Raw genomic sequence first — 144,179 nt, forward strand, 5'->3', positions numbered from 1 at the left:
TAAAGTTTGTTTTTAGTTATGAGCAACTGAAGCTTAATTTCACTGTGAAGCTCTTGGACCCAGTGTAGACATGTGTGGCAGAAATGTTTTGGTTGAGGGGTGAATGAGCCCAAATATTTATATACCTATTGCTATTAGTCATTGTCTAGGGGCATTTTCAGGGGTTAATTCTCTGGCACTGCTGGCTAGTCATATGCACAGTAAGAGTGGATTCTGGTGGTCAGGCAAGAAAGTGTCATGTGCTGGTGGTTGTCATGTCAAGTCTGCGCTGTCATGCATGTAAATATTAAGTGCTTAAGACTTGGGGATAGAATATTAACAGCACCTGCTACAATCACTCCTAAAGGAAATCAACCCTGAATATTCATTGGAAGGACTGATGATGAAGCTGAAGTGCCAATACTTTGGCTACCTGATGTGAAGAGCTCACTCATTGGAAAAGATCTTGATGCTGGGAAAGATTGAAGGCAGGAGGAGAAGAGGATGACAGAGGATGAGATTGTTGGATGGCATCACCGACTCAATGAACATGAGTTTGAGCAAACTGTGGGAGATGATGAAGGATAGGGGAGCCTGGCATGCAGCAATCCCTGGAACTTCAGAGTTAGACACGCCTTAGTGACTGAACAACAACAAAAACAGTTTAGTGCCGTGAAAAGCAAGGGAAGAATTACTGGAAGGAAGATGTATTAAAGAACATCACAAAAGACTGATGAGTAAGTGAAAGAACTGAGAATGGGCCACAAGTCAAGGGAAAGATGTTCATAGAAATGGTAAAAAATGGACATAAACAAAAGTAGATAGAGAATGAATAATTGATAAAGTAAGGTGCAGGAGAAGATGGAATGATGTGTGTGAATGTTTATAACTAATACTCAAAATGTACACAAATGCAAATTAAATGAAATTATTAAAAATAAAAATATCTTTTCATGACTAATTTATAAATCGACTTGTCCCAGAGAGTCTCCTTGAACTACCAAATCTGGTTTAAGTGCCACTTCTTTTCTTTCCAATGCACCCTTTGTTTATGTTACTATGGAATTTACACACAGACTCCAAATAATTTATTTGCTGCTTATGCAGGGTTGGTATCAGGCACAGAGAGAAGTTAGAACTCTGGTTCATTTGAATTATAAAGCATTAAATTACTTTGTGTCCAGTAATCTTAGGATACAGGAATAGAAACTGAACCAGCATCCCAGGGAATATAAACCTGATCAAACAGTGTCCATTTCAATCTGAGGTCAATCACATCCTTGATGTTTTTTCCTAACATACTGATGAGCTGTTGTATTGCAGCTCATCATCAGAATACAAAATGACTTCTTCTGAGCAATTACATTTTTCCAAACCAGGCTCTAGATGGAGATATTCATCTATTGTTCTTTTTTTTTTTTCCAACAGTTGAGGTGAACAATATACTCAACAGCTAAAAAAAAATAAATTAGAATTTTTAAGTCATTTTTAAATCTCTCAAAGACTCAGAAATGATTTAGAAGATTATTTCAGGCAGATAAGATAGGAAAAATATTTTTGAATTGTTAATCTGGATAATTTATAAAAATAAGACATTGCTGCATGCTATCTCTTTCTATAAATGTACATTTTCTTAAGAAAATACAAATCAATTGCCTTTTTATATAAAAGAGATTTAATCAGAATTACAAAGGAGTAAAAACATTTCAATTTAGTTTTCAAAATCAGCATGCTATAAACAGCAATGAGAAATAGCAAAGTCAATCCACAAAAGGAGAAAAAAAAAACAAAAACGGAAGATTTTACAGATGTTCTTGTATAGATCTTAACATTTAGGTAAGGCTTAAGGATTTAGTGAAAGTGATAGTTGCTCAGTTGTGTCTGACTTTTTATGACCCCCATGGATGGTGGCCTGACCTGCAAGGATCCTCTGTCCATGGAATTCTTCAGGCAAGAATATTGGAGTGGGTAGCGATTCCCTTCTCCAGGTGAATCTTCCTGACCCAGGGATTGAACTCAAGTCTCCTGCATTTACCATCTGAGCCACCAGGGAAGCCTTAACGATTTATTGTTATTATTATTGTTTTTGTTGTTAATTAATCATATGCATGATTTTCCCAGTGAATGGGCTGTTCTGCATCCTGAGAACATATCTTTAGGGCAGGGTTGAGAAAGAAAAGAAAAAGTAGCATGGGCCCTAGAGAGAGTCACTGAGCGATGGAAGAAAAGAGAACCGACTCCTGATACACTGGGCGAGCACAAAGTCTTCTGAGGTTCTGTTTTCACTGTTATTAAACAGGGAAAATTTTTTTTCTGCTGTACCTGTGTTGTAGACTGACTAAGGTCAGCAAAGAAAATGACTGGAGAGGCATGGAGGGGAATAATGTTACACAGGATTCACTCTGATCGAAGCTTCTAAGCCTGGTCTCCTACACTGGGCTCCTTTCCTGCTGATACTCAGTGATAGGGGAACTCATCTTGGGCCTGGAGTATTTTAAGTTGAGCTTGATCAACACTGATGCTAAAGACATATACGTGCTTACACATCTGTATACTTGTGACCAGGTTAGTGCCTGTGACTTTACCACAAGAAACAACTGGAAATTTTCTAACCGCTATCTTAAATGAAAAAAGAATCCACTGAAATTTTGCATAAATCATGATAGGCATCTTGAGGTTACTTTATGGAAGCATTTACACAAGGCTAACATCGTTCGGTTGTACCAGCATTGACTCCAAAGTTTCTGAACACTGAACTCTTTGCTTTTCATTGCAAAGCTATGGAAACTTCATTCTTTCTGTGATGGAAACTTTTTTCTCACCTTTTCCACCTATGAGAAGAGCTCCAGCTTCTTCACCTCTCCCCTTCTTCAGATCAGGAGATATAAAAGATGTGTTCACAACTCTTTCCACATGAGTCACCTGAGATCTTTTGTTTGACTCTTTCAAGATAAGTCCCCTCTGAGTCATAGATAGACATCTCAGCCTTAACCAAAACAAAATGGACAAGTTTTCTAGATTTGTTGTAAAATGCAAGATAACACTCAAGATGATAAGACCATCTACCCTCAGCTAGCCAAAAGGAGGCGTATCTCAGAATTGAGCATCTTGAAGCAAGCATTTGTTACTGGGCTACTTTAGGGATGTCAGTTGAGCATTGAAGACCTATCACTTGACCAAGATTAAACACCAGTACAGGAAAATGCACAGTGCCTAGTCTGTCTTCCCACTCTGTCAAGATTTCATAGAACACTCCAAAGTAGTTCTTCAGTAACTGAAGGATCAGTCTTAAGAATCTTTCTGTTAGATGTTAATTCCCTGAGCACATCATCAACTTGCTTCTGCCCCATGTGGGGTGGGGTTGGGACATTCTTACCTGGCAAAGTGGTAACACAATAAAAAGCAGAAAAGATAATATAATTTGAGATTAAATGATTCCATAAATGACAATCAATCGACGATCTTTTTTTTTTTTTTGCATTGGAGATACAGTGAAAGTATATAAAATGTAAGGTGAAGTATGAAGATCACTCTTGGAACTTATGAACTATGTGAAGTTTCAGGGTGTTTGATGGGGGTGTCAATTACACTGTGGACTGCCTGACAGTGAAGTCAATTCTATTACAGAGTTATCATTCAGTTCAGTTCAGTTCAGTTGCTCAGTCGTGTCTGACGCTTTGCGACCCCATAAATCAGCACGGCAGGCCTCCCTGTCCATCACCATCTCCCGGAGTTCACTCAGACTCACGTCCATCGAGTCTGTGATGCCATCCAGCCATCTCATCCTTGGTCGTCCCCTTCTCCTCCTGCCCCCAATCCCTCCCAGCATCAGAGTCTTTTCCAATGAGTCAACTCTTAGCATGAGGTGGCCAAAGTACTGGAGCTTCAGCTTTAGCATCATTCCTTCTAAAGAAATCCCAGGGCTGATCTCCTTCAGAATGGACTGGTTGGATCTCCTTGCAGTCCAAGGGACTCTCAAGAGTCTTCTCCAACACCACAGTTCAAAAGCATCAATTCTTCGGTGCTCAGCCTTCTTCACAGTCCAACTCTCACATCCATACATGAGTTATCATTACTATGTTGCTAAAAAGAGTATTGTTAGCTAAGTTAGGAATATTCAGTCAAATCATCTGTTCAGTTCAGTCAGTCAATCGTGTCCAACTCTGTGACTCCATGGACTGCAACATGCCAGGCCTCCCTGTCCGTCGTCAACTCCTGGAACTTGCTCATACTCATGTCCATCAAGTTGATGATGCCATCCAACCATCTCATCCTCTGTCATCCCACCTTCAATCTTTCCCAGTATCAGGGTCTTTTCAAATGACTCAGTTCTTTGCATCAGGTGGCCAAAGTATTGGAATTTTAGCTTCAGCATCAGTCCTTCCAATGAGTATTCAGGATTGATTTCCTTTAGGATGGACTGGTTGGATCTCCTTGTAGTCCAAGGGACTCTCAAGAGTCTTCTCCAACACCACAGTTCAAAAGCATCAATTCTTTGGTGCTCAGCTTTCTTTATAGTCCAACTCTCACATCCATACATGACTACTGGAAAAACCATACCTTTGACTAAATGGAATTTTGTTGGCAAGGTAATGTCTCTGCTTTTTAATATGCTGTCTAGGTTGGTCATAGCTTTTCTTCCAAGGAACAAGTGTCTTTTAATTTCATAGCTGTAGTCACCAATTGCAGTAAAGTTGGAGCCAAAAAAAAAAAAAGAAAAGAAAAAATTAAAGTCTGTCATGGTTTCCATTGATTCTCCATCTACTTGCCATGAAGTGATGGGACCAGATTCCATGATCTTAGTTTTCTGAACGTTGAGTTTTAAGCCAACTTTTTCACTCTCCTTTTTCACTTTCATCAAGAAGCTCTTTAGTTCTTCTTTGCTTTCTGCCATGAGAGTGGTTGATCTGCATATCTGAGCTTATTAATATTTCTCTCAACAATTTTGATTCCGGCTTGTGCTTCATTCAGCCCAGCATTTTGCATGACATACTCTGCATTTAAGTTAAATAAGAAGGGTGACAATATATGACCTTGAGGTACTCCTTTCCCAATCTGGGACCTGTCTGTTGTTCCATGTCCAGTTCTAACTGTTGTTTCTTGACCTCCATAAAGATTTCTCAGGAGACAGGTAAGGTAGTCTGTTATTCCCATCTCTTTAAGAATTTGCCAAAATTTGGTGTGATCTACACAGTCAAAGGCTTTGGCGTAGTCAATAAACCAGAAGTAGATATTTTTCTGGAACTCCTTTGGTTTTTTGATTATCCAACAGATGTTGGCAATTTGATTTCTGGTTCCCCTGCATTTTCTAAATCCAGCTTGAACATCTGGAAATTCACGGTTCATGTACTCTTGAAGCCTGGCTTGGAGAATCCTAAGCATTTCTTTGCCAGTGTGTGAAATGAGTGCAACTGCATGGTAGTTTGAACATTCTTTGACATTACCTTTCTTTGGGATTAGAATGAAAGTGACCTTTTCCAGTGCTGTGGCCACTGCTGAGTTTTCCAAATTGCTGGCATATTGAGTGCAGCACTTTCACAGCATCATCTTTTCAGATTCAAAAGAGCTCAACTGGAATTCCATCACCTCCACTAGATATGTTCATAGTGATGCTTCCTACCACTTGACTGCATTCCAGGATGTCTGGCTCTAAGTGAGTGATCATACCATCGTGATTATCTGGGTCATGAAGATCTTTTTCGTATAGTTCTTCTGTGTATTCTTGCCACTTTTTCTTAATATCTTCTTCTTCTGTTAGGTCCATACCATTTCTGTTTTTTATTGAGACCATCTTTGCATGAAATTTTCCCTTGGTATCTCTAATTTTCTTGAATAGATCTCTCGTCTTTTCCATTCTATTTTAATACTCTATTTCTTTGCATGGATCTCTGAGGAAGACTTTCTTCTCTCTCCTTGCTATTCTTTGGAGCTCTGCATTCAAATGCATATATCTTTCCTTTTCTCCTTTGCCTTTCACTTCTTTTCTTTTCTCAGCTATTTGTAAAGCCCCCTTAGACAACCATTTTGCCTTTTTGCATTTCTTTTCTTGGGGATGGTCTTGATAACTGCCTTCTGTACAATGTCACAAACCTCAGTCCATAGTTCTTCAGGAATTCTGCCTATCAGATCTAGTCCCTTGAATTTATTTGTCACTCCCATTGTATATTCATAAGGGATTTGATTATTGCAAATAATAATTTCAATTAATTTGCACTGAGTTAGCTGATGATCCATTTACTAATTTTAGATGAATTAGATCTGTACCTTTTGGCCTTTTATTGGGACTTGGTTGCTTCCTAGACTGGTTTAAGGAAGCCTCATCCAACATATTATCACCATTCAGCCCATTTAACAAAGACTTGTGATTTGATGTCTTGGTGTCTCACGGCTTGGACAGGTCCATGTGCTATGTCAGGTTGTTAGCTGATAAGACTTTCCAAGGAGCATTTGCCTTGGACAGTTCACCAAGGATCAATGTCTGGCTTCAGTTCTGGGGCTTTGGAAGACAGATTTTTATCAATACCCTTAATACCAAGGATGAATGAACTCAACAAGAAGAATCAAAGAACTAATGTAAATTCAGCTCCTATTGAATTTACTGAATTTACTGAAACCAAATAAGCAAAAAATGATTGCAACAGTGTGTAAAAGTCATTATACACAGGGAAGGCTTTGTAGCAGTCTTTGGACTGTAAGCAGAATATCCAGGACAGACCCAGTGTAGCAGTAGAAGCTCACTTCCTGGAAATAAGAAAGTTGTGAATCTAACCCCTTGATCTGTTTTCCTGATCTTGAAAAGCCAACTAACTTTTCTCTCCCTTTGTTACATAATCTGCAAAAGTGGACAGTGGGTGAAGCACCAAAGGTGACGTTATCTGAGAGTACAAAGCACTAAAATAATTAGACTCAGGAGATTGCTCCGTTCAAAGAAGTTTCAGTTTCCCAGAACTCTAGCTAGTGAGATTGTTCTTATCCTTTTCATGTTGGCGTTTGACTTTCTGAGATACAAAGAACTTTCTCATTTTACCTGAGGAAGGCTAGGGGTGAGATAGGATTTTGTTTCTGCCTCACCTAGGTTGATGCTAAGTCAGTACAAGGAACAGCAGGGTTAAATTGCTTGTTTAGAGTAGATTGGGCAACCCCACAGGCTAAACATATATGTATTATTCATATGCAGTGATTTTCTTTTTTTTTTTTTTACACATTATAATGCTGAGATGTGATACATAGTAGGCTAATTATGAAATTGTAGATCTCAGACAAACACATACATCTACATATCCATATTACTGACCAGAATGCTGGGTATTTATTATACTGTTTCTTAAACTGGCTACAAGTTTACTTTGAATGGTAAATTGAACATCACTCCATCAGCTGGACACAATCACACATTCATGGCCTGCTGGTGCTATGGTTCTCAAAGATCTCTGAGACAGAAACTGAGTTTTCTTTCTTCATTTGGAGTGTAATTCACTATTTTCTGTATTTTTTTTTTTTTGTGTGTGTGTGTGTTTATTTTTGTGGCCTTGTTTTTCTGTCATCATTTTGTGTTCTGATGAATATTTTAACTCATAGGATATGCATGTGGCCACATTGGAAGTTTTGCAAAATGCTAGGTCAATGACATTAGAATAGCTATAAAGATATTTAGTTATATATATCTAAATATATATCAATATATATTATGTACACACACACACACACACATACATAACTGCTATTCAAGGCAAAGTGAGCATAATCAAAGAACTATTTTAGGAAGCAGATGGTCAAAATCAGCCTGCAAACTGAGACTGTAAGAAGTTATTTGGATAGAAGGCATCTCATCAGAGGAAGTGACCAATGATGAAAGAAACCGAAATGAGATGAGACCATAGCCAGAGACATGACGTGATTCTAAGTGTATGCTGCGCAGAATGTGTTTCCAAGGGGCTTGTGCTTTGATCTTACAATGTGGGTTCACTTAGCAATTGCATTTCCAGGAGAATTTTCTAGTCCTATTGCTGCATTATCATAAACATGCATTCTGACTCCAGTTTCAGTATGAAGATGAGGGGTTTCCCCACTACCAAGCAACTCTTGGACAAGAGACAGGCATCCTACAATTCAACTCAGTTTGACACTAGGCTTCCCTGGTGGCTCAAACAGTAAAGAATGTGCCTGCAAGGTGGGAGACCAGGGCTCAATCCCAGGTCGGGAAGTTCCCCTAGAGAAGAAAATGGCAACCCACTCAAGTATTCTTGCCTGGAAAATCCCATGGACAGAGGAGCCTGGCAGGCTAGAGATCATGGGGTCACAAGGAGTCAGACACAACTGAGGGACTAACACTTTCACTTTCACTTGGAGATAACATCAGATTTCACAGGTTAAGGGCTTAGTCCTACTAGACTGCCCACCAAACAACATTTACAAGCTTCTTTGGTTGTTGTCTGAGCTTCTGACAAGCTGGCTACATACTGCAAGTTCCTAGAAGCCCCACCTTGAGTTCTGTTAATTTGTTAGAGCAGCTCACAGAACTCAGGAAAGTTGCTTACTCAGTAGGTTACTGGTTTATTACAAAGGATATTAAAGGATCCATATCAATAGTCAGATGAAGAGATACATAGGGTGAAGTCCTGAACAAAAGAACTTCTGTTATCATGGAGTTTGGGGCCCAACGTGAGAGCACCAGGAAGCATTCTGGTTCATCAGTCTGGAAATTCTTTGCATCCTCTCCTTTGGTTTTTATTCAAGCTTCATTACATACTATTTAATTGCGAAATTGTGTCTCTTTATGACCCCATGGACTGTAGCCTGCCAGGCTACCCTGTCCATGGGATTTCCCAGACAAGAATACTGGAGTGGGTTCCATAGGCATGCTTGATTCACAACTGGTGATTGATTCAACCTCTAGCCCTTCTCCCCTCCCCTGAAATTTGCAGCCCTCTGTTGGTTGGTTCTGTTGGCAACCAGTTCCCATCCTTCGGTGCTTTCCAAAAGTCACCTCATTAACATGAACACAGTTTTTTGGAAAGGGGTTTATTATTAATAAGACAACACCCATTTCATTTCTATAGCTCTGAGGCAATCTCAAGAACTTAGGACTAGAGACCAAACATTAGAATAAAAGATGCTCCCATTATTCTTAAATCTGAAAATTCCAAGGGTTTTGGTAGCTATGAGCCAGGAATTGTGGATGAAAACTAAATACATTTTTCTTATTATAAATCACAATGTTGCAGTGAAGTAATTTGTAGACTGTTTAGGTAAACAACATGGGTCTGGAATCAGATAGACCTGGACTTGAATATGGCATCAAAATGTAATAACTGTGACTTCAGATAAATTGTTTAATCTCTCCAAGTAGCTTCTGTGGAGCAGCATCTGCTTGGGACAGCAGCACTAATACTCCAAGTAGATGAGAATATTGGTAGCTGTAGTTTTGAGTTTCTGAGAATGGCGATCAGTTGAAGAGGTTGCCTCACCCAAGGTTGCATTTATTCTCTAGGGCAGCCTGTCTGCAATGATTATTTGATGCACAAATACAAAGTCTTTCCTCTGGCTTTGACCTGGGAAAATCTGAAAGACTATCCCAGTTCCAGAGCTTCTCATGGGATTATCTGAGGCCTGGTTGAGGAGAATCACAGGTCAACTTCTTCCTTTTCTCACATTATGCAATGAAATTACTGAATGTAAATATTTATCTCAAATATTCCCTATACTTGAAACCCTTCTTTGAGTATTTATTCCCTTTAACGGTATTGACCATGTCACAATTATGAATGTAATTTAAGTATGATAATTCATACAAAGCATATCAATCACTTCCTAAGACAGAGTAAATGAAACAAACACTGTAACAAACTGAAAGAAAGTTTTCCTACCGAGATTTTCTTTCTACCAACACCTTTCCTTCCTACCTTTATTACCACCAAGCTTTCAAACAGCTCTTTTGTGCCTGCCACAGTCTTTTCCTTTCCAGATACTGGTCTTAACTCATTGCCATCTACTTTTTGTTTGCTTATTTTGAATTTCCGTGTTAGTACTCTGGTTTTTACCTGTGGAATAAGGCTTAACATAAGTCCCATTTATATGTGTTTTTTGACATCTGGGTTGATGCAGCGGTACCTCAACTGGTCTAGTCACAAGTTAACTTCCCGCTCTGCTCCTGGGAATGAGGTTTCTTAGTCAGGCAACCATCCTTATCATGGGAACCAACTATAGTTCCTGTTTATTTCCGAGTAGCAAGATAGCCCATCAGTGCAGGTCAGTCCAGTAACTCAGTCGTGTCCAACTCTATGCGATCACATGAACCACACCATACCAGGCCTCTCTGTACATCACCATCTCCCAGAGTCTATGCAAATTCATGTCCAATGAGTTGGTAATGCCATCCAACCATCTCATCCTCTGTTGTCACCTTCTCCTCCTGCCTTCAATTTTCCCCAGCATCAGGGTCCTTTCAAGTGAGTCAGTTCTTTGCATCAGGTGGCCAAAGTATTGGAGTTTCAGCTTCAATATCAGTCCTTCCAATGAACACCCCAGACTGATCTCCTTTAGAATGGGCTGGTTAGATCTCCTTGCCACCCAAGGGACTCTCAAGAATCTTCTCCAACATCACAGTTCAAAAGCATCAATTCTTTGGCACTCAGCTTCCTTTATAGTCCAACTCTCTCATCCATTCATGATGACTGGAAAAACCATAGCCTTGACTAGATGGACCTTTGGGGACAAAGTAATGTCTCTGGTTTTTAATATGCTATCTAGGTTGGTCATAACTTTCCTTCCAAGGAGTAAGTGTCTTTTAATTTCATGGCTGCAGTCACCATCTGCAGTGATTTTGGAGCCAAAATAACCAAAGTCAGCCACTGTTTCCCATCTATTTGCCATGAAGTGATGGGATGAGATGCCATGATCTTAGTTTTCTGAATGTTAAGTTTTAAGCCAACTTTTCCACTCTTCTCTTTCACTTTCATCAAGAGGCTCTTTAGATCTTCTTCACTTTCTGCCATAAGGGTGGTGTCATCTGCATATCTGAGGTTACTGATATTTCTCCCGGCAATCTTGATTCCAGCTTGTGATTCTTCCAACCCAGCATTTCTCATAATGTACTCTGAGTATAAGTTAAATAAGCAGGGTGACAATATACAGCCTTAACATACTCTTTTTCCTATTTGGAACCAGTCTGTGTTCCATGTCCAATTCTAACTGTTGCTTCGTGACCTGCATACAGGTTTCTCAAGAGGCAGGTCAGGTGATCTGGTATTCCCATCACTTTCAGAAGTCTCCACAGTTTATTGTGATCTACACAGTCAAAGGCTTTGGCATAGTCAATAAAGCAGAAATAGATATTTTTCTGGAACTCTCTTGCTTTTTTGATGATCCAGCTGATGTTGGCAGTTTGATCTCTGGTTCCTCTGTCTTCTTTAAATCCATCTTGAACATCTGGAAGTTCACATTTCATGTATTGCTGAAGCCTGGTTGGAGAATTTTGAGTATTACTTTACCAGAGTGTGAGTGAGTGCAATTGTTCAGTAGTTTGAGCATTCTTTGGCATTGCCTTTCTTTGGAATTGGAATAAAAAGTGACCTTTTCCAGTCCTGTGGCCACTGCTGAGGTTTCCAAATTTGCTGGCATATTGAGTGCAGCACTTTCACAGCATCATCTTTCAGTATTTGAAATAGCTCCACTGGAATTCCATCACCTCCACTAGCTTTGTTTGTAGTGATGTTTCCTAAGGCCCACTTGACTTCACATTCCAGGATGTCTGGCTCTAGGTGAGTGATCACACCATTGTGATTATCTTGGTAATGAAGATCTTTTTTGTACAGTTCTTCTGTGTATTCTTGCCACCTCTTCTTAATATCTACTACTTCTGTTAGGTCCATACCATTTCTGTCCTTTATTGTACCCATCTTTGCATGAAATGTTCTCTTCACATCTCTAATTATCTTGAATAGATCTCTAGTCTTTCTCATTCTATTGTTTTCCTCTATTTCTTTGGATTGATAGCTGAGGAAGGCTTTCTTTTTTTGTTGTTGTTGTTGTTGGACATTTGGTTTGCTTCCAGTTTATTTACAATATATTCCAGTATATTACAAAAAAGGTTTTATGAACATTCATGTGCAAATCTTTGGTCAAGGATGTGTTTTCATTTCTCTTGAATAAATACTTAATAGTAGAAGAGCAGATATACATGAAACTTAAAAATGAAAAAAACTGTTAAAATTATTCCAGAATAGTTCTCTGTTACATTCTGACAAGTAGTATACAAAAGTTCCACTTGTTCCACGTCCTCACAAACATGGCTTTCTTATCTCTCCTGCTATTCTTTCAAATTCTGCATTCAAATGAGTATATCTTTCCTTTTCTCCTTTGCTTTTGGCTTCTCTTATTTTCACAGATATTTGTAAGGCCTCCTCAGACAGCCATTTTCTTTTTTGCATTTCTTTTCCATGGGGATGGTCTTGATCTCTGTCTCCTGTACAATATGACGAACCTCTGTCCATAGTTCATCAGGCACTCTGTCTATCAGATCTAGTCCCTTAAATCTATTTCTCACTTCCACTGTGTAATCATAAGGGATTTGGTTTAGGTCAAACCTGAATGGTCTAGTGGATTTCCCTACTCTCTTCAATTTACGTCTGAATTTGGCAATAAGGAGTTCATGATCTGAGCCACAATCAGCTCTTGGTCTTGTTTTTGCTGACTGTATAGAGCTTCTCCATCTTTGGCTACAAAGAATATAATCAATCTGATTTTGATGTTGGCCATCTGGTGATGTCCATGTGTAGAGTCTTCTCTTGTGTTGTTGGAAGAGGGTGTTTGCTATGACCAGTGCCGTCTCTTGGCAAAACTCTATGAGCCTTTGCCCTGTTTCATTCTGTACTCCAAGGCCAAATTTGCCTGTTACCCCAGGTGTTTCTTGAGTTCTTACTTTTGCATTCCAGTCCCCAATAGTGAAAAGGACATCTTTTTTGTGTGTTAGTTCTAAAAGATCTTGAAAGTCTTCATAGAACCACTCAACTTCAGCTTCTTCAGTGTTGCTGGTCGGGGCATAGACTTGCATTACCATGATATTGAATGGTTTGCCTTGGAAAGAACAGAGATCACTCTGTCGTTTTTGAGATTGTATCCAAGTTCTGCATTTTGGATTCTCTTATTGACTATGATGGCTCCTCCATTTCTTCTAAGGGATTCCTGCCCACAGTAATAGATATAATGGTCATCTGAGTTAAATTCACCCATTCCAGTCCATTTTAGTTTGCTGATTCCTAGAATGTCGATGTTCACTCTTGCATCTCCTGTTTGACCACTTCCAATTTGCCTTGATTCATGGACCTAACCTTCCAGGTTCCTATGCAATATTGCTCTTTACAGCATCGGGCCTTGCTTCTATCACCAGTCACATCCACAACTGTGTACTGTTTTTGCCTTGGTTCCATCCCTTCATTCTTTCTGGAGCTATTTCTCCACTGATCTCCAGTAGCATATTGGGCACCTACTGACCTGGGGAGTTCATGTTTCAGTTTCCTATCTTTTTGCTTTTTCATACTGTTGATGGGGTTCTCAAGGCATGAATACTGAAGTGGTTTTCCATTCCCTTCTCCAGGGGGCCTCATTCTGTCAGAACTGTCCACCATGACCCGTTTGTCTTGGGTGGCCCCACATGACATGGCTTAGTTTCAGCTAGCCCATGGCATTATTCAAATAAGCTGATCACACCCTCCTGTGGGAACCAGGAGTCACCCCACTGTTCCTCTCTGATTGTTCACTCTGTTGCTGATTATAGACTCCTACAATCCTGCATGGTGCACATTGTCCTCCTCTCCTAAGATATGAGTATATGTGGCTAATAATTTGCTGGCATTCTTATCTATTCAGTGTCAGCTGTTGTGTGTTTGGCCATCCTATAATCTCAAAACAGGAATCCATTCTTCACCTAGAAGTTGAATAAGAGGTGATTAAACCACTCTGCTAAGTGAAATGGACTCTTTTCAATGGCCTACTTCATTGTTGTAAACTTTTAATTTAAGATAAGTATTTTTAAATAAGGTTCCAGTAAGTTTTAGAATTACTGTTTGTGGAATAACGCAGGTATATTAACAGTTGGCATTTTAATTTCAACAATTGTATCCTTGGTTACTTCTGCAGTTTCTTTGTCACCCAGGTCCCTAAATTCTTGCTCTATTCTATTCTTGATGAAAGTGAAAGAAGAGAGTGAAAAAGTTGGTTTAAAACTCAACATTCAGAAAACTAAGATCATGGCATCTGGTCCCATCACTTCATGGGAGAAAATGAGGAAACAGTGGAAACAGTGTCAGACTTTATTTTTCTGGGCTCCAAAATCACTGCAGATGGTGACTGCAGCCAGGAAATTAAAAGATGCTTACTCCTTGGAAGGAAAGTTATGACCACCCTAGATAGCATATTCAAAAGCAGAGACATTACTTTGCCAACAAAGGTCCATCTAGTCAAGGCTATGGCTTTTCCAGTGGTCATGTATGGATGTGAGAGTTGAACTGTGAAGAAAGTTGAGTACCGAACAATTGAGGCTTTTGAACTGTGATGTTGGAGAAGATTCTTGAGAGTCCATTGGACTACAAGGAGATCCAACCAGTCCATTCTGAAGAAGTTCAGTCCTGGGTATTCTTTGGAAGGAATGATGTTAAAACTGAAACTCCACTACTTTGGCCACCTCATGTGAAGAGATGACTCATTGGAAAAGACTCTGATGCTGGGAGGGAGTGGGGGCAGGGGGAGAAGGGGACGACAGAGGATGAGATGGCTGGATGGCATCACCGACTTGATGGACATGAGTTTGAGTGAACTCTGGGAGTTGGTGATGAACAGGGAGGCCTGGCGTGCTGCGATTCATGGGCTCGCAAAGAGTTGGACACGACTGAGTGAACTGAACTGACCTGAACTCTGTCCCTAGATATTATTATCCATGTTGACACATTATAAATTGTGAATGCCTAAAGCCGGTTTAGTGAAATTGAGGTGGGTTCAGCATTTTAGTCAAAACATAAGGGTTCAATGAATTTGTTACCTGAGTGATCAGAATATACTCCCAGCTATCAAATTCAACTTTTATCTAAGGCTTTATTCTGTCTATATCTCGCTCTCACTAACATGTTTCACTTATCCCTTTTAAACATTGATAATTACTCTCAAATAAATCTTTCTATTTTGGCTTCATTTCTCAGGGGCAGCTTCATATTTCTAAATAGTGGATGGATAATTCAGATGACTGTCCTGCCATCGATTCCAGTTCTACATTTTAAGTAAGTTTGTTTTATTCAACATAATATTCTTCTATGTCTGTGACTTACTAACTCATAATAGTTTGTTTTCTTCACCTACATTTCCCAGCCCCCCTTGTGGATATGTTGGAGCCATACTAGTTTGGTCAGTGGGCAGTGGGCAGTGAGCAGAAGTTAGGATAGGTGTATTTTCTGAATCAGGCAATTAAGAACCAGTATCTTTCTTTTTTCCCCATAGTGCCTTAGAATCTAAATGTTCCTGATGGTGCAGCTATTATAAGAAGGAGAGTATCTGCCCCACAGTTGAACTTACCAGAATGTGAAATAATCCTTTGTAGACTCAAGCTACTGAAATTTTCATATTTACTTGTTTCCAAGATTTAAAGACTAATAAGACTCCCTAGCTGGGCACTAATTGTTTACTATTCAAAGAAAGCAGGGACTCTGACATAGCAGATTATTTACATGCAGAGATGTGATTGTAATACATCTCATCTAGTTTTAAATTTTCTCTTATTTAAAATTGAAATACAGTTGATAAACACTATTCTATAAGTTACAGGTACACAATATAGTGATTCACACTTTTTAAAGCTTACACTCCATTTGTAGTTGTTATAAAATGTTGGTTATATCCCCCATGTTGCAGAATGTATACTTATATTAATAGTTTATTTTGTACACAATATTTTGTATCTATTAATTCACTACCCTTTTTGCCTTTCCTTTCTCCCTTCTCCCCGCTGGTAACCACTAGTTTGTTCTTTATCTGTGAGTCTTTTTCTTTTTGTTATATCCATTAGTTTGCTGTACTTTTTACCTTATAGATTTTTAGATGAGTTTACAAATCTAAATTTTCATATGAAATCACTTAATTTTTAAATATTGGATCAAATTTGTAAATCACTATTTGGCTCACACAAAAGTGTGTGGGCTATATTCTGCCCATGGGCCACTTGTTTGAATTAGTAAACAAGTTATCTTTGAGTCTTCCTCAGCTCTGGAATAATATGATCCTAGACTCTGAGAAAATATCACTGCATCCATTCACTCATACATTGTTTCAGAATAATATAAAATAACTGATTTTAATTTATTGTAGCCAAGCTCTAAAAACAATGGAAAAATAAAAATCCACAGAGTGGTTTCTTATTTTCCACCCTTGAATACTTCAATTCTTCTTTTTGCTATTCAGAACTCTCTCTGATACAGAGTTGCTTGCCCTTGAAACCTTGTAATACCCATTCGAGGCAACCTTTCTTGATAACTATAGTCATCACTAGACCACTTTTATTTTGAGTATTGAAGCATTTATGGTTCAGTACACACATGTTTCCTTTAAATACATTGTCATGTATTTAACAGTAAAGTACTATGTCAAGTACTTCAGCACTCTCCCAAATGAGACTGAGGGCCAGGCTCCTTCTTGACTCATGCTACTTCGATAGTTCTCAAAGTGCTCAGCCCTATTCTTCAGCATTATTTAACAAATTTTCCTGTCTCACTCTGACTTCTAGTGCTGATGATTGGATCACTCTAGTACTCCTCAAGCACAAATGTATTTGGTAATATCTTTTAGTATGGATAGGTGGGATCATAGCTTGCAAGAAACCCATGTTTTGCAGAAGCAGATGGAGGGGGAGAGAGAAAGAGATTAGCAACTCGGTTTAAAGGTACACAAAAGAGAGCTTAGAGGGACAGGAAAGGACTGGGACAGGACAGGGCTGGAAGGTGGGAGGTCTGTAGGTCAAGCAACTTAAAAAAAATCACTTTATTGATGTATAGTTGATTTATAGCTGTGTTAAATTCTATTATACAGCAAAGTAATTCAGTTATGTATATATATCTACACATACATATGTGTGTATATATATATATATATATATTTTTTTTTATTTTTCCCCCCTCATATCCCTTACCATTATGATTTATCACAGGAGTTTGGATATGTGGAAAATTCTTCAAGAGATGGGAATGCCAGGCCAACCTTACCTGCCTCCTGAGAAATCTATATGCAGGTCAAGAAGCAACAGTTAGAACCAGACATGGAAAAACAGAATGGTTCCTACTTGGCAAAAGAATACAGTTTTAGAAAGGAAATTTTATAAAGGAAAGGCATCAGGTGATATATTGTATATTGTCACCCTGCTTATTTAGCTTATATGCAGAGTACATCATGTGAAATGCCGGGCTAGATGAAGCACAAACTGGGATCAAGATTGCTGGGAGAAGTATCAATAACCTCAGATATGTAGATGATACCACTCTTACAGCAGAAAGTGGAGAGGAACTAAACAACCTCTTGATGAAAGTGAAAGAAGAGAGTGAAAAAGTTAGTTTAAAACTCAACATTCAAAAAACTCTGATCATGGCATCTGGTCCCATCACTTCATGGCAAATAGGTGGGGAAACAGTGGAAACAGTGACAGATTTTATTTTCTTGGGCTCTAAAATCACTGCAGATGGTGATTGCAGCCATGAAATTGAAAGACGCTTGCTCCTTGGAAGAAAAGCTATGACCAACCTAGACAGCATATTAAAAAGCAGAGACATTACTTTGCCAATAAATGTCTGTCTAGTCAAAACTATGGTTTTCCCAGTAGTCATGTATGGATCTGAGAGTTGGAGTATAAGAAAAAGAATTGATGCTTTTGAATTGTGGTGTTGGAGAAGACTCTTGAGAGTCCCTTGGACTGCAAGGAGATCTAACAAGTCCATCCTAAAGGAAATCAGTCTTGAATATTCATTGGAAGGACTGGTCCTTAAGCTGAAATCCATTTCTTTGGCCATCTGATGCAAAGAAATGACTCATTTGCAAAGACCCTGATGCTGGGAAAGATTGAAGGCAGAAGGAGAAGGGGATGACAGAGGATGAGATGGTTGGATGGCGTCACCAACTTGATGGACATGAGTTTGAGCAAGCTCCAGGAGTTGGTGATAGACAGGGAGTCTTGGCATGCTGCAGTCCATGGGGTCGCAGAGTTGGACATGACTGAGCGACTGAACTGAACTTGGATATGCTTCCCTGTATATACAGTAAGACCTTGTTGTTTATCTATTCTGTACATAATGGTTTGCATCTACTAATCTCAAACTCCCAATCTATGTCTCCTCCAGCCCTCTTCCCTTGACAATCACAAGTCTGTTCTCTACATCATGTGAAACAGCTTTAAAAAAAATTACTTTAGTTTTTTATTTTGTTTCAGTTGCTGGACAAAACAACTATATTCCAGTACATCTTTTTAACCTAATGAAACCTTCTTAACCTTCACCAACCAAAAGAAAGATAGCTTATTTATGTGTAAAAATGCAAGGGAAAAATCTTATTATTATATAACAGGGAATTTGAATCTTCAAATAAATTATCTTACAAAAAATAATCAAACTTACTTTCAAAACACTTTTGTACTTGTGAAAAGGAAAAATTCACAAGGAAATACAAAATCTGTAGGCTTGTATAATAAATTAAGAGCATTCTTATACATGAAACAAATGGTTCAAATATTTTACACATAATTCAATTTTCAAAAAATAGGTTGGAACCATGTGACTAATTTGGCCAACAGACTGTGAGCAGAAGGGGTAGGCAGGTGTATCTTCTGAGCCATATAATTAAGAGCCTCTATCTCAGGTTTCCCCAGTGGCTCAGTGGTAAAGAATCCACATGCCAATTCAGGAGACACAGGTTTGGTCCCTAATGCAGGGATATCCCACATGCTGCAGGGCAACTAAGCCCATGAGTCCCAACTATTGAGCTTGTACTCTAGAGCCTGGGAGCTGCAACTGTTGAGTTCATGTGCCACAACTATTGAAGCCCAAGCACCCTAGAGCTGTATTTTGCAACAAGAAAAACCACCACAATAAGAAGTCTGCACACCACAACTAGAGAGTAGCTCCTGCTCTCCACAACTAGAGAAAAGCCTGTGCAGGAATGAAGACCAGTACAGCCAAAAATAAATAAATATAAATAAAATATTCTTTAAAAAGAGCCTTTGTCTTTCCTCTATTTCTCTTTCCCCTACAGTGCTTGTTTGGTCAACTAAATATCATTTTATCAAACTGACATTTAACTGGATTGCAAATTGCATCCTACAAATAGTACAAGCATGTCACTAAGGCTGGATATGTACATGTTCACATTGCATATGCATGAAATGTTTAACACTGCTGTGTGCTCTACTTCCAGTAGTTTTGCCTTATAAAAATCCTTTAGACTGTCTTTGAGAAGGAAATGGCAACCCACTGCAGTGCTCTTGCCTGGAAAATTCCATGGACTGAGGAGCCTGGTAGGCTACAGTCCATGGGGTTGCAGAGTCAGTCATGACTGAGTGACTTTTATTTACTAATATACCATTATGGAGAAGGAACTGGCAACCCACTCCAGTATTCTTGCCTAGAGAATCCTGCAGATGGTGGTCTGGTGGGCTGCTGTTCATAGGGTTGCACAGAATTGGACATGACTAAAGCAACTTAGCATGTGTGCGTGCATGTGTTAGACTATCTTGAGTCACACTGTAAAGAAACAGCAAAAGAAAATTCTTTGATTATTGCAGATATTTACTCAGGCATTTAAAAATATGTAAAAATTATGATGCTTGTAGGACTCAAAGATAACTGAACATAAGATAAAAATTAACACTAAATTACAAAATTCCGGAATGTGGACAGCACACTTCACACACTTACATGGACAGAACATGATGAATGTATATTGCAGTATTCTGCTTTCTTTAGGTCTGTTCTTGTTGTTTCACTCTAAGTTTTAAATGATTTTAGATCCTTAAAAGATGGAGATTTAATTGAATAATGTTACATTGACTTTTTCTGTTCTAACTACAAACTTTAAAAAGAAGTACAGGGATTTCCCCGGTGGTCCAGTGGTTAAGACTCTGTGCTTCCAATGCAGGAGGTGGGAATTCGATTCCTGGTTGGGGAACTCAGATCCTACATTCTGTGTGGTGCAATCAAAAGAAAAAAAAAGTACAATAGAAGAGTACAGGCTTGCATATATATGGGTACCTTTAAAGACAATTCAGTTTTTATTGTGATATGATATTTTAACAAACACTATGCTAAAATAAAATTGACGACATTATGGTTTCGTCCATGACATGTACATTACTTATTGCTAAAATGTTCCATAATGAATCCGGTAAACATTTTTCATTCCCAATAGCCCTCTGAGAAGAATCCAACTATTTTAATCAATTAAAACTAAACTAGGTTGAGAACAGCTTCCCTAAAATCTTGTAAACCAAAGTCAGTCATCCAAGAATCTAAAACACTAGCACTTTCCATTCAGGATGAAGAAAATGAGCATCCAATGTAAAGAGATCCACATGATTAATCATGTAGCCGGTCAACAACTGCTTTTCTGTTCAAGCTAATAGTGACTTGAAGATTGACGTTTCTGCCTTGGTTTAGTGGTGATTCATAGAGTCATAGTTTCCAATGTCAAGTGTGACAGCTCTATCAAACCCAATGTTCAGGAGTAACTGAACAGGGAACTGATTAGTCATTTCTTTTTCATTTACAAAAATGGCACTGTTTGTAAAAGCACATAGTTCGATGCTTCTGTAGAGAGTCTTACTCATTCTGTGCTCTGCCCATACTCCTTTAACATCTCTCCCTTCCAGTTGCCTCTCAGTTTTGAGTCTGAATGTCAATGCCTGCCCACAGAAATAAGTTGCAGAGCTGGAGTTGGATTCAGAATCTTTCTAGAGTGTTCTATTTCTTCTACTGCTCAGAAAGCGCCCTTCAAGATCAGCTTCCCATTCATAAAGCATCAGTCTGGGATTACCTATTTGAGGGGCGAAGTGCTTCAAGGACTCCATTCCTGGCAGCCATCTCTTCCAGAGAAATGAAATTGAATGCCATGCTCAGTGCTATGAAATTCATTTCAGAGCTACATGTTTATCTTCAAAATGATTTCATATATTAATATTTATGGGACTGGAGCCTGTCATCTTGGGCACTAAAGTCATCATCTACTTTACAGTGTGGTACTGTGATGTCTCCAGGGTTTTCTTTTCTTTTTTTTTTTTAAATCTTTTTGTATCTTCACTATTGGGTGAGATACTGTTGTTCCATGGTTAAAAATTTAGTTTTCACTATGTTACAAACTAAGTCATTCAACTAGGCAAATAACCATGATACATCATTCAGTAAAGGCACTTCGGATAGAATGTGTGTAGTCTTTTGGCAAAGGTCTATAGTTTCTCACTCTGTTCTTACACACCACCAAGGATGGCGATTTTTCTTTTTTGGACTGTCTTTTACAGTGTTAACTCCATACTCTTTGACTTCTGGAAACATCTAGTGGCTTAATACTTTCATGTCCAGTGGTGTCCACCTCTTGCAAGGTGAACCGATCACTCAATCTGGAGCTTTCTATGTTGTTGTTGTTGTTGTTCAGTCATTCAGTCATGTCCAACTATTTGCGACCCCATTGACTGCACCACACGTCAAGCTTCCCTGTCCTTCACCATCTCCTGCAGTTTGATCAAATTCATGTCCATTGAATCAGTGATGCCATTCAACCACCTCATCCTTCTGTTGTCCCCTTCTCCTCCTACTTTCAATCTTTCTCACATCAAAGTCTGTTCTAATAAGTAAGCTCTTTGCATCAGGTAGCCAAAGTATTGGAGCTTCAGCTTCAGCATCAGTCCTTCATATGACTATTCAGAAATCCAAGGGGCTCTCAAGAGTGTTCTCCAGCACCACAGTTCAAAGGCATCAATTCTTTGGCACTCTTCATTCTTTATGGTCTGACTCACATCCATACATGACTACTGGAAAAACTGTAGCTTTGACAATACAGACTTTGGCAGCAAGTAATGTCTCTGCTTTTTAATATGCTGTCTAGGTTGGTCATACCTTTTCTTCCAAGGAGCATGTGTCTTTTAATTTCATGGCTGCAATCACCATCTGCAGTGATTTTGGAGCCCCCCAAAATAAAAGTCTGTCATGGTTTCCGTTTTTTCCCCATCTGTTTGCCATGAAGTGATGGAACCAGTTGCCATGATCTTAGTTTTTTGAATATTGAGTTTTAAGCCAAATTTTTCTCTCTCCTCTTGCACCTTCATTAAGAGGCTCTTTAGTTCCTCTTCACTTTCGGCCATTATGGTGGTGTCTTCTGAATATCTGAGGTTATTGATATTTTTCAATCTTGTTATTCAGTCACTAATTGTGTCTGACTCTTTGTAACCCCATGGGCTTACTATCAGCTTGCTTTAAATCATTAAAACGCTAGTTTATGACAGGCTCTGGGAAGATGTCTCTTTGATCTCTGGGGTGATGATTTAACCCTTTTCAAGTCAGTCTTTTTTGAGAATCTTGAGAGGTTTATAGACTGTATTCTCAGAAAAATGATCACCCATGCCCTGCCCCTGTGCCTCCTGCGGCTCCTGCAGTTCTGGTCCAGCTCCTGCTGGCTCCATGTTCTCATGGGACTCCTTCAACTCAGGTTCTCACTCATCTTTGTTGGTATGACCAGTGGTTGGGGGTATGGGTTGCTGGCTGCTTCATATGTCCCTGAGCCAGTCAGCATCCGAAGCAGCTCCTTTGAGAGATAAATTGCCTGAAGAAAGCCAGAATGTTTTGGCTTTGATATGTTATGCTTGAATTGCCTTCAGCATGACTTTTACTTATTACAGATTAGTTGACCAGGGTTGGTGATGAGAAGAAAGAGTTAAAGAAAATAATAATTTCATTTAGCTGTATATAGCTCAGCCCGTGATGGTTGATAGGGATGCTTAGGGGACAAAGGGCCAGATCAAGTGGTCCTTTAAAAAAATTATTTATTTTTAATTCAAGGATAATTGCTTTGCAATACTGTGTTGGTTTCTGCCATACATCAACATGAATCAGCCATAGGTATACATATGTCTCCCTGCCTTGAACTTCCCTCCCACCTCCCATCCTATCCCGCCTCTCTAGGTTGCCACAGTGTACCAGGTTTGAGCTCGCTGCATCTTATAGCAAATTTCTACTGGCTGTCTATTTCACATATGATAATGTATATGTTTCAGTGCTACTCTCTCAATTTGTCCCACCCGCTCCTTTCTCCAGGTGTCCACAAGTCTGTCCTGTATGTCTGTGTCGCCACTGCTGCCCTGCAAATATGGGAGGGATTGGGGGCAGGAGGAAAAGGGGATGACAGAGTATGAGATGGCTGGATGGCATCACTGACTCGATGGATGTGAGTTTGAGTGAATTCCGGGAGTTGTTATTAGACAGGGAGGCCTGGCGTGCTGTGATTCATGGGGTTGCGAAGAGTCAGACACGATTGAGTGACTGAACTGAACTGAACTGAGCTGAACCTTCTTTCTGGGCTCCCCTGGTAGCTCAGCTGGCAAAGAATCTGCCTTCAATGCAGGAGACCTCAGTCCAATTCCCAGGTCATGAAGATCCCCTGAAGAAGAGATAGGCTGCCCACTCCAATATTCATGGACTTCCATGGTGGCTCAGATGGTAAGAATCCACCTGCAATGCAGGAGACCTGGGTTTGATCCCTGGATTGGGAAGATCCCCTGGAAGAGGGCATGGCAACCCATGCCAGTATTTTTGCCTGGAGAATCCCCATGGACAGAGGAGCCTGGTGGGTTACAGTACAGGAAGTCGCAAAGAGTCAGACATGACTGAGCAACCAAGCATAGCACAGCACCATCTTTTTAGATTCCACATACATGCATTGACACATGATATTTAAATTTTCCCTTTCTGAATCACCTCACACTGTATAATAGGCTCTAGGTTCATGCACTTACTTAGAAAGGAGTAAAAGGCTTTCCTTTTTGTGGCTGAGTAATATTCAAGTGGTCTTTTTATATATACTCACAGAAAGAAGTGAGTGAGAGAAACTCATAACTCCCAACTCCAAACCTGGCATTCACCTAGCAGTTATTTTATTTTCCTTACTTCATCTATTTTCTGATTACTTCAGTTGGTTTAAAGAAAAAGACCTTTTCTGGTTAAATTATGTACAACTTCTGAGGAAGAATATTTAATAAAGTTGAGTCAGGGGAATTACACTGAAATGATTTTTATAAGCTTTAACAATATTATGACTCAGGCTTAAAGTAATAATTTTGAGTGATTTGAATGTTTTATGAGGAGAAAATGAGTTTGGCACTAGAGGAAGTGGATTGCCATTTTGTATTACATTCCTTGCAGCTCATACCTTGTCTAGAGTGATGACCTATAATTTTGGAGGTTAAAAAAAAGAATTGACCTAATGTAGATTGAAATGTTCATTGATCTATATTAGACCAGTGAATGTGTGAGCTGCATATACTCTAACTGTGTCCGCTTGAGATGGGATGGATCTATGTTTTTACCTCCACAGATCTGGGCCCAAATGGAGGTCTTTGGTTCCTCTAGCTGGACATTTTTTCCTGAGTTTTCAGGTCTGTCAGCTCCTGGAAGGAAAGCAAACATGAGGGAGACAACAATCCACCTCTGCCCTGGGACTACACACTTTCCATACAGTTCATGGAGCTGCCCTTGCAGCCTCTGACCCTGTCTCTGCTTTTTGCTCATCCAGGATTCAGGAGCTGTCTAATCCTTCCTGTCTTAGTGGTATCCCTCAACCTGGCTCACTGTTTTCCTGGACTACAGAATTTGGGCCTGACACTTTCTGCTGGAGACCCTTTCCCTCCGGAACTCATTCTGAACAAAAGCTCTGCACATCATACCACCCTGCCCTTTGTTATTCATGGACCACAGGCTTGAGGGAGAATTTAGCTAAGTGAACTGGCTAACCTTTATTGAATATTTACTGTGTACCAGGCACTGTTCTAAATGCTGTACTCGTATTGGCTGAGAATGAGTAAGAATTATATATATGAAGAATTATATGAAGCCTGGTGGGCTGCAGTCCATGGGGTTACAGAGAGTTAGACATGACTGAGTGACTGAACAACAACCAGGAAGAAATTTATGAAGAATATATATATATATATATATTTTTTCGGGGTATGTGTGTGTGTGTTAGTTGCTCAGTTCTGTCCAGCTCTTTGTGACCCATGGACTGCAGCCCACCAGGCTCCTCTGTCCATAGATTTCTCCAGGCAAGAATACTGGAGAGGGTAGCTATTTCTTTCTTCAGGGGATCTTTCTAACTGAGGGATTGAACCTGGGTCTCCTGAATTCCAGGCAGATTCTTTACCATCTGAGCCACCAGGCTGTACAATGAAGTGAATCAGCTATATATATATATATATATATATATATATATATATATATATATATATATCTCCCTCTTGGACCTTCCTCCCACTCCTTCAATCCTATCCATCTGGGTCACCATAGAGCACCAGGCTGAGCTTGCTGCGCTACGCAGTATGTTCCTACTAGCTATCTGTTTTACACATGGCAGTGCACACACATCAATCCCAATCCCCTAGTGATGAGCATGTGAGGTCTTTATTACCCCTATGAAGTAACTTGCCCAAGATTGCGCAGATATTAAGGGACAGAGCCTAGACTCAAATCCAGATACTTTGGCTCCCAAAGGCTGAACTCTTCACCAACACACCATAAAGCCTCCTTAAATAAACACCCAGGTAATAAAATAGGAAAGCCAGAGCATCAGGTTGAGTCATGCAATATTTATTGTATTTGTATCAGGTGCCAGGCTTGTATTCATGCAAGAATAGATCTTAAGTTATACTAGATAATAATTTGATAGTCTCTGAGTTCACAATCTAGTGAAAGATACAATAAAGGAGAGTGTGATTCAGGACTAGATGAAACAAGGCAGTCGATTTGCTAAGAGAGAAAGCGGAAGGAGTGAGCAGTCTTCCTCAGGTCAGAAGATCAGGGAAGACTTCATGGTCAAGCCAGAGTTTGATCTAGGTCCAGGCATAGTATTTGAGTGTTAGGAAGGAAGAAAGAAGGGAGCAATTTCAAGAAAGGAAAGAGTAGAGGGAAAGTCTCAAGGGCACAATGTGCACAGGGGCAGTAAATAACTTTGTATAAGAACTAGAACAAGAGCATGAGATAGAGCTGAGAGGTAATGGCCAGAATTTAGAAGAACTTGTGTGCTAGGTTTAGGAGTTTGCATACAAATTAAAAGATGACATACTTTAGAGGTTTTGAGTGTACTTCAAGATGGTTGATTGGCAGCAAAGGATGATACAAATTGGAGCCAAGAGTAACCAAATAAGAGCTTGATACAGTCTCTTAGTTAGAGGGATTATTAGGCAGTGGGCAAAGAAGGGATGAATTCAAGAGCCATTTTAGAGGCAGGAATAAAAACTCTACTGAGTTGGATATGAGAGATGAGGCCGAGTGAGTTGTCAGAGACAGTGAGTATCAGAGTGCCCAAGGCTCTTGCTCATAGGTAAGAAGATTTTACATCACCTGTTTTCTTAGCACTTTCTCCCAATAAACATAAGATGCTTCACCTCCATTACTCTGACTTCTGTGATTCTCAGCAGAAGGAGAGTACAGTTGTCCTTGACTCTGAGATGGCAGCTAATCAAATACTGCTTGGTAAGATATGAAATTGATACTGACTCTTGCCTACTCCACTTGTAGGAAATTTTCGAGGCTTCATTTAGAAACTGCATTTATTCTTACAGCCACTGTTCTTAAAAACAGTCAGGAGGACTCCCAAAGTAGTCTAGACAGCCATAGCTCGAACAGAAGATAATGTATGAGTGAATTGCTCCCTCAGAACTTTCTTTTGTTCTGGAGTCTCAGGAGATGGAAAAAAAAGACAGAGTACTATTTTGAGAAGGGCTCTGAGAGTGGGTGTGTTCTATTGAGTAGCAATGTTGATTGTGAATATAAGAGAGGAATGATGGACGTGCACCAATATAAGCCATCCCAACTCAGGTCCCGTTTTGGTTGGATGCTGGAGTTGAAATAGGTTAAGATATATAGTGACATAGAATGGGAAAGACTAGAGATCTCTTAAGAAAATTAGACATACCAAGGGAACATTTCATGCAAAGATGGGCTCAATAAAGCACAGAAATGGTAGGGGCTTAAAAGAAGCAGAAGATATTGAGAAGAGGTGGCAAGAATACACAGAAGAACTGTACAAAAAAGATCTCCACAGCCCAGATAATCACGATAGTGTGATCACTCACCTAGACAGACATCTTGGAATGTGAAGTCAAATGGGCCTTACGAAGCATCACAAAGAACAAAGGAAGTGGAGGTGATGGAACTCCCTTTGAGGTATTTCAAATCCTGACAGATGATGGTGTGAAAGTGCTGCACTCAATTTGCCAGCAAATTTGGAAAACTCAGCAGTGGCCACAGGACTGGAAAAAGTCAGTTTTCATTCCAGTCCCAAAGAAAGGCACTGCCAAAGAATGCTCAGATTACCGAACAATTGCACTCATCTCACACACTAGTAAAGTAATGCTTAAAATTCTCCAAGCCAGGCTTCAGCTATACGTGAACCGTGAACTTCCAGATGTTTAAGCTGGTTTTGGAAAAAAAAGAGGGACCAGAGATCAAATTGCCAATACCCGATGGATCATCAAAAAAGCAAGAGAGTTCCAGAAAAACATCTATTTCTGCTTTATTGACTATGCCAAAGGCTTTGACTGTGTGGATCACAGTAAACTATGGAAAATTTTGAAAGAAATGGGAATACCAGACCACCTGACCTGCTTCTTGAGAAACCTGTATGCAGGTCAGGAAGCAACAGTTAGAACTGGACATGAAACACCAGACTGGTTCCAAATAGGAAAAGGAGTATATCAAGTTTGTATATTGTCACCGTGCTTATTTAACTTATATGCAGAATACACCGTGAAAAACGCTGGGATGGATGAAGCACAAGCTGGAATCAAGATTTCCAGGAGAAGTATCAATAACCTCAGATATGCTGATGACACCACTCTTATGGCAGAAAGTGAAGAGGAACTAAACAGCCTGTTGATGAAGGTGAAAGAGGTGAGTGAAAAAGTTGGCTTAAAATTCAACATTCAGAAAACTAAGATCATGACATCCAGTCACATCACTTCATGGCAAATAGATGGGGAAACAGTGGAACCAGTGTCAGACTTTATTTTTGGGGGGCTCCAAAATCACTGCCGATGGCAATTGCAGCCAATAAATTGAAAGATACTTACTCCTTGGAAGGAAAGTTATGACCAACCTAGACAGCATATTGAAAAGCAGAGACATTACTTTGTCAACAAAGGTCCATCTAGTCAAGGCTATGGTTTTTCCAGTAGTGATGTATGGATGTGAGAGTTGGACTATAAAGAAAGCTGAGGGCTGAAGAATTGATGCTTTTGAACTGTGGTGTTGGAGAAGACTCTTGAGAGTCCCTTGGACTGCAAGGAGATCCAACAAGTCCATCCTAAAGGAAATCAGTCTTGAATATTCATTGGAAGGACTGATGCTGAAGTTGAAACTCCAATACTTTGGCCCCCTGATACTAAGAGCTGACTCATTTGAAAAGACCCTGATGCTTGGAAAGATTGAGGGCAGGAGGAGAAGAGGACGACAGAGGATGAGATGGATGGATTACATCACTGACTCGATGGACATGGTTTTGGATGAACTCCAGGAGTTGGTGATGGACAGGTAGGCCTGGTGTGCTGCAATACATGGGGTCGCAAAGAGTTGGACACGATTGAGTGACTGAACTTAACTGAACTGATGTAGTGACAGGAACCTTTGAATATCTCTAGGGAACTTTGGGAATCTAGCTGTTTTCTGTGAGAACATTTTAATGGAAATGTCAACAGTCCTTAAAATGTTATGGAGATTCTCTTGCTTAAGTAGTGGCCTTAGGAAACCAGCAGACATTTTGGACCTAGTTTTGGCCAATGATGTTTACCTCCTCGTTTTATAGGAAAGCACAGGAACTGGTTTGATGCATGGAAATCTTGTATTGACCAGGATTTAGTACTTTTTAAGTAATGCTCCCTCTTTTAACTGGAAGGGCCAGCTGCCTTCAAAATTCCTTGTTTTTGCATTTCCCTTTGCTTAGTCTTATAAGAATGAGACCATGAGAAAGTCTGGGTGACTTAACACTGATACTTTTTTTGACAACAATTTCAGAGCATGCTCTCTTCTGGCATAGCCTTGGATGGATGGTTATTTCAAAGCCATAGAGTTGTTCCCAAAGCAGTCTTTTAATGTTCATGTTTCTTCCAGGTTCAGTCTTGGAAGATTGTTCCTTTCTAAGAATTTTTGTTTCTTCTAGGCTGTCCATTTTATTGATGTGAGTTGTAACTTCTCCTTTTTCATCTCTAATTTTACTGATTTGAGTCCTCTCTCTCTCTCTCCTTTTTTTTTTTTTTCCTAATGAATCTGCCTGGCTAAAGGTTTATCAGGTTTATTTTTTCAAAGAACCAGATTTTAATTTCTTTCATCTTTTTTTAATCTCTGTTTTATTTATTTCTGCTCTGATAGTAGAGAAGTAAGTTAGGAGAAATAACTTTGAGGTGTGTTTGTTCTTCTTTCTCTAGTTGCTATAGGTATATGCTTGGCTTTTTATTTGATATCTTTGCTGTTTCTTGAGGCAAATTTGTATCACTATAACTGCCCTCTTAGTACAGCCTTTTTCTGCTTCTGCTGCACGCCATAGCTTTTGTATCATCATGTTTTCATTTAAATTATTCTCCAGGGATTTTTAAGCAATTTCTTCTTTTTTTTCTTCACTGATCCATTCATTGTTTAGTAGCACATTATTTAGTCTTCACATTTTTGTGCTTTTTGCAACTTTTTTTTTACAGTTGACTTCTAATCTCATAGCATTGTTGTTGGAAAAGATGCTTGTTGTGATTTCAGTTTTCTTAAATTTACTAAGGCTTGCTTTGTGGCCTAAGCAGGCCTGGACTAAATCTAGGTTGAATAATGTAGACATCCAATACACTGTCCTGTTCACAAAAAATGGAATATTCAAATGCTGCTTTCTTTTCTGTTACTTTATCACATTTCAGTTGGTACTTTGAGGGTATGCTTCTTGCCCAGTTGTCACTCCTTTTATTCAGATGAAAGTCCCAAGTCTTGAATAATATCCAAGGCATATCTCCATGCTGCTGCTGCAGCTTAATCGCTTCAGTCCTGTCTGACTCTGTGTAACCCTAGGACTGTATCCTGCCAGGCTCCTCTGTCCATGGAATTCTCCAGGCAAGAATATTGGAGTGGGTTGCCATGCCCTCCTCTAAGGGATCTTCCCAACCCAGGGATTGAACCAGGGTCTCCTTCACTGCAGGCAGATTCTTTACAACTGAGCTACCAGGGAGGCCCAGAATCTCCATAATAATCTATAAAACTTCATACAAGAGGATGACTGCCTAAAACCCAAAGTCTTACTTGATTTGATCTCACCAGTCCTAAAAGTTATGCTTTTTCATTTTTGGAAATTATCGGAGTATAGTTGGCACAAGTTATTATCTCTAAATTTGTCTAGTATGATTCAGGTAATGGCCAGCATTATATTCTTCCTCATGTTCATAATCGATGCTTGATCTTGTGAGTAAATGTCAATTACCTTAGAAGTAGGGGCATAAACAAAATTTGGCAGTGATGAGACAGGATTCTCCATTCAAGGCTTTCTGAGCTATGAAATCATCAGGATGTGTCATGGGTAAGAGATAGTAGAAGGAAGGCTGCTGGATCTGGAATGATGAAATGATTAGCTCTGGACCACTCCTGAGTGAACTCAGAAATTCTTCCTCCTTGACTAGTTACTTGTAAAGCAATCTGTTACCAATGTGTTTGAAGTTCACCTTTTGCTCATTGTATATTGTATGAATATTCAGCTCAGCCAAGGAAGATTTTGGAGAAAACATTTTCCTATGTGATTGAAATAATTTTATACAAATCAATAAGATGGAAATGTAACTCTTTAGCGGATCTAAATCCATAGCAACTGAGAGAAGTGATTTTGATTGATACCGGAATTTATCCAAGACTGCCACAGACCTGTCAGAAAAACTATCCTGGGGACTATGATGACTGCATAATAAATTGAGCTGAGGATAATAGGAGAGCCAGTACATTAGAAAACAAACCCCCACCTACTATCAAATCATTTTCAAATGAATGCCTCAAAAAAAGGCTGCACTGTTTCCTTTTGCTATATTGGCCTTGAGGCTTATTCACCAGTAATTGCACCCAGGAGAGACTTCTTAAATCCCTACTTGAAAAGCAGGTCCAGGAAATAAACTCTCTGTGCAGGCTGAAAGAACTCTCTTATGGCTAACATAATTGGGCAGCATCCCTTAAGCCTCTCTGTTTCCTGACTAAATATTCTTAGGGTGACTCTTCCTGCTGCACTGTCCCCTAACCAGTGTTGAAACCAAGCAGGACCTGGTGCAGCTCCGGGAAACAGAAGGCTTTCTATGTTCCCTGTTTCTTTTTTGTAGGGAATAGACTCCAGGCTCCATGATCTTCCCCGAGTCTGTAAGGGCAAATTCAAACAGCTGCCTATCAGGGAAGGAAGTGGATTCAGAGAACAAAGGAGGGGCAGTCAAGAAACAATAGTGTGGTCCTGAGACAAGATGCTGGTTCCACCTCAAGGGACACACATAATATCTTTAAGTTCTTCTAAAAAACTAAAACCCCAGAATAGAAAATATTCCAAAAAGGTCGGTTTGATAACTTTGAAGTTCATTAAGAGACCACTAGAGGCCAGATTAAAGGAGCCACAGAAGCTCATTAGGAGATCACTTGAGGCCAGAATAAAGAAGTGCAGGCTCTGCACACATCCTGATCCTTATCAGCAACTCATTCCTTGAACTATTGCTATAAAACTCCTCACCAAATCCTCCCAGGTTGAGATGCACAGTGCTCAAGGGCAGTAACCCACTGTGTCCCTCTTTGTCTGCCAAAGCAATAAAGCTATTCTTTTCTACTTTACCCAAAATGCTTGTCTCCAAGATTTGATTCAGCACTGGTGCACAGAGGCTGAGTTTTCAGCATCAGTGTGGACTTCTCTTTACACTTGTGCCGGCACTTTGCTCCCTCAGGTTTAATCTACTCTTCTCTAGCCCCATCCCCTCACTAATATGTACTATTCCAAGTCCATCTTCTTAAGGCAAGGTGCCCCCAATGAGTTGTTTATTTTAACCTTTCTATTATTAGTAGTTTTTGTATTAGTTTTTTATTGCTACTTAAATGACTTTCTACAAAATTTAGACGATCTCCACAAAACTGCCCTCTTTTCAGACACCAGCCGCAAGTTTGGAAGTTCCCATCTGGCTACCAATTTGGGGGCCCCCATGGGCTTCCCTCGTGGCTCAGTTGGTAAAGAATCTGGTTGCCAATGCAGGAAACACAAGAGATGCAGGTTTGATCTTTGGGTTAGGAAGATTCTTTACGAGAAGGAAATGGCAACCCACTTAAGTATTCTTGCCTGGGAAATCCCATGGACAGATTGACATGGGAATCCAAGTTCTAGTCTGCGGAGCCAAAAAATGGAATTCACAAACACGCAAACACTAATGGTAGCAAGCAAATAGGATTTATTAAAGAGGAGGAAAGTAGAAAGCTCTCAGCATAGACATTGAGAGGGGATAAAGAGTCCCTAAAAAGGTGGGGATTATAGCAGTTTTATATCTTTACCAGTATTAATCTGTGCATTTTTGGTTGGCTCTTGTCCCTAAATCAAAGTATTTCTAACCAATCAGTTTAAAGGTCAAGATGCTTAACTTAACATTTTTATGGCTTCTCTTGATCCTCAGATTAAGTTGCCACCCTTTTTTATGCCCCCCGGCCATTTTACAATGGATCAAATATATTAGCTTAAGATTGAGTGAGTGAGTGAGTGAAGTCGCTCAGTCGTGTCCGACTATTTGCGACCCCATGGACTGTAGCCTACTAGGTTTCTCTGTCCATGGGATTTTCCAAGCAATAGTACTGGAGTGGATTGCCATTTCCTTCTCCAGGAGATCTTCCTGACCCAGGGATCGAACCTGGGTCTCCTCCATTGTAGACAGACGCTTTATATTCTGAGCCAGCAGGGAAGTCCAGCTTAAGATTAATGATCCCAATTATTTTTCCCTCAGGCATATGGAACAGAAGTTTATTACTGCCCTTCCCTGGATCTGAGTGCTGAAAATTTATCAGACCAAAGACCCATTCCAGGAATTCAGGGCAATGGAGCAGGGTGTTTAATGAAAACAAGACCGAGGTCTCTGGGTTCTACACTGACTACCTAGTAATTTCTACCTCAAGAGAAGTCTGGGGGGCTACAGTCCTTGGGGTCACAAGAGTTGGACACAACTTAGTGACTAAGTCATGACCTCCATCATGGTTACTTGGGTTTGATAATTCTTTAGAATGACGCACAGAGCTCACTAAATGAACTCACTCCTCACTGAATGATTTATCATAGGGAAAAGATATAGATTTAAAAGACCCAAAGAAAGACACAGAGCACAGAGTCTGAGAGGGGTCCAGATGCAGAGCTTCTGGTCTTTCTCTCCCACTGAGACATGCAACATGATAATTCTTCCAGGCCATCATGTGTGATGATACTACACCCAAGGAAGCACACTCATAAACATTTGGTATCCAGAATTTTTATGAAGGCTCAATTACACATTGTCCAGGTTGCTGACTGTTAGTCTCCAGCCTCTTCCTGATGTCGAACTAAGATGTTTAGTCTCTAGTTTCTTCAGAGGCTGAAGTTCAGAGTATGAACTCATACTGTCCTCAGTTCAGTTGCTCAGTTGTGTCCAACTCTTTATGACCCCATGGACTGCGACACACCAAACTCATGTCCTTCGAGTCAGTGATAACACCCAAACATCTCATCCTCTGTGGCCCCTTCTCCTCCTGCCTTCAGTCTTTCCCAGCCATCAAGGTCTTTCCTAATGAGTTGGCTCTTTGCATCATGTGGCCAAAGCTTTGGAGCTTCAGCTTTAGGATCAGTTCTTCCAACGAATATTCAGGACTGAATATTCATACCATGTGATCCAAAAAAATCACATTATAAGATAAAGTCACTTGTATCAGGAAGGACATTCCAGGGGCCTAAAAATCTCTACCTGATAGGTAAGGTGAAAGACTAGACTTCTTTATGGGTGAGGTAGAGTTCCTTACTATGTAAAAGTTAAACAACACAAACTTATTATCTTCAATTTCTATAGCTCAGAAGTCTGATGGAGTCTCACTAGGCTAAAATCACAGCAGGGCTATGTTCCTTTCTGGACACTGTAGGGCAGTTATCCATTTCTTGTTCATTCCAACTGTTAGCAGAATTCAATTCCGTGTGATTATAGGGCTGAGATCCCTGTTTTCTTACTGGCTGTCAACTGAAGGCTATTACCAGTTTGTAGACACTGCCTACATTTGACCTCCATCTTCAAAGCTAGCAGGGGCAAACTGAACTTACAAAATGCCTTGTATTCTTCCTCCTCAATCTCTGTTTCATCTCTCTGACTTAACCTGAAAAAATTCTGTGATTAAGGACTGTGTGATTATTTGGTCCCACTAAAATAATCCAAGGAGTGGTGGCTGCTCAGGTGCAGGAGAGCCGAGAAGAGCTACTCCATGTTCAAGGTCAGGAGGGGTGGCTGTGAGGAGATACGTCTCACCCAAGGTAAGGAGCAGTGGCTGCACTTTGCTGGAGCAGCCATGAAGAGATACCCCACGTCCAAGGTAAGAGAAACCCAAGTAAGACAGTAGGTGTAGAGAGAGGCATCAGAGGGCAGACAAACTGAAACCGTAATCACAGAAAACTAGTCAATCTAATCACACTAGGAAAACAGCCTTGTCTAACTCAATGAAACTAAGCCATGCCCTGTGGGGCCACCCAAGATGAATGGATTATGGTGGAGAAGTCTGACAGAATGTGGTCCACTGGAGAAGGGAATGGCAAACCACGTAAATATTTTTGCCTTGAGAATCCCAGGAACACTATGAAAAGGCAAAATGTTAAGATACTGAAAGATAAACTCCCCAGGTCGGTAGGTGCCCAATATGCTACTGGAGATCAGTGGAGAAATAACTCCAGAAAGAATGAAGGGATGGAGCCAAAGCAAAAACAATACCCAGTTGTGGATGTGACTGGTGATAGAAGCAAGGTCCGATGCTGTAAGGAGCAATACTGCATAGGAACCTGGAATGTTAGGTTCATGAATCAAGGCAAATTGGAAGTGGTCAAACAGGAGATGGCAAGAGTGAATGTCGACATTCTAGGAATCAGTGAACTAAAATGGACTGGAATGGGTGGATTTAACTCAGATGACCATTATATCCACTACTGCGGGCAGGAATCCCTCAGAAGAAATGGAGTAGCCATCATGGTCAACAAAAGAGTCCGAAATGCAGTACTTGGATGCAATCTCAAAAACGACAGAATGATCTCTGTTCATTTCCAGGCAAACCATTCAATATCACAGTAATCCAAGGATATGCCCCAACCAGTAACGCTGACGAAGGTGAAGTTGAATGGTTCTATGAAGACCTACAAGACCTTTTAGAACTAACACCCAAAAAGATGTCCTTTTCATTATAGAGGACTGGAATGCAAAAGTAGAAAGTCAAGAAACGCCTGGGGTAATGGGCAAATTTGGCCTTGGAATACAGAATGAAGCAGGGCAAAGGCTAATAGAGTTTTGTAAAAAGAATGCACTGATTATAACAGACACACTCTTCCAACAACACAAGAGAAGACTCTACACATGGACATCACCAGATGGTCAACACTGAAATCAGATTGATTGTATTCTTTGCAGCCAAAGATGGAGAAACTCTATACAGTCAGCAAAAACAAGACCGGGAGCTGACAGTGGCTCAGATCATGAACACCTTATGACCAAATTCAGACTGAAATTGAAGAAAGTAGGGCAATCCACTAGACCACTAAAGTATGATCTAAATCATATCCCTTATGATTATACAGTGGAAGTGAGAAATAGACTTAAGGGACTAGATCTGACAGACAGAGTGCCTGATGAACTATGGACAGAAGTTCGTGACATTGTATAGGAGACAGGGATCAAGACCATCCCCATGGAAAAGAAATGCAAAAAAGCAAAATGGCTATCTGGGGAGGCCTTACAAATAGCTGTGAAGAGAAGAGAAGTGAAAAGCAAAGGAGAAAAGGAAAGATATAAGCATCTGAATGCAGAGTTCCAAAGAATAGCATGGAGAGATAAGAAAGCCTTCCTCAGCGATCAGTGCAAAGAAATAGAGTAAAGCAACAGAATGGGAAAGACTAGAGGTCTCTTCAAGAAAATTAGAGATACCAAGGGAACATTTCATGCAAAGATGGGCTCAATAAAGGACAGAAATGGTATGGATCTAACAGAAGCAGATGACATTAAGAAGAGGTGGCAAGAATACACAGAAGAACTGTACAAAAAAGATCTTCATGACCCAGATAATCACGAAGGTGTGATCACTCACCTAGAGCCAGACATCCTGGAATGTGAAGTCAAGTGGGCCTTAGAAAGCATCAGTACGAAAAAAGCTAGTGGAGGTGATGGAATTCCAGTGGAGCTATTTCAAATCCTGAAAGATGATGCTGTGAAAGTGCTGCACTCAATATGCCAGCAAATTTGGAAAACTCAGCAGTGGCCACAGGACTGGAAAAGGTCAGTTTTCATTCCAATCCCAAAGAAAGGCAATGCCAAAGAATGCTCAAACTACTGCACAATTGCACTCATCTCACACGCTAGTAAAGTAATGCTCAAAATTATCCAAGCCAGGCTTCAGCAATACATGAACCGTGAATTTCCAGATGTTCAAGCTGGTTTTAGAAAAGGCAGAGGAACCAGAGATCAAATTTCTAACATCCACTGGATCCTGGAAAAAGCAAGAGAGTTCCAGAAAAACATCTATTTCTGCTTTATTGACTATGCCAAAGGCTTTGACTGTGTGGATCACAATAAACTGGAAAATTCTGGAAGAGATGGGAATATCAGACCACCTGACCTGCCTCTTGATAAACCTGTATGCAGATCAGGAAGCAACAGTTAGAACTGGACATGGAACAACAGACTGGTTCCAAATAGGAAAAGGAGTACGTCAAGGCTGTATATTGTAACCCTGCTTATTTAACTTATATGCAGAGTACATCATGAGAAACGCTGGACTGGAGGAAGCACAAGCTGGAATCAAGATTGCTGGGAGAAATATCAATCACCTCAGATATGCAGATGACACCACCCTTATGGCAGAAAGTGAAGAGGAACTAAAAAGCCTCTTGAAGAAAGTGAAAGTGGAGAATGAAAAAGTTGGCATAAACCTCAACATTCAGAAAACGAAGATCATGGCATCTGGTCCCATCACTTCATGGGAAATAGATGGGGAAACAGTGGAAAGAGTGTCAGACTTTATTTTTTTTGGGCTCCAAAATCACTGCAGATGGTGACTGCAGCCATAAAATTAAAAGACACTTACTCCTAAATAGTGTATTGAAAGAAGTACAGACATTACCTTGCCAACAAAATTCTGTCTAGTCAAGGCTGTGGTTTTTCCAGTGGTCATGTATGGATGTGAGAGTTGGACTGTGAAGAAAGCTGAACGCCGAAGAACTGATGCTTTTCAACTGTGGTGTTGGAGAAGACTCTTGAGAGTCCCTTGGACTGCAAGGAGATCCAACCTGTCCATTCTAAAGGAGATCCAACCTGTCCATTCTAAAGGAGATCAGTCCTGGTGTTCTTTGGAAGGACCGATGCTAAGGCTGAAACTACAATAGTTTGGCCACCTCACGTGAAGAGTTGACTCACTGGAAAAGAGTTTGATGCTGGGAGGGATTTGGGGCAGGAGAAGAAGGGGACAACAGAGGATGAGATGGCTGAATGGTATCACCAACTCGATGGACATGAGTTTGGGTGGACTCCCAGCGTTGGTGATGGACAGGGAGGCCTGGTGTGCTGCAATTCATGGGGTTGCAAAGAGTTGGACATGACTGAATGACTGAATTGAACTGAAAATAATCTAAATCTAATCAGTTTATCTCATGGTCGTTTATTTCATCACATCTGCATAATCCCTTTAGCTTTATAAGGTAAGATATTTACAGGTTAGGGTATGGAGACCAATATTTTATCTATTACAGTTGCTGAACATAAAAAATTTAAAATGTAACTTGTTTGCCTTTATTCAATTGAAAGTATAAGCCATTAAGCCTTCTAAGCCATTAAGAGGGCCAGGAGGGGAAACTGTTCCAAGCAGGAGGTTTTTCATGACCCATCCTATCTTATTCATAGGAGTTTCCTCCCCTCAAATAAAAAAAAGTTGGTCAGGATGGATTTGTTTTTCTCCCTTGCCCCAACTTTTATATTTATTTGGTTTTTATATTTGACAAACAAGTATCTGGAAAAAACTGTTTGCCCTGCAGTATGTTAATCACATTTGTTTGGTTTTTCCACTAAATCATTTAACACTTTTAGAAGTACTCAGATCTTTATTTCATAGATCAGGAAACTGGATTTTAGAAATAAGCAGTGTATTACCCAAGGTCACATAGTGAGACAATGTTATCTCAGGAATTTGAACATAGTTTTCTCTGAGTGTAGGATTCCTTAGAGGGTGAAATGCCATATCTCCAATTTCATATCTACTGTGTATTTAAAATCCATGTTATTTACATTTATACATACTTTTATGTCTACAGTGTTGACAACTCTATCTTCTTATCTATTCAATTTTTCTTCTTATTTTATCAACTTCTGAAAACTTAGAAGCAGTAAACATGCATCTTGTACATCTGTAGAGAAAATGTTAAGTGCATTTTAGGAGCATACCCTGATTTTAGAAAATATTATCTGATAATTTCTTAATAGGCCAATAAAATTATACTGTAAAGCCATTTCTAAATGGAATTTAAGAAGCACAAGTTTCTTTTAATGCATTCTTTTTAGAACCTAAAACATCAACTCAGGTGAAATCCCAGAATACCTGTATAACACTTCCATTCAACTCACCTATAAGGGGGAGGCAGGTATTTTTATTTTTATAGTTTTACCTTTGAAACCATCTTTGCAGTTGGTTAGTATAATTCAAGGCAATTTTCAGATCAAAGGTGAGGCAATTACTAGCCCATTATGAGACATATTTAATTGATCATTCATTTGTATTATTGAAGATTTTGATTTCCAGCATTTTCACCTGTTAAATCTTCAGGGGGTGAGATTACATGCTCTACTTGTAAGTGGCTTGGCATGCCACCTGTTCACCTCTCCTAACAATTCCTAGCCTGGACTTTCTGGGCTATGAGTCTCAGTGTCATATTGCTATTTGAAATCTTTCTATTCAAGGAATTCTTACTCTGTGTTTCTAATTCCTTTCCCCTCCATGGGGAAAAAAGCCTCATAGACCTTTGCAGATGTTTTTTTTTTTTACTGTTTATTTATTTGACTATGCTGGATCTTTGTTGCTGAGTGGGCTACTCTTTAGTTGTGGGCTACTGTTTAGGTTCTCTTGTTGCAGAGCACAGACTCTAGGCACGCAGGCTTCAGTAGTTGCAGTTCTTAAGCCCTAGAGCACAGATTCAGTATTTGTGCTTAGTTGCCCTGAGGCATGTGGGATCTTCCTGGCTCAGGGATTGAACCCATTTCTCCTTCATTGCAAGGTGGATTTTTTACCAGCAAGCCACCAGGGAAGCCCCCACAGATCACTTTTACTAGTGGGAAAGTGATATTCTCTCATCTCGATAAAGTACATAATGAATATTGGTCCCTAGAGTCTTCTCACTCATGCAGAATAGAAAATCAGAGCCAGTGTTCTCCCTCTTGTGAAAGCAATCACATGGGTTTAGCAGAGAGCTTCAGTTCAGTTCAGCTGCTCAGTCGTGTCCGACTCTTTGTGACCCCATGAATTGCAGCACGCCAGGCCTCCCTGTCCATCACCAACTCCCAGAGTTCACTCAGACTCACGTCCATCGAATCAGTGATGCCATCCAGCCATCTCATCCTCTGTCGTCCCCTTCTCCTCCTGCCCCCAATCCCTCCCAGCATCAGAGTCTTTTCCAATGAGTCAACTCTTTGCATGAGATGGCCAAAGTACTGGAGTTTCAGCTTTAGCCTCATTCCTTCCAAAGAACACCCAGAACCAATCTCCTTTAGAATGGACTGGTTGGATCTCCTTGCAGTCCAAGGGACTCTCAAGAGTCTTCTCCAACACCACAGTTCAAAAGCATCAGTTCTTTGGCGCTCAGCTTTCTTCACAGTCCAACTCTCTCATCCATTACCTGACCACTGGAAAAACCATAGCCTTGACCAGATGGATCTTTGTTGGCAAATTAATGTCTCTGCTTTTGAATATGCTATTTAGGTTGGTCATAACTTTCCTTTCAAGGAGTAAGCGTCTTTTATTTATTTTTTAAATTAAATTTTTTTTCTTAAATTGGAGGCTAATTACAATATTGTTCTTTTTTTAAATTTAAATTTATTTATTTTAATTGGAGGCTAATTACTTTACAATATTGCATTGGTTTTGCCATACATCAACATGAATCCGCCACGAGTGTATACGTGTTCCCCATCCTGAACCCCGCCTCCCACCTCCCTCCTCGTACCATCCCTCCGGGTTATCCCAGTGCACTAGCCCCAAGCATCCTGTATCAAACCTGGACTGGCAATTCACTTCTTATATGATATTATACATGTTTCAGTGCCATTCCCCCAAATCATCCCACCCTCTCCCTCTCCCACAGAGTCCAAAAGACTGTTCTATACATCTGTGTCTCTTTTGCTGTCTTGCTTACAGGGCTATCGTTACCATCTTTCTAAATTCCATATATATGCATTAGTATACTGTATCGGTGTTTTTCGTTCTGGATTACTTCACTCTGTATAATAGGCTCCAGTTTCATCCACCTCATTAGAACTGATTCAAATGTATTCTTTTAATGGCTGAGTAATACTCCATTGTGTATATGTTCCACAGCTTTCTTATCCATTCATCTGCTAATGGACATCTAGGTTGCTTCCATGTCCTGGCTACTATAAACAGTGCTGCAATGAACATTAGGGTACACGTGTCTCTTTCAGTTCCAGTTTCCTCAGTGTGTATGCCCAGCAGTCTTTTAATTTCATGGCTGCAATCACCATCTGCAGTGATTTTGGAGCCCCCCAAAATAAAGTGTGACTCTGTTTCCACTGTTTCCCCATCTATTTCCCATGAAATGATGAGACCGGATGCCATGATCTTCGTTTTCTGAAAGTTGAGCTTTAAGCCAACTTTTTCACTCTCCTCTTTCACTTTCATCAAGAGGCTTTTTAGTTCCTCTTCACTTTCTGCCATAAGGGTGGTATCATCTGCATATCTGAGGTTACTGATATTTCTCCTGGCAATCTTGATTCCAGCTTGTGTTTCTTCCAGCCCAGTGTTTCTCATGATGTACTCTTCAAAAAGCTCCAAATCAAGATGTCCTCTTGACTGGAGGACACCTGCTCATCCTAGTGGCATCTTTGGAAATGTAAGATCCCACAGTAGTTCCTCCTGGTGGAAGTTTCTATCCTTGTATCTTTTCTGCTGTAGTCTTGCCATGGGGAACTGCTCTAAGCTTCATGGGTTATAGGATGAGTTACATTATTTTTAGTTCTACCTACTATTTTTTTTAAAAACTACAGAATCCTTTAGTGCTAGCTGCTAAAGTGAGGTTGCTCAGTCGTCTCCGACTCTTTGTGACCCCATGGACTGCAGCCCACCAGGCTTCTCCATCCATGGGACTCTCCAGCTAAGAACACTGGAGTGGGTTGCCATTTCGTTCTCCAGCTGCTAAAGATGAGGCCATACTTATGGATCAGTTTTTCGGCCATTTCTTTGTAAAGTTCCAAAGAATTTTATAAGAATGTAAACATGAACTCTCAGCAGTAAATATTGAGCTACTCTCTTCCGTGCTTTCCACCATGTTCCAAGGGAGAGCTCAGATCCACTGAGTCCATGCCTGGGATGAATATTCATTTACTCATGTAACAAATGTTAAGTACCTACTTCATACCCTGATGGCTCAGATGGTAAACAATCTGCCTACAATAAAGGAGACCCGGGTTTGATCCCTGGGTTGGGAAGATCCCCTGGAGTAGGAAATGGCAACTCACTCCAGTATACTTGCCTGGAAAATCACACGGACAGAGGGGCTGGTGGGCTACAGTTCATGGGGTTGCAGAGTCCAACATGACTTGAGAGATTAACACTTTCACTTTGTACCAGTCACAGTTCTGTTAAGCATTGGAAAATACAGAATATAACAAAAGAGACAGAAATTCCTATCCACATCAAACTTATTTCAAGTAAGAAAGACAATGAGATAACTATATAAAATATATCACACGATAGATGATAAATCAAAGAGAACATTCTGTATTGGATGTGGGATGCATATTTCAGGCACAACTCATCTTCAGACAGTATCTTAATTACTGGGTAATTCAGTTACTGTGTACGGTGAACTCTTGTTGCCTAGATAATATCCTTATACCCTTGTTCTATGCTAACAGAATCCAGGTTTTCTCTGGACAAATTTATAATGATTTTCACAGACTTCTTTGCAGCTATCGAAGGCAATGCAAATCACTTCTCGTTGTGAGATAAATAAGCAAATGTTCCTGGATGGGTCATCTCTTTTCCTCCCAAAGTGAAAGACTTTAGAGGAGAAAGTTTCTATTTCCTTTGCTTTGTGTCTGACTTGAATATGAACATAATCCCTGGAGTTGCAGGAGTTCACCTTGCACATGCCAAAGATGACAGAGCAGGAGGATGGAACTCAAGTGATTTTGTCAGCTCTGACTCTGAGGACCACAACATTGCACCTGTGGAATTAGACAACATTGCATTCCATCCATGTTGTAGCTTCTGTGTGTGTGGCCCACTGTACCACAATTCCAAGTGCTACAATATGAATGAGACCCTCTGCAATTGTGAAACCATGAAGCTCTGTTGTTGTTTTTTAAATTAATCCTTCTTTGGTTTATTAATAGCACTTAGGTTGCAATCACACACAGCAAAATAAAATCTTAAATGATTCAGGAGGGGACTAACAACAGCTATATTTTATCTTCAAAACTTTTCTAGCAGGATACAGAGGTGGATACTTGAGTCCTCGGACAATTCAGATATTATATATGACAGATATGCAAGGTGGGCTACAGTATTAATTGTAGTAGTGTGATTCATCTGTCCTTTGACTTCTTGCTAATCCAATACTGAGAGAACCCAACTTGTTCAAAAAGGAGGTTAGAAGGAAGGATGAGTTGGAATTATACTTTAGATCAAACCTTAGGGCATAATCAAGCAATCAAAACTAAATTGTACATTATATAAATGCAAAGAGTTCCTCAACCTCACACCCAAGTGCTCTTACCTGTGAAGACTGCTTCCTGGTATCTAGACTCCATGTCCATTGCCGTGCTAATATTACCATCTAAATCTGAACTAGAGTCAACTTCACATTGTCCTGTTCAAGCCATTGCATTTGCTTTATGCTTGCTCTGCCTGTCTTCAGTCTATTTCCCACTAATAGAATTTCTATATTATCACAGACTTAGCTTTCTCAAAATCACATTTATCACTATCACTTTGTTCTTTGAAACTTTCTTTAGGTCAATTCTGTTTTCCAGGTGTGGGGAGAGAGCAAATTAGCCAAGATGGTGTGTTCAGGCTTTCCCGCCCCACATTTTGTAAATAATGAGTACATACCAACAGAGCTTATCTACAGCACTGAGCATGTGTATCATCAAAAAAAGCAAGAGGGTTCCAGAAAAACATCTATTTCTGTTTTATTGACTATGCCAAAGCCTTTGACTGTGTGGATCACAGGAAACTATGGGAAATTCTTAAAGAGATGGGAATAACAGACCACCTGACCTGCCTCTTGAGAAACCTATATGCAGGTCAGGAAGCAACAGTTAGAAATGGACATGGAACAACAGACTGGTTCCAAATAGGAAAAGGAGTATATCAAGTTTGTATATTGTCACCCTGCTTATTTAACTTCTATGCAGAGTACATCATGAGAAACGCTGGGCTGGAGGAAGCTGGATCAAGATTGCTGGGAGAAATATCAATAACCTCAGATATGTAGATGACACCAATCTTATGGAAGAGGAACTAAAAAGCCTCTTGATGAAAGTGAAAGAAGAGAGTGAAAAAGTTGGCTTAAAGCTCAACATTCAGAAAACGAAGATCATGGCATCTGGTCCCATCACTTCATGGGAAATAGATGGGGAAACAGTGGAAACAGTGTCAGACTTTATTTTTGGGGGCTCCAAAATCACTGCAGATGGTGATTGCAGCCATGGAATTAAAAGATGCTTACTCCTTGGAAGGAAAATTATGACCAACCTAGACAGCATATTGAAAAGCAGAGACATTACTGTGTCAACAAAGGTCCGTCTAGTCAAGGCTATGGTTTTTCCAGTGGTCATGTACGGATGTGAGAGTTGGACTATAAAGAAAGCTGAGCCCTGAAGAATTGGTGCTTTTGAACTGTGGTGTTGGAGAAGACTCTTGAGAGTCCCTTGGACTGCAAGGAGATCCAACCAATCCATCCTAAAGGAAATCAGTCCTGGGTGTTCACGGTAGGACTGATGTTGTAGCTGAAACTCCAATACTTTGGCCACCTGATGCAACCCTGTGTGACCCATAGATGGCAACCTGCCAGGCTCCCCTCTCACTGGGATTCTCCAGGCAAGAACACTGGAGTGGGTTGCCCTTTCCTTCTCCAATGCATGAAAGTGAAAAGTGAAAGTGAAGTCACTCAGTTGTGTCCGACTCTTAGCGACCCCCTGGACAGCAGCCTACCAGGCTCCTCTGTCCATGGGATTTTCCAGGCAAGAGTACTAGAGTGGGCCACCAGTGCCTTCTCCAGTGCTATGTAGTAGGTCCTTATCTATTTCATACAAGGTAATGTGCATATGTCAATTCCAATCTCCCCATTTATTGCTCCCTCCCCTTACCCTTTGGTAACCATAAGTTTGCTTTCTATGTCTATAACTCTATTTCTGTTTTGTAGTAGATAGCTCATTTTTACCCTTTTTTTAGATTCCACTTATAGGCGATATCATATGATATTAGTCTTTCTCTGTCTGACTTACTTCACTTAGTGTGAGAATATCTAGGTCAGTCATGTTGCTGTAAAGGGCATTATTTCATTCTCTTTTATGGCTAGTAATGTTCCATTGTATATACGGCTAGTAATATTGAATTGTGTATATGTACCACATCTTCTTTATTCATTCCTCTGTTGATGGACAGTTAGCTTTCTTCCCCATCCTGGCTATTGTAAATAGTGCTGCAATGAACATTGGGGTATATGTGTCTTTCAGCATCATGGTTTTCTCTGGGTAAATGCTAGGAATGGAATTACTGGCTCTGTAGCTCAGCTGGTAAAGAATCCACCTGCAATGCAGGAGACCTGGGTTCAATTTCTGGGGCAGGAAAATCCACTGGAGAAGGGATAGGCTACCCACTCTAGTATTTTTGGGCTTCCCTGGTGGCTTAGCTGGTAAAGAATCCCCCTACAATGCAGGAAGCCTGGGTTTGATCCCTGGGTTGGGAAGATCCCCTGGAGAAGGGAAGAGCTACCCACTTCAGTATTCTGGCCTAGAGAATTTCATGGACTGTATAGTCCATGGAGTTTCAAAGAGTTGGACACGACTAAGTGGTATCTATCATATATATATATATATATATATATATATATATATATATATATATACATATGTGCTGGATAGTTATGGATTTTACAGGTGGCGTTAGTGGTAAAGAGCTTGCCTTCCAATGCTGGAGATGTAAGAGATGTAAGTTCAATCCCTGGGTCAGGAAGATGCCTAGGAAGAGAGCAGGCCAACCCATTCCAGTATTCTTGTCTGGAGAATCCCATGGACAGATTGTGGTGGGCTATAGTCCACGGGGTCTCAAAGAGTCGGACACAACTGATGCAACTTAGCACACACACACACACACACACACACACATACACACACACACACGCATGGTTGATATATTTTTAGTTTTTTAAGGAACCTCCATACTGTTCTCATAGTGGCTGCACCAATTTACATTCTTTTCTCCGTATCTTCTCCAACATTTATTGTTTGCAGACTTTTGTGATGATGGTCATTCGTAGTAGTGTGAGGTGACATCTCATTGTGATTTTGGTTGCATTTCTCTAATAATCAGTGATGCTGAGCATCTCTTCACATGTGTTTTAGTCATCTGTGTATCTTCTTTAGAGAAACGGCCGCTTATTCTGCCTGTTTTGATTAGGTTATTTGTTGTTATGATATTGAACTGCATGAGCTGTTTGCATATTTTAGAGCCTAATCCTTTGTCAGTAGCTTCATTTGCAAATATTTTCTACCTTCCTGAGGGTTGTCTTTTTATTTTTGTTATAGCCTCTTTTGCTGTTCGAAAGTTTTTAAGTTTAATTATGTCCCATTTGTTTATTTTTGCTTTTATTTTTATTACTCTAGGCTGTAGATCAAAAAAGATCTTGCTGCAATTTGATACAAATATTCAAAATCTAAAGCTTCTGAATTGCTTGGAATCAGAATTAAAGCCGTGAATATTTTGGAAATTACTAATTTGAGACCATTTAATGAAAATTTTGAATGTATTTATATATAATAATTTTTATCTTTCTGTGCCTAATGACAGAAAATATATCTTAACATATTTTCTCACTGACCCAAATTATAATATTTTAACAGATTATTTTACACAAGCATATATATTTTCAATTGTCTGGGATAGTATTTATGAAATTTGATTAGAAGAAAAAGGTATAAACAAGGCACACTGGTATCAAGGGAGCCTATTATCCTCAATGTTGATGGATGGATGCTTAATATTGTCAATTCATGGTTCTAGTACCAATGACTAGGAACATTGCTGTTGGGGCAAGCCTATTAATAAATAAGTCTCATTATGAAATGTAATCCAATTAGCTTATCTTTCCCACTGGAAAAAGATACAGTCTAATGTGTTAAGTGCATTATATTTGAGAAAGTTAGGCTACAAGACAGGTGGTTAATTGTGTTCTGTATTGGAAATTCTCAGGGTGACATGTAAAAGGGGAGCCATGTAAGCTCTGCTTGTATAATATCTTACACTGATTAGCAGCACTCTTCTGTTTTTCTCTTTTTCTCTCTGTATTTTTTTCCAAATGGACATTTTATTTGTACCCGTTCCATTTGGGTAGACTATTATATTGTCTGTACCTTATTTTAAAATACCTCATTATAAGCTGTGTGATATGTACATATGTAGTAAAATTAACTTCCCACCAAAATAATTGTTAAATACTTGATATTTCCTATTTAAATTCATATCTCAAAGGTAATTAGTGAGCATTTTAAAGATCCTAATCAGAAGTTCATACGTCAGAGGAGGCTCAAGCAGGTACTTCAATCTAAATCTGAACTAGCCTCTTGCTGTTCAAAGTGTGGTCTAGAGACCAGTAGCACAGGCATCACCTATAAGCTTGTTAGAATGTACAGTCTCAGGCCTTCAACTCAGACATAATGAATCAGAGTCTGCATTTTAACAAGACTCCCAGTGGATTCTGTGAACATTTAATTTGAGAATCACTGCACTAGGCAGTTTGTTAATTAGCATGAGAGCTGTAGGAAATAATTTTTGCTTTGGTGAAATGAGTAATGAGCAAATACATGGTTTATGAGAAACATTATACAGGCACCTTTGCCCTTTCAGGGATTAGATATCAGAATCTCAGTATCCCAGTAGCTTTTGAAGTGATACCTAAAATAAATGTAGAATTCATTGGGTCGTATGTCCCTCTGTTTAACAGAAGATTCTGGTATCTGATCGAAGTATAAGAATAACTGAACCTGCTCTCAAAATGTTGTCATATTTACTTTGGCATGAAATTTTCATGAAAGATGCTTGCTATTGTTTGCTCAGACAGAAAATGAGGAGGTCTCAGGCTTGCTTTTGTGTTTGCTGTTGTTCAGTTGCTGAGTCGTGTCTGACTGTTTGTGACTCCATGGACTGCAGCACATCAGGCTTCCCTGTCCTTCACTAACTCCACGAGTTTGCTCAAACTCATATCCACGGAGGCAGTGATGCCATCCAACAATCTCATCCTCTGTTGTTCCCTTCTTCTACTGCCCTGAGTCTTTCCCAGCATGACAGGGACAGGAAATGTTTGCATGTGGTTGTAAGTTTGCGTGTCTGGAATGTCTTGCATGATTACGTTATGATACGTCACTTGGTAACATGCTTGGTAATCACTGGTAGCTTGGGTATTTACCAGAAAGGATCTTACAGTGAAGAAAGACTAAACTGGCTTGGAGCAGTTCACGATAGAGAGTTAGAAGATATGCAGTCCTACATTTTCTTTTCATTTTTTTCTAGTGGTGATCTTGGCTTACAGATGAGGGCAGGAGAAGAAGGGGGTGACAGAGGATGAGATGGATGGATGGCATCACTGACTCAATGGACACGAATTTGAGCAAACTCTGGGAGATAGTGAAGAACAGGACAGTCTGGCATGTTGCAGTCCATGGGATTGCAAAGAGTTGGACATGACTTAGTGTCTGAATAACAACACACAGTTCGAGCTTAGTTTTCCAACCATGGATTGAACTCAGGCCGTGGCAGTGAAAGCACTGAGTCCTAACCACTGGACCACCAGGGAATTCTAACACACATTTTTTGAAGGATGCTTCAAAATCTTTGTCAGATAATGTCATCTTGGTATTAGTACTGATTGATTACCTCTTTTTATTTTGTTTGAAGTCATCCTCATTCTCAGTATGGTAAGCCTTTTTTATTGAAACCTGGAACTTTTTGTATTATAACTGAATTTTATTTAAACCTTCTATTTTAGCTGAGTTTCTCTCACACTACTTCAACAGCAGAGAGAGAAGGGCACCACCTCCTTGTGTCAGGTGGCTATAGAAACCCAGATTCTTTAAATTTTGTTGACAGGTGGATAGGACTCATCTTCTTATTGCTTAATAGGGATAGGAGTTCATGTGGTCTCTATTGGCAATAGAGTGGAGGTTGCTGTATTACTGTTGTTTAGTTGCTAAGTTTTGTCAGACTCTTTATGACCCTTCTGGACTATAGCCCTCAAGGCTCCTCTGTCCATGAGATTTTCCAGGCAAAAATATTGGAGTGGGTTGCCATTTCCTCCTCCAGCCTCACTACTATTCAGTGATTTAAAATCTTGTCTCTCCACTGGACCCTTCTGACTTCATCCCAGCAGGGAGGGGGAGGGAGCACATTACTAGTGTGTGTGTTAGGGAGGCAGAAGTGTAGATTTCCCATTTAGTCTTCACAGAGTACATCATGAGAAATGCTGGGCTGGAGGAAGCACAAGCTGGAATCAAGATTGCTGGGAGAAATATCAATCACCTCAGATATGGAGAAGACACCACTCTTATGGCAGAAAGTGAAGAAGAACTAAACAGACTCCTGATGAAAATGAAAGAGGAAAGTGAAAAAAGTTGGCTTAAAGCTCAAAATTCAGAAAACTAAGATCATGGCATCCAGTCCCATCACTTCATGGCAAATAGATGGGGAAACAGTGGAAACAGTGGCTGACTTTATCTTTCTGGGCTCCAAAATCACCACAGATCATGGCTGCAGCCATGAAAATAAAAGACACTCCTTGGACGGAAAGTTATGACCAACCTACAGAGCATATTGAAAAGCAGAGACATTACTTTGTCAACAAAGGTCCATCTAGTCAAAGCTATGGTTTTTCCAGTGGTCATGTATGGATGTGAGAGTTGGACTATAAAGAAAGCTGAGTGCTGAAGAATTGATGCTTTTGAACTGTGGTGTTGGAGAAGACTCTTGAGAGTCCCTTGGACTGCAAGGATATCCAACCAGTCCATCCTAAAGAAGTTCAGTCCTGGGTGTTCATTGGAATGGCTGATGTTGAAGCTGAAACTCCAATACTTTGGCCACCTGATGTGAAGACCTGACTCATTTGAAAAAGCCCTGATACTGGGAAAGATTGAAGGCACGAGGAGAAGGGGATGGCAGAGAATGAGGAGAAGGGGATGACAGAGAATGAGATGGTTGGATGGCATCACCAACTCAATGGATATGCATTTGGGTGAACCCCGGGAGTTGGTGATGGACAGGGAGGCCTGGCATACTGCGGTTCATGGGGTCACAGGGAGTCAGACATGACTGAGCGACTGAACTGAACTGAACTTAACTGACGGACAAACACCCATGATTGTTGAGTCCAGGCTCCTAAAAGTTCACTACAGTAAAACTGCCTCTAAATAAAAAAGTTGAATTTTCCAAATGAGAGGGGAAATATGAGATATTTGAGAAATCATATTTAGAGGAAAATGAAAGCAGAAATAAATCATATGATTTGTTCTGGAAAGCTTACCTTTCCTGCAAATCTGACTTAACATGTTTGTTTATTTTGCATTCCCCAATTTCCTGTGTTATATGCTTTATGTGCACCTGTGTGCTTCTGCATTTAAGACTAAGCAATTGCATTCTTAGGAAGATGTAGCAACTTCGCAGAAACGTTTTGGTCCCCCTGAAAGAAATTTCTTTGTAACATTTTTATCTGCATGCTGGTCTCTGAAAGAAATTTCTTTGTAACATTTTTATCTGCATGCTGGTCTCTCCCTGCATTCCACTTCTTTAGGAGACAACTTTATATGGATGAGTACGTCTGTGGGAAAATTCTCTTCCTACCAATTTCCCCAGGCTAGAAATCTCTGCTACAGAAAAGTCATGATTTATTGTTCTCAAGGAAAAGCAAATGTTATAAGGAAGTTCTTGACTACATATTGCCAACCTGTTTAACTAAATTAAAAAATATATCAATTTATTTTCCCTCTACTTGATGCTTTAATTAAATGTATGGAACTGATATCATTTATAAAAATTATTTGGGTCACATGTCTAGACAGTTTCTGGTCCAAACTTTCCCTCATCTCACATACAGTTCCCGCAGGGGGCAGAATCAAGTTCAAGAGGCGGCAAAGGAGATTAGACTCTAAGATGCATCAGTGTTTCAGAGGATATGTCAGAATCTATTGATGTTCAGATTCAGGGTGAAAGAAATCTCAATGTAGAAAATAGATCCATGTATGAAGGATTTGAAAAAAGTACAAAAGCAAGTATATGAAGAAAACAGTTTATTTTTGATGAGGAAATATGACAAAGTGTATGACTATCCACTTGAGGGCTTCATTGTGGTCATTTTTTGTAATTCACTTTTTTAAAGGTAGTAATTGTCTGGATATTACAGATAATATCCAGTTCTACCATATCCTCTAGAGGGATTTATCTAGGATTTAACTTGCCAAAAGCAATGACAGGGAAATGAACAGCTATAGTGCTACAGCTTATAAAGACCTCTCAAGAAAAAGTAAAGAAAAATATAGAAAAAGAGCTTTATGTTCTCCTCTTAGAATCCAACTTTGTCTGTTTGCAAGTATTTTCTGATTATTATTCTCCTTTATTTCTCCAGACATTTCCCCCCGTTTTGTTTCAGAGAGATAGTTTGCTTGTGTACAAGAGAGGGGAAAAAGGCCCACTTACTGAGGTTTTGTCAGCCTCCCCTTCTTTTGATTTATACCATGCTTTTCTGGAAGCAGTGTTCCTTATCAACCCATATCGTTTGCTCTAATATTAATATATTGCATTAATGATCTTCACTACCAAAGAATTGTGCATATACACTCCCATCTGAATCACTTCCAGATCAAATGATTCCTCCTAGGATTGTATATAAACAGCCTATACTTAAGACCAGAATGTCAATGAAAAACTTTAATATTCAGGGTCTATATGTGTAAGGGGGAGAAAATATTCCCTTTTTTCTTTATGCCTGAAATCGAACTATTTTAGCAAAAGTAGATCTAGGGATTAGTATCTTTTCATGAATTTTACCTGATACCTAAGAAATTCTTGATTGTAGTTTTAGCTCAGTCTTCAGCTCTAGAGTTTCTATTTCCATTTTAACTTTGATTACCTCTATCCCATTTATCCAGCTTTTTCTTATTGTACGGCCAGTTATACACAGGCTTAATAACCATTTTCTCTTTGTCATGTTTATTATCTCACTGTTTTTACTATATTTTACTATATTCTTGGAGAGCTCCATAATTTTTTTATTCACTTATGGTGAGAGGCCTTGGGTATGGAGAGCACAATTTGATGCATGGCCTTGGCCAAGTTCCTTGTATCATGGAAATATGTGGTCAAATTCAGCTGAAGTAAAGTGAGAGTCTCTGACAAGAATATGATGAATTTCTGTGCATTAGAAAGGAGGAAGTTTCAGAGGGAAGGGATGTATGTATACATATAGCTGATTGACTTTGTTGTACAGCAGAAACTAACATAATATTGTAAAACAATTATACTCCAAAAAAATAATAAAGAAAGCAAAAGGAAGCAGGTGTTAATAGTAATTCTTATTTATTCAAAGGAATTGCATGAAAAACTGGAAGTACCAAACTACTCTGTTTCATCTTTTCCTGTCTCTTTCTCTTTCTTCTTGACACTCAAGGGTGCAAGGATCACTCTCCTTTTGGGATGTACAGTGGAAGGGGTTGGAAGAGGGTAGTATTAAGTCATAGCTGCTTCAAAACACAATATTGTAAGGTAATTAGCCTCCAATTAAAATAAATGTTTAAACTAAAAGAAAACAAACATTATTATCTCATTTATATTTGAGACAAGAACCGCTTTTTGAGGAATGAATATGTTGAAATGGTCTATCTTGTTTTCTGTGTGATTCAGCTGTTGTTTCAGAGGCCAAAGCTGATATTTTCCAATATGACCCTGTCTGGTAATACAGTTAATAGAAGTACCTAGATGTCTAGTTTTCTTTGTAACATTTATTTCCATCTGTAATATTATGTTACCATATTGTCACCCTGCTTATTTAACCTTTATGCAGAGTACATCATAAGAAATGCTGGACTGGAAGAAACTCAAGCTGGAATCAAGATTGCCAGGAGAAATATCAATAACAGATATCCAGATGACACCATCCTTATGGCAGAAAGTGAAGAGGAACTAAAAAGCCTCTTGATGAAAGTGAAAGTGGAGAGTGAAAAAGTTGGCTTAAAGCTCAATATTCAGAAAACAAAGATCATGGCATAGGGTGCCATCACTTCATGGAAAATAGATGGGGAAACAGTCGAAACAGTGTCAGACTTTATTTTTTTGGCTCCAAAATCACTACAGATGGTGACTGCAGCCATGAAATTAAAAGACGCTTACTCCTTGGAAGGAAAGTTTTGACCAACCTAGATAGCATATTCAAAAGCAGAGACATTACTTTGCCGACTAAGGTCCGTCTAGTCAAGGCTATGATTTTTCCAGTGGTCATGTATGGATGTGAGAGTTGGACTGTGAAGAAGGCTGAGAACTGAAGAATTGATGCTTTTGAACTGTGGTGTTGGAGAAGACTCTTGAGAGTCCCTGAACTGCAAGGAGATCCAACCAGTCCTTTCTGAAGGAGATCAGCCCTGGGATTTCTTTGGAGGGAATGATGCTGAAGCTGAAACTCCAGCACTTTGGCCACCTCATGCGAAGAGTTGACTCATTGGAAAAGACTTTGATGCTGGGAGGGATTGGGGGCAGGAGGAGAAGGGGGCGACAGAGGATGAGATGGCTGGATGGCACCATTGACTTGATGGACGTGAATCTGAGTGCACTCTGGGAGTTGGTGATGGACAGGGAGGCCTGGCGTGCTGCGATTCATGGGGTCGCAAAGAGTCGGACACGACTGAGCGACTGAACTGAACTGAACTGAACTGAACTGAATGTTACTGTTTGCTTACTTGCCTACTGTCTCCCTCTCTCTACTGCAATATGCTCCTTGTGAGCAAGGAATTTAATTGCTCTGTTCACTGTTGGATTCGTAGAGCCTGACAAACTGTAGATGCTCAGTAGACACTTGGACGGACACAACTGGAAGTTGTTGAGTACTGGAAATATTAGGAAGGACATAACCATAAACTGGAGAAGCAAAAGGGGTTACCAGGCTCTTCACTTCTTGACTCTATGCTCCCGGTATCCAAGTAACTAAAACTGAGGTTTACTGGTTTACTAAAGGGAGGTGTTGCTCTTTAGTTGCTAAGTTGTGTCTGACTCTTTGCCACCTCATAGACCATAGCTTGTCAGACTTCTCTGTCTATGGGATTTCCCAGGAAAGAATATTGGAATGGGTTGCCATTTCCTTCTCCAGGGGATCTTCCCAACCCAGAGATCAAGCCTACGTCTCTTGCATTGGCAGGAGAAGTATTCTTTACTGCTGAGCCACCAGGGAAGCCCAGGAAAGGAAGGTGGATGGTTTATTTAGGAAACTATTGGGTTTTTGGTGCCCCCAAAACATCCTCATAGAAATGCCAGCTGGAAATATAAGTTGAAAGTCAAAAGCCACAAGGAAAATTTTATGTTAAAGGAGAAATTGAAGATTTCAACAGCATCTACATAATATCTGGCACATGAGAAGCACTAGGGAGATATTGTAGGGTGAAATGACCAGTGGACTGAAGACTGAACCATTGGGCACACTAATGAGGAACTGAGAGAAAATATTATTACATAAGTACGGCCTTCCGAGCAGAGAAAGATAAGTAAAAAAGTAAACATTAGATGTTAAAGAATGACTGAATAGAGACCTCAAGAGACAGAAATTTATCTCTAAGAACTATGCTGTTACATTTCAGGGTGGGGGGATGATATCCCCAAATATTTGTTTATAATTCCAAAGACTATAAAACAACAGGGAGCGAAGTTTTATCTCACTCTTTCCGGAGCAGAAAGTGGTAGCTATATGGCAATTCTTGTATAAACTCTCAGATTTGTGATTTTAGCATTCTTCTCTTGTGTTAGTTACTCAGTCGTGTCTGACTCTTTGTGACCCCATGGACTGTAGTTTGCCAGGCCCCTCTGTCCATGGGATTCTCTAGTCAAGAATACTGGACTGGGTTGCCATGCCCTCCTCCAGGGGATCTTCTCAACCTAGGAATCCAACTCAGATCTCCCATATTGCAGGTAGATACTTTACTGTCTGAGCCACCGGGGTGAAATTGAAATATCAGGACTTATCTTCACAGTGTGCTTATGAGGATTAACTGTGCGTGTGTGCTCATGCACTAAGTAGTGTCCATTTTTTTCTGACCCCTTGGACTGCAGCCCACCAGACTCTTCTGTCCATGAGATTTTCCCAGCAAGAATACTGGAGTGGGGTGGCCATTTCCTCCTCTAGGGAATCTTTCTGGACAGGGATTAAACCTATATCTCCGGCATCTTTTGCATTGGCAGGTGAATTCTTTATCCTTGAGCCACCTGGTTAAGTGTATAAGTGACGTACACTACCTTAGACAGAGTAGATGATTAAAGAAGTCTAACTTCCTTTCTTTCTTTGTACAACCACATTCCATGTAGCAGAGGGGAAAGTTAATTGGCTGTGTCATTCTGTCAAGAAGATACATGTTGAGGTTCTTGTAGGGTTGAAGGGTGAGGCCCTCTGGCCTTTCCAAGTCAAGTGCAGTTATTTGTCTGTCATACTCGAAGGGCAATTAGCACATTCTCTGGACAAAATTCATTTTCTTCCAAAAGACTTTTCTGTCTTACTCTACCATTCTGATTACTATTCTAAACCCTATGATTGTTGTGCAGAATTTTTTGTTTTTGCTGCATCTGGTAATGATACCTTCTCTGGTCAAAGACTGGAACTTCATCCAGGCAATTCCTTTGGTGTCCCAGATACTTCTTACTAGAGGAAACTAATACTCAGAAGTCCAGTAGTTTAATAAATTTATAGATGAAGCAGAAATGACTTCCCCTTAGGTACCATTGGACAGTTCACATGATATTCATAATTGGGTCTTTATTCAGTATGTAGTGTGAGGTGGTAAACAGAGCATGGGCTTTGCAGTTTTACTTGCATGTACCTACTAGCTCTAAGTTTTAGTTTCAGAGTTCTATTTGATTAAAAAAATGAAAAAAGAAAGAAAAGAGAGGAAGAATGAAGAGAGAATAAAAAGGAGACAAGGAGGAGGAGGGGGAAGGAGAGAAAAGGAGGGAAGAAATAAATGAAGATTAGAATCTTTTTCACCAAAATGTCCTGATAATAAGCCAAAATGAGGTAATTTGGAAAATAGAGCAGGCCTTCAGTAAATATTTTGCTTTGTCTTTTTTCTCTTCTCCCTTTTGGACTTAATCTTGTAGTTTATACACACTTTCTTGCTGTTGTTTAGTTGCTAAGTCATGTCTGACATTTTTGCACCACTTGGACTGTAGCCTGCCAGGTTCCTCTGTCCATGGGATTTCCCAGGCAAGAATACTGGAGTGGGTTGCCATTTCCTTATACACACTGCTGCTGCTGCTGCTAAGTCACTTCAGTCGTGTCTGACTCTGTGAGAACCCATAGATGGAAGCCCACCAGGCTTGCCCATCCCTGGGATCCTCCAGGCAAGGACACTGGAGTGGGTTGCCATTTTCATCTCCAATGTATGAAAGTGGAAAGTGAAAGGGAAGTCGCTCAGTCATGTCCAACTCCCAGCGACCTCATGGACTACAACCTACTCGGCTCCTTCGTCCATGGTATTTTCCAGGCAAGAGTACCGGAGTGGGGTGCCATTGCCTTCTCCCTTATACACACTACTATATTTAAAATAGGAACTAATAAGAAACTACTGTATAGCACAGGGAACTCTACTCAATACTCTGTAATGAGCTATATGCGAGAATAGGATAAAAAAGTAGAGATATATGTACATGTACAATTGACTCACTTTGCTATAGATCTGAAATTATTGCAACATTGTAAATCAACTATATACCAATAAAATTAATTTTAAATAACTTTGAAAAGAACAATGCATTTGATAAATAAGTAATCTATATAGATATGTTGGGCAAAGATTATAAAAGCCATCAGGGTATAGTTCTTATTATTAAGGACAGCTACAACTTAGATAAGACAAAATGTATTTAACATAAATTGGATCGTGAAGCAATGGTCAGGAACTGTACATAAAAGTTAATACAAATCTTTATAAATATAACTTGGAGCTTCCACTGAAAGAGTCTCTATTTTCTATAGCATCTTGTTACAGTGACATTTCAGTCAGTACATTTTTGACCTGATGAATGAATAGTTTCGTCCTCAGGTAGTGAACACCGTTTCAGCAGTGAACTTGTCATACTTAGAGAAACACCAAGATGGGGGCTATACTAAAGATGAAGGAACTGAAGTAAAATAACATGCCAAAGTCCCAGAATTAGGAAGAGAGTCCTGAGTCTGTTCTACTCAGCCCCGGAGACTATTCCTTGTCACTGTGCCCTATGGCTTCTTGAGGTCTTGATGAAAGAGACAGGCAGGTGGTTTGGAGAAAGCCTGTGTGCAGGGCATTCTGTTGGCTCCCAGAACCAACAAAATAAAAGCCTTAGGCAGTTCTGAAGGGACAGACATTAGACAACTTGTCACATTTAGAGCAGAGGCATGGACTTTTACAGTGGCTACTGGAGTGCTTTGGGAATGCCACTGACTCTGAGTTTAAAAGAGCAAAGTGTGCATTAGCCTGCATACTTGATCCTAAAATAATGAAGTGTCCTTTCTTCATAGGTTAGGCAGAATAAAAAATGACTTTGCCATCAGTTTTTTTTCTCCTTTTCTCATTTAAAGCTTTGAAATTGGGGAGTCTGGGTGGACATTTCTGCCCATGTGCACATGGCGGCCAACTTTTACCATTTGTTTGTGGAAAAAGCCAACATGACACCAACTAAAGGTTGGCACTTGCCATTTGCTTCTACAAGGATTAAATCACAAGCTGCTATGGCCGCTAACTTTCAACCCACCTTGCAAAGGGTTTAGGGTAGAGATCAGGAATGAGGCACTCTGCCTTCTGGCAAAAACTGACAGAACAGGCCTTCAAAGAGGTACTTTCAGGAGATTTTATAAGCTCAATTCTTGCCTCTCTTCATTTCTAGAAAAGCACCAAAACCTTTCATGGTGATGTTTGCTCCTCATGACTAGCAGTAAACTTCACAAGACTATAGCAGAAACTTCTGCAAAAATGTGTTTCATGTACCGCCCCCTGCCCTCCTTATGAAAATCACATGTTTACTGACCTCCTCCCTCCCCCTGCCCTTTTGGAGCAGTTTCTCAGAGGTATCTGAAATGCTGCCTCTCTGGCTAGAGTCCTCATTTTCCCCCAAATACAATTTAACTCACAAATCTCACATTGTACTTTTTCTTTCTTTTTTATTTTTCAATTGAAAATTATGTGAAGTAAAGAAAATCCTAGTAGGCTTTATCTTTTAAATGTCAAAGGAAATGATATCAGCTTCTGTGAAACCACCCATTCCTTCCCTAGTGGGATTTTCAGCCTAACGCAGAGAGTTTTCTGTTTTGTTTTTTACTGCTTTTTAAATGCTTGAAAATTGGATATTGTTTACAAAATACTGCGGTAAACTGTGCCTAGGGAAGGGTGGTATGTGGGGAAAGAGAGGAGAGTGTTGGGAGTGTGAAGGGTCCTTTCTTTAATTGAAAGCTGGCCTAGGCAAAGTGATACATTCAGCATAGTTTGCCTTTGGGGCACCTCTTTTCCTCTCCTTTGTGTGAGCCTCTCTTCCCTACCTCTTGGAAACCTATTCATTCATGAAACTACTCCAGTAGCTTACTTCCTGGGGATTAATGCATACATCAAATACTGTTCTCCGACTCCAGTTCCCAGAGCCAGAGGTTCAGTTTTGTAGGCACAAGCAAATATAAACAAACAGATTAAAAAAATCTATTTCTCTAACCTCAAGTAGAACAAGTCAATCTCAGACTTTGCTACTTAAAGCAGGCACCTATGGCATAAGTACAACCTGAGAATTTGTTAAAAATGCAGAAGTTTTGACTCCAGCTTAGATCGACTGAATCAGAATCTATATTTTAAGAAGATTCTCAGGTGATCAAAGATGGGAAAGTTCTGTTCTGTAGACCTGTTCCTTCCATGGAAGTGAAGGTCTAGGTCAAATGTCCTCTCTATGATGTCTCAGCACAGTAGCCCAATTCCATATGATCCCAACATGTGCTGTTGTCTGAGGGCTATTTGCTAAGGTTCTTTTGAAAATCTGTGGATTAAACAGCTGAGAATGGTGAAAATACTAACACTGCTACTACTGTAACTGGCACTAAGGCCAAGCTATACTTGAGAAATTGTCTCATTTTCACCATGATTCTTTGAGGAAAGTAGAGCAAGTGTCTAAATTTCATGGATGTAGCAACTAAGCTTCAACAAATTAAAGCCACACAGCTAGTGAAGTAGAAAATTGTGTTGAAACCTAGACGATCTGGCTCTGGAATCTTAAACCAATTTTTTTTTAAATTTATTTTTTGGCTGTGCCACACAGCATGTGGGATCTTAGTTCCTCAACCAGGGATGAACCTGTACCCCCTGCATTGGAAGCATGAAGTTTTAGCTACTAGGCCGCCAGGGAAGTCCCCTTAACCCACTTTGCAGAAGGTCTAGGCATCTTTAGAATTCTGATCTACTTTATGATTCTACAAGCCAGAAAGATAATACTTAAGGTTTCTCAAATGAATTTGACCCAGAGCCCGTTTTGGAAGAATGGGACAGTTTTCTAAAATAGACACGGCAGCACAGCTGAGAGCTGTCTCCTTTCATCACAGCTTCACAGGTGGTGATGGACATTGGTAACATTGGAGGTGGGGAGCAGATCATTGCACACATTATATACAACTTTGGGGCACCAAAGGTCTAAAATTCTCTGGCAGCCCTGTGAGGAGCATGAGGCTCTCACTATTAAAAGCTTTCGTTTTGTTTAAACACTGAAAAACATTTTCTCTTAAGTCTTGATTTTCAGTCCCTTTGTTGGGTCTGCAAAAACACAGAAGACCCTAGATTCTCTTTCTGAGCATAGTAATAAGTCAGAGTTCATTTTTCCAAGCTCAAATTTTGTTTCAAGTCTCATTCTTGAAGCTTTAAATTGTTATGACTTTTGTTTTCTTTCCTGGGGTGGATATTCTGTTTGCTCCCCTAGATTAAGATATCCCACCCTCAATCCTCCTTGCTCTGGACCAGTGTAGTCAATCAACCTCTATGGATGGCATTAATAGATAGTCCTTGCCTCTGGCTTATGGGTGGATTTGGCCAATGGGCATTGACACATCAGAGTGCAGATAGATGGGGAGGCTAGGTTACTTATTCACTTGACTCTTTGCTTGCAAGGCTACAGCTTCAGTGCACCCTTCTACCAAATGTCACAACTTCAACTGGGTGGTTCTTGCTTACAAGTGACAGGCTATTCCAGGCTCCCTCAGGTCTAGGGGTAGGAATAGCCTCCTGCTTTTAGGGTGATTCATGCCCCTTGTTGGCTTCCCTTCTTTCTTCCCACATATCTGAAAATAGTCCTTTATTGAACTTTGCTCAGCTCTACCATTTGATCATGCTGTTTGTTTGCTGCCTGTGTTGATCAACATATAAATCAGGATACAGTCAAGTAAATTAAAGTTGAAATGCTATTTAAATTATTGTTATATTGCTTCACTTCTTTCTCATATTTTCTCTTATTTCCTGAATCTTAAGACAAAATCAGTGTTTCTAGAAATGGACCTTGTTCCTCCACTGACTTCTTTTAGTATTTCCAAGTGGAACCATACAATTCAGACTGGGACTTGAACTCACAGGCTGGGACTCGAACCTGGCCAGAAACCAGATTGGGACTTGAACACACTATCTTTCAATTGAGATCATACATCTGGTTTCAGGGCTTAATGCAGTTCAGGTTCTTTTTGTCTCATCATAGAGAGTTCAGTGAGAGACAAAGAAGTGATAGAAAGTGGATTTATTTAGAATGATATACATTCCATAGACAGAATGCAATCTATTTTAAAAGGCAAGAAAAGGCTGAGGGAGAAACACACTCCATACAATATGGACCATCTCAGAAGGTGACAGGCCTCAAAATACGGGGTGCTTAGTTTTTATGGGCTGGGTAATTTCATAAGCTACAAGTAAGAGGATTATTCCAATTATTTTGGAGAAGGGTGGGGATTTCCAGGATTTGGGCCACTGCCCTCTTTTTGGCCTTTTATGGTTAGCCTCATAACTATCATGGTGAGGGTGTCATTTGGCATGCTAAGCGTGGGACGAGGCTCAGGGTCTACGAGAAGTTGAATCTTCAATAATGGACCTAGTTGGTTCTAACCAGTTTTTGTTGTGCCCTTAACAGCTATGTCCTTCTTTTAAAGGTTGCACCCTGCCCCAACTTCTGTTCCCAAGGGTATTATGAGTGCTTCAGATGGAAGATGCTGTGAAATTAATATGAATGTTCACACCTGAGAGAAGTGAACAGAGCCAAAAGCAAAGCCCCGAGGTGCTAATTTCTTTTAATCAAAGAAGCAAAAGATTATGAGGTGGACCACAGCGGCTCAGCTGGTAAAAAAATCCACCTGCAATGCTGGAGACCTGGGTTGGAAAGATCCCCTGTAGAAGGGGAAGGCTGCCCACTCCAGTATTCTGGCCAGGATAATTGCATGAACTGTACAGTCAATGGGGTCACAAAGATTCAGACACGACTGAGAGACTTTCACTTCACTTCACAGTCTCAGAGGAAAGCCCTTGTGAGCAGTTGCAGTAGGGATCCTAAGGGGTTAGAGACAGTGTGGAGTTAATGGGTACTGGGGAAAGAGGGCTGCTATCAAGACTTCCATAGAGAAACAAAATAAAACAAAATCCCTCCCTTGGAAAGTTCCTGTGGCCTCAAGAAGGAGTGAGAAGGTGGGAATGAAAAGTGTAAGATGCATTTATATTTGTGGGAAATAATGTTAGGACATCTCTGAATCCATATAACAGCTCTCATAACATAAATATCCCTTCTGAAGACAAGAGGCATTTGGACCAGATCAGATGTGGTGGTGGAGCCAGGATATGAGAAGAGTAGGAGAACTGACAACAGAAGAGGCCCTTAGAATAAATGGAGGGTGAGCTTCAGGGGCTTCCCTGAAGAAAGGCCAGAAGAATGGCCTTCTTCCAAGTACACAAGCATAACAAGAGGGGAGCTGAGGGCATGTGGATGAGATGGCTCCTGAGTGCAATGCACTCAATAGGTCCCCTGGAAAAAAAGTGGACTTGTTATAAAAGTTTGTGTGCCCAGTGCACAGTGAGGCCAATTAAACTGAAACATAGGAGTGTGGGGGCAGAGAAAGGCTTATTGCAGGGCCAGGCAAGGAAAATGAGTGACTCATGCTCAAAAATCCAGAACTCCACAATGGTTTGGGGTGAAAACCTTTTGGCCTGAAGGCTGCAGGGTGTGTGACTTCTTCTGATTGGTTGGTGGTGAGGTCACAGGGCAGGACTGTAAGTTACACTCAACTTGAAGTTGCCATCCTCTTCGTTGGTTTTGTGCATATGTGCTAAGTTACTTCAGTCATGTCTGACTCTTTGCAACCCTATGAACTACAGCCCACCAGGCTTCTCTGTCCGTGGGCTTCTCTCAGCAAGAATAGTGGACTGGGTTGCCCTCCTCCAGGGTATCTTCCCAACCCAGGGATAGAACCCACATCTCTTATCTCTCCTGCATTTGCAGACAGGTTCTTTACCACTAGCACCACCTCGGTTCTCTAGAACTCAAAAATACTATGTATATTCCTTGAAGAGAAACCAGGACTCTGCCCCCAGACTGCACTGTTGTTTTTTGTCTGTTCCTCCCTTGTTTCTGCATCCCTTCTCTTCCCTGATTAGCAACTGTTTAAACCTACCTTTTGGAACTCTGGGAAGGTCAAGGAGTCTGAATGATGCCTATTTCATACAGACAAGGGATGACAGAGAAAGGATTTGTACCCAGAAATCCCAAGAGTCCTCCTTGCTTTCAGACTCTTTTCCTTTTTATTATGGATGATTGCCATGACAGTAATTTTGATCTGGACCCAGAAAATATGAGAAAAGTGGGAGGTAGAGTTTCATAAGCAGATACTGTGGCAGGCATATAAACATAGTAGTGAAACAGAAGGGAAGAGGGCAGGCCACAACCTTTAAAAGAATGACATAGCTCAAGGATACAGTATAAACTCGTTCGGATCAGCTATGCCCAAAATAGTAGAATATTTGACTTCCAGTGAATCTTGAGCCTCATCAGATGCCCGCTGTAATACTTTAGCATGCTAAGTGGCATACACACCATTGACATGACAGTTCTGAGGCTAATCAGAAAAGGCTAAAAAAGTGGGTGGTGGTACAATTCCTGGAAATCTACACCCTCCCCCCTCCCCCACCAAATGATTGTAATAATCCTCCCACTCATTAGCCTGTGAAATTACACAGATCAAAAAACTAACCACCCTATGTTTTGGGATCTCTCAGCTCAGATGGTAAAAGCACCTGCCTACAATGTGGGAGACCCGGGCTCAATCCCTGGGTTGGGAAGATTCCCTGGAGAAGGAAATGGCAACCCACTCTAGTACTCTTGCCTGGAAAATCCCATGGTTGGAGAAGCCTGGTAGGCTACAATCCATGGGGTCACAAAGAGTTGGACACAACTGAGCGACTTCACTTCATTCACTTCACAGCTTCTGAAAGAACATGAGTGTGAGCTCACACTCTGTGGAATTCACTTCTCTCTAAGTGAATCTATTTCTTACTTATCATTTTCTCTCTCACTGAATTATTTTCTGTGATGAGACATCAAGAACTTGAGTTTCATTAAGTACTGAGACCAGGTGTGTGATCCCACTCAATAATAAATATATAAATAAAATCAATAAAGAAATAAATATAATAAACAGTGGGTTTAAGTCCCAGTTTGCATTACACTATTTCAGTTGTTGTTTAGTTTGTAAGTCATGCCTAATTCCTTTTCAACCCCATGGACTATAGCTCACCAGGTTCCTCTATCCATAGAATTCTCTAAGCAAAAATATTGGAGTTGGTTGCCATTCCCATTTTCCAGGGGGTCTTCCTGACCCAGGGCTTGAACACATCTCTTGTATTGGCAGGCAGATATTTTTTACCTCTGAGGCATGAGGGAAGAAGCCCTGCATGGTTTCAGTAGTCTCATTTTTATTCTCCAAATAAATTATTATTTTTTCCTTCTATTTCAAACATGAGAAAACAGGTTCAGAACTTACTAGCATAGGGTCACTAGTAAGTATCAAGTCCTCTGACTCAAACTCAGTCTGCTCTGAATCTGGAGACAAGTATGCCAAGTATCCTCCTCCTAAGACCCATGTTAACTGGAACACACACACACACACACACACACACACACACCCAAAGTTGAGAATTATGTTTTGCTTGGAGAAATTTCTGAGGACTTCAAGCCCTAGAGGCCGCGTCTCAGATAGCTCTGAGGGACTACTCTTATGAGGGTAGTAGACAAGGTATTTGGAATTTTGCAACAAAAACCAGGTAGTCAAAAGATTAGTTAAAAAATCAGACATCAAGGTAATGAATTCAGCACTTTTCTATGTATGGGAAGATGCAAAAATCTGGGCTCATTGAAATAATTTCTTTGACAGGCACCTTAACTATCTAGGGCCAGTATCTTGCTCTTTTCCATCCTGAGTCCCCTCAGGTTATGCTATTAGGGGCAATTGCAGTGGCTGATGACTTGATGGCTGCAACATTTTTCATTTAGTGGTACAGCAGAGGGCATTCTTAGTCCATAGCCAGGAAGAGTCACTTTCCTGTTTCATCATGAATGAAGGGATAAGCAGAAAGCGGTCCACAGAGGCTTAGAGTAGCAATACTTCAAACAATTAAGAAAAAACTGATTCATACCTCCAAAGCCTGAAGGAAGAGGTCCATGAACTGGAAAGAGGAAAAATCGTGGAACTCCCTGGAAGAGACAGTTTTAAGCTTGCCTTCTGCGGCCAATGAAGTTAATAAGGTGAAACCTCATATTTTAAACTTACATTAACCATATGTGAAGTTACATACTTATATGCATAGCTCCTTCATGCTCCAGCAAATCCCAGCTGAGCATCCAAATACATTTAAAGAACAGGAGCACACAATAACTAAATTGAGAAAGCTGATCTAAGATTTATGGTGCAAAAAAATCATCCAGGAGTGACCATTAAAACACAGATTCCTAGGTGCCATTTCTGAAGATTCTGATTAAATAAGCCTGGAGTGGAACCCAGTCTCCTGAACTATAATAACCATCCAGATGACTCTGATGGAGATGGATCATCAGCTTTAAGCAACTTTGACCTGAAATCTGACTTAGGAAAAGTGATCTCAGTGTCCTGTTAGCAGCTGCTGAAGTCTGCAAATGTGCGTGCTCAGTCACTTCAGTCGTGTCTGACTCTTGGCTACCCCATGGACGTAGCCCATCACGCTCCTCTGTCCACGGTATTCTCTGGGCAAGAATACTGGAGTGGGTTGCCAGGCTCCCCCAGGGGATCTTCCCTGTGACTTTAGCAGTCTGCACTCATTCAAGACCTGTGCCCCTTTCCCATTAGCTGGCTTGCCTCCCCTCCGCTCTTGCTGGAGCTATAGTCTCTGGGTCTCTCTCATGTGATTCACTCTGGTCCTGGCTCATGATGGGTCCCCTGCAATGGCTCTCTCATAGAGAGAGCTTGATAACTTGCCATTCCCAACTCAGCCATCTTCTAAGTACCGACCTGGTGCAAACAGGAACTTCCTGGTCCCTAATCCAGATGTTGGAGAACCTCTGACTGAAACTGCCCACCCTGACTGACACCATAGTAAACATTTGCATGAGTTATTTTATGACAGGAGATCCTGGTGACAAGCCACCACCACCAACAGGAAGAATTCAGGAAAAGTCAAAAGGAGACAGGAGACACCAGTCCATATGTCCTACCAACCTCTCAGAACCCTTCTCACTAGAATCCATCTCGGCTGAGTGATGCACATGCTACTCAAGTAGGACCTTGCATCAGCATGACTGGTCAGAGACAATCCAGGACTGATCCTATCACCAAAAACTGGAGACCGTGAGCCACATGGCAGAGCAGGAACTCTCATCCCCTAGAGGAGAGCAGTCCTTCTGCTCTCCACCCAGGCACCCCTTCCCAATAAAATCTCCTTGTCAGCACATTTGTCTCCTCCCACAATTCATTTCTGAGTGTTAGACAAGAGCCCACTTTTAGGCCCTGGAAGGGGTCTCCCTTCCTGCAACACAGGGAGCTGAGGGCAACTCTAGAGACAATATCTGTGACCATCTCTCTTCATGGTCTCTTCCTATGATTATTTTCTTTCCACCAAGTGGATGGAGTCATGCTAGTCACAGTGAGTGTCTAAGAGAACCAGAAAGCACCCTAGTCTTCACCAGACAAATTGAGAAGGAGTGCCAGTGCTCTGGGGACTGCTAACCTACTGTCCTCTTTCTAGAACCACTGTCAGCTTTCCTCTCCCTGGAGTTTCAGCTTAGAGTAGTTAGTGGGATCCAACTATTCCCTCCTCTGTCCTTCCCTTTTCTTTCTCCCATGACTTTTATTTTCCTTGCCAAGGGGCTGTTATTTCCATTTGCTTTTGGGAGGTCACTTTGCTTACATTCTTAGTTTTCCCTACAAAGGACTACAGAAACAACGTATGAAAAGTAAAGCAACTACATAATTTATTCTCTCCACAGAGACAATCAAAAGAATACGAGCAGCAAATAAAACTTGTAATGACATTGAGCTCTGACCAGAACTCACCAGTAAAATGATGGTGCCTCCAGCCCCTCCACATTTATTCCATGAATCATTCTCAGGCTGGCATACACTCTCATTTTAGGTGGATCAAGCTACCTCCCTAAGGGGTACTTGTCCCACTGTGGTGTTTATTTCTGCCACATAGATTCTACCCTTTTCTCTTTCATAAGGTTGAGTTATCAGATTTTTAGGTTTTTAAGATTTAGATTTTAAAGATTTCCCTTTTCTAAGATTATGGTTGCAAGAATGTAAGCTTTGAGAGTCAAATCTGTCTACTGACCTCTTGTAAGTAACTTTTCCTTCTTGGGTAAAAGGAACTTCATGATTCAATGTTGAGAGAGTAAATGGAGGAGCCAGGGTGAACATATTCTCCAACACTTTAATATTTCTGAGTACTATGTGAGTTCACAGTGTTTATTGAACAAGACTGGGAGTTGACTGTGGCTCAGACCATGAACTTTTTATTTCCAAATTAGGATGTAAATTGAAGAAAGTAGGGAAAACCATTAGACCATTCAGATATGACCTAAATCAAATCCCTTATGATTACACAGTGAAAGTGAGAAATAGATTTAAGGGACTAGATCTGATAGACAGAGTGCCTGGTGAACTATGGACACAGGTTCATGATATTGTACAGGAGACAGGGATCAAGACCATCCCTAAGGAAAAAAAAAATGCAAAAAAGCAAAATGGTTGTCTGAGGAGGCCTTACAAACAGCTGTGAAAAGAAGAGAACTGAAAAGCAAAGGAGAAAAGGAAAGATATAAACATTTGAACACGGAGGTCCAAAGAATATTAAGGAGAGATAAGAAAGCCTTCCTCAGTGATCAGTGCAAAGAAATAGAGGGAAACAACAGAATGGGAAAGACTAGAGATCTCTTCAAGAAAATTAGAGATACCAAGGGAACATTTTATGCAAAGATGGGCTCGATAAAGGACAGAAATGGTATGGAGCTAACAGAAGCAGAAGATATTAAAAAGAGGTGGCAAGAATACACAGAACTGTACAAAAAAGATCTTCAAGACCCAGATAATCATGATGGTGTGATCACTCACCTAGAGCCAGACATCCTGGAACGTGAAGTCAAGTGGCCCTTAGGAAGCATCACTATGAACAAAGCTAGTGGAGGTGATGGAATTCCAGTTGAGCTATTTCAAATCCTGAAAGATGATGCTGTGAAAGTGCTGCACTCAATATGCCAGCAAATTTGGAAAACTCAGCAGTGGCCACAAGACTGGAAAAGCTCAGTTTTCATTCCAATCCCAAAGAAAGGCAATGCCAAAGAATGCTCAAACTACTGCACAATTGCACTCATCTCACATGCTAGTAAAGTAATGCTCAAAATTCTCCAAGCCAGGCTTCAGCAATATGTGATCCATGAACTTCCTGATGTTCAAGCTGGTTTTAGAAAAGGCAGAGGAACCAGAGATCAAATTGCCAACATCCACTGGATCATGGAAAAAGCAAGAGAGTTCCAGAAAAACATGCATTTCTGCTTTATTGACTATGCCAAAGCCTTTGACTGTGTGGATCACAATAAACTGTGGAAAATTCTGAAAGAGATGGGACTACCAGACAACTTTACTTGCCTCTTGAGAAATCTGCATGCAGGTCAGGAAGCAACAGTTAGAACTGGACATGGAACAACAGGCTGGTTCCAAATAGGAAAAGGAGTACGTCAAGGCTGTATATTGTTACCCTGCTTATTTAACTTATATGCAGAGTACACCATGAGAAATGCTGGGCTGGAAGAAGCACAGCTGGAATCAAGATTGCCAGCAGAAATATCAATAAGCTCAGATATGCAGATGACACCACTCTTATGGCAGAAACTGAAGAAGAACTAAAGAACCTCTTGATGACAGTGAAAGAGGAGAGTGAAAACGTTGGCTTAAAGCTCAACATTCAGAAAACTAAGATCACGGCATCTGTTCCCATTAGTTTATGGCAAATCGGTGGGGAAACAGTGAAAACAGTGGCTTACTTTATTTTTGGGAGGCTTCAAAATCACCACAGATGGTGACTACAACCATGAAATTAAAAGACACTCTTTGGAAGGAAAGTTATGACCAACCTAGACAGCATATTAAAATGCAGAGACATTACTTTGTCCAGAAAGGTTCCTCTAGTCAAGGTTATGGTTTTTCCAGTAGTCATGTACGGATGTGAGAGTTGGACTATAAAGAAAGCTGAGAGCCAAAGAATTGATGGTTTTGAACTGTGGTATTGGAGAAGACGCTTGAGAGTCCCTTGGACTACAAGGAGATCTAACCAGTCCATCCTAAAGGAGATCAGTCCTGAGTTTTCTTTGGAGGGACTAATGTTGGAGCTAAAATTTCAATAATTTGGCCACCTGATGTGAAGTTCTGACTCCTCAGCAAAGACCCTGATGCTGGAAAAGATTGAAGGCAAAAGGAGAAAGGAATGACAGAGGATGAGATGGTTGGATGGCATCACTGACTGGATGGACATGAATTTGGGTAAACTCCAGGAGGTGGTGATGGACAGGGAGGCCTGGCATGCTGTGGTTCATGGGGTCGCAAAGAGTTGGACACTTGGACACGACTGAGTGACAACTGAACTGATTTGTCTTAGCTACACATCACCTTAATTAGCCTTATATAAAGTTATTTATCAGTCTGGCTCACTGACGTAATGGCATCTTCTTGCAAGTAGTGACAATGTCTTGCAATTCTTTGTATCTCACTATGCTTGGCATGGGCTCCCCAGGTGACACTAGCAGTAAAGAATACACCTGCCAGTGCAGGAGACATAAGAGACATGGATTTGGTCTCTTGTGTGGGAAGATCCCCTGGCGGAGGGCATGGCAACCCACTCTAGTATTCTTGCTTTGAGAATTCCATGGCCAGAAGATCCTGGCAGGCTACAGTCCATAGGGTCACAAAGAATCAGACATGACTAAAGTGACTTGGCACACATGCACATCTACTTGGCATAATACAACTTTTCCTAAATGTATTTAAATCAACCAATTCATAATTGTGCTGCATTTAATAACCAGATCCCAATAAGAGGGTCTCCTAGATGTTTGCTATTGTTGTTGTTTAACTGCTAAGTCATGTCCTACTCTTTGGCCACCCCATGGACTGTAACCTGTCAGTCTCTTCTGTCCATGGAATTTCCTAGGCAGGATTCTAGAGGTGAGTTGCCATTTCCTTCTCCGGATCTTCCTGACCCAGGGGTCAAACCACTTCCCCCATATTGGCAGGTGGATTCTTTACCACCGAGCTACCTGGGGAGCCCTGTCTACTAGATATCCACAGTCTTTACATACATGATATACTATGTGTCACAGGAATCACGGTTATCTCTAGACAAGAGATCCATCTCTGTAGAGGCAAGAAACCTGGCTATCTTGCCCTCCAATCCAGTGACTGTACCCAGACTCTTAAGTTCTGAGACTCACAGGGCTTCAAACAGAACCTCTGATGAGTGCACAATCACCCTGGTTGCAATTCTCCCGGAGAGAATACATTAAGCAGCTGAGAATGACTCATCCCTTTAGGGTCTTAAATATTTAGGGGGATAATCTTCTCACTGGGTATCTCTAAATTATTTAAACTAAATTGGCCTGCCCTGTGGTCTGTTCTCTCCCTAGATTTTGAAAGCCTATTTCTTTCTCACAAGTGAGTAGGTTTATAGCTTAATCAAAATGATGATTACATAAGGCATTATGCCTATTATAAACCACATCCATTATAGGGTCACCAAGGCAGAGAAGAGGGGAGGGTGTGATTTCAGGCTGCTGGTGTAAGTGGAGAGCAGTGAATGCCTTTTCTCTGCCTTCTACACTCCCCCCCCCCCCCCCCCCCCCGCCCCAAAGATTAGGAGTGAGTCCATCTTTGAGGAAATCCAGTCTTCCCAGGGGCAAACTCAGGTCCATTTTTGTTGACTCTCTTGTCAACCAGGTTTCTCAGATGGCACTAGCGGTAAAGAACCCACCTGTCAGTGCAGGAGATATAAGAGGTATGGGTTTAATTATGTGGTTGGGAATATCCCCTGGAGGAGGGCATAGTGACTCTGTCCAGTATTCTTGCCTGGAGAATCCCATGGACAGAGGAGTGTGGTGGGCTACAGTCCATAGTGTCACAAAGAGTCAGGCACAATGGAAGCAACTTAGCACACATCCACGCACATTGATTGGCACACATCCACAGATTGGCACTTGCCATGACTGCTTGCCATCTGCCTCTACAGGGATTAAATCATGTGCTGCTGCAGCTTCTGACTTTCAACGCTCCCTGAAGGGGTTCAGGGTGGAGAGCAGAAATGAGGTACTCTGTGTTCAGGGAAAAACTGGCAGGGCGGATTTTCAGATAGTTACGTATTATCAGGAGCTGTTTGTATGAGCCCAATTCTTATATCTACTCATGTCTAGAAAAGTTCTAAAATCCTTCATGGTAATGACTGTTTCTCATGACTAGCAGAAGCTTCACGAGACTAGCAAAAACTTTCTCAAAAATGTTTGTGCTTGATTGCATGTACTCCCCCTTTACCAAAATCACATATATTCTCTCCTTTCCCCTTAAGTCTTTGTGACAGTTTCTCAGAGTTACTTGAGGTGTTGTCTCCCAGGTTGCAGTCATCATATTGCCCCAAATAAAATTTAACTCAACAACTCTCATGCTGTGCTTTTTTTTTTTTTTTTCAGTCGCCAATATAAATATGCTGGTCACTGTGTAAGCACAAATATATAAGCTGATACTTCACATCTCTGATTGATATATCTGATAGCCAGGAATTCAGACTGCCTTTGTCATCGGTGACTCCAGATCATTTTATATTGATGAGGGATTAAACAGAGGGAACTGAGACATATGGACCTGACTTTAAAACATTTTAGGGGTTGATGCTTGATCTAAGGATTATATTTTTCCATATGCAAGCTCCACAAGTGGAATTGAAACCAATGGAATTGAAACCAAAGAAATTGTAACAAGGTTGTTTCTATTTCTGTCTAACCAATCTTCTAGGTCACCTGCATGGATATATATAATCAAAGGGAGATGAGCAGTGTCAACTGAAAAATAATGCACAGCCTAAAAGTTGAGAATTATATTTTATTTGATGGACCAAACTATGAACTTAAACCTGGCACACAGACTCTCAGATAGCTTTATTTATTTATTTGGGTGTGCTGAGCAGCATGTGGGATCCTAGTTCCATGACCAGGCATCAAACCCACGCCACCTGCAGTGGAAGCAGAATCCTAACCACTGAACCACTAGGGCTTCCTATAGAGGAGCTTTTGCAACAAAGACTAGGTAGTCAGAACATTGAAAAATTACTGATAACTAAAGAAAACCAGGTATCTTACGTTAAAAAAAATTTAGTGCTTTACTACCCTTGGGAAGATGCAAGAGACAGGGTTCCCTGAAATCATTCCTTTGATATGTACTGCACCCATCTGGGGTCAGTATCTTGTGTTTACTCACCCTGAGTCTCCTCAGGGAGCATTATTAGGGGTGGCTGCAGAGGCTGCCTACTTGATGGCAGGCATGCTATTTCCATCCTGAGTTCCCTCAGGCCTCATTTTTGGTTGGCAGCTGTAATGTGAGAGCTTAATGGATGCAACATTCTTTGTTTACTGATATCATGGCGGGCAACATTTTTCACTGACAGCAGTAAATCAACTTAATTACAATAAGCTTTGACATAGAAACTCCAGTACCTCAAAATTTGTTAAGATTCTCAAACTGGCTTATATACTCACCTTGGGAGGACCAAACTACTCTAGTAAGTATACCTATCCCAGTGCTCAGCACAGGGCTCAGTTGCTCAGTTGTGACTCTTTGAGATCCCATGGACTGTAGCCTGCCAGGCTCCTCTGTCCATGGGATTTTTCAAGCAAGAATACTGGAACAGGTTGTCATTTCCTCTTCCAGGAGATCTTCCTGACCCAAGAATCAAACCTGCGTCTCCTGCATCTCCTGCATTAGAAGGCATATTGTTTATCACTGAACTACCTGAGAAGCTCATACTTATCCCATTCTGTGTTATTTCTTTTTGTGCATGATTCAGCAAAAATAAACTCCTGCTACATTTTTTTCTATTTCATGATGTTATTAGTCACCTGATCTTGAGTCACAGTAGTTACTGAAACCAATTCTTTCACTTTGGTGATTAGTGGTTTAGTTTTCAGTTGTGTCCAACTCTTTGCAAACTTGTATGCAGGTCAGGAAGCAACAGTTAAAACTGGACATGGAACAAGAGACTGGTTCCAAATAGGAAAAGGAGTACCTTCAGTTCAGTTCAGTCAGTCAGTACTGTCCGACTCTTTGCGACCCCATGAAACACAGCACGCCAAGCCTCCCTGTCCACCAACTCCCAGAGTTTACTCAAACTCATGTCCATCGAGTCGGTGATGCCATCCAGCCATCTCACCCTCTGTCATTCCCTTCTCCTTCTGCCCCCAATCTCTCCCAGCATCAGTCTTTTCCAACGAGCCAACTCTTCACATGAGGTGGCCAAAGTATTGAAGTTTCAGCTTCAGCATCTTTCCTTCCAAAGAACACCCAGGACTGATCTCCTTTAGAATGGACTGGTTTGCAGTCCAAGGGACTCTCAAGAGTCTTCTCCAACACCACAGTTCAAAAGCATCAATTCTTTTGCGCTCAGCTTTCTTCACAGTACAACTCTCACATCCATACATGATCACTGGAAAAACCATATCCTTGACGGCTGTATATTGTGACCCTGCTTATTTAACTTATATGCAGGGTATATTATGAGAAATGCTGGGCTGGAAGAAGCACAAGCTAGAATCAAGATTGCCAGAAGACATATCAATAACCTCAGATATGCAGACGACAACACCCTTGTGGCAGAAAGTGAAGAGGAACTAAAAAGCCTCTTGATGAAAGTGAAGGAGGAGAGTGAAAAAGTTGGCTTAAAGCTCAACATTCAGAAATCTAAGATCATGGTATCTGGTCCCATCACTTCATGGGAAATAGATGGGGAAACAGTGGAAACAGCAGCAGACTTTATTTTTTTGGGCTCCAAAATCACTGCAGATGGTGATTGCAGCCATGAGATTAAAAGATGCTTACTCCTTGGAAGGAAAGTTATGACCAATCTAGACAGCATATTGAAAAGCAGAGACATTACTTTGCCAACAAAGGTCTGTCTAGTGAAGGCTTTGGTTTTCCAGTGGTCAGGTATGGATGTGAGAGTTGGATGGTGAAGAAAGCTGAGCACTGAAGAATTGATGCTTTTGAACTGTGGTGTGGGAGGAGACTCTTGAGAGTCCCTTGGACTGCAAGGAGATCCAGCCAATCCATCCTGAAGAAGATTAGAACTGGGTGTTCATTGGAAAGACTGATATTGAAGCTGAAACTCCAATACTTTGGCCATCTTATGCGAAGAGTTGATTCATTGGAAAGTGCCGGGAGCCAGCGTGAGGAATCCTGACTGTGACAAGGTCATGAGGAAAGAAGCCTCACAAAATGCAAGGACGTGATCAAGCTTCAGGGGTTTTCCCTGGAATTTCCTGAGCATCCACCCCCCCAAAAATAAGAATCTGCCTGCTTTTTCACTCTTTTGATATTTTCTGGAAAAAGTCAAATCAGGGCTTTAGTTTTCTGCATTTGAAAGGGATGTTTCAGTTAAACCCCTCTGATAGCTCTCTAGCTTGCCTAACAGGTTCCCCGGACCTCTTAAAGCTTGTGAATTGCTTGCAGCCCCCAACTGCCAGAGGCACAAAGCTTAAAAGCATCTTAAAGATACAGAGCCTTTTCTAAAGGGCTAAAAATCATATTGGTGACAGGATTTCACTGTTGACTCAATGATTACTGCCAGGCCTCCATATTCTTTATCTTTTAGGCACCAGGGAGGATGTTAATCAATGTAGACGCGATATGAAAAAAGATATATAATAGTTTTGATGTTAGCAACACTAGACTTTTGAGTTAATTACTTTTCTTTTTTTATAAATCACTGTACTCCTTTTACTTGTTATAAATTGCTGTATCTTTGCTATGTAAAAATGTAACTTTATTTAGTGCTTTCTGAGAATGGCACCGGACTTTGGGAAGATAACACAAATAAGTCTTTTAGTTAACAAACCCTTATCAGAAAAAAGGCTCTAAAATGTTAATTGGCCCTTTTTGGCCAGAAGATGATGTAAATCACCTAAGACTTGTGTATACAATTAGGTATGCAGAGAGAAAAGCCTGGTTTTGATAAGAGTCTGGACTGCTAACGCTGCATAACTTTGTGTTACCCATTGATCTCCATGTATTATCAAAAGTATAAAAAGCCTTCTGAACAATAAAGGATGGACCAGTTTCTCGGACTAGTCTCTCGGCCTAGTTTCTTGGGAATCTGGCTCCCCCCGTGTCTCTCTCTCTCTCTTTTTTTTCCCTCTCTCTCTCTTCTTTACTCTAATTTTAGGCTGAATTCCCATCTGGAGCGGGGCGGCTCACCACGTCTACTTACTTGTCCTGGCTTTTAAGACCCGTGTGAAAGGGAGCCTAAGGTGGGGCACCCTTCGATATTCAAGTGGGCACAGGTGGCCCAAAGTAGATGGTGCAAGCTCCTTGTCTGGAACTTTATTGGCCTTCCCCTTAAGCCAAGTTTTTCAGCCTTCTTTCTCCACTTAATTTTCCTACTACACTATATCTACCTAATCTAATCTTATATTAATAAATAAATAAGTTTTTTCCTCACCGACTCTGTCCACCCTTCGAATTCCCTGGATTTACCGGGACTGGACCCCGGCAGGAAAGACCCTAATGCTGGGAGGGATTGGGGGCAGGAGAAGGGGACAACAGAGGATGGATGAGGCGGCTGGATGGCATCACCGACTTGACGGACATGGATTTGGGTAGACTCCAGGATTTGGTGATGGACAGGGAGGCCTTGTGTGCTGTGATTCATGGGGTCACAAAGAGTCAGACACGACTGAGTGACTGACCTGAGCTGAACTCTTTGCAACTTCATAGACTGTAGGCTGCCAGGCTTCTCTGTCCAAAATCCCTCTTGAATGGGATTTCTGAGGCAAGGATACTGGAGTGGGCTGCCATTTCCTTCTCCATAGCATCTTCCCTACCCAAGGATCAAACCCATGTCTCCTGCATTGTAGGCAGATTCTTCACCACTGAGCCACCAGGGAAGCTCACATGGATACATGAATACTTCAACAACTAGGTTAATTCTCTCATACTCCAAGAATGCATACTGCTCTGCCCCTGTGGTGATGTGGACATAGCATTTGTACAGAAACTTTTGCTGAACAAATTAGGTGAAGCGAAGTGAGGCAAAAACTGGCAGAAAGGAAGATTGTCTTCAACCTTAAAGCAGGGAGCAATTTATCCCCTCAATGAGATCTTCATTCTCTGGGAGGCCCCTATGACTAAGCTCATTAAAAAAAATAAAGCCATAAGCACATCATAAACTGGATAAACGTTTTCACTGTGATCCTTGGAGGGGTGCCAAAGTAGAGAATCATAAAGGGAGGTTGGGGACCTAGATGAGAAATATAGATCCATCTTACTTTGTGGATATATTTCTCCAAATTACAGTGAAGAGCTGCAGAGATAGAAACTTTGTTTTCTTCCAGGAGATAACCCTATTTATTAGTCTTAAAAATAAGAATTTCTATAAATACCTGTAGAAATGGGGTGGGATAAGATGAAATTAAGGTCTTGATTGTACTTCGTTAAGAATAAGATGTGGTGAATTCTTATGCTGTCTTGTGAGAAATGGAACAAGAATGTGTGTGTGCATGTGTGTGTGTCTCTGTGTGTGTCTGTGCATGCCCTCAGTCATGTATGACTCTCTGCGACCCCATGGACTATAGCCCACCAGGCTCCTCTGTCCATGGGATTCTCTAGGCAAGATTACTGAAGTGGGTTGCCATTCCTTACTCCAGGAGATCCTCATGATCCACAGTTTGAAACTGCATCTCTTGCATCTAAAGAACATGAGCACAGAATAAGTACAGTTGCAGAATGTAACTTAGAGGATATCATTGGAGACATATGGATACATAAAGAGGAGTGAGCTTTTAGAATATACAAAAAAAGCAAAAGTCAAATACAGTCACATTTTACCTATATGATGAAGGGGTACTGCTATCACACTAAGGAGGAGAGTTCAGGTACTGGTATGGACTGTGTGCTGTGCTAAGTCGCTTCAGTTGTGTCCGACTCTTTGTGATCCTATGAACTATAGCCTGCCAGGCTCCTCTGTCTATAGTATTCTCCAAGCAAGAAAACTGGAGTGGATTGCTATGGCCTCTTCCAGGTGTTCTTCCTGACTCAGGACTAAGATTCTTAAATAAGACCTTTCCATGGCTTCTTTAATATAACTTCAGTCAGTCAGTCAGTTCAGTTGCTCAGTCATGTCCAACTCTTTGCTACCCCATGAATCGCAGCAAGTTAGGCCTCCCTGTCCATCACCAACACCCAGAGTTCACTCAGACTCACGTCCATCGAGTCGGTGATGTCATCCAGCCATCTCATCCTCTGTCGTCCCCTTCTTCTCCTGCCCCCAATCCCTCCCAGCATCAAAGTCTTTTCCAATGAGTCAACTCTTTGCATGAGGTGGCCAAAGTACTGGAGTTTCAACTTTAGCATCATTCCTTCCAAAGAACACCCAGGACTGATCTCCTTCAGAATGGACTGGTTGGATCTCCTTGCAGTCCAAGGGACTCTCAAGAGTCTTCTCTAACACCACAGTTCAAAAGCATCAATTCTTCAGTGCTCAGCCTTCTTCACAGTCCAACTCTCACATCCATAAATGACTACTGGAAAAACCATAGCCTCGACGAGATGGACCTTTGTTGGCAAAGTAATGTCTCTGCTTTTGAATATGCTATCTAGGGTGGTCATAACTTTCCTTCCAAGGAGTAAGCATCTTTTAATTTCATGGCTGCAATCACCATCTGCAGTGATTTTGGAGAAAAAAATAAAGTCTGACACTGTTTCCACTGTTTCCCCATCTATTTCCCATGAAGTGGTGGGACCGGATGCCATAATCTTCGTTTTCTGAATGTTGAGCTTTAAGCCAACTTTTTCACTATCCTCTTTTACTTTCATCAAGAAGCTCTTTAGTTCCTCTTCACTTTCTGCCATAAGGGTGGTGTCATCTGCATATCTGAGGTTATTGATATTTCTCCTGGCAATCTTGATTCCAGCTTGTGTTTCTTCCAGTCCAGCGTTTCACATGATGTACTCTCCATAAAAGTTAAATAAGCAGGGTGACAATATACAGCCTTGACGTACTCCTTTTCCTATTTGGAACCAGTCTGTTGTTCCATGTCCAGTTCTAACTGTTGCTTCCTGACCTGCATATAGATTTAGAGTGACGTAAATTACTGTGTTTTCTTGTTCTAAACTGTCTAGAGGCTATGTGAATGATTTTGCACAAAGGATTCATTTTTATTCTGCCTAACTTGGAACTCAGGGCAAAAAAGTGCTGGATGTTTCCCTAAAGCATTAAAGGCAAAATGGAACACCTTCAGCCACCTGGGACAATAGATTATAGTTGAGATGTATGAGACATATAATAGATAGTCTAAAGCCTGGGAGTCATATATGGGAAGAAAGTTTCTTTTGGAAATTATGTCATTTAAATGCTCCCATGAATATTTGAAATCTTATAAAGCTACTCACATGCCCAGGACTGGATATATGCCCAGAAAAGTTCTGAGAAAACCCTAAGCTATCATCTTTGGCTGCTCTCTAGACTCAATGCAAGCAGGAAACTAAGGCTAAGGCAGAGTTGTAAATGGACTGCCTGAACAACATTGAAGGAGTGTCTCAGGATGGAAAATCTGCAAAGACAGGGAGAGGTTTCTTTAAAAAAAAAAAAAAAAACCTGCGAGTTTTATTTATTTATTTTTTTATGTTACATTTCATTTAATTTTTAATTTTTATTTTTACTTTATTTTACTTTACAATACTGTATTGGTTTTGCCATACATTGACTTGAATCCACCATGGGTGTACCTGCGTTCCCAAACATGAACCCCCCCTCCCACCTCCCTCCCCATAACATCTCTCTGGGTCATCACCGTGCACCAGCCCCAAGCATGCTGTATCCTGCGTCGGACATAGACTGGCGATTCGATTCTTACATGATAGTATACATGTTTTAATGCCATTCTCCCAAATCATCCACCCTCTCCCTCTCCCTCTGAGTCCAAAAGTCTGCTATACACATCAAAAGGAAATCTCTTCTAAGAGATTCTAGCTGAATACAGTTTAAAGGAATGGAACTGTTAGTAATTACACATGAGAAGGAATGCAGTCTTTATAAAAGTAGGCTGAAGGAAAAAAAAGTAGATAGGAAAAATCACAATTAAAAGGATGACTGGACATCTGTGAAAAATCCATAGCTAACGTAATTAATGGTGAAACACTGAAAGTTTTCCACCTAAGATCAGGAACTAGACAAGGATTTCCACTTTAACCACTGCTATTTAACACTTCATGGTAAATTCTAACCAAAGAAATTTGCTTTTGAAGTATAGGGGTAGGTTTGCTATTGAGAAGAGTTTCTTGCATGCTACATATATTACATTTCTTGCCCTGGGTGGTGGACACGGATGGGTTTATTGTGAGTTATTCATCAAGCTGTGTCCTTGTGATTTGTGCATTTTTATATCTAAATTGTATTTTAATTACTGGGCTTCCCTGGTGGCTCAGAGGTTAAAGCGTCTGCCTCCAATGTGGGAGACCTGGGTTCGATCCCTGGGTCGGAAAGACCCCCTGGAGAAGGAAATGGCAACCCACTTGAGTATTCTTGCCTGGAGAATCCCATGGACAGAGGAGACTTGTAGGCTACAGTCCACGGGGTCGCAAAGAGTCAGACACCACTGAGCGACTTCACTCACTCAAATTATATTTTAATTAAAATTTAAAACACATACCATTGAATAAAAAAATAAATTGAGCATTTTAAGTATATTTTGGTTAATACAACTGCTTCTCTCTCTTTGAATTAAATACTATACCTACTTTAATGGAATATTATAAACATACATAAACGCATATATTAAGCTTCAAGTAAATGAACAACCAGCAAATGCTTTTTACAGCAACTACTTTCCAAGAAGAACACTGCAATAAAGCATTTTTGATTTCAGCAATAAAAATCTCACTGGCAGTGCTGGTATACACTAAAGTAAAGCCTTGATCTGGTGCTTTAATGTTATTAGCCTGGCTGTTTCTTCAGTGTTTCATTCCTCTACACTTTTGTGAACATTAGTCCTGGTTGATTCTAGTGGAAAAGAACCTGCCTGCCAGTGCAAGAAACATAAGAGATATGGGTTCAATCCCTGGGTCGGGATGATCCCTGGGTCGGGATGATCCCTGGATCGGGATGATCCCCTGGAGAAAGACATGGCAACCCACTCCAGTATTCTTGTCTGCAAAATCTCATGGACAGAGGGAGCCTGGTGGGCCACTGTCCATAGGGTAGCAAAGTTTCAGATACAACTGAAGCGACGTAGCATGCACATATAGTGGCAAAGTGACTCTTTCCCAAAAGACTGGCTTATACATTATTTGTTTATTGATGTATGTTGATTTTTCCTCATTCATGTCTGAGAGACTGAATGGGTGTAGAAGAAATCTTTCTATTTGTACTATGATTAATGCTAAATTCATTGAACTGTATCTTTTGGCATTGCTTCTGCCATTTTGAAAAGCATTTCTGTTTTCTGGAAATGATGTGATAAATACAGAACTGTTCTGATATTTTCTTAGCCAAGTCATGGAATCAGGTGCTTTCCAAGGTTTCATTGATTTTCTCAGTTCCAGACATTTTATTGCTCAACTCTATATTTTTACAATGAAGCTAAAGCCACTAAGACTTTATTCTACCTTGATAATTCGTATAAAGGAGATCAAAACAAGCCAGCATGGAGGGATATAGGGTATGCCTTCAGTTTTCCTATGGAGGACAGGTACTCTATTGTAGGCCACATCTCAAGACCAGAGTATGAATAGTGCTTCCCAGACTCACTGCAGTGCTCATTCTACATAGACAGCCACTTCAATGGAGAAGCAGTGAGAATACAGTGATGGTGAGAATAGTAGTTGGTATATTCAATACATAAGAGCTTGAACATAATTTGGTCAAGGTCTGTCCACCCAAACCAAACATTTCACAGCAATATCACACAAATCACTTATAATGTTATCCAACTGTGATTATGGGCCCTGGGTGGTAATATAAACATATGGTAATGTGAATACATTGCATAGGAACCTGGGAAGTTAGGTCTGTGAATCATGGGAAAATGGAAGTGGTCAAACAGGAGATGGCAAGAGTTAATGTCTACATTTTAGGAATCAGTGAACTAAAATGGACTGGAATGAGTGAATTTAACTCAGATGACCATTATATCTACTACTGTGGGCAAGAGTCTCTTAGAAGAAATGGAGTAGCCATCATAGTCAACAGAAGAGTCCAAAATGCAGTACTTGGATGCAATCTCAAAAATGATAGAATGATCTCTGTTCCTTTCCAAGGCAAACCATTCAATATCATGGTAATCCAAGTGCATGCCCCAACCAGTAATGCTGAGGAAGCTGAATTTGAACGGTTCCATGAAGACCGACAAAACCTTCTAGAACTAACACCCCAAACAGATGTCCTTTTCATTATAGGGGACTGGAATGCAAAAGTAGGAAGTGAAGAAACACCTGGAGTAACAGTCAAATTTGGCCTTGGAGTACAGAATGAAAAGGGCAAAGGCTCATAGAGTTTTGCCAAAAGAATGCACTGGTCATAGCAAAACCTCTCTTCCAACAACACAAGAGAAGACTCTACACATAGACATCACCAGATGCCCACACCCAAAGTCAGATTGATTATATTCTTTGCAGACAAAGATGGAGAAGCTCTATATAGTCAGCAAAAAGAAGACTGGGAACTGACTGTGACTCAGATCATGAACTCCTTATTGCCAAATTTGTACGTAAATTGAAGAAAGTAAGGAAAACTACTGGATCATTCAGGTATGACGTAAATCAAATCCCTAACGATTATGCAGTGGAAGTGAGAAATAGATTTAAGGGACTAGATCTGATAGACAGAGTGCCTGATGAACTATGGACAGAGGTTCATGACATTGCACAGGAGACAGGGATCAAAACCATCCCCAATAAAAAGAAATACAAAAAAGCAAAATGGCTGTTTGAGGAGGCCTTACAAATACCTGTGGAAAGAAGAGAAGTGAAAAGCAAAGGAGAAAAGGAAAGATCCACTGATTTGAATGCAGAGTTCCAAAGAATAACAAGGAGAGCTAAGAAAGCCTTCCTCAGTGGTCAGTGCAAAGAAATAGAGAAAAACAATAGAATGGAAAAGACTAGAGATCTCTTCAAGAAAATTAGAGATACCAAGGGAACATTTCATGCAAAGATGGGCTCAATAAAGGAAAGAAATAGTATGGAGCTAACAGAAGCAGAAGATATTAAGAAGAGGTGACAAGAATACACAGATTTGAAGCTGAAACTCCAATATTTTGGCCACCTGATGGGAAGAGCTGACTCATTTGAAAAGACCCTGATGCTGGGAAAGATTGAGGGCAGGAGGAAAGGGGAATGAGAGAGGATGAGATCGTTGGATGGCATCACTGGCTCAATGGGCATGAGTCTGAGTAGTCTCTGGGAGTTGGTTGTGGACAGGGATGCCTTGTCTGCTGCAGTCCATAGGGTCACAAAGAGTTGGACATGACTGAGCAACTGAACTGAATTGAACTGAGTGTGAATACAATATAAATATACATTGTATTAGTTTTCTAGGGTTACTATGACAAAATACTACAGAGTGGGTTGATTAAACACCGTAAGTTAATTTTCTTATAGTTCTGGAGAGTAGAAGTCTGAGATCAAGTTGTCAGCAGTGTTGGATTTTTGTGGTTCCTTTCTCTTCGGCTTGCAGATGATGATCTTTTCTGTGTTTTCACATGGTCTTCTCTCTGGATATATTTGCATCCTAATTTCTTCTTATTATATGGACACCAGTCATGTTGGATTAAGGGATACCCTAATGTCTTCATTTTAACACTTTAAAGACCCTATCTCCAAGTATTGATTGATCATATTCTTTTAAGAGGCTTAACATATGAAGTTTTGGAGGCATGCAATTCAGCCCAACACACCATAATGACTTCCTAAACTTGGTCAGGTACATTGACTTGGTACGTGTGAACAACACATTCTCAATTCCATGCTTCAAATGGAAGTAATTTAGCAGGTCTTTCTGAGGTGATATGAGTGTGAAATGTGACAAAGAGATGGAAGCATGTGATAATACTTTTAACTTCTTTGTAGCAAGCATCCTGGCAGGATTTTAATAAATTTAGATGTTTGTAAAAAACACTGTGAAAACTGGTTTTAAAGTACCAACACTTGCTAAAGCACTGCTTTGCCCTTTTCTCCTTTGTTCAATAACAGTGGAACACATACAAATTTGGACGATATTAGAAATTTATGATCCACGTGGTCAAAATGAATAGATCTGAACTTATTCTACTTGCCATCAAATGTGTTCTTTCCTCAATATGACCTACATCTTTTAATGACAATTTCAGTTAACTGTAACCCAGTATCACACACTGTGGCATCTTTGATTTTCTTCTTTCTTCCTACTTATTATAGTGTAGCAGATAGAGTCAAACATATCTGGGTTCTCTCTGTATAATCGGCTCCAGTTTCATCCACCTCATTAGAACTGATTCAAATGAATTCTTTTCAATGGCTGAGTAATACTCCATTGTGTATATGTACCACAGCTTTCTTATAAAAATCTGTTTGCCACTTTCTATCTGTGACCCCGAAATGTTATTTATCCTGTTGCTTTATATTGTTCTTGTTATCATTCAGTTGCTAAGTCATGTCCGACTCTTTGAAACTCCATGAATTGAAGTATGCCAGGCTTCTCTGTCCATCACTATCTCCCTGAATTTACTCAACTCATGTCCACTGAGTCAGTGATACCATCCAATCATCTCATCCTCTGTCACCCCTCCTCCTCTTGCCCTTTGTTTTTCCTATCAGGGTCTTTTCCAGTGAGTCAGCTTTTCACATCAGATGGCCAAAGTATCAGAGCTTCAGTTTCAGCATCAGTCCTTCGGTGAATATTCAGGACTGATTTCCTTTAGGGTTGACTGGTTTGATCTTCTTGCAGTCCAAGAGACTCTCAGGAGTCTTCCCCACCAACACAGTTCAAAAAAGTCAATTCTTTGGTGCTCGGTCTTTACGGTCCAACTCTCACATTCATACATGACTACTGGAAAAACCATAGCTTTAACTATACAGACCTTTCTTTGTTGGCAAAGGGATGTCTCTGCTTTTTTTAAAATGCTGACTAGGTTTGACATAGCTAATCTTTCAAGAAGTAAGCTTCTTTTAGTTTTGTGGCTGTATTCACCATCCACATTGATTTTGGAGCCCAAGAAAATAAAGTCTGACACTATTTCCACATATTCCCCATCTATTTGCCATGAAGTGATAGGACTGGATGCCATGATCTTAGTTTTTTGAATGTTGAGTGTTAAGCCAGGTTTTTCACTCTCCTCTTTTGCTTTCATCAAGAGGCTCTTTAGTTCCTTTTCACTTTCTGCCATTAAAGTGGTATAATCTGCATATCTGAGGTTGTTGACAATCAGTCCTGGCAATCTTGATTCCAGCTTGTGGTTCATCTAGGCTGCCATTTCACATGACGTGCTTTGTATAGAAGTTTAATAAGCAGGGTGACAATATACAGCCTGGACATACTCCTTACCCAGTTTGGAACCAGTTCATTGCTCTATATCTGGTTCTAAATGTTCTGTTTCTAACTTCTTCTTGTCCTGGATGTGGGTTCCTCAGTCAATGAAGAAGCAGTTTTTTTTTTTTTTTTTTTTAATTCCCTTGCCTTTTCTATGATCCAGCTTATGTCAAGAGTTTTACCTCTGGTTCCTCTGCCTTTTCTAATCCAGCTTATACATCTGAAAGTTCTCGATTCACGTACTGCTGAAGCCTAGCTTGAAGGATTTTGAGCAAAATCTTGATGGCATGTGAAATGAGTGCAGTTGTACAGTAATTTGAACATTCTTTGGCATTGCTTTTCTTTGGGATTGGAATGAAAGCTGACCTTTCCAGTCCTGTGGCCACTACTGAGTTTTTCAAGTTTGTTGGCATAAAGAGTGCAGCAGTTTAACAGCGTAATCTTTTAAGATTTGAAATAGTTCAGCTGGAATTCCATCACCTCCACTAGCTTTGTTTGTAGTAATGATTCTTAATGTTCACTTGACCTCACACTCCAGGATGTCTGACCCTAAGTGAGTGACTACATCATTGTGGTTAACTGGATCATTAAGAGTAATTTTTTGTACAGTTCTTCTCTGTATTCTTGCCACTGTTTCTTAATCTCTTCTGCTCCTGTTAGGTCCTTTCTGTTTTTGTCTTTTATTGTGCCTATCTTTGTATGAGTTCCCTTGGTAACTCCAGTTTTCTTAAAAAGATCTCTAGTCTTTCCCATTCTATTGCTTTCCTCTATTTCTTTGCATTGGTCACTTAAGATTTTTTTTTTAATTTTTATTTATTTATTTATTTTTACTTTATTTTACTTTACAATACTGTATTGGTTTTGTCATACATCAACATGAATCTGCCACAGGTGTACATGTGTTCCCAATCCTGAACCTCCCTCTCACCTCCCTCCCCATACCATCTCTTTGGATCATCCCAGTGCACCAGCCCCAAGTATCCTGTATCCCGCATCAAACCTAGACTGCCGATTCTTTTCTTATATGATATTATACATGTTTCAATGCCATTCTCCCAAATCATCCCACCCTCTCCCTCTCCCACAAAGTCCAAAAGACTGTTTTATACATCTGAGTCTCTTTTGCTGTCTCGCATACAGGGTTATTGTTACCATCTTTCTAAATTCCATATATATGTGTTAGTATACTATATTGGTGTTTTTCTTTCTGGCTTACTTCACTCTGTAAAATCGGCTCCAGTTTCATCCACCTCATTAGAACTGATTCAAATGCATTCTTTTTAATGGCTGAGTAATATTCCATTGTGTATATATCCCACAGCTTTCTTACCATTCATCTGCTGATGGACATCTAGGTTGCTTCCATGTCCTGGCTATTATAAACAGTGCTGCAATGAACATTGGGGTACACGTGTCTCTTTCAGTTCTGGTTTCCTCGGTGTGTATGCCCAGCAGTGGGATTGCTGGGTCATAGGCAGTTTTATTTCCAGTTTTTTAAGGAATCTCCACACTGTTCTCCATAGTGGCTGTACTAGTTTGCATTCCCACCAACAGTGTAGGAGGGTTCCCTTTTCTCCACACCCTCTCCAGCATTTATTGCTTGTAGACTTTTGGATCACAGCCATTCTGACTGGTTTGAAATGGTACCTCACTGTGGTTTTGATTTGCATTTCTCTGATAATGAGTGATGTTGAGCATCTTTTCATGTGTTTGTTAGCCATCTGTATGTCTTCTTTGGAGAAATATCTATTTAGTTCTTTGGCCCATTTTTTGATTGGGTCGTTTATTTTTCTGGAATTGAGCTGCATAAGTTGCTTGTATATTTTTGAGATTAGTTGTTTGTCAGTTGCTTCATTTGCTATTATTTTCTCCCATTCCGAAGGCTGTCTTTTCACCTTGCTTATAGTTTCCTTTGTTGTGCAGAAGTTTTTAATTTTAATTAGATCCCATTTGTTTATTTTTGCTTTTATTTCCAGAATTCTGGGAGGTGGATCATAGAGGATCCTGCTGTGATTTATGTCGGAGAGTGTTTTGCCTATGTTCTCCTCTAGGAGTTTTGAAGACTTTCTTATCTCTCCTTGCTATTCTCGGGAACTCTGCAATCAGTTGGGTATATTTTTTCCCTTTTGCTTCTCTTCTTTTCTCAACTATTTGTAAGGACTCCTCAGACAACCACTTTGCCTTTTTGCACTTTTTTTCTTGGGTATTGTTTTTGTTATCACATCCTGTACAGTGTTACTAACCTCATCCGTAGTTCTTCAGTCATGCTGTCTACCAGATCTAGTCCCTTGAATCTATTTGCCATCTCTACTGTATAATCATAAGGGATTTGTTTAGGTCATAATTGAGTGGCCTAAGTACTACATTACATTAATTAACTTATATGCACAATACGAAATAATGTATGCATGTTAAGTCATTTCAGTCATGTCTGACTCTGCAAGTTTATGGGCTGTAGTCTTCCAGGCTCTCATGGTCATGGGATTCTCCAGGCAAGAATACTGTAAAGGGTTGCCATTCCCTCCTCCAGGCCATCTTCCTGACCCAGGGATGGAGCCTGTATCTCTTACGCCTCTTGCATTAGCAGGTATGTTCTTTACCACTAATGCCACCTGGGAAACACATGGGATAATAACCATCCCCATTTCATTGAATTGTTGATAGAATCAAATGAGAAAATTAATACATCTTACATTCAGTAAACGCATGGTGTTACTGATTATTGTTGTGCTGTGCTTAGTCGGTCAGTCATGTCTGACTCTTTGTGACCCCATGGACTATAGCCCACCAGGCTCCTCTGTCCATGGGATTCTCCAAGCAAGAATACTGGAGTAGGTTGCCATGCCTCCTCCAGGGGATCTTCCCAACACAGGGATTGAACTCAGGTCTTCTGCACTGCAGGCAGATTCTTTACAACCTGAGCCACCAAGGAAACCCAGATGGTACTGTAGGTAAGTATCACTGATTCTACCACAAAACTTTGTCTCATAGCTACACATTTCTCTCAGTTCATACTGCTGTTGCTGATGTTGCTGCTAAGTTGCTTCAGTCGTGTCTGACTCTGTGCGACCCCATAGATGGCAGCCCACCAGGCTCTTCTATCCCTGGGATTCTCCAGGAAAGAATACTGGAGTGGGTTGCCATTTCCTTCTCCAATGCATGCATGTATGCTAAGTCACTTCAGTCGTGTCTGACTCTGTGCGACCCCATGGAGAGCAGCTCACCAGCCTCCTCTGTCCATGGGATTCTCCAGACAAGAATACTGGATTGGGTTGCCATTTCCTTTTCCAATTTAATCGCTAAGTCACATCTAACTCTTTGGAACCCTTTGGACCATAGCCCACCAGGCCCCTCTGTGCATGGGATTTCCCAGGCAAGAATACTGGATTGGGTTGCCATTTCCTTTTCCCTGTTCATATTGCTTTTGTTTTATTAATAATTTAGAAGTGTTCTTCGTGTCCTCTTGGATTTGGAGAGCTAACTCAATCTACTGTTTTCATCTATTTTTCCCCTTTTTCTTTAAAAACACTCAGTGACTTCAAATTATCTAGAAAATAAAGCTGAATTCCTTTAGGCTGGTTTTTTTTTAGTCTCTTAAGAGCTTTAGAATCCCTTTCCATTCCTCCTTGGTCTCTGTCTTCTGTTAACCTGTTGTGTAGTCTTGGATTAATCCCTAGACTAGCGAGATGGCTGCGAGAATGCTGACTTTCAAAGGTTTTTATTTGTTTGTTTGTTTGTATGAGGATCATTTAATTTAACTTCTAGAAGGCCTGGCTTCTAAAGTTCCATTAACTAGCAAAGTGGCCTTAGGAAAATCAATGAGCTTCCCTGTACCTTATTTTACTACTTGCAAATTGGCATGGTTCTCAAACTTTAGTAGGCATAAGAACCACTTGGAGAAACATGTAGACTTATCCCCAGTTTAGATATTATTTAAAGTGTGTTTCCTGCCCCTCACCTTTGTAAAAATACTAGTGGAACTTCCTCTCCTTTGTTGTTCCACCTCACAAAACTTTTATGCTTTTTCTTTAATTTTTTGTAATTTCTAGAAAATATTTATTTGATTATTGGAGATTGAAAATTTTCCATGCACTTATTTATTTTAATTGAAGGATAATTGCTTTACAAATTGGTGTTGGTTCCTGCCATATGACAACATGAATTAGCCATAATCATATATACACATATGTGTGTGTGTGTATGTATATATATATATATATATATTTTTTTTTTTTTTCTTTCCCCTCCTTCTTGAGCTCCCCTCCTACCCAACCCCCACATCACCCCTCTAGGTCATCACAGAGTGCCAGGTTGGGTTCCCTGTGTTACATAGCAGCTTCCCATTAGCTATGTTTTACACATGATAGTGTATATATGTCCATGCTACTCTCTCAGTTCGTGCCATTCTCTCCTTCCCCTGTGTCCACAAGCTCTTTCTCTACATCTTCGTTTCTATTCCTGCCCTGAAAATAGGTCTTCCAGTACCATTTCTATAAATTCCATATATATATATATATGTTAATAATGATACTTGTTTTTCTCTTTCTGAGTTACTTCACTCTGTATAACAGGCTCTAGATTCATCCATCTCACTTCAGCTGGCTCACATTGGTTCCTCTATATGGCTGAGTATTATTCCATTGTATATATGCACCACAACTTTTTTTTGTCCATACATCTGTCAGTGGACATCCAGGTTGTTTCCATGCCCTGGCTATTATAAATAGTGCACATTGGGGTACATGTGTCTTTTTAAACTATAGTTTCTCAGGATGTATGCCCAATAGTGGGACTGCTGAGTCATAAGGTAGTTTTATCCCTAGTTTTTAAGAAATCTCTATACTGTTCTCCATAGTAGCTATATTAATTTATATTCCCATAAACAGTGCAAGAGAGTTCCCTTTTCTCCACACTCCAGCATTTACTGTTTGTAGAGTTTTTGATGATGGCCATTCTGATGGGTATGACGTGATGCCTCATCGAATTTTTGATTTGCATTTCTCTAATAATGAGCAATGTTGAGCATATTTTCATATTTTTCTTGACTATCTGAATGTCTTCTTTGGGGAAATGTCTGTTTAGGTCTTCATCCATTTTTTTGATTGGGTTGTTTTTCAGATAACAAGTTGCATGAGCTGCTTGTATATTTTGGAGATTAATCCTTTGTCATTTGCTTCAATTCCAAGTATTTTATCCCATTGTGAGGACTGTCTTTCATCATGTGTATAGTTTCCTTTTCTGTGCAAAAGCTTTTAAGTTTAATTAGGTCTCATTTGTTTCCGTTCAGTTTAGCTTAGTCCCTCAGTCGTGTCTGATTCTTTGCGACCCCATGAATGGCAGCACGCCAGGCCTCCCTTTCCATCACCAATTCCTGGAGTTCACTCGCACTCATGTACATCGAGTCGGTGATGCCATTCAGCCATCCCATCCTCTGTTGTCCCCTTCTCCCCCTGCCCCCAATCCCTCCCAGCATCAGGGTCTGTTCCAATGAATCAACCTTTGCATCAATGGCCAAAGAATTGAAGTTTCAGCTTTAGTATCAGTCCTTCCAATGAACACCCAGGACCGGTCTCCTTTAGGATGGACTGGTTGGATCTCCTTGCAGTTCAAGGGACTCTCAAGAGTCTTCTCCAACACCACAGTTCAAAAGCATCAATTCTTCAGCACTCAGCTTTCTTCACAGTCCAGCTCTCACATCCATATATGACGACTGGAAAATCCATAACCTTGATTGGACAGACCTTTATTGGCAAAGTAATGTCTCTGCTTTTCAATATACTATCTAAGTTGGTCATAACTTTCCTTCCAAGGAGTAAGCGTCTTTTAATTTCATGGCTGCAATCACCATCTGCAGTGATTTTGGAGCCCCCAAAATAAAGTCTGACACTGTTTCCACTGTTTCCCCATCTATTTCCTAGAAGTAATGGGACCAGATGTCAAGATCTTTGTTTTCTGAATGTTGAGCTTTAAGTCAACTTTTTCACTCTCCTCTTTCACTGTCATCAAGAGGCTTTTTAGTTCCTCTTCACTTTCTGCCATAAGGATGGTGTCATCTACATATCTGAGGTGATTGATATTTTTCCCAGCAATCTTGATTCCAGCTTGTGCTTCATCCAGCCCAGTATTTCTCATGATGTACTCTGAATATAAGTTAAATAAGCAGGGTAACAATATACAGCTTTGACAAATTCCTTTTCCTATTTGGAACCAGCCTGTTGTTCCATGTCCAGTTCTAATTGTTGTTTCTTAACCTGCATATAGGATTCTCTAGAGGCAGGTCAGGTAGTCTGGTATTCCCATTTCTTTCAGAATTTTCCACAGTTTATTGTGATCCACACAGTCAAAGGCTTTGGCATAGTCAATAAAGCAGAAATAGATGTTTTCCTGGAACTCTCTTGCTTTTTCCATGATCCAGTGGATGTTGGCAATTTGATCTCTGGTTCCTCTGCCTTTTCTAAAACCAGACTGAACATCTGGAAGTTCACAGTTCACATATTGCTGAAGCCTAGCTTGGAGAATTTTGAGTATTACTTTACCAGCATGTGACATGAGTACAATTGTGGGGTAGTTTAAGCATTCTTTGGCATTGCCTTTCTTTGGGATTGGAATGAAAACTGAGCTTTTCCAGTCTTGTGGCCACTGCTGAGTTTTCCAAATTTGCTGGCATATTGAGTGCAGCACTTTCACAGCATCAGCTTTCAGGATTTGAAATAGCTCCACTGGAATTCGATCACCTCTTCTAGCTTTGTTCATAGTGATGCTTCCTAAGGTCCACTTGACTTCACATTCCAGGATGTCTGGCTCTAGGTGAGTGATCACACCATCATGATTATCTGGGTCATGGAGATCTTTTTGGTACAGTTCTTCTGTGTATTCTTGCCACCTCTTCTTAATATCTTCTGCTTCTGTTAGCTCCATACCATTTCTGTCCTTTATCGAGCCCATCTTTGCATGAAATGTTCCCTTGGTATCTCTAATTTTCTTGAAGAGATCTCTAGTCTTTCCCATTCTGTTGTTTCCCTCTATTTCTTTGCACTGATCACTGAGGAAGGCTTTCTTATCTCTCCATGGTATTCTTTGGAACTCTGCATTCAAATGCTTATATCTTTCCTTTTCTCCTTTGCTTTTCGCTTCTCTTCTCTTCACAGAGATTTGTAAGGCCTCCTCAGATAGCCATTTTGCTTTTTTGCATTTCTTTTCCATGGGGATGGTCTTGATCCCTGTCTTCTGTACAATGTCAGGGACCTCCATCCATAGTTCATCAGGCAATCTATCTATCAGATCTAGGCCCTTAAATCTATTTCTCACTTCCATTGTATAATCATAAGGGATTTGATTTAGGTCATACTTGAATGGCCTAGTGGTTTTCCCCATTTTCTTCAATTTAAGTCTGAATTTGGCAATAAGGAGTTCATGATCTGAGCCACAGTCATTTGTTTACTCTCGTTTTTATCTTCATTACTCTAGGAGCTAGATCAAAGAGGATCTTGTTGTGATATATGTCCAAGTATTCTGCCTATATTTTCTTCTAAGGGTTTAATAGTTTCTAGCCTTACATTCGGAGAAGGCAATGGCACCCCACTCCAGTACTCTTGCCTGGAAAATCCCATGGACAGAGAAGCTTGGTAGGCTGCAGTCCATGGGGTTGCTAAGAGTCGGACATGACTTCACTTTCACTTTTCATTTTCATGCATTGGAGAAGGAAATGGCAACCCACTCCAGTGTTCTTGCCTGGAGAATCCCAGGGAATGGGGAGCCTGGTGGGCTGCCGTCTATGGGGTTGAACAGATTTGGAGATGACTGAAGTGACTTAGCAGCATAAGTAGCAGCAGCAGCCTTACATTTAGGTCTGTAATCCATTTTGTTTCTATTTCTCTATATGGTCTTAGGAAGTGTTCTAATTTCATTTTTCTACATGTTCCTTTTCTTTCTTACTCTTTGGCTGTATAATGGTTCCCTTCCCAAGTCTGACCAGAAGCACAAAATACCAAAGTTATAGGTCAGATATTCCAGTCACTATCACTTGCAATGGTTTATTCTACACCATTCCAGGCAAATGGGCTTTGCCTCTGCATAAAACCTTGCAGTGCCTAAGACCTGGTTGTATCACTTTATTGGACACTACTCTTTGCTAGGAAGTGTATTCATATGTTCAACTTTATAAAACAGTCTTTGATACATTTGGTCATAAGTTATACTCTTTAGAATATCTGATCTCGTTTCCTTATAACAGCCTTTCAAATGTCTAAAGCAATTGTCACGAGCACTCAAAGATTTTCCGGAGTGTTGGAATGAAGACTCCCAGCACTTCATTGGATACTGCCATGCCTTTTGAAAACCCAACCCTGAAGGTTACTATGTAATTAAGAGTCATACAATAGCCTACCAGGGGAGGAATTGTGCTTTATGCTATAACACAACTGTTAGAGCAGTAATGTATAGGTTCTATCCCATTGGAATATGCAGAACAGCATATATCTCTTCCCTCTCCTAAGCACTAGTTTTGTGGACTTGCAACCCCTGCATTTCCACTTGTATCATGACTCAGTGGTCCCCATGCTTGATTTGATGCTCTGCTGTTGCTATCTTGAAATTCTTAACATGCTTTGAACAAAGGGCCCCCCACATTTCCTTTTGCATTGAGTCCCACAAAATAAACAGCCTATTCCGACTTCCTGGTTGTGCTACATTTGCTAATATTCTATGTATCTTTATTTTTCTTCATTAATACTACTTCCTATAATGGTCATTAGGAATGTATTATCACATCCTTTTTACTTATTTCAGAGTGCTTTTTCTTGGAGCAATGAAGATAAGGTCAGTATTATAATCATACTCATGCTATTGATGCACAATCTATGAAGGCTCAAAGAAATTAAGTGAATTGCCAAGTTTTTGAAGCTTGTTGGTAACAAAGTTGGGCTTTCCGGGTGGCGCTAGTGGTAAGGAATTCACCTGCCAATGCAGGAGATGCAAGAGACACAGATTTGATCACTGAGTCAGGAAGATCCCCTGGAGTAGGAAATGGCAATCCACTCCAGTGTTCATGCCTAGAAAATTCCATGAACAAAGGAGCCTGGTAGGTTACAGTTCATGGGGTCACAGAGAGGCAGACATGACTAAGCACACAAACACACAGTAATAAATAGGCTGGAACCAGGTCTCCTGACTTCAACATCCTTTGGATAAGGCCCTCCTGCCCTTCTCCTGGAAGAGTACTATATACCAGTTTCCCAGGGGTTTTGGTTGGGCACTCTAATTTTTTTTTTTTTTTTAACTTTTCATTTTATACTGGAGTATATATCTGATTAACAATGTTATGACAGTTTCAGGGGGATAGCAAAAGGATTCAGCCATACAATACATGTGGATACTCTAATCTTATTAACTTTCCATTTTCCTATAGTTTTCCTTTTAGTTCACTCTCAAAACATCCTGCTTCAACTTGACACCATATTTTGCTGACTCATCTTGTCTAGAGTTCCTCCTATTTCCTCAGGTCATTTACCCATAATTGCCTAGTTTTTTCTTATCTAATATTTGAAGCTTATTCCCAACCCTAAGTGATTTGCCCTGAGCTTGCATTTTTTAAAAAAGTCATCTCGGGTTAATTTTGACAGCATTCCAATGCAATCTCACTTTTTCCTCCCTCGATTATGATTCTGATCTATAGCTAATCTCCAGATCATTAAGGATGTTCCAGTAATTGGAAAGACATCTTCATGTTTTTTTCCATTAAGTGCTCATCTAACTTGCGAACGATAGTTTAACTTAAGCTGCTGAGACTTGCCTTATGTGACCAAAAAGAAATTCAAAGCAATTCCATGAAAATGTAGCTTCATTTGCAATTATATTAGTCAGGGGAAAGGAAATGGAGAGTATAATGTAACAAGGTTATAATGATCATCTTAATACGGCAAGGTTGAGAGGGGCATAAAACCTCAACATTAGTGTTACCTCTGCATAGTCCCTAGACTGATCTCTTAGCCTTGTGGGCTGTCTGGGCCAAGGAAAACTGTGAACTTGGTGTCCTTGTCTTCCAGTGACAACTCTGACTCAGGCTCTGCTTCCTAGAGAGACCAAATTAAGATATATATTTTCAAATGTTGTGCTCACTTCCTGAGGTAGTCTACCAATACTTTCCCTAATTCCTGGAGTATAGAATAAAAGGACTTGATAAGTGCGTGTGTCCTTACTCATTCATGTCCGACTCTTTGTGACCCCATGGACTGTAGCCCACCAGGCTCCTCTGTCCATGGGGATTCTCCAGGAAAGCCCACCAGGCTCCTCTGTTCATGTGGATTCTCCAGGAAAGAATACTGAGGTGGGTTGCCATTTCCTTCTCCAGAGGATCTTCCTGACCCAGAGACTGAACCTGCATCTCCCTTATTGGCAGACAAATTCTTTACCCCTGAGCCACCTGGGAAGCCCGAAAAGAGTTGATTGAGATGATTTAATTGTCCTTAAATCTGTAACGTTGTTGGTTGAGGAATACTATCACTTTGAGAAGGTATCACTGACCTAAAAATAAATTGAACTGGTAATTTCTATCCCAGTTAGTCATATCACCATTTTCCCTGCTGATAATTTAAAAAGCCTGAGCACTCTCCTTGTTCCCTCCCTTTCCTTTATCTCCACATATAATCAAACAACTAAATCCTGCGGTTTCTATCTCCAAAGATATCCCAAATGACTCTTGCCTTCCATTTTCACAGCTATGCCTGCACAATACACACTATACCAACATGTGGCACACTATATCTACTCCTAAAACTCAGGTTAACACTTATTTTCACATGGTCTTTCCAATAAATTCTTAATTGATCTCCTTTGGCACCTTTATAAGCCACTGTCTTCATAGTAATGAGAATAGACTTTCAATAATGCAAATCAGATTATGTCATTCCTCTAATTATAGCTGAACCCTAATTCTGCATGCGTTTATTCTGTTACTTTGTAAAATAAGACTTACACCACCTAGGTATTCCTGCCCCTTGTTTATATTGTTTCTTCTTTCTCCCCCAACCCCAGACTAGAATAAAAGAATGGGCTTCTTATATTGGTCATCATTGATTTCCCCATGCTTCCATGCTTCCAAGAGTGTGCATACTTAGTAGGTACTCAAAAATTATTCCCTGAATGTAATAAATGACCCTGAAGAACCAGGGATGAAATATAGCCCATCACTCTTTTGGACCATCATTTCCAATCCCCTAGTACTAACTACAAGCATTGGCCAACCACTGGCTCTCCTGGGCCTGGCTGTCAGAACTGCAAATAAGTAGATATGCTCTGCTTATCTTTTTGGCTTGGACAGAGCCAGAGATCTCAGACTGATTAGGGTCTGACTTCCTCTTTTTTTCCTCTAAGCTTCTTCTTTAATATATCTTCAGTTCTATAACTCTAGGAACAATTGTTTTTCCTATCTGATTTTAGCCCATGATTAGCCATGCCTCCCCGTATTTTCTTTCCCTATATCCTAGGTTGACTAGGCTGCCACTCCTAGCTTCCACTGCTCTAACTCCTTCAAAAACCAATCAATACTTTCAAATCAGCATATACTCTTTAAACCCTTCAGGGTTAAATGGATCCCAGGTAGAAAGTGCTTGGAGTGACTAAGCCAGATGAGTACCTCCTTCTGATCACATAACATACTCAGGATAAATATTTCCTCCAAGCTGAGGTTTGCAAGGCTTCATTGCTTAAAGATAAGCACTTGTTTCATAAAAAGTAGTTTGTATATTTGTGCTCACTGAGTCTACCTATGAATTTGTGATAAGAATAACATTGCTCAGACCCTGGAGAAAAGTTGAGCTGCATTTGAATTATTCCCAACTGTTTTCTGATCTTAAAACTTAGCTCTTTGCTTAGAAGTCAAGAAAGATGGCAATAAGCAGCTGGTAAAACAATCTTAATGGCAGAGATGGGATGTTGAGCACAACTTTGGCTGGCATTTTTGGATTTTTAAATGCTTGGTTGCAACTGTCAGTTCCATAAGGATTTCATGAAGATTAATAATGTAAGGAAAGGCCATCTGAACACAGTAACTCTTTGGACTTTTTCTGGCAAAATAGAAAAAAGGAGAGAAATTTGTATCTTTGTATGTCCATCCCTGTTTTTATTTTGTTTCTCTTCTTTAAAACTCTGCATAATATTAATTGTCAATTATATCCCAAGAAGCTGAAAAGTCTGCATTTATATTAACATTGCATTGATAATAATACATAATATAGTCTTATTGATATATGCATGCTTGTGTGCTCACTCACTTCAGTTGTGTCTGACTCTTTGCAAGCCCGTGGACTGTAGCTTGCCAGGCTCCTCTGTTCATGGAATTCTCCAGGCAAGAACACTGAAGTGGGTAGCCATGCCCTTCTCCAGAGGATCTTCCTAACCTAGGGATCAAGTTTTGTCTTCTGCATTGCAGGCAGATATATAAAATATGCTTATATATTTTATATATACATATGAGCCCTCATTTATATATATGTAAGGCCTTTATATGAAGCCCATGTATAAACCACTTTAGTATTTTTGCCTGGGGAATTCCATGGACAGAAGAGCCTGGTGGGCTACAGTCCACGGGTAGCAAAGAGTCATACACAACTGAGCACACACACACACACACACACACACATTTATATGCAAATATACATGTACAAATATGTTTATTTGTGCATGTGTGTAATATTAGGTAGAGTTATCTTGATGATAACAAACAATGTGAATAAATGAACTAAACTAGTAAGTGTATCATAGTAGACACTCAATAAATATTAAAAATTATTACTGTTTTATTATTCATATAAATAGTTATTATATTAAAATAGAAAACATGACAAAGTGGGGACCTCCACTGTCCTGTTTTCTAGTGAAACCAGTAAAAACTATAAAATTGCAACTATTTAAAAGCATCTGTAAAATGGCCTTAAGTGCAAAAAGAAAATAAAGAATACATCTACTCAAAAGCATTCATGAGAAAGCCATAAGAAAGGTATGAGTTGGTTGTATTTGAATCAAAACCACTTCCTTCAGGCTCAACAAGGCAAATATTCCACTCAGACCACTACAACCAAGAACACATGGCTCCCACTCACCACAGCACACAGACAAAGTAGGGATGACCAAGATGTCAGCCTTGCTAAGGCTAAGTCCTAGGTGACCATGATTGAGAGGTATGGGCTTCTTTCTGAATGTGTTTCTTAAGCTGATTCAGATCAATTAAGATGTATATGGTAAACCTTAGAGCAATCACTATAAGAATAATTCAAAATAGGTGAAAAAGTAATTCAAAAAATGAAAATGCTACATTAGAAAATATTCACAAACAATAAAGGAGAAAAAGGGTAAAAAGACATGACATAAAGAACACAAAAGGTAAAACTGCAGAAATAAATAAAACTATAGATGATTCTCATTATTTGTGGTGGTTATGCTCTGTAACTTACCACAAACACTCAATTAGTGACAACTGAATCATCTCTTCTAGGGGAAATTCAGAATTAAGTTTCTGTGACATTTTGGTCACAACATGTCATCAATCAATACAGAACCACATTTTCTGTGTGTTTCTGTTTAAGATGCCTTACTGAATATGCATTTTTGATTCTTTTACAGTCAACTCATGGTCAATAGCACTATAACTCATGCCTGAACAAAGCTTATCTAATACATAAATTTTTTCCATAAGGCATATCACAGCACTTAGGAGTGGTAGATAGCATTTCAGCACTATGTTTGGGGCAATTATAAATAAATAAATTACCAGTGAAAAGCAGAAAAATGCGAACAGTATGACATTAAACAGACTATGAAGAGAACATTTGTTTCTAGTAGTAAGCTGAAACAAGGCAGTGTGTTACCTTGTTTGACCTCAGCTAGAAATGTGCAACTCAGTCCAGTCTTCTTGCCTGGAGAATTCCATGGACAGAGAAGTCTGGTGGGCTATGGTCTATGGGGTCGCAGAAAGTCAGACATGATTAAGTGACTAACAGAAATATGTACGCCAGGTGACTTAAAGTCTTCACTGCTCTACGTGTGTCTGCGAGTGACCTCCACAACACTGCAAATATTGATCCAAGGTTACAGATAAATTTTAATGGGTACATGAATTTACATACATGATGTTTTTGAATGGTAAGGATTGTCTGTATGTCAATAAAAACATTAAATGTGGATGATTAAAGTAATTCAATCTAAAGATAGAGAATATTAGACTGGATTAAAAAAAATATATAAACTATAATGATGTCATGTTCCAGTTCTATATGGCAAACATAGGAGATTCCTGAGCTCCCCTTCTCAGTGGACATGCCTAATGTACAACTGAACAAGGAGGAATTTCCCCTGAAAGAAATCCAGTAACTGAGTGAATCCTACACATCAAAGTGTCAGCCCATCAGCAGTGTCTAACTCTTTGCGACCCCACAAACTGTAGCCCACCAGGCTCCTCTGTCCATGAAATTCTCCAGGCAAGAATACTGGAGTGGGTAGCCATTCCTTTCTCCAGGAGGTCTTCCCAACCCAGGGATTGAACTGAGGTCTCCTGCATTGCAGGCAGGTTCTTTACCATCTCAACCACCAGGGAAGCCTCACACATGAAGCCTATGTCAAAACAGGTAGGAAAGGCTGAGATACACTGTAGGCATAACCCTCACCCCTGGCACAGCACTATACAGTCAGAAGGGAATTTCCAACTACCAGATTCTCTTTACATGTGAAAAGTTTGGACTCCATATCAAGTGTGCCAACTTTTAAGACACCCTCATTAGGGACCTTATTAGGGATAAAACTGTTCTTTTTAATAAACAAAATGGACAAACTTTTACCTAGACTAACCAGGAAAAAGAAAAAAGTCAAATAACTAAAATTATAGGGGAGAAGAAGACAGTACAACTGACACTACACAAATGCACCACATTATAGGAGACTATTATAAACAATATATGCCCCCAAATTGGACAACCTAGAAGAAATGGATAAATCCTAGAAACAACCTATCAATACTGAATCATGAAGAAAAAAAAAAAAAAAGCAATTTGAATAGCAAGAAGATTGACTCAGTAACCAAATAAACTTCCAACAAAGAAAGGGGCAGCAGGATCTGATGTCTTTATGGTTAATTTAACCAAATACTTAGAAAAGAGTTAATATCAATTCTTATAAAACCCTGAAAAATTAAAAGAGGAGGAACTCCTCTAAACTTAATTATAAGGCCAGCATTACTCCAATATCAAAAGTAAACAATGATACAAGAAACAAAAATAACAGGGCAAATTCTTGAGGAAAATAGATGTAAAATTCGTCAACAAAATCTTAGCAACCAAATTCAACAGGACATTAAAAAGAATCATACAACCATGATTAAGTGGCATTTATTTCAAGGCTGTAAGGATGATACAGCATCAACAAATCAATAGATGTGATACACTATATTGACAAACAGAAGGATAAAAATCAATAGATGCAAAAAAGGCATTTGACAAAATTTATCATCCATTTAAAATTTTGAAAGACTGAAGGCAGGAGTAGAAGGAAACAACAGAGGATGAGATGTTTGGATGGCATCACTGGCTCAAAGGACATATGTTTGAGCAAGCTCTGGGAGATGGTGAAAGACAGGGAAGCCTGGCGAGTTGTAGTACGTGGAGTTGCAGAGTCAGACACCATCGAGCAACTGAACATCCATTTGAGATTAAAAACTCTCAAAAAAGTAGGTATAGACAGGGCATAATTCAACATAATGTAGGCCATATGTAGCAAGCCCAGAGCTAGCATCATGCTCAATGGTGAAAAGATGAAAATATTTCTCTAAGATCTGGCACAAGAATGCCAACTATTACCATTTTAATTCATTACAGTACTGGAAATCCTATCCAGATCAGATAGTCAGGAAAAAGAAATAAATGGCATCCAAATCAGAAGGAAGAAGTAAAACTGTATCTATTTGCAGATGACATGATATAATACATAGAGAACTCTAGAGATTACCAAAAATTGTTAGTACTAATAAACAAATTCAGTAAAGTTGCAGGACACAAAATCAATATGCACAATTTGTTAACATTTGTTTCAATAATAAACTATCAAAGAAAGAAACTAAAATAGTTCCATTTCTTATAACATCAAAAGGAATAAGATACTTAGGAATATGGTTAGCAAAAGAAGTACAAAATTCATACTCTGAAAATTATTAAGAATTATTGAAAGGAATTAAAAAAAAAAACCCTTAACAGTGGGAAAACATCCCATGTTTATATTCTGCAAGATTTAACGTGTTAATGTGACAATACACTTCAAGATGTTTTGTGATTTCAGTGTAATCCTTAGGAGAATCTTAACTGACTTCTTTGTAGAAAATGAAAATCTGATTCTAAAATTCACATGGAGTTACAAAGAACACAGAATAATCAAAAGATATTTAAACGAAGAACACAGTTGGAGACCTGACAATTCTCAATTCAAAATCTGCTGCAAGGCAACAGTGATTAAGGTAGTGTGGTACTGGCATATAGAAACATATATAGATACATAGTACTCTGGCCTGGCAAATCCCATGGATGGAGGAGCCTGGTAGGCTGCAGTCCATGGGTTCGCTAGGAGTCTGACACAACTGAGTGACTTCACTTTCACTTTTCACTTTCATGCATTGGAGAAGGAAATAGCAATCCATTCCAGTGTTCTTGCCTGGAGAATCCCAGGGATGGGGAGCCTGATGATCTGCCATCTCTGGGGTCACACAGAGTTGGACACAACTGAAGCAACTTAGCAGCAGCAGCAGCAGAGTAGAACTGAGAATACAGAAATAAACCCACACTTTTATGGTGAACTGATTTTTGGTAAGGATACCAAGACCATCTATGAGGAAAGAACAGTCTTTCCAACAATGATTATGGGACAACTTGATAGCCACACCCAAAAGAGTGAAGTTGGATTCTTTCTTGTTTGCTTGTTTTATTTAAATTGATTTTTATTGGAGTGAAACTGTGTTACAATGTTGTATTCGCTTCTACTGTACAGCAAAGTGGATCAGCTTTACTTATACATATATCCCCTCTTTTTTTTGTATTTCCTTCCCATTTAGGTCACCACAGAGCATTGAGTAGAGTTCCCTGAGCTCTACAGTAGGTTCTCATTAGTTATCTATTGTATAGTATCAGTAGTGTATATTTTTCAATTCTAATCTCCCAATTCATCATATCTTCATTTCCTTGCTTGGTATCCATACATTTATTCTCTGTGTCTCTGTCTGTACTTCTGTTTTGCAAAACAGATCATCTATACTACTTTTCTAGATTCCACAATATGCATCAGCATATGATATTTGTTTTCCTCTTTCTGACTTATTTCACCCTGTATGACAGTCTCTAGGTCCAGCCATGTCTCTACAAATGACCCGGTTTCATTCCCTTTTATGACTGAGTAATATTCCATTTTACATACATACCATATCTCCTTTATCCATTCCTCTGTTGATGGATATTTAGGTTGTTTACATGTTCTGGCTATTGTAAACAGTGCTACAATGAACACTGGGGTGCATGTGTCTTTAAGAATTATGGTTTTCTTTGGGTATATGCCTAATAGTGGGATTGCTGGGTCCTACGGTAATTTTATTTTTAGTTTTTGTAAGAAACCTCCATACTGTTATCCACAGTGGCTGCATCAACTTCTATTTCCGCCAACAGTGCAAGAGGATTCCCTTTTCTCCATACCCTCTCCAGCATTTATTGCTTGTAGATTTTTTAAAGATGGCCATTCTGATGGGTGTGAGGTGTTACCTCATTGTAGTTTTGATTTGCATTCCTCTAACAGAAGCAGAAGATATTAAGAAGAGGCGGCAAGAATACACAGAAGAACTGTACAAAAAAGATCTCCACGACCCAGATAATCACAATGGTATGATCACTGACCTAGAGCCAGACATTCTGGAATGTGAAGTCAAGTGGGCCTAAGAAAGCATCACTAAGAACAAAGCTAGTGGAGGTGATGCAATTCCACTTGACCTCTTTCAAATCCTGAAAGATGATGCTGTGAAAGTGCTGCACTTCATATGCCAGCAAATTTGGAAAACTCAGCAGTGGCCATGGGACTGGAAAAGCTCAGTTTTCATTCCAATCCCAAAGAAAGGCAATGCCAAAGAATGCTCAAACTACTGCACAATTGCACTCATCCCACATGCTAGTAAAGTAATGCTCAAAATTCTCCAAGCCAGGCTTCAGCAATACATAAACCATGAACTGTCAGATGATGAAGCTGGATTTCGAAAAGGCAGAGGAACCAGAAATCAAATTGCCAACATCCGCTGGATCATGAAAAAGCAAGAGAGTTCCAGAAAAACATCTATTTCTGCTTTATTGACTATGCCAAAGCCTTTGACTGTGTGGATCACAATAAACTGTGGAAAGTTCTGAAAGAGATGGGAATACCAGACCACCTGACCTGCCTCTTGAGAAACCTATATGCAGGTCAGGAAGCAACAGTTAGAAGTGGACATGGAACAACAGACTGGTTCCAAATAGGAAAAGGAATATGTCAAGGCTGTATATTGTCACCCTGCTTATTTAACTTATATTCAGAGTACATCATGAGAAATGCTGGGCTGGAGCAGGCACAAGGTGGAATCAAGACTGCTGGGAAAAATCTCAATAACCTCAGCTATGCAGATGACACCACCCTTATGGCAGAAAGTGAAGAGGAGCTAAAACGCCTCTTGATGACAGTGAAAGAGGAGAGTGAAAATGTTGGCTTAAAGCTGAACATTCAGAAAATGAAGATCATCGCATCCAGTCCCATCGCTTCATCACAAATAGATGGGTAAACAGTGGAAACAGTGGCTGAGTTTATTTTTCTAGGCTCCAAAATCACTGTTGATGGTGATTGCAGCCATGAAATTAAAAGACACTCCTTGGAAGGAAAGTTATGACTAACCTAGATAGCATATTGAAAAGCAGATATTACTTTGCCAACAAAGGTCCATCTAGTCAAGGCTATGGTTTTTCCAGTAGTCATGTATGGATGTGAGAGTTGGACTGTGAAGAAAGCTGAGTGCCAAAGAATTGATGCTTTTGAACTGTGGTGTTGGAGAAGACTCTTGAGAGTCCCTTGGACTGCAAGGAGATCCAGCCAGTCCATCCTAATGGAGTCCAGTCTTGGATGTTCACAGGAAGGACTGATGTTGAAGCTGAAACTGCAATACTTCAACCACCTGATGCGAAGAGCTGACTCATTTGAAAAGACCCTGATGCTAGGAAAGATTGAAGGCAGGAGGAGAAAGGGACGGCAGAGGATGAGATGGTTGGATGGCATCACTGACTCAATGGATGTGGGTTTGGGTAAATTCAGGGAGTTGGTGATGGACAGGGAGGCCTGGCGTGCTGCAGTTCATGGGGTCGCAAAGAGTCGGACACGACTGAGCGACTGAACTGAATTGAACTGAATAATTAGTGATATTAAGCATATTTCCACGTGTTTGTTGTCTGTCTGTATGTCTTCTTTGGAGAAATGTCTATTTAGGTCTTCTGCCAAGTTTTGATTGGGTTGTTCGTTTTTTTTTTTTTTTTTTTAATATATATAGAGCTGCATGATCTGTTTGTATATTTTGGAAATGAATTTTTTGTCAGTTACTTTATTTGCAAGTGTTTTCTCCTACCTGTTAGAGTAATAAAAACAAAAAAATAATAAATGGGACATAATTAAAAGTTTTTCTACAGCAAAGGAAATCATGAACACAATGAAAAGACAATCTTCAGAATGAAGCTGTCTTCAGACTGTTAACTTAAGCCATATACAAAAATTAGCTCAAAACTAACCAAAAATCTCAGACTTTTGGGAGTCCTTTGGACTGCAAGGAGATCAAAACAGTCAATCTTAAAGGAAATCAACCCTGAATATTCGTTGGAGGGACTGATGCTGAAACTGAAGCTCCAGTACTTCAATACAACCTGATACAAAGAGCTGACTCATTGGAAAATACTCTGATGCTGGGAAACATTGAAGGCAAAAGAAGAGGGGGGTGACATAGGATGAGATGGTTAGATAGTATCACTGACTTAATGGGCATGAATTTGAGCAAACTCCATGAGATAGTGAAGGACAGGGAAGCTTGGCATGCTGCAGTCTATGGGGTTGTAAAGTCTGACATGATTTAGTGACTGAAAAACAAACAGAGAGCCAAAAGCCTAAATATAAGAACTGAAACTATAAAACTGTTAGAGAAAAATAAGTGTTGGATGACTCAAAACTTCCCAGCCAAACTATAACAATTTTTGCCTGGTCGTCAAAGAAACATATGGCCTTACGTTATCCTGATGGAAGATTATGCTTTTTCTGTTGACTAATTCGACACTTTTTGTTGAGTGCTGTGTTCAGTCAGTCTAATTGGGAGCAGTACTTGTTGGGATTAATTGTTTGGTTTTCCAGTAAAAGCTCATAATAAACGACTCCCTTCCAGTCCGAAGATATACACAACATCACCTTTGGAAGAAGACCAGCCTTTGGTGTACTTGGTGGTGGTTCGTTTCACTTGTCCCAGATCTTTCCCATTCTATGTTATTGTACAGTATCTACTTTTCATTACTCATCACAATTTGTTTTAAAAACAGAATGCTTTTGCTACATTTAAGTAGAGAATCTCATGTGGAAAAACGGCCAAGAAGTTTTTTTTTTTTTTTTTTGCCTAACTTACTTGGGACTGAAACATCAAACCTGTTAACATAACCAAGCTGGTGTAAATGATTTTCATTTGAATATGTCAGCCATCTCTGGTGTGGTATAATGTTAATTATTCTCAATTAATGTCTTGATTCGATTGCCATCAACTTCAACTGGTCTACCAACCATGGAGCATCATTCAGTGAGGATTCCCAGCATGAGACTTCACAAAACACTTTTGATATGTTCAATCAGTCACAGTACCTTCTGTGTACACTGCACAGATCTTTTTTGCACTTCAGTTGCAGTTTTACCTTTTTTGAAATGTGATAGTTGCTCAGTTCAGTTCAGTTCAGTTCAGTTGCTCAGTCGTGTCCAACTCTTTGCAACGCCATGAATTGCAGCACCCCAGGCCTCCCTGTCCATCACCAACTCCCAGAGTTTACTCAGACTCATGTCCATCGAGTCAGTGATGTGATCCAGCCATCTCATCCTATGTCGTCCCCTTCTCCTCCTGCCCCCAGTCCCTCCCAGCATCAGAGTCTTTTCCAATGAGTTAACTCTTCGCATGAGGTGGCCAAAGTACTGGAGTTTCAGCTTTAGCATCATTCCTTCCAAAGAAATCCCAGGACTGATCTCCTTCAGAATGGACTGATTGGATCTCCTTGCAGTCCAAGGGACTCTCAAAAGTCTTCTCCAACACCACAGTTCAAAAGCATCAATTCTTCGGTGCTCAGCTGTCTTCATCGTCCAACTCTCACATTCATACATGACAACTGGAAAAACCATAGCCTTGACTTGACAGACCTTTGTTGGCAAAGTAATGTCTTTGCTTTTTAATATGCTATCTAAGTTGGTCATAACTTTCCTTCCAAGGAGTAAGTGTCTTCTAATTTCATGGCTGCAATCACCATCCACAGTGATTTTGGAGCCCAAGAAAATAAAGTCTGACACTGTTTCCACTATTTCCCCATCTGTTTCCCATGAAGTGATGGGACCAGATGCCATGATCTTCATTTTCTGAATGTTGAGCTTTAAGCCAACTTTTTCACTCTCCTCTCTCATTTTCATCAAGAGGCCTTTTAGTTCCTCTTGACTTTCTGCCATAAGGGTGGTTGCTCAGTCATGTACAAATCTTTGTGACTGTATGGACTATATCCCTCCAGGCTCCTCTGTCCATGGGATCTTCTAGGCAAGAATACTGGAGTGGGTTGCCACTTCCTACTCCAGGAGTTTCTTGAAATGATAAAGCATAATAGGCCAAAAATGTTGCTTTTTTTCCATCTTCAATATTAAAACGGTTACATAAAAATTAATTTTGTTTTTTTTTTAAATGCATGCTGATATGACACCTATCACAAAACAGTTTAGTAAAATTGTTTTGAATAAAGTTAAAGACTACAAAGTACTTCTAGAGCTATCTTAAAAAAAAAAGAAAAAAGAAAAAAAAAATTTCAGCACACCCAGGTTTTTTATGAGAGGTATTTACTTTCTTGTAATATTGGTTTGAATATTAGGGTAATCCTGGATGAATTAAATGAACTAAGTAGCATTTCTATTCTGGAAGAGATGGTTGAGAATTGACATCCTTTCTTCCATAAATATCTGTTAAGAAATCACCAATGAGTCCATCTGAAACTAATGCTTTCTGTTTTGGAAGGTTATTAATTTTTTTATTAAATCTTTCATAGAAATAGTCCTATTTGGATTATATTTCCCCTTGTGTGAATTTTTCTAGATTATATATTAAGGGATTGGTCCATTTCATCTTAGTTATAAAATTTGTGGGCAGAGTGTTCTTCATAATATTACTTTATTATCCTTTTGATATCCATGAATTCAGTAGTGATTTCCCTTCCTTCATTTCTGTATTGATAATTCGTGTCTTCTCTATTTTTCTTAGTTAGCCTGGCTAGAGGTTTATCAATGTTATAGATCTTTTAAAAGAAATAGCCTTTGGTTTTGTTGATTGTCTTTATTGATTTTTGTTTCCAATTTCATTGATTTCTGCTCTGATTTTTAAATTTTTTTTTTCTTCTGCTTATCTTATTTTGGGTTTATTTTGCTTCTTTTAAATCCAAAGATGGAAGCTTAAATTATTGACTTTATATATTCCTTCTATTCTATTATTGTCAGTCAATCCTATAAACTTCCCTCAAAACCTGTTTCCACTGCATTTCAAAAATTTTGTTAATTTTTATTTTCATTCTTTAGTTTGAAATATTTTAAAATTTCTCTTGAGACTTTTTTAACCCATGTGTTATTTAGAAAAATGTTACTTGACATGAAAATATGCTCAACATCACTCATTATTAGAGAAATGCAAATCAAAACCACAATGAGGTTTCATCTCACACTGGTCAGAATGACCATCATAAAAAGTCTACAAATGCTGGAGAAGGTGTGGAGAAAAGGGAACCCTCTTACACTGTTGGTGGGAATGCAAACTGATTCAGTCACTATGGAGACAGTGTGGAGATTCCTTTAAAAAATTGGGAATAGAACTATTATATGACCCAAAAATCCCACTGCTGAGCATACAAACTGAAAAAACCAGAACTGAAAGAGATACATGTACATCACTGTTCATTGCAGCACTGTTTACAATAACTAGAACATGGAAGCAACCTAGAGGTCCATCAGCAGATGGATGGATAAAGAAACTGTGGTACATGTACACAATGGAATATTCAGTTCAGTTCAGTTCAGTTCAGTCGCTCAGTCGTGTCCGACTCTTTGTGACCCCATGAATCGCAGCACGCCAGGCCTCCCTGTCCAACACCAACTTCCGGAGTTCACTCAGATTCACCTTCATCGAGTCAGTGGTGCCATCCAGCCATCCCATCCTCTGTTGTCCCCTTCTCCTCCTGCCTCCAATCCCTCCCAGCATCAGAGTCTTTACCAATGAGTCAACTCTACGCATGAGGTGGCCAAAATACTGGAGTTTCAGCTTTAGGAGTTTCATTCTTTCCAAAGAAATCCCAGGGCTGATCACCTTCATAATGGACTGGTTGGATTTCCTTGCTGTCCAAGGGATTCTCAAGAGTCTTCTCCAACACCACAGTTTAAAAGCATTAATTCTTCAGCACTCAGCTTTCTTCACAGTCCAACTCTCACATCCATACATGACCACAGGAAAAACCATAGCCTTGACTAGACGGACCTTAGTCGGCAAAGTAATGTCTCTGCTTTTGAATATGCTATCTAGGTTGGTCATAACTTTTCTTCCAAGGAGTAAGCATCTCTTAATTTCATGGCTGCAGTCACAATCTGGAGTCATTTTGGAGCCTCTAAAAATAAAGTCAGACACTGTTTCCACCATTTTCCCATCTATTTCCCATGAAGTGATGGGACCAGATGCCATGATCTTCGTTTTCTAAATGTTGAGCTTTAAGTCAACTTTTTCACTCTCCACTTTCACTTTCATCAAGAGGCTTTTTAGTTCCTCTTCACTTTCTGCCATAAGGGTGGTGTCATCTGCATAGCTGAGGTTATTGAGATTTCTCCTGGCAATCTTGATTCCAGCTTGTGCTTCCTCCAGACCAGTGTTTCTCATGATGTACTCTGAATATAAGTTAAATAAGCAGGGTGACAATATACAGCCTTGACATACTCCTTTCCCTATTTGGAACCAGTCTGTTGTTCCATGTCCACTTCTAACTGTTGCTTCCTGACCTGCATATAGGTTTCTCAAGAGGCAGGTCAGGTGGTCTGGTATTCCCATTTCTTTCAGAATTTTCCACAGTTTATAGCGACCCACGAAGTCAAAGGTTTGGCATAGTCAATAAAGCAGAAATAGATGTTTTTCTGGAACTTTCTTCCTTTTTCTATGATCCAGCAGATGTTGGCAATTTGATTTCTGGTTCCTCTGCCTTTTCTAAATCCAGCTTGAATATTTGCAAGTTCACGGTTCACATATTGCTGAAGCCTGGCCTGGAGAATTTTGAGCATTACTTTACTCGCATGTGAGATGAGTGCAATTGTGCGGTAGTCTGAACATTCCTTGGCATTGTCTTTCTTTGGGATTGGTTTTGATCCCTTTTCCAGTCCTGCGGCCACTGCTGAGTTTTCCAAATTTGCTGGCATATTGAGTGCAGCACTTTCACAGCATCAGCTTTCAGGATTTGAAATAGCTCAACTGGAATTCCATCACCTCCACTAGCTTTGTTCCTAGTGATACTTTCTTAGGCCCACTTGACTTCACATTCCAGGATGTCTGGCTCTAGGTCAGTGATCACACCATCATGATTATCTGGGTCATGGAGATCTTTTTTGTACAGTTCTTCTGTGTATTCTTGCCACCTCTCCTTAATATCTTCTGCTTCTGTTAGGTTCATAACATTTCTGTCCTTTATCAAGCCCATCTTTCCATGAAATGTTCCCTTGGTATCTCTAATTTTCTTGAAGAGATCTCTAGTCTTTCCCATTCTGTTGGTTTCCTCTATTTCTTTGCATTGATCACTGAGGAAGGTTTTCTTATCTCTTCTTGCTAATCTTTGGAGCTCTGCATTCAGATGCTTATATCTTTCCTATTCTCCTTTGCTTTTCACCTCTCTTCTTTTCACAGCTATATGTAAGGCCTCCCCAGATAGCCATTTTGCTTTTTTGCATTTCTTTTCCACGGGGATGGTTTTGATCCCTGTCTCCTGTACAATGTCAGGAACCCCAGTCCATAGTTCATCAGGCACTGTATCTATCAGATCTAGGCCCTTAAATCTATTTCTCACTTCCATTGTATAGTCAGAAAGGATTTGATTTAGGTCATACTCGAGTGGTCTAGTGGTTTTCCTTACTTTCTTCAATTTAAGTCTGAATTTGGCAATAAGGAGTTCATGATCTGAGCCACAGTCAGCTCCCAGTCTTGTTTTTGTTGACTGCATAGAGCTTCTCCATCTTTGGCTGCAAGGAATATAATCAATCTGATTTCAGTGTTGACCATCTGGTGATGTCCATGTGTAGAGTCTTCTCTTGTGTTGTTGGAAGAGGGTGTTTGCTATGACCAGTGCATTTTCTTGGCAAAACTCTGTTAGCCTTTTCCCTGCTTCATTCTGTATTCCAAGGCCAAATTTGCCTGTTACTCCAGGTGTTTCTTGACTTCCTACTTTTGCATTCCAGTCCCCTATAATGAAAACGCAACCCACTCCAGTATTTTTGCCTGGAGAATCCCATGGATGGAGGAGCCTGGTAGGCTACAGTCCACGGAGTTGCAAAGAGTCAGACACGACTGAGCGACTTCACCTTCACCTTCATAATTAAAAGGACATGTTTTTTGGGTGTTAGTTCTAAAAGGTCTTGTAAGTCTTCATAGAACCATTCAACTTCAGCTTCTTCAGCATTAGTGGCTGGGGCATAGACTTGGATTACTGTGATTTGAATGGTATGCCTTGGAAACAAACAGAGATCATTCTGTCATTTTTGAGATTGCATCCAAGTACTGCATTTTGGACTCTTTTGTTGACCATGATGGCTACTCCATTTCTTCTGAGGGATTCCTGCCCGCAGTAGTAGATATAATGGTCATCTGAGTTAAATTCACCCATTCCAGTCCATTTTAGTTCGCTGATTCCTAGAATGTTGACGTTCACTCTTGCCATCTCTTGATGGCACTTCCAATCTGCCTTGATTCATGGACTTGACATTTCAGGTTCCTATGCAATATGGCTCTTTACAGCATCGGACCTTGCTTCTATCACCAGTCACATCCACAGCTTGGTATTGCTTTTGCTTTGGCTCCATCCTTTCATTCTTTCTGGAGTTATTTCTCCACTGATCTCCAATAGCATAGTGGGCACCTACTGACCCCATACTGTTCATGGGGTTCTCAAGGCAAGAATACTGAAGTGGTTTGCCACTCCCTTCTCCAGTGGACCACATTCTGTCAGACCTCTCCACCATGACCCACCCGTCTTGGGTGGCCTCACAGGCATGGCTAGTTTCATTGAGTTAGATAAGTCTGTGGTCCTAGTGTGATTAGATTGACTAGTTTTCTGTGAGCATGGTTTCAGTGTGTCTGTCCTCTGATGCTCTCTTGCAACACCTACTGTTTTACTTGGGTTTCTCTTACCTTGGGCATGGGGTATCTCTTCACGGCTGCTCCAGCAAAGTGCAACTGCTGCTCCTTACCTTGGACGAGGGGTATCTCCACACCGCTGCCCCTCCTGACCTTGAACGTTGAATAGCTCCTCTAGGCCCTCCTGCGCTTGTGCAGCCACCACTCCTTGGGCATGGGGTAGCTCCTCCCGGCTGCCACCCCAGCCTTGGACGCGGGGTAGCTCCTCTCAGTTGCCACCCCTGATCCCGGACTGGGGTAGCTCCTCTTGGCTGTTCCTGTGCCGTCACAGACTTGCACTCTCAGCCGCTGCCGCTGACCTTGGTCGTGGGGTAACTCCTCTTGGCTGCTGCCCTTCGGACATGGGGTCCTCCCGGCTTCTGCCCCTGACCCCGGACATGGGGTAGCTCCTCCCAGCTGCACTATGTGTGCCAGTCGCAGCTGCCCCCGCTAAGTGTGCTGGTCACAGCCGCCCACGCGCTTTTCTTCCTAGGACACTGTAATCCATGGAATGGATAATTCAGCTGTAAAAAGGAATGCATTTGAGTCAGTCCTAATGGGGTGGATTAAACTTCAATCTATTGTACAGAGTGAAGTAAGTCAGAAAGCAAAAGACAAATACTGTATATTAAAGCATATATATGGAGTTTAGAAAAATGGTAACAACGAACAAAAGAGACACAGATGTAAAGAAGAGAGTTTCAGACTCAGTGGGAAAAGGCAAGAGTGGGATGATTTGAGAGAATAGCATTGAACCATGTATATCACCATATGTAAAATCGATGACCAGTGCAAGTTCAATGCATGAGGTGGGGAACCCAAAGCCAGTAATCTGGGATGGCCCAGAAGGATAGGGTGGGGAAGAAGTTGAGGGTGGGGGGTTCAGGACATGAAGACACATGTATACCTGTGGCTGATTCATGTTGATATATGGCAAAAACCATCACAACATTATAAAGTGATTATCCTCCAATTAAAATACATTAATTTTTAAAAAGTGTTGTTTAGTGTCCAAGTATTTTGGAGTTTTCCAGCTGTCTTCCTTTCTGTTATTGTATTAATCCCTCAGTCATGTACAACTCTTTGTGACCCATGGCCTGTAGTCTGTCAGGCTCCTCTGTCCATGGAATTCTCCAGGCAAGAATACTGGAGTGGGTTACCATTCCCTTCTCCAGGGGATCTTCCTCACCCTGGGGTCAAACCTGGGTCTCCTGAATTGCAGGCAGATTCTCTACCATCTGAGTCACCAGGAAAGCCCAAAAGAGAAGTGACTCTGGGTAGGTTATTGACTTCTTGTTTAATTCCAGTGAGATCTGAGAGCAAACTTTGTAAAATTTCTATTTTTTTTTAGTTTGTTAAGATATGTTTTGTGGTGCAGAATGTGATTTGTGTTAGTGAATATTTCATATGAGCTTGCAAGTATTGTATATTTTGCTTTTGTTGGATGAAGCATTCGTAGATGCCAATTAGATACAGTTGATTGAAAGTGCTGTTGAGTTCAATGATACTCTTACTGATTTTCTGCCTACTGGATCTGTCAATTACTGATAGAAGAATGTCATATGGTAATTCTGTGTTTAACCTTTTGAGAAATTTCCAAACTGTTGTCCACAGTGGCTTCACCATTTTACATTCCTACCAGTAACTCACAAGTGTTCAATTTCTTCACAACCTTGCCAAAACCTGCTATTTCCCATATTTCATTTTCAAAACAATAACTGTCACAATGGGTGCAAATTGGTATCTCATTTTATTTTTATTTGATTTCCCTAATGGCCTGTGATGTTAAGCATCTGTGGTTTCCTTCTGAGATGATAAAAATGTTCTAAAACTGTCTGTGGTGGTAGTTTCATATATCTGTAAATATACTAAACACAACTAAAGTGTCTGCTTTAAATGGTATTGTGAATTGTGTCTCAATAAAGCTGTTTAACAATAGAGAAAACCAAAGGATAGAAAAGGAAAAAATAAAAGCTAACTTGAGCATGATGACACTACACACAATGATATAAATGTTCACTCTATTGATAGCTCTAGAAGGAAAACCTGCTGCCATGAACAATTGAAGTCTCCGAGAGAAAGAATGTGCAGAGAGTAAACCTGAATAGTTTAAATCCTTGCTACTGAAGGTATGGATTGTAAAGCAGCACAGCACCTGGGAATGTGTTAGAAATGCAGAATCCCAGTTTCCCACTCCAGAGCAGCCGTCAGGATCTGCCTTTAAACAAAATCTCCAGGCTATTCTGCACATTAGAAAAGCACTGGAGGACAGAGAGCTAATTTAGTTTATGCTATAGGAAGTCTTGAGAGTTATAAGGCAGGGCAATTCTGAGATCCCTCAGGAAGACTAAATGTTACATGGCTCTGGCAAAGCTTTCAACTCTTAGATGAGTATTTTCTTGAGGATTCACATGGCCAGAAATCAGTGATTTGGTAGAAGGATTTGGCCAAAATCATATTCTAACAACATATACTTGTTTCATTTTATTCAAACATATTTAGTTAAGTCAGTGTTCAGTGTTATTTACTTTTAGTTTACATAGTTCCAAGAATCAGGGAAAAGCCATAACTAACACAATGATTTGCAATTTAACAAGATCATCAGTGATCCCCATGTTGATTCAAGTTCAAGAAACACTGGGGGAATGCAACTAAGAAAGCCAGTGATTGATAACCTAGGGAAATTCCTGGAGAAAAACAATGACAAAACTTCTATCATTATCTATGTTTTGATGGAATGATCTTGTGGTCAAACAACAACAGTTAAACATATGGCATTTCTGTTAAATAAGAGTACAAAAGTGAGAATACTGATATAATTGAATAATGTACCAACACAACTAAAAAAAAAAAGATACTGTGTAACCCTACATTGATATTTGTTGTTGTGATCAATCGTGTCTGACTCTTTGTGACCCCATGGACTGTAGCCCACCAGGTTCCTCCGTCCATGGAGTTTTCCAGGCAAGAATATTGGAGTAGTTTGCCATGTCCTACTCCAGGGGATTTCCCCAACCTGCCTCTCCCGGGTCTCCTGCATTGGCAAGCACATTCCTTACCAATGTACCACCTGGGAAGCCCATGTTGATATTTAGCATCACAAAAAAGCAGTATTTTTGCCCCAAGTCTCTCCTTTTATAGGAGAAAGAAAGAGAAGCATGGGTTTTGTACCCTAAAGACTAAATTCTGTGTTTCAGCTCTGTTTTTTGCCTACCCTGGTTTTCATTTCCTATAAAGGGAATATTAATGTTTCCTCTTTCTAACATGTATGGCTTGGTGAGTATAAATGTAATAAAGCTGGTGAAGATGCTTTGAATACTGTAAATGTTGTAATTATTTCTAAAACCACAGACCGTTTCATTTTCCTCTGTCCTGAAGAAGTTTGGAGATCAATTGAGATTCATAATCTTCCCTTCCTAAAGAGCTCTCTCCATGTATATTTTGAATGTGAATGAGGAAAGTGAGATAGAAATTCAGAGTGTTATCCTGAGGTTATAGTAGCAGCATGCTATTGTTTATTCTCACTTCTTATACTTTCCCATTGAGCTTTTACATTCCACCCACATGGTTGATAATGTTTCCCAAACACTACTGTTTGAAGTTATTGCACAATCCACTGCATTTTACTCTTGCTTTCAGACCACCACATCTCTGCTCCAATCTGGAACACACTCTGGGGACTATTTCATTTGTGGTGCTTTCCTGTTCAAGCCTTTGGATGGTTTCTTTTTCACCACACATGAAGCTAATTTTGTCATTAACATTTCAGGAAATACACAGTGGCATTTTAAGTGAAATACAAATTAGAAAACTCTTCTGTTCTTAGTTACTTTTTTCTCCCAGATTTGAAAATAAATCACTAGTAAATCACCCAATTCACATTTATCCTTTTTAAAGTCCATTAGTTGTTGTCATTATTCTGCCAAACTCTCTATTTCTAGCCCTTTAAATAGAAATTATACCCCTTTTGGAGCAAGAGTGGAGAGAAAACTGAAGCACAATATATTTAGAGAAAAAAAATTCTATGGGGTACGAAGAGAGCTATTTCCCTCATCACTTGGAGCAGACATCTACTTTGCCAGTTCTTGTAGTTGTGAGTATGTGAATCTGTGTTGCACTGCCACACTGTCTGGCTCATAGTAATCAATCAATATAAATTGGTTGGTCAACTGACTGATGAAGAAAGCTTTCATTTAACTGAAATTATGGAGGAAGGTTATGCTTTTTATCTTCAAAGCTAACATTTCATTGATTTTGTACCATGTGCCAAGCACTCTGGTAAGCACCTGCAATGCATTATCTCATTCAATTTCCTCCTGACTCTACAATCCTATGTTCATTACTATAGTTGACTTATCAGAAATAGAACACAATGGACTGTGTCAGGAAGTAGTTAGATTTCCCTGTAGCTAACATCATAGTCAATGGTAAAAAGTTGAAAATATTTCATCTAAGATCAGGGACAAGACAAGAATGTCCATGTTTGACACTTTTATTCAACATAGTTTGGAAGTCGTAGCTACAGCAATCAGAGAAGAAAAAGAAGTAAAAGGAATCTAAATTGGAAAAGAAGAAGTTAAACTGTCACTGTTTGCATATGAAATGATACTTTGCATAAAAGATTGTAAAGATCCTACCAGAAAACTACTAGAACTCATCAATGAATTTGGAGAAGTTGTTGGTAACAAAATTAATACACAGAAATCTGTTGCATTTCTCTATACTAACAACAAAATATTAGAAAGAGAAATTTAAGAAACAATTCCATTTACCATCTTATCAAAAATAACAAAATATCTAGGAATCAATCTATCTGAGGAGACAAAAGATCTGTACTGCTATAAGAGGCTGATGAAAGAAACTGAAGAAAACAAAACAAATGGAAAGATATATCATTTTTATAGATTGGAAGAATCAATATTGTCAAAATGATTATACTACCCAAGGCAATCTACAGATTCAGTGCAATCTCTATCAAATTTCCAATGGCATGTTTCACAGAACTAGAACAAAAAATCTTGAAATTTTTATGAAGACACAAAAGACACCAAATAGCTCACACAATCTTGAGAAAGAAAAATGAAGTTGGAGGAATCAGGTTCCATGACTTCACTTGTTGTTTAGTTGCTAAGTCATGTCCAACTCTCTGTGATCCCCCTGGAACATAGCCCACCAGGCTCCTCTGTCCATGGGATTTCTTACAAACCCAGATACTACAAAGCTGCAGTCATCAAAACAGTATGGAAAAATAGAAATATAGATCAATGGAACAGGATAAAAAAATCAAGAAATAAAACCATGCACCCATAGTCAATTCATCTATGACAAAAGAGGCAAGATTACACAATGTTGGAAAAACTGTCTCTTTAACAAATATTGCTGGGAAAACTGGACAGCCACATGTAAAAAAAAGTGAAATTAGATCATTCTTTAACACCATACACAAAAATAAGCTCAAAGTGGATTAAAGATCTAAATGTGAGACTGTATACTGTAAAACTCCTAGAGTAAAATATCGAACACTCTCTGACATAAATCATAGAAATACTTCTTTTGATCCATCTCCTAAAACAAACAACTTAATCAACAAATGGGCAGAAGACCTAAATAGACATTTCTCCAAAGAAGACATCAGTTCAGTTCAGTTCTGTTCAGTCGCTCAGTCGTGTCCGACTCTTTGCGACCCCATGAATCGCAGCAAGCCAGGCTTCCCTGTCCTTCACCAACTCCCAGAGTTTACTCAAACTCACGTCCATCAAGTCGGTGATGCCATCCAGCCATCTCATCCTTTGTCATCCCCTTTTCCTCCTGCCCCCAATCCCTCGCAGCATCAGGATCTTTTTCAATGAGTCAACTCTTCGAATGAGGTGGCCAAAGTATTGGAGTTTCAGCTTCAATATCAGTCCTTCCAATGAACACTCAGGACTGATCTCCTTTAGAATGGACTGGCTGGATCACCTTGCAGTCTAAGGGACTCTCAAGAGTCTTCTCCAACACCACAGTTCAAAAGCATCAGTTCTTCAGTGGTCAGCCTTCTTCACAGTCCAACTCTCACATCCATACATGACCACTGGAAAAACATACAGGTGGCCAATAAACAGTGAAAAGATGTTCAACATTGCTAATTATTAGAGAAACACAAATTAAAACTACAATGAGATATCACCTCCCACCAGTCAGCATGGCTATCATCAAAAATCCACAAACAATAAATGCTGAAGCAAGTGTGGAGGAAAGGGAACCCTCCTACACTGTTGGTGGGGATGTAAACTGGTACAGGCATCATGGATAATACCATGGAAATTCCTTAAAAAGTTAAAAATGGAGCTACCACATGACCCTGCAATCCCACTCTGGAGAAAAACATAATGCAAAAGGATACATGCATCCCAATGTTCACAGCAGCATTGTTTACAATAGCCAAGACAGGGAAGCAATCTAAGTGTCCATTGACAGAGGAATGGATAAAGAAGATGTGGTACATATATACAAAGAAATATTACCCAGCCTTTAAGAAGAAAGAAAGAATGCCATTTGCAACAACGTAGATGGACCTATAGAGTGTCATACTGAGTGAAAGAAGTCATACAGAGAAGGAGAAATATCGTATGGCATCCCTTAAAGGTAGACTTTAAAAAGAAATACTTACAAAACAGAAAGAGACTGAGACTTAGAGAACGAACTTATGGTTGCCAGGGGAAGGGATAGTTAGAGAGTTTGGGATGGACACGTACACGCTGCTATATTTAAAATGGAAAACCAACAAGGACCTACTGTACAGCCCAGGGAACTCTGTTCAATGTTATGTGGCAGCTGGGATGGGAGGAGAGATTGGGAGAGAATGGATACATGTATATCTATGGTGAGTCCCTCTGCTGTATCACAGCATTGTTAATTGGCTACACCCTAATAGAAAACAGAAAGTTTAAAAAAAGTAGTAGATTTCTACATGAGTATTAACACCTTTAAGTATTCATTAATTTAGTCTTAATTAATTAATAGAACACATTGGAGCATATGTTTTGTTTCATCAGGTGAACCTTCCTTGCATAAAATTACCCAGCAGTTACTAAGCACTTACAGTGTGCTAGACACTATACTTATCTAGTGTGTGTGTGGTGAGTTGCTTCAGTTGTGTCTGATTCTTTGCGACCCACTGGACTGAAGCCTGACAGGCTCCTTTGTCCATGGTATTCTCAGGCAAGAATACTGGAGTGGGTTGCCATACCTTCCTCCAGGGGATTTTCTTGACCCACTTTTTTAATGTCTCTTGCATTGGCAGGAAGGTTCTTTACCACTAGCACTATCTGGGAAGCCCCATACTTGCCTTATGTGGGAGATACAGTATTAATATCTCCCATTCATAGATGAGACAGCTGAAGCTAAAAATATTTGAGGGGAAAACTGAAGATTAGAGTTAAAAAAAAAAACGGTGGACTGGGCTTTGCAATCAATACTGAATGCCTAGCCCACATGGTACAAAGCTTGTTTACCAGTGAATCAACAACTCTGACAAATATTCACCCTCTCCTGACCAGCCTCCTTTGGGACACCTCCTTTAAATTTAACTTTTCTGGATGAGGAAAGAGGCATGGATTTGTCACCAGATCTGTGACCTTTGTGGGCAATGGAGCAAACGTTTTCTAGGGAACTTTATTCTAAGTTTAGCTTTGTATCCTATTTCATTTTTCATTTAACATTATGATATAAATGATTCTGACATTATTAAAAACTCTATAAACATAATTTTCAGTGGCTTCTTAGTTTTTTTAGTCAAGTGAATGTATAATTTAATTACTCATGTATTTAGTTTTGATTATTCTTTCCTTTTTCTGTTATTTTACATAATGCTATAGTACTAAGTACCTATGTATATAAACTCTCCCCGCACCCTGGTTTATATATAATGCATAATAAAGGTACCTAGATATAAGTCTGTGGGCTTGAATATTTTAGGTCTCTTGATCCACATTGCCAAATTGCCTTTTAAAAGCTCTCTACCAATTTATACCATCCCTGCCAGGCTCACCACACCCTCATGCCAGGTATTGAATTAAAATAAGAGAAACCTTTGCTAATTTTATGGTTGAAAAACTCCATCACATCATTATAATTGGTAATTATTTAATTACGAAGTTAAATATTTTTTCAATGTTTACCAATCACTGAATCTCCTTATTTGACAATATTTCAGTTCCTGGTTTTTGCCCCAGAGAGATTTTAATCCTTCGTTTGTATTTCTGTTTTATTGGGAAAATCAAACATTTGCCATATTTATTATAAATATTTTTTTCAGTTTTTGCCTCTGCCTGGAGCAGAAACAGAAGGAAATGTGTTGTTGAAACCGTGGGAAGGGAAGAGCCCCTCAACAAAGAAGGTGAGATGCTACAAAGAGATCCAGTGAGATAAGGCCTGCATAGCATCAATTTATCACTAAGTTATTTATCACTGCTTCCCAGGTGACTCAGTGGTAAAGAATCCATCTGCCCATGTAGGAGAAATAGGAGACATGGGTTGGATCCCTGGGTCAGGAAAATCCCCTGGAGAAGGAAATGGCAATCTGCTCCAGTATTCTGGCATGGGATATCCCATGGACAGAGGAGCCTGGTAGGCTACAGTCCATAGGATTGCGAAGAGTTGGGCTTGACTGAACGAATGAGTGTATGCATGTACTCATTCATCACTAAAAAAAAAAAACCCTAATCTTTCTGGGGATGATTAACAAATGAATAAGTGTCACATATTCAGTCTTCACATTGGCAGAGAACTTCAGTCCATGCGTACCCTCTTCTTCTTACAGAAGAAGAAACCGGTTTCAGAGAGACATACAGTGACTCTGGTCTGTATAATATAGACCAATGGTCCCCAACGATTTTGGCATCAGGGACTGGTTTCATGGGAGAATTTTTTCACAGACCAAGGGGGTAAGAGTGTTGTTTTCTGGATGATTCAAGCACATTACATTTATTATGCACTTTATTTTTTATGGTTATTCATTTTAATATATAATGAAATATTTATACAATTGTCATTTGCCACTCACTGATAATTTGATGAGTCTGAAAATAATTGATTATGGTCTCTGTGCAGTCAAACTTCACTGCTAATGATAATCTGTATTTGCAGCCACTCTCCAGTGCATCACTGCCTCAGCTCCACATCAGGCTTTCGATTCTCATAGGGATCCTACAACCTAGATCCTTCGCACATGCAATTTACAGTAGTATCCATCTCCTCTGAAAATCTAATGCTGCCACTGATCCAACAGGAAGGGAGCTCAGGCAGTAATGCAAACCATGGAGAGTGGCTGTAAATACAAACTTTCACTCCCTTGCCTGCCACTCACCTCCTGCTGTGAGACCTGGTATTGATATGTGGTATTTAGTTACCTGATATGACTATCACCAGGTTTTCAGATTCTAAGTCTGTGCCAACATACCTGGCCATTGTTTTGCACAAAGAAGTTCAAATGGAAATATTTTCTGATTAAAATAACAATAATAAAAACAACAATAATTAGTTCAATGTGGGTATTAGGTTTCTTCAAATAAACAAATAATAGAATGTGTGCATGTATGTGTGTGTCTGTATATTATACATAATTATATATGTATAATAATAAATGCATAGTAATATATACATACACTACATAATAAAACATAATATATTGCTATACAAAGATATTAATATAATATATTATATATACATCATATGTATATATGATATATGTATTATGTGCATATTATATGATATATATGTATATGTATATATGTGTATATATGGCAATATATATTATTATATGTGAATTATATGTTTTTTTATATATATTATACATTCATGTATGACCTAAATCAAATCCCTTATGACTATACCGTGGAAGTGAGAGATAGATTTAAGGGACTAGATCTGATAGAGTGCTGGATGAACTATGGACGGAGGTTCGTGACATTGTACAGGAGACAGGGATCAAGACCATCGCCAAGAAAAAGAAATGCAAAAAGCATAATGGCTCTCTGAGGAGGCCTTACAAACAGCTGTGAAAAGAAGAGAAGTGAAAAGCAAAGGAGAAAAGGAAACATATACCGATTTGAATGCAGAGTTCCAAAGAATAGCAGGGGGAGATAAGAAAGCCTTCCACAGTGATCAATGCAAAGAAACAGAGGAAAAAAAACAGAATGGGAAAACTAGAGATCTCTTCAAGAAAATTAGAGATACCAAGGGAACATTTTATGCAAAGATGGGCTCAATAAAGGACAGAAATGGTAGGGACTTAACAGAAGCAGAAGATATTAAGAAGAGGTGGCAAGAATATACAGAACTGTACAAAAAAAGATCTCCATGACCCAGATAATCACGATGGTGTGATCACTCACCTAGAGCCAGACATCCTGGAATGTGAAGTTAAGTGGGCTTAGGAAGCATCACTACAAAAAAAGCTAGTGGAGGTGATGGAATTCCAGTTGAGTTAATTCAAATCCTGAAAGCTGATGCTGTGAAAGTGCTGCACTCAATATGCCAGCAAATTTGGAAAGCTCAGCAGTGGCCACAGGACTGGAAAAGGTCAGTTTTCATTCCAATCCCAAAGAAAGACAATGCCAAAGAATGCTCAAACTACCACACAATTGCACTCATCTCACACACTAGTAATGCTCAAAATTCTCCAAGCCAGGCTTCAGTAATATGTGAATCATGAACTTCCAGATATTCAAGCTGGATTTAGAAAAGGCAGAGGAACCAGGGATCAAATTGCCAACATCCACTGGATCATCAAAAAAGCAACAGAGTTCCGGAAAAACATCTATTTCTGCTTTATTGACTATGCCAAAGCCTTTGACTGTGTGGATCACAATAAACTGTGATAAATTCGGAAAGAGATGAGAATACCGGACCACATGACCTGCCTCTTGAGAAACCTGTATGCAGGTCAGGAAGCAACAGTTAGAAGTGGACATGGAACAACAGACTGGTTCCAAATAGGAAAAGGAGTACGTCAAGGCTGTATATTGTCACCCTACTTATTTAACTTATATTCAGAGTACATCATGAGAAACACTGGGCTGGAGGAACACAAGCTGGAATCATGATTGCTGGAAGAAATATCAATAACCTCAGATACGCAGATGACACCACCCTTATGGCAAAAAGTGAAGAAAAATTAAAGAGCCTCTTGATGAAAGTGAAAGAGGAGAATGAAAAAGTTGGCTTAAAGCTTAACATTCAGAAAACAAAGATCATGGCATTCGGTCCCATCACTGCATGGCAAATAGATGAGGAAACAGTGGAAACAGTGGCAGACTTTATTTTTCTGGGCTACAAAATCACTGCAGATGGTGATTGTAGCCATGAAATTAAAAGATGCTTGCTCCTTGGAAGGAAAATTATGACCAATCTAGATAGCATATTGAAAAGCAGAGACATTACTTTGCCAACAGTCTGTCTAGTCCAGGCTATGGTTTTTCCAGTGATCATGTATGGATGTGAGAGTTGGACTATAAAGAAAGCTGAGTGCCAAAGAATTATGCTTTTCAACTGTGATGTTGGAGAAGACTCTTGAGAGTCCCTTGGACTGCAAGGAGATCCAGCCAATCCATTCTAAAGGAAATCAGTCCTGGGTGTTCATTGGAAGGACTGATGTTGAAGCTGAAATTCCAGTACTTTGTCTACCTCATGCGAAGAGCTGACTCATTGGAAAAGACTCTGATGCTGGGAAAGATTGAGGGCAGGAGGAGAAGTGGATGACAGAGAGTGAGATGGTTGGATGGCATCACCAACTCTATGGACATGGGTTTGGGTGGACTCTGGGAGTTGGTGATGGACAGGGAGGCTTGGCATGCTGCGATTCATGGGGTCGCAAAGGGTTGGACATGACTGGGTGACTGAACTAAACTAATAGATATTACATTATACAAATAATATAATAATACATATTATACATATAATAATATGTATGTATAATATATATAATATACATATATTTGACATATATTAATATAATTATATATATATAAATATAATATATATAAGATGACCCTACATATAGGGTCCTCTTGGGTAGGCAGAGTCAGCCCTCTCCAGAAACTAATCTGGGCATTTAGGGCAACACTATGTCAACCATGGTACCAAAGAAAACAGAATGAATCAGATGTCTGCAAGCTGAGCATTGTATGTAATGTAGCTATCATGATCTGGCTGTTATCACAGTGCCTTCATGAAGTTTGGATATGAACAAAATTTTGTTTACATTTCCACAGTTAAATTTTAATGTTCTTTTCAGCTAGAATGAATAATTTAATTGTTTTCAATTCTATGAATAAATACAGATAGGAATTTCTGAAATCCCACACTTGAGGAGTTATTTAACATTAATTTACAATAGATGAAACTTTTATTTTTTCAGTCAAAATGCACTTGTTCATTATATTTACCTCAATACACCAGACATTGGTGTATTTCTTAAAATTATGGTTCCTTTCCTGTGCATTGGTGACTGGCCTATACTCGGTAATTATTGCAGATTTTCTTTCTCTATTTAATTAGGTGATTTGATTTGTACTTTATATAATTACAGTATTTGTCTTCTCCTTTGTTTGAGGCAAAATTGTAATCATTAATTCTGTTACCTGAGGCTGCTAAATGAATATTTACTAAAATTAAAAAATAAGACACTGAGAAGGGTATAATTGTATCTGGACCAGAAAATTTTCATTTCACATGCATCATAACTTCATTATGGGTACTGAACTCAAAATGAAAAGGTACAAGAGCCCCAAGGGAGTAGAGAAGAGTAACGTCATTATATTTTTACAGAAAATAAGCACATAAGAATTTAGTGCAAACAGCAGCGCGCCCCCACCCCCCCCCCCCCCCCCCCCCCCCGCCCCACCTTCTACACAGTCTACACCTCCCTGTTTGGCCAGGGTCAAGATCAGAAAATAGCAAAGAATATTTGAAACTTAAATGAAAGAAAAAAAAAAAGGGTAGTGGGAACCGGGAGAGAGACTGTGGTAATAAGTCTCAATGAAATATACATTGCCAAAGAGAGCAAAACCTTAACCAACAAAAATTCTTAGAGATAATAAATTCTGATTAGCTTGCTTACCACGGTGGATGGGGAACTTTCTGCATAAATTGACTGGACCACAGTGCCCAGCTTTTTCATTCTGGATGTTTCTGGGAAGATTTGTTGCTTTTTTTTTTTTTTTTTTTCTAATGAGATTAATGTTGAAATTAGTGTATGTTGAGTGAAGCAGATTACCCTCAACAATCTGAGAGGCAATCAGCTGAAGTTCTTAACAGAACAAAGAATGACCTCCTCTGAGCAAGGAGCAATTCGGCCAACCAAGTCTTTGGAGTCAGACTGTAACTCCACCCTGGGTGTCCTGCCTGCCAACTTACCCAGCAAATTTGGACCTACCAAGTCTCCACAATTATGTAAGCAATTATATACATATATATATTATATCATATTTATATGTATATTTAAAGGTATATATGATGAACGTGAAAGAGGAGAGTGAAAAAGTTGTCTTAAAGCTCAGCATTCAGAAAATGAAGATCATGGCATCTGGTCCCATCACTTCATGGGAAATAGATGGGGAAACAGTGGAAACAGTGTCAGACTTTATTTTGGGGGGCTCCAAAATCACTGCAGATGGTGATTGCAGCCATGAAATTAAAAGACGCTTACTCCTTGGAAGAAAAGTTATGACCAACCTAGATAGCATATTCAAAAGCAGAGACATTACTTTGCCGACTAAGGTCCGTCTAGTCAAGGCCATGGTTTTTCCTGTGGTCACATATGGATGTGACAGTTGGACTGTGAAGAAGGCTGAGCGCCAAAGAACTGATGCTTTTGAACTGTGGTGTTGGAGAAGACTCTTGAGAGTCCCTTGGACTATAAGGAGATCCAACCAGTCCATTCTGAAGGAGATCAGTCCTGGGATTTCTTTGGAAGGAATGATGCTGAAGCTGAAACTCCAGTACTTTGGCCACCTCATGAGAAGAGTTGACTCATTCGAAAAGACTCTGATGCTGGGAGGGATTGGGGGCAGGAGGAGAAGGGGACGACAGAGAATGAGATGGCTGGATGGCATCACTGAGTCCATGGGCATGAGTCTGAGTGAACTCCAGTTGTTGGTGATGGACAAGGAGGCCTGGTGTGCTGCGATTTATGGGGTCGCAAAGAGTCAGACATGACTGAGCGACTGAACTGAACTGAACTGAGGAAAGATGAGTCTGGAAATGTAAGTTGTTTGGACAAGTGACTCCAACGATTGCTAATCTAAATGAGTTGATAGAGACCATTTCCAAAGACCAAGATTATTTTCTGCACCAAAAGCCATGCAGGATCCTAGTTCTCTTGACCAGGGATTGAACTTGTGCCCTGGAAAAGCAGAGGGAATTCCCATCAAAGACCAAGTTTGATAAGGGAACAAATGTCATGAAATGGGGTAAAAGGAATATTGGGCATACCATCTTTCAGGATAGTATTCAATATGGTGAAATGGACTGATAACTTTTCAAGAGAGCTTCGAAGAATTCTAGTACCATAGTCCATTTATGTCTCAATGCAGAGGAAAATTCAGCAAGAGAAAAATGGTAAAAAAGAAATGATTTATTAGAATATGATGCTTATGAGTCTTACGAGTGGGTGGGTGAGAAATGCCATGCCCCAAGAACTTATTACAGTTTTATAATCAAAGGAAAAGTGGGAGAGGGAGAATACCTTTCTTTGACTTTCATGTTTTCATCGTTAGCTCCTCCTCCTGGTTGAGCAGGGCAGTTTTCTTTTCCCTGTGTGGTCAAGCTAGGTTCACAAATTATTATTTTTTTATGTGTGCAGAGATTATGTTCTCGGGATCATTAACTCCCTGAGCTCACTGGGCAGGATGTGGGTCCCATGTCACCATTGTTTTATTGTTTGGGGGCAAGTGCTGTGTTTCTGTTGAATGGTTTTGTTGTTAAGCAAGCCTGATTGATTTTGTGAGTAAGCAAACCTACTTTCTTGAATAATATTCAACTTACAGGGGTCTCATGAACTTTAGCAAACTCCAGAAGATAGTGAAGGTCAGCAAGCCTGCAGTCAACAGAGTCGCAGAGAGTTGGACATGACTTAGCTACGGAACAACAGCAACAGCCTATATTTTTTACTTATAATCACCTGTGCTATGCTGCGCTTAGTTGCTCAGTTGTGTCTGACTCCTTGTGACCCCATGGACTGTAGCCTGCCAGGCTCTTCTGTCCATGGGGATTCTCCAGGCAAGAATATTAGAGTGGGATGCCGTGCCCTCCTCCAGAGAATCTTCCCAAGCCAGGGACTGAACCCAGGTCTCCCGTGTTGCAGGCGGATGAAGGGTTAATAGGGTAGCAGAGATGTGACTGCAAACAGGTCTCTCTGCTCGGGCTGAGCGTCCTTGAATACGAGGCATTCTGCCAAAAAGTCTGGACACAGCCTTGAGTTTTAATGGTCCCTTGCAAACGAGGGAGCATTCCCTTCTTGAGATAAGAAGGAGATGGGGGCTTTAGGCAGACTCTTCAGTAGACAGAGATTTCACTCCCCTTTGCTGTACGATAACATGTATGCACCTGCGCTGTACTGAAAAGGCTTATTCATGCAATCTGGAATTCTGCCTAGGGGGGCTTTATAATAATAAAGCCCAAATAGTTTGGACAGTTCTGTTCTGTTCCTCCGGCCGGAGTGTGTACGTGTTGTCTGCCCTTTGTGTGTGTCTTGTTTTATGTCATTTCACTCGTAATCACCAGTAATCTACAGGCAGATTCTTTACCATCTGAGCCACCAGGGAAACCCAAGAATACTGGAGTGGGTAGCCTATTCCTTCTCCAGGGGATCTTCCCAATCCAGGAATCGAACCCTGGTCTCCTGCATTGCAGGTATACTCTTTACCAGTTAAGCTATCAGGGGAGTCCCTAGAATCCCCTGGGGGGATTAACTATTTAATCACCTATTTTGTCCGTTCATTTTGTCTCTAACAATAGTATCCCTCATTCTCCACAACACGTGATTATTGTTCAGGGGTGATAGGTATCGTTGGCATCTGGGCCACTAAAGCAATTTCCTGTTGAAGTCCGAGCACTCATCTCTAAGATCATCTTTGGTTCTAAATGTAGAAGTCCAGTACTTATTTTCTGTAGTTGATGTGAGGATTATGTAAGATACAGTTTTTCAGAGCATTCAGCCCAGTTCTTGGCATGCAGAGAACAATTAATACATTTCTTTGTTTTTGGCACTTTCTCAGTAGCATTAGCTGACGAAATGCCAGTGCTCATTTTCCCCTCATAGAGTGGCCATATATTACTCAAATATGTTAACAGTCTGATTTGTGCTGACTCCACTTGTAAAATCAAGCAGTAGAAAAGTGATTCAATAAGCAGAAAGAGGCACTGGAGGAGGCATTTAAAATGATCTAGCCGTGAGGACTGTTTTTTTTTTTTTTTTTAATGTTTCAAAGAGCGAAAAAGGAAAAACAACAAAAAAAAGGCTCTGCCTTGTTTCATTACAGCGCATGCCCTAGGAAAGTTAAGTCAGAGGTGGTTCTCTGAAATCAGGGCATCTGAACTTTGGAACCCTGTCCACAAATTTTCTATTTGGAAAGTAACAAAGATCACACTTCTGGACTCTGGAGAACACTTTCTGCAGCTAAATATCTTTGTTTCATATCACGTTATGCTGGTTGGGAAGATAATCCTTATGAATACTCCTGCATTTATTTCCCCTGTGAATTGCTGGCAGTTCACCCCAGTTCTGTGCAGTGAATCATTATTTTATCACATCACAAATATCAGCAGTACCCAGCAGTTCCACTTAAAACAAAAGAATGAAAAAACAACAATTAATAGCTAAACACCAACGACAAGGCTCAAATCTCAAATGAAGCACTAAATGTCCCTGAAATTTCTGCAGCAGGCTTGGTGCTCTTCTTTTGGAGAGAAATGGAGCCAAGGTCTGCAATGCAGTATTGGCTGCTCTCCTGATTTGCTTAGGTTTAATTTTAAAGGAATTTCTGCTCTTGCTGTGCATTTAAGAGTGAATGGCAAAGAACAGGAGAGCAGCTGTGTCCATTAGCACCTTCCTCAGGCATTATCTCTCCAGGAAATTGGACATTAAGCTTAAAAACCAGTGCCCTAGTCACAAAAGACACTAAGTCCACTACTTCCCCCTCTGCTAAATTCTATGGTTATAATTCTAGTGTGGGGTATGCCACATTTTTAAAGTCCCTTACAGTTTGTTATAGAGCCTCCCAGGTGGCACAGTGATAAAGAATCTGCCTGCCAATGCAGGAGACACAGGAGGTGTAGATGCCATCCCTGGTCAGAAGGATCCCCTGGAGAAGGAAATGGCAACCGACTCCAGTATTCTTGCCTGGGAAATTCCATGGGCAGGAGGCTGGCAGGCTACAATCCATGGGTCACAAAGTGTTAGATGGGACCGAGTGATTGAGCACAAGCTTGCACATAGACAGTTTGTTGTACTGTAGATTATGTTTTTACATGGGCTTTCCTGGTGGCTCAGTGGTAAAGAACTGGCCTGCAATGCAAGAGCCACAGGAGACATGGGTTTGGTTCCTGGGTTGGGAAGATGCCCTGGAGGAGGGCATGGCATCCCACCCCAGTATTCTTGCCTGGAGAATACCCATGGTCACAGGAACCTGGCAGGCTACTAGGGTCCATAGGGTCATAAAGAGTTGTACACTACTGAAGTGACTTAGCAGCAGCATATGTTCACATATAATGTGCTGCCTGTTCCTCAGACCCATCCTGTAAGACATATAGGGCAGGATATGCTCTTTATTTCCAGATGAAAATGAACAGTGAATCAGAAAAGTGAAGTGTCTCATCCACAGTAACAAAGCTAAGGGAAAAAAAATGAAACAAACAAACAAACAAACAAAAAACAGAGCTGAAATGCAAAACTAAGGATCCTATTTCTGAATCTAGAGTTTTACTCACTAAAGCTTTCTTTACAAGAGCTTCTGCAAACAGGCTCCTGCCAAATGCTGACATGATACTAAGACCATAGTAGGAACTATTCTGTCTCTCTTCAACATCTGGGATCCTGATGCCACCACACAGACTCTCCATGCTGATTCTCCCCATCTGACTCTTCTCTTCTGAACTACAAATTGGCACTTGCCTTGGGAACTTACCATCTACCTATCTACCTCTACAAAAATTAAGTCAAGTACTGCTGCTGCTGCTGACCTTCAGTATTATCCAAAAGGAATTAATGAGCATTAATGAGGCACTCCGTGTGTGCATGCTAAGTCGTTTCAGTTGTGTCCAACTCTTTGCAACCCTTTGGACCATGGCCCGCCTGGCTCCTCTGTCCATAGGATTCACCAGGCACAAATACTGGAGTGAGTTGCCATGCCCTCTTCCAGGGAATCTTCCCCACCTAGAGACTGAACCTGCATTTCCTGCAGCTCCTGCATTGCAGGTGGATTCTTATGGCTGAGCTGCTTGGGAAGTCCTAGGCATTCTGTGCTGATGGGGCAGGGAACTGGCAGGACAGGTCTTCAGAGAGTTAGATATTTACAGGAGCCAATTTTATGAGCCCAATTCTTGTCTCTCCCCATATCTCAGTTCAGTTTAGTTCAGTCACTCAGTCATGTCCGACTCTTTGAGACCCCATGAACTGTAGCATGCCAGGCCTCCCTGTCCATCATCAACTCCTGGAGTTTACTCAGACTCACGTCCATGGAGCTGGTGTTGCTATTCAACCTATGCAATCCTCTGTTGTCCCCTTCTCCTCCCGCCTTCAATCTTTCCCAGCATCAGGGTCTTTCCCAATGAGTCAGTTCTTCACATCAGGTGGCCATATCTAGAAAAACAGTAAAATACTTCATGGTGATGATTGTTCCACATGAATAGTGAAGGCTTCAGGAGACTAGCGGAAATCTTCTGGAAAGATATGTGCTTGATTGCATGTATTCCCCCAAATTGTATATGAACTAAATTCCTCCCCTCACCCACTTCTTTGGAGCAATTTCTCAGAACTATCTGAGGTGTTCTCTGCCCATTTTATTTGGGGCAAAATGAGGCTGCAGGCAAAAGGGCCTCCTTTTGCCTGCAGTCTACGAAGTGTAACATACAGTCTATGAAGTGTTAGGGTGATCTGATAATTTTGGGGATCCTTCCTTGGCTCATATAGTGAATTAACTTTCCTGGTTAACTAGCAGCTGTTGCCTGCCCTCAACTTCTGCCTTTCTGTTGACCCCCACCTTCCCACAACAACATGGCAAGAACTGAAGTTTGGTCTGTGAAAACGGGTCAAGGGGTGTTAGTTTTGATTCAGTCTTTTGTTTAGCCTTGTGATGTGGGGATGGTTTCTCCCTAGGCTTTAGTTTCATCACTGGTAAAATAAGATGAAACTAAATTATTTTCTAAGCCTTTTTCTCTTTTGACTGTAGACTCCTGTTTTCAAATGTAATGTATTCAAGGTTGTCAATACGTAAGACAGATAAGTATGATGTTGTCTTTTAAAAGAGTGACAGGCTTAGGAGGGAATGGAGGCGAGGGGTGGCTATAAAGAGAAAGCAGCTGATATGAGAATGAGAGATTTTCATCTAATTTCTCTGTCCATTCATTTGTCAAGCATTTGTTATTGCCCCTTTTAGATCATGTAGCTGAGGATACAAAAATATGGCAGGACCCTGTTCATGTTCTCTGTATCTGTAGAGAGATACATGGATCAATAACAAAGACACAAGGTAGAAATGACAAGGGATGCACATGTGCTGCAGGAAAGTGCTGAGACAGTCCTGGAGTGAGGGAGGAGAGAGTGAGAGGGAGAGGAAAGCAACATCTATGGTGTCAGACAGAGGCAGGCTGTGGGGCAAGGCGGGGTGGGGTGAGGGGCTGGGGAGGAGGGAAGGTAGCAGAAATAGTGTTGGTCTGAACCCTAATCATTGGAAGGCATCCCCTGTTTATGGTTATTTATTTCTTTTCTTTCTTATAGAAAAAATTTTTATTGTGGTGAAAGTCACATAAAGCATACTGTTTTAACCATATTTAACTGTAGAGTTCAGCGGCACTAAGTACATTCACATTATTGTGTGACTCTCACCATCATCCATCTCCCCAATTTTTCCTTTCCTTAACTGAAACTCTGTCCCCATTAAACACGAGCTCACCATCCCCCATCCCTAGCCTGGTCCCCTGGCAGCTACGAATGTATTTATACTTTCTGACTTTATGAATCTGACTTTTCTAGGTTCCTCTATAGGTGGAATCAAGCAATATTTGTATGTTCTTACTATATACTGGGGGCTTCTCAGTGGTGCTAGTGACAAAGAACTTGTCTGCCAATGCAGGAGACATAAGAGATGCGCGTTTGATCCCGGGATTGGGAAAATCCCCTGGAGAAGGGTGTGGTAACCCATTCCAGTGTTCTTGCCTGAGCAATCCCATGGACAGAGGAGCCTGGTGGTCTACAGTCCATAGGATCACAAAGAGTTGGATATAACTGAAGTGAGTTAGCATGCATACGTTGTATATTGGGATGCATTTTTAAGGTTAACTTACTCTATGCCCTACAAACAGACTGTACCTTCTTTTCCATCCCCTGTGCAATACTGTAGGTTCTCATTAGTGATCTATTCTATACATAGTAGTGTAAATATGTCAATCCCAATCCCCCAATTTATCCCACTCCCCCTTTCACCCCTCATTTATAGTTATTTCTTTTTTTTTTTTTTTTTTTTTTAAATTTTTATTTTTATTTTTTATTTTTTTTAATTTTAAAATCTTTAATTCTTACATGTGTTCCCAAACATGAACCCCCCTCCCACCTCCCTCCCCATAACATCTCTGTGGGTCATCCCCATGCACCAGCCCCAAGCATGCTGTATCCTGCGTCAGACATAGACTAGCGATTCAATTCTTACATGATAGTATACATGATAGAATGCCATTCTCCCATATCATCCCACCCTCTCCCTCTCCCTCTGAGTCCAAAAGTCCGTTATAGACAGCTGCGTCTTTTTCCTGTCTTGCATACAGGGTCGTCATTGCCATCTTTCTAAATTCCGTAAATATGTGTTAGTATACTGTATTGGTGTTTTTCTTTCTGGCTTACTTCACTCTGTATAATCGGCTCCAGTTTCGTCCATCTCATCAGAACTGATTCAAATGAATTCTTTTTAACAGCTGAGTAATACTCCATTGTGTATATGTACCACAGCTTTCTTATCCATTCATCTGCTGATGGACATCTAGGTTGTTTCCATGTCCTGGCTATTATAAACAGTGCTGCGATGAACATTGGGGTACATGTGTCTCTTTCAATTCTGGTTTCCTCGGTGTGTATGCCCAGCAGTGGGATTGCTGGGTCATAAGGGAGTTCTATTTGCAATTTTTTAAGGAATCTCCACACTGTTCTCCATAGTGGCTGTACTAGTTTGCATTCCCACCAACAGTGTAGGAGGGTTCCCTTTTCTCCACACCCTCTCCAGCATTTATTGCTTGCAGATTTTTGGATCGCAGCCATTCTGACTGGTGTGAAGTGGTACCTCATTGTGGTTTTGATTTGCATTTCTCTGATAATGAGTGATGTTGAGCATCTTTTCATGTGTTTGTTAGCCATCCGTATGTCTTCTTTGGAGATGTGTCTATTTAGTTCTTTGGCCCAGTTTTTGATTGGGTCATTTATTTTTCTGGAATTGAGCTGCATAAGTTGCTTGTATATTTTTGAGATTAGTTGTTTGTCAGTTGCTTCATTTGCTATTATTTTCTCCCATTCAGAAGGCTGTCTTTTCACCTTGCTGATATTTTCCTTTGTTGTGCAGAAGCTTTTAATTTTAATCAGATCCCATTTGTTTATTTTTGCTTTTATTTCCAGAATTCTGGGGGGTGGATCATAGAGGATCCTGCTGTGATTTATGTCTGAGAGTGTTTTGCCTATGTTCTCCTCTAGGAGTTTTATAGTTTCTGGTCTTACATTTAGATCTTTAATCCATTTTGAGTTTATTTTTGTGTGTGGTGTTAGAAAGTGATCTAGTTTCATTCTTTTACAAGTGGTTGACCAGTTTTCCCAGCACCACTTGTTAAAGAGATTGTCTTTACTCCATTGTATATTCTTGCCTCCTTTGTCAAAGATAAGGTGTCCATATGTGTGTGGATTTATCTCTGGGCTTTCTATTTTGTTCCATTGATCTATATGTCTGTCTTTGTGCCAGTACCATACTGTTTTGATGACTGTGGCTTTGTAGTAGAGCCTGAAGTCAGGCAAGTTGATTCCTCCAGTTCCATTCTTCTTTCTCAAGATTGCTTTGGCAATTCGAGGTTTTTTGTATTTCCATACAAATCTTGAAATTATTTGTTCTAGTTCTGTGAAAAATATGGCTGGTAGCTTGATAGGGATTGCATTGAATTTGTAAATTGCTTTGGGTAGTATACTCATTTTCACTATATTGATTCTTCCGATCCATGAACATGGTATATTTCTCCATCTATTAGTGTCCTCTTTGATTTCTTTCATCAGTGTTTTATAGTTTTCTGTATATAGGTCTTTAGTTTCTTTGGGTAGATATATTCCTAAGTATTTTATTCTTTTCGTTGCAATGGTGAATGGAATTGTTTCCTTAATTGCTTTTTCTACTTTCTCATTATTGGTGTATAGGAATGCAAGGGATTTCTGTGTGTTGATTTTATATCCTGCAACTTTACTATATTCATTGATGAGCTCTAGTAATTTTCTGGTGGAGTCTTTAGGGTTTTCTATGTAGAGGATCATGTCATCTGCAAACAGTGAGAGTTTTACTTCTTCTTTTCCAATTTGGATTCCTTTTATTTCTTTTTCTGCTCTGATTGCTGTGGCCAAAACTTCCAGAACTATGTTGAATAGTAGCGGTGAAAGTGGACACCCTTGCCTTGTTCCTGACTTTAGGGGAAATGCTTTCAATTTTTCACCATTGAGGATAATGTTTGCTGTGGGTTTGTCATATATAGCTTTTATTATGTTGAGGTATGTTCCTTCTATTCCTGCTTTCTGGAGAGTTTTAATCATAAATGGATGTTGAATTTTGTCAAAGGCCTTCTCTGCATCTATTGAGATAATCATATGGTTTTTATTTTTCAGTTTGTTAATGTGGTGAATTACATTGATTGATTTGCGGATATTGAAGAATCCTTGCATCCCTGGGATAAAGCCCACTTGGTCATGGTGTATGATCTTTTTAATGTGTTGTTGGATTCTGATTGCTAGAATTTTGTTGAGGATTTTTGCATCTATGTTCATCAGTGATATTGGCCTGTAGTTTTCTTTTTTTGTGACATCTTTGTCAGGTTTTGGTATTAGAGTGATGGTGGCCTCATAGAATGAGTTTGGAAGTTTACCTTCCTCTGCAATTTTCTGGAAGAGTTTGAGTAGGATAGGTGTTAGCTCTTCTCGAAATTTTTGGTAGAATTCAGCTGTGAAGCCGTCTGGACCTGGGCTTTTGTTTCCTGGAAGATTTCTGATTACAGTTTCAATTTCCGTGCTTGTGATGGGTCTGTTAAGATTTTCTATTTCTTCCTGGTTCAGTTTTGGAAAATTGTACTTTTCTAAGAATTTGTCCATTTCTTCCATGTTGTCCATTTTATTGGCATACAACTGCTGATAGTAGTCTCTTATGATCCTTTGTATTTCTGTGTTGTCTGTTGTGATCTCTCCATTTTCATTTCTAATTTTATTGATTTGATTTTTCTCTCTTTGCTTCTTGATGAGTCTGGCTAATGGTTTGTCAATTTTATTTATCCTTTCAAAGAACCAGCTTTTGGCTTTGTTGATTTTTGCTATGGTCTCTTTTGTTTCTTTTGCATTTATTTCTGCCCTAATTTTTAAGATTTCTTTCCTTCTACTAACTCTGGGGTTCTCCAATTCTTCCTTTTCTAGTTGCTTTAGTTGTAGAGTTAGGTTATTTATTTGACTTTTTTCTTGTTTCTTGAGGTATGCCTGTATTGCTATGAACTTTCCTCTTAGCACTGCTTTTATAGTGTCCCACAGGTTTTGGGTTGTTGTGTTTTCATTTTCATTAGTTTCTATGCATATTTTGATTTCTTTTTTGATTTCTTCTATGATTTGTTGGTTATTCAGAAGTGTGTTGTTCAACCTCCATATGTTGGAATTTTTAGTAGTTTTTCTCCTGTAATTGAGATCTAATCTTAATGCATTATGGTCAGAAAAGATGCTTGGAATGATTTCGATTTTTTTGAATTTATCAAGTTTAGATTTATGGCCCAGGATGTGATCTATCCTGGAGAAGGTTCCATGAGCACTTGAGAAAAAGGTGAAATTCATTGTTTTGGGGTGAAATGTCCTATAGATATCAATTAGGTCTAATTGATCTAATGTATCATTTAAAGTTTGCGTTTCTTTGTTAATTTTCTGTTTAGTTGATCTGTCCATAGGTGTGAGTGGGGTATTAAAGTCTCCCACTATTATTGTGTTATTGTTGATTTCCCCTTTCATACTTGTTAGCATTTGTCTTACATATTGCGGTGCTCCTATGTTGGGTGCATATATATTTATAATTGTTATATCTTCTTCTTGGATTGATCCTTTGATCATTATGTAGTGGCCTTCTTTGTCTCTTTTCACAGCCTTTGTTTTAAAGTCTATTTTATCGGATATGAGTATTGCCACTCCTGCTTTCTTTTGGTCTCTATTTGAGTGGTATATCTTTTTCCAGCCCTTCACTTTCAGTCTGTATGTGTCCCTTGTTTTGAAGTGGGTCTCTTGTAAGCAGCATATAGAGGGGTCTTGTTTTTGTATCCATTCGGCCAGTCTTTGCCTTTTGGTTGGGGCGTTCAACCCATTTACGTTTAAGGTAATTATTGATAAGTATGATCCCGTTATCATTTACTTTATTGTTTTGGGTTCGGGTTTATACACCCTTTTCGTGTTTCCTGTCTAGAGAATATCCTTTAGAATTTGTTGGAGAGCTGGTTTGGTGGTGCTGAATTCTCTCAGCTTTTGCTTCTCTGTAAAGCTTTTGATTTCTCCTTCGTATTTGAATGAGATCCTTGCTGGGTACAGTAATCTGGGATGTAGGTTATTGTCTTTCATCACTTTAAGTATGTCTTGCCATTCCCTCCTGGCCTGAAGAGTTTCTATTGAAAGATCAGCTGTTATCCTTATGGGAATCCCCTTGTGTGTTATTTGTTGTTTTTCCCTTGCTGCTTTTAATATTTGTTCTTTGTGTTTGATCTTTGTTAATTTGATTAATATGTGTCTTGGGGTGTTTCGCCTTGGGTTTATCCTATTTGGAACTCTCTGTGTTTCTTGGACTTGGGTGATTATTTCCTTCCCCATTTTAGGGAAGTTTTCAACTATTATCTCCTCAAGGATTTTCTCATGGTCTTTCTTTCTGTCTTCTTCTTCTGGGACTCCTATAATTCGAATGTTGGAGCGTTTCATATTGTCCTGGAGGTCTCTGAGATTGTCCTCGTTTCTTTTAATTCGTTTTTCTTGTTTCCTCTCTGATTCATTTATTTCTACCATTCTATCTTCTATTTCACTAATCCTATCTTCTGCCTCCGTTATTCTACTATTTGTTGCCTCCAGAGTGTTTCTGATCTCATTTATTGCGTTATTCATTATATTTTGACTCTTTTTTATTTCATCTAGGTCCTTGTTAAACCTTTCTTGCATCTTCTCAATCCTTGTCTCTAGACTATTTATCTGTGATTCTATTTTGATTTCAAGATTTTGGATCATTTTCACTATCAATATTCGGAATTCCTTCTCAGGTAGATTCCCTACTTCTTCCTCTTTTGTTTGGTTTGGTGGGCAACTCTCCTGTTCCTTTACCTGCTGAGTATTCCTCTGTCTCTTCATCTTGGTTATATTGCTGGGTTTGGGGTGGCCTTTTTGTATTCTGGTAGTTTGTGGAGTTTTCTTTATTATGGAGCTTCCTCACTGTGGGTGGGGTTCTATCAGTGGCTTGTCAAGGTTTCCTGGTTAGGGAGGCTTGTGTTGGAGTTCTGGTGGGTGGAGCTGGGTTTCTTCTCTCTGGAGTGCAGTGGAGTGACCAGTAATGGGTTATGAGACATCAAGGGTTTTGGAATAATTTTGAGCTGCCTGTATATTGAAGCTCAGGGGAGTGTTCCTGTGTTGCTGGAGAATTTGAGTGGTATGTCTTGTTTTGGAACTTGTTGGCCCTTGGGTGGAGCTTGGTTTCAGTGTAGGTATGAAGGCATTTGATGAGCTCCTATTGCTTAATGTTCCCTGAATTCAAGAGTTCTCTAATGTTTTCAGGCTTTGGACATAAGCCTCCTGCTTCTGGTTTTCAGTTTTATTTTTACAGTAGCCTCTAGACTTCTCCAACTATACAGCACCAATGATAAAACATCTAGGTTAAAGATGAAAAGTTTCTCCACATTGAGGGACACTCAGAGAGGTTCACTGAGTTACAAGGAGAAGAGAAGATGGAGGGGGTAGTTAGAGGTAACTGGAATTAGATGTGGTGAGATCAAAAGAGGAGAGAGCAAGCTAGCCAGTAGTCACTTCCTTATGTGTGTTCTATAGTCTGGACCGCTCAGAGGTATTTACGGAGTTATACGGGGAAGAGGAGAGGGAGGAAGTAGACAGAGGTGACCAGGGGGATAAGAGAGAGGAATGAGAAGGAGAGAGACAAATCCTGCCTGTGACCAGTTCCTTAGGTGTTCTCCACTGGCTGGAACACACAGAGATTCACAGAGTTGGATAGAGAAGAGATGGGGGAGAAAAGAGGCAGAGGCCACCTGGTGGAGAAAAAGGAGAGTCCAAAGGAGGAGAGAGTGGTCAAGCCAGTAATCTCGCTCTCAGGTAAATTTGGATAGTGAAGTTTGGGTTTTTAGATGTACAAAATTGACAACAGAAACCTAAGAGCAAAGATTAAAAATCTAGAGTAGAGGTTGGATTTTCAAAAATACAATATTAAAGAAAAGAAGCAGAAGGAAAAAGGAAGAAAGAAAAAAAACACACAAGAATTATTTAAAAAACAAACAAACAAAAAAACAAAACAAACCAAAAAAAAACAAAAAACCACCAACAACCATCCAAAGGCTATATATGGTGTTTGCCTTAAAAAAAAAAAAAAAAAAAAAAAAAAAGTCTTTTTTTTTTAAAATATTAATAGTAGGTTATAGAAATAAAAATTAGAGGATAAATAGAAGACTTAACAATTAAAAACGATAGTTAGAAAAAAAAAAAGAAGAAAAAAAAGAAAAAAAAAAAAAAGGAATGATTTTAAAATTATTAAAAATATATCTGGCCGTTCTCTGATGTTTTGGGCCGTGTGGGATCACTTCCAAGGTGGTTCCCTCTGTTTAACTTCTTCTGTTTGCTGGTTTTTTAGGCTCACTAGTTCAGTCGCGCTGTGGGGAGGGGGGATGCTGCAAACAAATAGCACTGTCGTGTGCACAGTGTCTCAGCCCCGCCTGACTTGTCCCTTCTTGCGGCGTACAAACCGCTCCGGCTCTACGATGCTCCGCCGGGAACCGTCTGGGGCCGGCCCTAGGCTGCGTGCACTTCCCCGGTCCAAGCCGCTCAGGCCGTCCTCAGAGGCACAGATTCGGCTGGGACTGCGTTTTGTGCCCTTCCCAGGTCCGAGTAGCTCAGGAGTTTGGCGAGCGCGATCGCCGCGGCGTGTCACCTTTTCTGCCGCTGCTGCTCAGCTTTCTGGGTGGACCGCTGGCGTCCCCCGTGAGGCAGATTGTGAGTGTCCAGCACCCCCAGAAGTCTTAGCAAAGAGGCCTGCTTGCAGTTAGGTAAGTAAAGTCTCTCCGGGTCTGCAATTGCCCCTTTCCAGTCCTTACGGCTCTGGCTGCCTGTCCCCGGCGGGGGATGGTCTGCAGCCGGCTTTTTCCGTTCCGTCCTTTGTTCTGTGCTCGGTCCTGGCGGTGTCTTATGTTCGAGCTTTTCGCGTGGTAGCTATCCCACAGTCTGGTTTGCTAGCGCAAGTTAGATCGTTCTGGTTGCGCGTGGGGCGTTCCTGCCCGATTCTTACAAAGCACTGCAGCCCGCGCCTCCCGCGCGTCCCTGCCCTGCCCCCACTTCCCAATGGCGGATGCAGGCGTCTGTGCCGCTTTTCCGCTGGGGGAGTTACTGTTGGGCTTGTAATCTCTTGGTCTTAATTATTTCTTTATTTTTCCTTCCTGTTATGTTGCCCTCTGTGTTTCCAAGATTCGCCACTGACTCGGCAGGGAGAGTGTTTCCTGGTGTTTGGAAACCTCTCTTCTTAAAATTCCCTTCCCGGGACGGGCTTCCCTTCCCGGGACGGAGCTCCCTCCCCACCTCCTTTGTCTCCTTTTTCGTCTTTTATATTTTTTCCTACCTGTTTTTGAAGACAATGGTCTGCTTTTCTGGATGCCTGATGACCTCTGCCAGCCTACCGAAGTTGTTTTGTGGAGTTTGCTCGGAGTTGAAATGTTCTTTTGAGGAATTTGTGAGGGAGAAAGTGGTCTTCCCGTCCTATTCCTCCGCCATCTTTTCGCAAGCCCCCTATAGTTATTTCTGAGTAATGAATTATATCTTAAAAGAGGTGAGTGAAGGAGGAAATGTGTGTTTAGTGCCAATGAAACTGCCTGTGTGTCCAAAGATCATCCAAGCCTGTCTGCCATATCCGCCTCCGTATTCAGATTCTCAAGTGGATTTTCTCTTTATATTATCCTCATTGGCCATCTTTACTGATTAAATTTATCAAGTAGCAGCTAATCTCTCACCCAGGGACCGCCTTCATTTCATTATGCCCTGAGAAAATTTTCCCTCCGTGGACCCAGACCTATAAGTGGAATTTTACAGCACAAAAGTCTGATAGTATTTTAATTAGCTCAGCTAAGCCTCCTATTACACCCAGGAGCAGGAGTTTGCAGGTTAATTTAGTTTCCTTAATTACGGTGATAAAGCCAGATATAAATTCTGATACAGTATGAGGTGAGTAGCCCACAAGTTTAATTACCTCTGATTGTTGCTGTGTTTGGGACTCTGCTTACCAAACCCCACATTAATTCATGGCACTTCCAGCTGCAGTGTTTATTCCCTACACAAAGTTGCTTGCTGTTTCTAGACCTGGGTGACATTTAACTCCTGAGACGAACCGGTTTCAGTTGCAGAGAGACGCTATACCCATGCTTTTGCTCACAAGGCATTCTTATCATCAGGGACTTTTGGTAATAACTGATTAAAGCGTAATTAAATAGTTATTATTTGCTTATTAAATTGCCTGTCTTGAGACCGATCTGGTATTTGGGATAGTGTTATTGGTTCAGTTGTGTCCAGCTCTTTGTGACCCCCATGGACTGTAGCCCGTCAGGCTCCTTTGTCCATGAGATTCTCCAGGCAAGAATACTGGAGCGGCTACCCGTGCCCTTCTTCAGGGGATATTCCTGACCCAGGGATCGAACTGAGGTCTTCTACACTGCAGGCAGATTCTTTGCTGCCTGAGCCACCAGGGAAACCCATACTTGGGGTAGTGTAGGACTTTTCTCAACCTCAATGTTCTTGAAACTTTAGACCAGATAATACTTTGCTTTTGGAGACTGTCCTGAACACTGTAGGATCTTTAGCAGCATCCCTGTCCTCTCCCCACTAGCTACCAGTATACCTTTCTCCCAGTTGTGGCAACCAAAAATGTCCCCAGACATTGTCACATGTCACCCAAGACACAAAATTGCCCTCGGCCAAGAACCACTGTTATAAGGATTACATATATGGCTCAAGTTATACTGTTTTAAACCCAGGCTCCTCCATCTGAGGGTTGTGACACTGACTGAAATCCTCAGTTTCCATCTATGTAGAAAGTGACCACTGAATAGCAGTATTGTGATATTCAAATAAATTAACATGAAAATGCTTAGAATTATGCCTGGAGCATAGTAAACACTCAATAATTACAAACTATAATTCATATTATTAATATCTACCAGATGGTCTACATTTTACAGATTTATTTATACAAAGATAAGACTAACCATTAAAAGGAAACAACGGAGCAAGACAGTTGCCAGCCCAGTTTCTAACTTCTTAATGGCCTAGTCTGGTAGAGGGAATGTTCCAGCAGAAGTCATAGATAACAGGTGCAAATCCTATTTCTGTTGCTTTGATTTGGCCATGGACAAAATTTCCTTTGTCTCTTAGCATTCATTCTTAAAGAAACATATCACCAATCCCATAGGGCTGAATTATAAGGATTAAACCCATCTAGTACATGGCAGTGAAAAAAAATTAAAAAAATAAAAAATCTGCTGCCTGCCTCTGCCTGCTTTCCCACATGGACATCTGTTTCTCCTTTCTTCCTTTTTAATTGTTTTCCCCTACCCCCTCCACGTCTGCATGTCAAAAGCTTTATTTTCATTGGTTCATATTCTAAAAGAATTGTGATTCTCAAACACTTGGAAACTTGTTAAGACACAGGCAACTAACTTGGTCTACTTCCAGAGTTTGTGATTCAATAAGTCTGGGGATGGAATCCAAGAATTTGCAACTGACTCAGTGGACATGAGTTTGAACAAACTCCGGGAGATGGTGGAGGACAGGGAAGCCTGGCATGCTATAGTCCATGGGGTCTCAAAGAGTCAGATGTGACTGACAACTGAACAACAGCAACAACAACTGAATTCCCAGGTGGTGGTGATGCCCCAGCTGCTGAGTAAGGACCACTCTTTGAGAATTAATGTTGTAGTATTTATTGCTATGCTCTAGAATGTGCATGCATGCTCAGTTGCTCAGTTGTGTTCTACTTTTTGCAACCCCATGCACTGCAGCCCACCAGTCTCCTCTGTCTCTGGGATTTTCCAGGCAAGAATACTGTAGTGGGTTGCCATTCCCTTCTCCAGGGGATCTTCCTGACCCAGGGATCAAACCAATGTCTCCTGCATTGACAGGCAGATTCTTTACCACTGAGTCACCTGGGAAGCCCAATGCTCTAAAACTGGGGTCACCAAACTCTGAGCTAATGCCTGATATAATAATAATAGAAATAATTTGCACAATAAATGTAATGCACTTGAGTCATCCCCAAACCATCCCCCAACCCTCATCTGTGGAAAAATTGTCTTCCACAAAACTAGTTCCTGATGCCATAAACGTTGGGGACTGCTGTTCCAGAACAGTGCTTCTTCATCTTATGTACATCAAAATCTCCTATAGAGCTTTTTTGTTTTGATTTTTTTTTTTAATTGGAGGACAATTGCTTCACAATATTGTGTTAGTTTCTGCCATACATCAAGATGAATCAGCCACAAATATACATATATCCTTTCCCTTTTGAACTTCTTTCCCATCTTCCTCCCATCTCACCCCTCTAGGTGTTCACAGAGCACTGGGTTGAGCCCCTGTGTTACACAGAAAATTCCTACCTGCTCTCTGTTTTACATATGGTAAAGTATATGCTTCCATGCCATTCTCTCAATTTGTCCCACCCTCTCATCTCCCCACTGTGTCCATAAGTCTGTTCTTTGTGTCTGCTAGGCCTCACCTCCCAAGTTTAAGATTTAGTAGGCCAGTGCATTAAGAACCGCTGCTCCAGAAGATTTTCAGCTTGAACTGCACGTTAAATTTACTTGGGGAATTTTGAAAATTAGTCCTAAGGCCAAAATTCCAACCCAGACCAATTAAATCGAAATCTTGCTGCACTTTGTTAGGCTTCTCAAGTGATTCCAATATACAGCCAGAGTTGAGATGTCATTCAAAAGCAAGTACAGAGATTTAAGAAATCTGGGAAGGCAAGAAGGGAATTTAAGGATTTTGTACTCAATATATTTAATTTTAAACAGAAAAGGCAGTTCAGAGCTTTGGGCATTTGATGTGACGAGCATATATTTGAGTCTGTCTACCTAAGAACAGTGATATATTAAAAAGGCTAACAGGGCTTAGGGGCTAGGCAGAACTTTGAAAAGTAGTGTTATGATAAGAAACTTGGAAAATTCATGACCATCTATCTGAGGCTAATATTAGAAATAGCCTTTAAAGAGATCTGGCGTGCTGCGATTCATGGGGTCTCAAAGAGTCGGACACGACTGAGCGACTGAACTCAACTGAACTTAAAGAGGTCAGGTAAATACATGGTCATTCAGGACATTTTAAAAGAAAATAAAAATGTTTGCCAAGGCATTCTTAGGTTTTTTAAAATTAATTTTTACTGGAGTATAGCCTTCCAGTTCAATATGTTGTAGTAGAAGGATGTGTGATCATCTCCTGTGAGAGCAACAAGATCACAACTAGCTGTGGAACAAACATTGACAGGAGAACACTGAAACCTATCAAAAAAAGATACTCCATGTCCAAGGACAAAGAGGAAGCTGCAGGAAATGGAAAAATCAAATCTCATACTGCCAGGTAGGTGACCCACAAACTGGAGAACAATAAAACCAAAGAAGTTCTCCCACTGTTGTGAAGGCTCTGAATCCCACGCCAGGCTTCCCAGCCTGGGGATCTGACATAGGGACTGGGATCCCCCAGAGAATCTGAACTTGAAAGCCAGCAGGTTTTGATTATACGACTTTCACAGGACCAGGGGAAACAGAAACTCCCATTTGAGAGGGCACAAATAAAATCTTGCGTGTACCAAGACCCAGAGGAAAGGAGCAGTGATCCCACAGGAGACTGAACCAAAACTGCCTGCTAGTTTTGGAGGATCTCGTGTAGAGATGTTTGTTGGGAGAGACTCACCACAGGGACTGGGACACTGTCTTGGAGGTCACCATTAACCTGACCATAGAGCCTGGTAGACCCCAGGATTGGGTCATCTCAGTCAAGCAACTAATAGAGAGGGATTAAAGCTTTACTTAGCAAGGCCTACCCACCAGAGCAAGACCTAGTTTTTCCTACTGCCAGTCCCTTCCATCAGGAAGCTTACTCAAGCCTCTTAGCCTCCTCCATCAGAGGGCAGGCAGAAGAAACAAAAAGATCCATAATCCCACAGGTAGAACAAAGAACACATTACAGAAAGTTAAACAGTCTGAAAAAGCAGAAAGTTATATCCCTGATGGAGGGAC

This window comes from Budorcas taxicolor, chromosome 11 (genome assembly GCF_023091745.1).
Source record: "Budorcas taxicolor isolate Tak-1 chromosome 11, Takin1.1, whole genome shotgun sequence".
NCBI classification, from domain to species: domain Eukaryota; kingdom Metazoa; phylum Chordata; class Mammalia; order Artiodactyla; family Bovidae; genus Budorcas; species Budorcas taxicolor.